The sequence below is a fragment of the Larimichthys crocea genome, chromosome X (genome assembly GCF_000972845.2).
Source record: "Larimichthys crocea isolate SSNF chromosome X, L_crocea_2.0, whole genome shotgun sequence".
Taxonomy (NCBI): domain Eukaryota; kingdom Metazoa; phylum Chordata; class Actinopteri; family Sciaenidae; genus Larimichthys; species Larimichthys crocea.
The window spans coordinates 25,497,536-25,641,714 of NC_040020.1; the positions used below are offsets into that span (position 1 = coordinate 25,497,536).

Here is a 144,179-nt window from a genome sequence, read left to right on the forward strand (position 1 = left end):
TTTTGACATCTAACTTCACATTTCCGTAATATATCGTTCTTCACGCATTTCCAGCAACTATTTTCCAACATATTTGATGTATTTTAAGAAGTATGAGTATTTTAGAAATCTTGGAATTGCCTTTACACAGACTTTAAATACTGGATGTGTAAATGTATTCACTATACAGTAGAGTTATACAGTATTATTCAGTATACTGCAAGGGTTGGATAATGGGCCACAGGTGGTGATATGATCTGGCAGGTGAGAGAGAACCGGAGGCCACGTACAAGGCAAACACGGGGGAAAACACTAGAAACTAGGAGGGAGACAACCTTATCGTGACAATAATTCCCCCAAAATATATACTGTATATATATATTCAACAGTTAAATAAAAAAATGAGCCTGGTACCAATCCTGCTATGCAGTGGTGCTGTCACTGACAACACAAAATAATGATGATAATTAAGTGCCTGAAATTTCAATGTAATGCTCATTATTGAGTCAAGTACTAAGTGTGCCCAATATATACATATGGAGTATTCACTGGGTACACAAGGGACTGATTTCGGACACAGCCCTAGTTTACTCATCTAAACACATACACAAACAAAAACAAACAATTGTACAGACATTTCTTGACATTTGTTCATATAGTTTTTTGTTTTCTACTGTTATTAATCAGTGTGTTCACCAGAGAAATGACCACACTGACATTGTTGTCTAAGATATTGAAGCTATAATGACACTAATAGTGTGAATGTTTATAACAGCCAGTTTGGGCTGTTCTCTTGGGTCTGGTGTAACAAGGATAATATTGGCTAGTGGGCATCGCAGTACAAAGTGTCACATAAGATTACACAGCAGGTGGAAACACGCTGCTTTCCATGAGAGACAAATAGTCCCACTGCAACCATGTTAATGTGGCCTTCACTGACCACACCATATGTGCCAAGAAAATGCCACAGTGACACCTTAAAAGGGTGTGTGTGTGTGTGCACATGTGTTTTTGTATGTGTGAAAAGCTGTATAATGTAGCCACCCAACTCGCTCTCCCTCGATGGTCCTTTAGGAGATGCAGCAGATGGACAAGTTTTCTATTCTGGAGAAAAATGTCCCAAAAAACACACTGCATAACATTATAAAATGACAACAACAACAGAAACTTATACATAAAGATGCACCCCTATTCATTCTGTATGTGGATCTAAAAAGAAATTTATTGGCAAATCAATCAATCAATAATTTTTCTATGAAAGATTTAAGAAACGTGCAAATAGACAAATGTGCAAACTAACATTGCCAAAGCAAACTTGATGGTTGATGGTTATCCATTAATGGTTACCTCGTTCTTAATGACTTTCCACACAGCCAACACTGACCTACACTCATACACATTGACCTGCACCTTGCAGCCATTAACAGCAGCATTAACAGATGTGATAGAACTTCTGAAAAGATGAAATACAACAAAGCGCTATACAGGAGTACTGTCACCATCCCACTCCATCATTGTAGATCAAACATGTATCCGTTTTTGCAGCACCTTCTACAAAGCTGCCTATACAGCGATCTACAGGGCTACCAACCTCTATGTCCCATCAGGAGACCCTGAGATAACACCACAATTTGGGACTGTAAGTGTAGCTTAATGTCACTCAGCATGAAAGGCTGGAGCCTCATCCTTCGTCTTGGAGCTGCATAGAAACCCCCCTACTCAAAGCTGACCCCCTGTCACACCCAATTAATTGGAAAAGAGCCCAAGAGAAACATACAGTTAAAAAGAGCAATATTACTGAGCTAAAGACACACTGCAAACAAGTCCAGGAGAAAGGCACCCTTAAGATGACTTAACTGGAGAAAGTACTGAAGGGATTGAAATGTGAAAAGGCAGCAGGATATGACAATGACATCTCTCCAGAATTCATGAAACATCTGGTCCAAGCTCTGACCTGGCTGACCCAATTCTACTCCAGGATTAGATGAACAAACTCCTGCTGGCAAACAACAAAACATTGCCATACCAAAATCTGGTAAAGACCACAAACTACAAGCAAGCCACTCTCCAGGACTGTTCCCTGTAAAGTATTGGAACACCTTACACTACAACATATATCTTCAGGAGAAGAGAAGATCCTCTTTGCATCTCAGGCCTATTTCTGCAAGGACCACAGAGCTGGACAACAAGTACGGGTCCAAAGTACCTCCATTTAGAATGGCTTCAAGGGCAAGATAGCAACATGAACATTGTTTTTTGACCTTACACTATGATATTGTCTGGCACAAATGCCACTATCTTAAACTCACAAAATCCAAAAATTGCTTGGACAACAGAAACAATTGAAACTCTGCTAACCAACTAAAGATTCCGAGTGCACCTGCATCTGAAAAGTTCATCGAGTTGCACTTACTCAAAGGACACTCCAAAAGGTTAAAGATCTGCCAAATCCCCCGCCAACTGCCTGTCTCCCATAGTCCCATAGTCCCATAGTTAGATGATCAATCAAAACTTTACCAATCTGCCCAAACAAACATCTGTTGTCAGACCCCACTGAACAGGTCCCTGACATCAATCTCCCAAAGAGACAGTGGTCAATCCTCAACAGATTCAGAACTTGGCCATGGACCCTGCTTGGCCAGTCTTCACAAGTGGGGCAGGAGTCCAAACCCACTGTGTGTTTGTGGAAATGAGTAAAACATGGAACATATCTTTGAAGCTTGCCTTCCCCAAAGACTAAAAAGAGGATTAGTCACCCTCCATACAACAGATCAGGAGGAAACTGCTTACTTACAGACTTTGCATTGACTAAGTAAAATAAATAAATATATTTATCATTTATAAATATTATAAACACATGACTTGATGAATGGCCATTCATGGGTTCCATGTTGTTGTCATGATCAGCAAGATTTTATTAAGGGGAGCTCCTACCATATCTGGTAGGTGACTGACAAATGACTTTGTTGAATTACAATATTCACAGGAATATACAATATAACCATATCTTGAATGACTGTCACATCATGCTGCAGATCATTTCTTCAACCCAGGCTGAATAACCATAATACAGACATGTTATCTTCCCACTATGTGCGGATTATCTGTATTCATATATGCATTTAGATGTGCATGCACCAATGCACCCTTAGTTATCTACACATGTGCATGCAAACATCAAGTTATTGTTTAGCTGAATAATCAATTGATTGTTGAGCAGCACATATACCTCACACTGTACACTTTTGCTGTGCACGTGACAAAGGATGATTTTTTAATGATGAAATTGTGACAATATTTTACAGTTAGCTTTGCAATACATTTCTCTATCCTTGCCTCATGTCCAGTGAGGTAGACTACTTAATTTTAAATTATTTATTCTTTATTGTTTCAATAATTGCTGCAAGAGGCTAGTGCCTCTGTTTCCCCTTATCTAAACAAATAAGCCAACAATGTTTTCTTACCCACAAAGGAGCCAGTAAGTGATCTTTTTTTTTCCTCAACCCCAAGTGCTGATGCCAGCATACAACCACAGCATTTCCCACCACCACCAGGATAAAGACTCGATCAGCAGTTGGCTGATGACCAAGTTGGGAGTTTATACTAATGTCTGGTTATTGGATTCATCCTTGGAATTTACGGACATTATCCCAAGATAAAATCTATATGTATGTTTAATCAGCAGAAACACAGAAGTTTCAAACTAGTCTGCTGATTGAAATCATTACATGTACTTCTTTTTCAGTTTTGAAGTTGTTCCAGTTAATGGAAAACAATTCAAACAAGTGTGCTTATGGCTTTTAGGAGCTCAAAGTGGATCTAAAAATACACAATTGAAGAGGCATAGTTCACGGGTAAATATTTGCAGGTTTATGTGTTCATTTCCACTTCCATCTAGCGGGTCACTGGTGTTGATCCTGTGTGCTAACTGACGAATGGCCTCACCAGCACAAAGCTTTTGTATTTAGAGGTCAGGTTATATGTGTTTTTTATCAAGAGATCCCAGTTAATCTGGAAATTAACAATGCTTCAATCTCACAGTCAGGCTTTTGTTATCGCCAGTAAAACATTTAATGCACCCTCTGGCTATGTTGATAATGGACAAACCATGAAAAAGTTACAACCTCAAGATGAGCTATTTTAAACCGTTCTGTGGATTGGGCCAATTAGTATGATTCGGCTACACGCTAGAACATTTAAACGCTCTATTGCACCAGCTCCTTAGCCACAGTGCTGTAAGTACCAAAAGTCCACTCTGAGCACCCCAATAATTTAACACTCTGACTATACAAATGGGATTTCCTGTAGCACTGTGAATTTCCGAGTTATCAAATTGTGTTCAGAGTGTGCCCTAGGGCTTTAAGTGTAAATTAACCAACACAGTCTAAGTGTGCACTTCCCCAGATCAACTGAATGACATATTTTCTGCATATTTTTGTATGTGTTCCAGGTTGCCACTCGAGATGGACCACATTGTGGAGTCAGTGTACTTTCTGCTTCTTGGCTACAATCCCGATGCCATGCGGCAGCAGCAATTGAAAGTCTGTGACCTCATATATCACTGTTGGGATTGTCAGCTTGTCTACGCTTGGATGCTCAAGTTGGAGTCTAGACTTAATGAAATTTTCAGGTTAGTTCCATAGACTGTAAAAATAAAAATTAATGTTGTCTCTGTGACATCACCTCTCATAAAAGCATGTGTGAAGCTGTGGTTGTCACCATCATGACAGTCCAGACTTTGCCAGCTCATGGCTAATCCAAAAACTGGCAAAGACATGCCACGTGGGTGGAGGTGAGGTGGGCCAAATGAAGCCTGCTTACTGAAACCAGTGACCTGTGATGGCAACCACCTGTCAATCAAAGTGGCCACACTTTTTATTTAGCTCACTTTTAAGTCCTAATATAATTTAAATGAGTGAGTTATAGAAAAATTAACAGTTATCCTGAACTGGGTAATTAGAAGTGAATGTATACATGATTATTTCTTTATCTCCATTTTAATATGCAGCCTTATGGAGATTGATACATTTTTGTAGCCAGCCTCAAGTAGCCATTTGATGAAGTGCATGTTTTGGTCAGTGGTTTGACTGGAAACTTCACTTATTTTGCTTTGGTACCATGAGTTAGTTTTATTGAATTAGTGTTTGTAAATATAAAGCAAACAGCTTATTAGCGTAACTTTGCATGTAGACTGAAAATGGGGAAACCACTTACCTGGTTCTATCTACATGTAACAAAAACCTGCCTACCAGCACCTTTAAAGTTCACTTTTTACCACATTACATGTTGTTTCAGTAATCCTTGAGAAAAACTTCAATTTGTGGTTTTATGTGGGTTTATGTGCCAGACTATTTGTTGTCCGGGTGCAGTAACTTTCTGAGTTTCCACTGGTTGCCTGGCAACATCAAGGAGACACCAAGACGAGAAGAAATAGCCCGGCACATACACCATAAAACAACATTTTACAATATTTGTATGGCGTTCGGAGTGCAGGTAGGCTGCTTTTCTTTCCCCAATGAACAGAGCAAGGTTAGCTGTTTCCTCCTGTGACTGCTCGCAGTAACTTCAAAAAGCGTAGTTCCAATATTTATTTTTATTTCCCATCAGCTGCAACTATCTTTTTATGCATACTTTTCTAATTTATTTTATGATAATCCACTGAACCATTTGGATGGACATTTTTCATGGAGGTTGTTTAAATTTGGAAAAAGTTGACTAAGTTCAGTTGTTGGAATATATATTATTTTATTAGGCCCTACATTTATTAAAAATATGAATTATTCAAATCCCTACCTTGGCCTGTGCTGATTAACTTAAAGTAAACTTACTTTATCAAAGTAATGAAGAGATTTTTGTATTTATGCATATTTAATTCACCTATTTCACCAAAATGGTTCTCTTTGTTTTTAAAATGAGAACAGACAATTGTCATGAAGAGAGTTCTCACTACAGCTTCAAAACTTTCCAAATCCCTACTTTCAATTAATTATTAAATTATTGACTGACCTTTTCAAGCTAAACATAATTGCCAGTGTGGCCAAGTGAAAACGACACAGCAGTGCATCACTCCTAACTAATTGATTCGGCTGCTGCACTCATGAACTTTTCACTGTGATCAACAATGTGACAGAAAGTAATCACATATCAATCTTTGAGATGAGTGGTTTTCAAAGACGCCCATAAATTTGAACAGGGTGATGATACTGTCATGGTAGTCCCATGAGAGTCAGCCTAAAGCTCGCATGAGATCCAAGCACTACACACTGCCCCTGTCTGGCTGTAGGAAGCAGTACTGTCTGTAGGAGAGCTCATTTCAGGTCACCCACTCTCTGTGGGGGCGAGAGAGCGAGAGAGGGTGGAGAGTGCAAGAGAGGGAGGGAGACAAAGTAGAAAGACAGACTAGGAAGAGAGAATATCTATAACTCGATAAATGCCAGCTATCACACCGTTCTGTTCCAGATAGAGAGCCTTGAATACATTTCTGTTTATTTTGTTGCCATTTATTGATGGAGTGAATCATTTCCTGAGCCTATATAAAGCCATGTACTGTAGCTACAATGCAATGTCTTCACTGTGGCAGTGCCTCAGTCTGAGGGAAAAATGAAGAAGAGTCAAGATCACTGTATAAAAAACTGAAATTTGTTTCGTAGGCTCATCATACAGTCATTAGGCTGAATGCAGCCCACCTACTTTCTTTATCAACCAGTTTAGTTCCAGTTGCATAGAAACATTACAGTGAATCATACTTTTGTGGATTCCTATTGTGTTTGCCTGTCAATCAAAGCCTTGTTGATTTGAGTCAGATAAGCCCCAGTGTGCTGGTATGATGATGCCAGTGCACTTGTACGTGTTGCTACAGGAACTACTGTAGCAGACCATGTGAGTGTGACCAGGTAATCAGGATTAAAGACTCAGTGTAACTGCCTCAAAATGTAAAAAAGCATAAAATCCACCGTGCTATTCATAACAATGCATACAAACTGATAGTAGAAATGCAACCCAAAGTGTGCCATCAGGTCTTGTTGTCATGGAAACAATGCATTTTTGCTAAAAAAGATTTTTAAGCAAAGTTGACAATTACAGGCTTTTATGGGCTGAGTTTCAGTTAGCTATCTCTCTAATTAGCAGTGTCTGCTTTAAAAGATTTCCATATTAGTTGCATCAGCAGTGAGTCGGCTACGGGAGGGCTGCGTGTGCTTGGTAGGTGTGATCAGTGCAGCCAGTGTGCATCGGTTTGTGAATGAGAGGCTGGCATCCTGTAGCAGTTAGCATGGCCAGTTGTTTATGAATGGGGGAGACCTCAGGCAGTCCGTTTGCAACACATAAACCATATGTATCTGGGTTGTGCCTCTTCCAAAACAAAAGTGGTGACACACTGAAAAACTCAGTTACCATGGATACAAAAATTGCCCACATCATTTTTGTCAGAGGCCTTGTGTAATCGTTTTCTCTTCCCTGTAATTTATTTATCTATTTATTTACTTATTTATTTTATTTATCAGTTTGTTTGTGAGCTCGCCTGCTGGTTTTCATAGTTTGAGCTACTCTAATTGGACTTCTTTAAATTGCACTTCCTCTGATTCATTCCAGGAATACTGGAGTACTGGGCTTTGACTATTAGCCAAACAACATTAGTGGAATGAGCTTTTGTCTTCAATAATTATACAGAGTAATAACAAAATAGTTAGTACACTGTTGATGCACTACACAGTGATAATGGGTCTCTCTTGTTTTTCACATATTTTATAATCACACACTGGTATGCGCTGTTAGCATAAGCCGTGTGAAATTTAATCAGACAGCAGAAATTAAGAGATAAACGCAGCTGGCTCATTGAAGTGTTTGGATGCAGAAAGCCTGATTTGAATTTGAGCGTGATGCATGTGTGTGAGTGTGTGTCCAGAGCTGTCTCTGCATCACAGCAGCTGCAGGTAACTTCTGTTCAATCTGCTGTTGGCCCATGAAAGTTGCATGAAGACTGAGCCCAGTGGTTATAAATCAGTTGTACTAATATGGACACGTGTTTAGAGAATTCCAACACTGTGGGACCATGAATCCCCCCCTTCTGCCTAGTAAATCCCTACAACTGTGTACAGACAGGGCAGAGCTGAGTCACTATATCGTCCGAGTGTTGTGCTGGTGCGCACCGGATGAATGCATATTAAATGAGAAAGAAAGAGAGAGAGATCCTCAAGTCCATACGCGCCTGCAAAAGGTCATGTCCCAGAAATTACTATAGGGAGGTCTGCAGGCATGCTTACCCTTGAATGAGATTATACCTTAAGAAAAGGCAGCTTTTAAAAGCTTATTTATGGTGGCCTGGAAGAATGTATGATATCATTTCCTTGGCAACAGCTTAGTGTTTAAATTTAGAATAAGACATGCTTAGCCATACTCCATTAGGGCAGATTTTTGGTTAAGAAAGTAAGAATGAAAGCCACCATTAATGGCATCATCGCTTATAGTACCCAAAGGGGGTGTCCCGAGTCTGGCCTGTCCCAACAGAATGCCTCTAATGGGTAAATAGCAGGAGGAGACGATGTTGAGTGGGATTGTATGAAAGGAAAGCAGAGCTATTATATTCGGAAACCCCAGGAATTTTTCCTCAAAAGAAAAAGGAGACCATCATCCTCTCTTCCTGCGGTCTGTCTCCCTCTCTTTTATGTCCATGTTATGCAATCGTCTGTTTCTTTTATTCCAAGCCTCCAAGGCTCGGGCTCTGACGGAGGAGGATAGAGGACCTCAACAGGTGGAGATTTTTATTCTAGGGATAGAGGAGGAGGAGGAGGAGGGGGTGGAGGAGGAGGAGGAGGAGGAGGAAGAAAGAGGAAGTTAGTAAATTTTACTTAATAATAAGACCTCTGGTGGTGTGTGTGTGTGTGTGTGTGTGTGTGTGTGTGTGTGTGTGTGTGTGTGTGTGTGTGTGTCAGCAAGCCAGCTTTATGACAGCCAGCCCTATAGTAGATCCCTGGCCTGTTAACACGACCCCATGCAGTATCTACACCATCTGTCTGCAATGGGACTCCAAGGCAACACTCAGAGGGAGATACAGAGAGAGAGAGAGAGAGATGGAGGGAAAGGAGGGGGGAGTTTTGTCAGCGCTCCCCGAGGACCCCCTGTGCTGCAGTTTTGATCTGCTAATTATGTTTAATTGAGACTGTGTAATTCACTATCGTTGCCTCTGTTTCCCCCCTTATCTCACCGGTAGCTTTTAACAAACTCTGACTCTGACGAAGGAATATCATCATCATCATCAGCAGCAGCAGCAATAAACCTTTCGGTGCATATTTTTAATTTTGAGGGGAAAGAGGACTGTATGCATAAGGGACCAATAGATTGGGTTACAACAGTTGAGCGGATATTGAAATGTTTTATCTGTGCGCAGTGGATGCTCTGAGGAGCGGAGGCGCGACGCGGCGACTTGTTTGACGCCGAGACAGTCGTCACAGCACACACACACACACACACACGCGCGCACACACACACACACACACACGCGCGCACACTGTGAAAGAGATGGAGAGATGCTTTTGCACAAACGCACGCGCGCGGTTTCGTTTGGCGAGGTGGCACCAGGTGATGCTATAAACGACGACTGATGGTGTGCGCCATACCTCTCTTGCGTCTTCATCTCTCTCTCTCTCTCTCTTTTTTTTTCTTGGAGAAGAAGCGGCGCGCACTGAGACAGAAAAACCCGAGAGAGAGAGAGACAGACAAGGAAGAGACATATCAGTTTTAACGAGCTGCGAAGTTGGAGTCGCTTTTTTGGAGAGGGTATAGACATGGCGCAAATCTCTCTCTCTCTCTCTTTCTCTCTCTCTCTCTCTCTGGCGCGCACCCTCTCAACTCGCCACCTATCATTTTGATATTTTATAATGGGAAGATGAAGTCACCCAAGTCATTCCCTCTCCACCACTACACACACCTCTCCCCTTCCACCACACCATCTTTCTCTCATTCAGGCCCCTTGCCCATATGTTTAATTAACTAGGCTGATGTGTGAGTACCTTCAGCCAGCGAAGCGTAGGCGGACGGGCTGCGGGGTAAAAGAGACTGCCGAAGAACATTTCCTTATTTCTCTCCGCCCGGGCGCACGGTCGGCTGCCCGAGCATCACCTCTGTCGTGCTGCGTTAGAAAAGCCACAAAAATAACTCGACCTGTTTCAACTTGTTTTGAATTGTTTTGGGGTGTTGTTGGGGTTTTTATTTTTTTTTTCCGGGAGTGCGGTGCTGGTTTGGAGAGCGCGTGAGGGTGAGTGAGATAAAAACAGAGAGGGAGAGAGTGCGTGCGTGAATTTCTCATGTGTGCGTGTGTTTGATGCTATTTGTGACGGAATCCCCCCTTCAGTCTCCAAGTATCCGCGAGGAAGAGGAGGAGGAGGAGGAGGAGGAGGAGGAGAACAGGAGAAGAAGAAGAAAAAGAAGAAGAAGAGAAGGAGGAGGAGGAGGAGGTAGTGGTGGTGGTGGTGGTGGTGGTGGTGGAGGAGGAGGAGGAGGAGGCGCGCGGACCTGTCCACGAGCCCTCACTGCGGAACGCGCGGGGCTGCAGCTGGAGATTCCAAACCAAACGCTTATTTTGGATTCTAGAGTCTAACTGATCCCCGCGCATCAACGGCTGTTTGTCCTCCTCTCTCCAAGTCCATCTGTGCTGCTGAATGGACGGTGCTTGACATCTTCACCGCAAGGAATACTACCTATATACCGGGGGGAGAGGTGGTGGTGGTGGTGGTGGTGGTGGAAAGGGGGGCAAGTCTTCAGAGGCAGACAGGTGGATTTATCCGTGTGGTTGTGGTGGTGGTGGTGGTGGTGGTGTGTGTGTTTTTTTGGGGAGGGGGGGACTGGATGGAGGAAAAATTGATGGATTAATTTGACGGAGGAGAGTCGTATGTGATTCCCACTCCTGCCGAGGGCACCCGAATGGAGTAACAGGCTGCAATGTCATCTTCACCTGACCGCCTGGAGAGATGTGTCACGGGAATGGGGTGAGTGAGCTTAATTAGTTTGGGTTCTTTTTGTTGTTGTTGTTGTTTTTTTAAAATAACTAGCTCAACTATTTTTCTCTTCTTTTTCTTTTTTGGGGGGCTGCAATAGTCGGGCTTCAGCGGTTTAAATATCTGTCGCACACTCTCGCTCTCTCTCTCCCTCTCAAAGTGGAGCAGAGGCGGGGTGGTGGGGTGGCTGGTTTGTGTTCCTCTCTCCGCTCTTTCGTTCGTCCGAGCCGTCACACACAACCTGCTGCATGCCCTACATAGACGAGCCCGGCACCGGAGAGAGGAGCGTGAGGGGAATATTCGCTATAGAGCCACAGGCTGTTTTTAACACACACACACACACACACACACACACAGAGAGAGAGAGAGAGAGAGAGAGGAGAGTACTATTTTGTCTTTCTCACCGTGCACCACCTCACCTTTGAATTTAACTTGTGTTTTCGTCACGCAAGCTTTCCATCCAATAAACCCGTGTCCCAAAAAAGAGCCACACACGCGCGCGCACTTGTGCTCTGACACACATAAACATATAACCAATATAACACGCACGCGCACGCGTTCTCACGCGCGTAAATACGCACAAACGCGCACAGGAATTTGCTTTTTTTTTAATGAATTCAACCTGTTAAAATGCTTCTGAGTCATGAGGCGTATAATGACATTGTGTAATAATGTTTATAGCTCACATATAGGCTATGTGCAGCAGCCTGTGGGCGCGTGTCCTAAATTTATAGAACAAATTCAACAAGTCTGCGCTTTCTGAGGTGTGCGGTTCAATAAGCAGTTTTTATTTTCTTGCCTTTTTCAGATCAAGTTTGAACATTTTTCGTCTAGTTTCACTGACGCTGTGAGAAGGAACCAAAATGCCAGTAAACGGACAGGTCATGGTGGCTGCCTGCACGGGCCCTCATGCCACGGCAGTAAAACTCAACATTCATCGCACGGACTCCGAAGAAGAAGGCGCAAAACCTCCGCGACCGCAAACCTGCAGCAGCCACGCTTTGTGACACCGAAGGTAAGAAAGAAGACTCCTGTCAGAAGCGGCTCAGACAAGGGGAGGGTTGGAGAGCTGGGAGACGCTAAGCGGCGCTGTTGCATCACATTATCCCCCCAGCTACTGATGAGAGAGCGAGGCCGTGTAATGAATTCATATCTCAAATTACAGTTTTCAGGCTTTGAATGCAGTCACGTTGTAGAAACACATTTTCTTCCGTTTTCCTCCCGCTTCCCGTGCCAAGTCTGACACACGAAGTGTCTTCTCCTCCTCTCGGGGACATGGAAGCATCACACACACACTCACATGCACGCACACACACAGATGTTATGGGGGGGTTAACTATAAGAGCCTGACATATCTGTGCAGGCCTATAGGAGTGTGTGACATGACACAATATAAGGCCCCTAATTCCCTTAATTCTCCATCAGACTAATCAGTCCTGGTGGCAAAGCAGTGTCCCTAATTTTATGTGCTCTGTATGTGTGTAAATTTATCATGATCATTTAGGGCAAATTACCATTCATGCCACACTAGACTCATAGTGGTGTTGTAGAGGGCTGGGGAGAGAGAGAGACTGAGGATGTGCTCAGCAGTAGCCTATTTTCTTGAATAGAGAGATGACACAAAAGGAGATCAACTCTGTAGGGCATAAACGCAATAGAGTGAGGAGCAGTGCATGTCGAGAGCTGTTGCTAGCTTCATTAATATAAATATCTTGTGCAAAGCTGCAATGAATTCTGGGTGTGATGTCATAACACTTTTTAAAACAGTATTTTATAGCAGGCCTACTTTTTTTATATTCACCTTCTTTTGTTGTTGTTGTCACTCCAGAGAGTGTTTTTCCTTCTCAGCTGGCCGTTTTCATCTCAACAAACTACTGAAACAAAGCCAAAAAAAACCCAAAAAAAACAGAAAATAGCATAGAAATGAAAAATTCTCGGTGATGTGATGCATACCATATCCTAAGTCCCATGCTGGTTTCCAGCATGACATACTGTAGTGTTGAAATGATGTGTCGAGATGCATCTCACTGAGCTGTTCACTGAACCATCTCTATTGTTGGCAAAGCAGGTAGTTCAGAATTCATTGTCTCGAAGCAGCTTGTATAGTCAGAAGTGAGATTGTGTTGTTTTCTTGTTTCTCTGCACTTAAAGCTGTTTAATCCCTCACATTAAATGCGCTGTTCACAACATGTTATTGTGCCGCCTTTAACAAGATGGCCCTCTTGAGATTATCTTGATGGAACCTAAGTGGAGCTGGTAATATTCACACAAACAAAGATCTAAAAGTTGTTCTCTTCCCCTCTCATATGTTTCTGCTAAATTAAAATCTCCCTGTAAAAAATATGTTTTAAAAGAGGATAGAGGCTGCAAATGACCAAAAAAAAAAAAAAAAAAAAAAAAAAAAGGCAAGGAATTGAGACTCCACTGTGTCATCCTGGTCTCAGTGTTTTGGTTCTTAGTAGTGTGCAAGACATTTTTAGAGCTGGAGTACAAAATTAGCCCAAAATCTACATATGCCTGCAAGTGGGGAAAGGTTCAGAGAGCATTCATGCAGAAGTCTCTTTTCATGAAAGATACATAGAATTTTTACCTCTGTTGAACCATTAGTTTGGCTGAAAATAGTGCAATTATCTTTGTGCATTTGCTGTGACACAGTCTCAAAGAATGGCTCCTCAACAAAATATCTTACCTTTAAATTGACGGCTCAGTAATAATAACCCATAATTACTGAGCCGTCAGAATATTGCTCAGGTCTCTTGGTACCTTTCAGGTTATTTGATGGTACCAGATATGCTATTTTGTGGAGCTCAGTTCAGGTATTTGAGTCACAAATACTAGAATAAAACCAACTAAGAATTCTCACATCCTCTCCTTTTTTTTTTCTTCTGCTCCTTTTGCCGTGAATATAGAGGATTTTAGGTAGGAGTACACAAACAAGATTGCATCCTAGAGCTTATGAAGAATAATTATAAAGACGCTTAAAAAGAAAAAAAAAAAAAGCCAAAGAAGCTGTGGGTGGAATATGCACCTTCCTGCCCTGCATTGTAGCTGTTTTTGTCCTGAAGGAGGTATTGACATATCCTGAGATAAGAGCTATAGCAAATAATCCCCTTATCTGCACAGTATTTTTGGTTGGAGCTCACTATGCACTGAAGTTGGCAAACAGTAGGTTTATGTGCTTCATGCCTAGAACATAAACAGCCAAACCACGTGGAGCCACCAAGCATGGCATGACCTTTAGCTTTAGCTGTCATCTGCTGAGTGAGTTGTTTCTTTAAAGTCAATTAAACCTGTTACTGTGTTACATCAGACAGTCTTGTCCTGACAGCTTTCACCACCAAAATCTGGTTACATTTTACTCGTTATCTAACAAATTTAAAAGGTTTTCTTGTCCACTGTTAGAGGAGTTTAAAAAACGGATGACCTGCCTTCACAGTTGCTGTCTTTGTACATACAATCACAGGTCAAATGCCTCGCACTCGACAGGATGAAAATGAACGTTTTCATTTTTCCGTTCCTAGCAATTACCAGTGAAAAGGACTGAGTGACATATGATAATGAGTCATTTGACCCCCGCTGATCTTCTGTATATTGATGTATGATAGTGCAGGCTCAGACACAAGTTAATAACCCTATAAGCTTCTTAAGAACGTGCACTGTTTAATCATTTAATCAAAACACAGTTGGTGGCCTCATTTAATGAGTAAGTGAGGCATAATGATGTTTGACTAATACAGGTTTTTGAACTGATATTTTTAGACTGAAGATGGCAGGAGTCGTTTTTTTTCTGATGATGCTCTACATATGTAAATTTGACCAATCCATGTCTTAAGACACAAGTAATCAGTGTTTTACATAATTTGATTGGAAGAGCTTCTCTTTCTACACCACACACTCATATATGGATTGGACTTCCCATTTAGATGCATATTTTTCTTCTAGTCCTAGTAAATGTTTATAGCTAATGCACACCTGTATCAGTGTGTCTTTAATAGTTTTTATTTTAAGTGTTTCCATCTGCTCAAGATTCTAGATAAGTCTTATCCAGTTCCAGCCCAGTTTCTCAGGACTTACTATTGGATTTAAGTAATCGGATTGGAATAAATGTGAAAATGAGGTTTTTCAAACCTGAAAAATTATCATGGCTCAGGCTAGGATTTAGTTTTGGAAATCAAATCTTAAAACTTTGTTTGCTTTCATGACTCAAAGGCAGATTGTTTTGATGCTGAAAATCAGGATAATCTTGATCCAGGTTGAGAGGTGGTTTCAGGGTGGATTTAGAGGCATGACATACGTATTAGAGCTGTAACCAAGACATTGCCACCTATACATATTGAGTATGACTTAAAAGCAGCATTTCATGTTTCTATTTTAATCTGTAGAAACACATCTCTAACGCCTCTGTTGCTGACGGATGGACCAGCTGGATAGTGGATGAAAATGTCTTTTTGAACTGTCAGTCTTTAAAGGCGTATTTGGATGAATGTTGTTCTAAGTTTATACAGTTATATTAGTTTATTTTTTTCACTGTATCATGTTGCATAATAGGAGTTTTATTTTGGGTTATGTTAGTCATTTGGTGATATTTTCTTTAAGGCTTTATTCAGTGTATACTCAAATAGAACCAATTCTTTGCACTGTTTGTTCAAATAAATCATTTTTGGCTTAGCAGCATGTTATTATTGAAAACATTATCTCTGGACAGGTGGTAAGATAAAGGTTAAAAGGGTGTTAAGTAATTTATTGACCCATATTGGCAGTTAGGCAGATATCTATTTGACCAAAATGTAAGAGTCATATTTCACTGTAAAAAATGAATGCTGTCTTAATTGGTAAAGATTGAACAGAAATATCTGTGCGAGGTAAAAAAAATAATACGGATCATTTCCTGTATTGAATTGAGAACCAAATGTATTATGAGGCCTGCTATAAGTCTTTGTCCACCATCTCTAAGCAATGTAATACAAAGACATAATCCACCTGAAGCTGATTAAGTTACTAAAACAGCTTGATCGTGGCAAATAAAGTATTTTTAAAGCGGCATTAATTGAATTTTCTGGCCACTTGACAGGAATCTAACAAGCTGTAAACACAACTTTGACACATTATCACCTTGCAAAGCTGTTGTGATGAACATGTTAACAAACAATCGCTTATTTATACATCCGGCAGACATGGAGCAACATTAGCATTTCATTTGAGATGTGCCTCAAGCACAGACCCAATATTTCTCACTTAGAACAGCTACCCATTGTGGCTGGAAACAAGGTTGATGAGAGTCGAAACTCCATGGGACTGAGGGAAACTGCAGAGGTGGGGTGATATTTCTCTGTGATGGATGCAAACAAGCAGCACCTTTAACAACAACAACAGCATTAAAACTTCTATGTTCCCTTTCAGAAGAAAATAATGCCGCCTCATTATTGATAGTCAATGGTCATTGTTTAAAGAAAAGATGCAGACGGATGTGCTCTCCTTTGATGTCTGTATTCATGTTTCATTTGGAAGCTTAAGGCTTTTCAAGATGGTGGATGTTGCATTTTGGATTGTAAACCCCCCCGCTGTGTCTATTTGAATAGTGTGCTTTTGAATTAGCTTGATTAGTATTAAGTATCATGTGGCTTTGAGAGTGAGGACATTTCCATCTTCCTAGGAGGCCGTGTTGTTACCTTAAATGATTCCTTTTACACTTTGTCAGTCGGAGGATTTTCCCCACCACAAAAAGAGGCTTAGGAGGTGCCTAAGTGTGGCCCTGTCGTTTTGGCCAACTTAACACCCAAAACCCATATTCCAATTTTATGCTTTAACAGACACCAGATTTTGTTCAGACTGATATAACGCTGTTCTAGTTAAGAGGTTCTTTAGCATTTTAAATCCAATTTGATTCAGTTTTCAATGGCTACGAGGAACTGATCATTCATATAAATGTATCAGTCTATTTCAGAGTGGCTGAGCTCTCGTTGATTTGATGAAAAATGCTACACAATATTATGCATTACGAATGTATTACACAAAGGCACAATTTGCTCAAGGTGTAGCTGAGACAATTAATACATTGTCACAATGAATCAGGCATGATCATACCAGAGGAGATAATGTACAGCTGGGTGCTATAGAGCTGTCTGATTATATTCTTCTGTAGCACCATCATTTTGTTTCCAAAAGCGGATTAAAAATAATAGTTAATGTAATTCTCCTGATAAGCTAGAAATGAAAAAAGAAAGTCAGTACTAACTGTGCCAATGATGTCAGAGGTTCAGTGTGTAGGATTCAGTGGGCTCTGGAATATAATGTGTATGCATTAGTGTATAATCACTTGAAAATAGAAATAGTTCTGCTTTTTTGTTATCTTAGAATGAGCCTCCTATATATACAGATGCTGTGGTCCTCTTCCACAAAGATCACCATGTTAAACCATCATGTTTCTGCAGTAGCCCAGAATAGATAAACTAAGCACCGTAGATAGGGCCTTTCCTGTTTTTCACATCTTTTGTGGCCACTGTAGTTTCTCCTTTTCAACAGGGTTGCAATCAGCAAATAAATGCCATTAAATCCTACACACTGACATAAACAGTGAGTCAACACTTGAAAGAGTTCCCTTTTAAGTGAGGTCTCAAGGCCGAGAGATAAAGATAGACAAGATAAAGTACTGCAGGGGCATGAAATGTCTGGCATGGTCCATTTTTTCCCCTGTGAAACCAGAAAAATTGACTGCAACAATGTGCCAATATAGTGGCCCATTCACTCCCATGAAAGTTGCATACTGGCTGCACACACCGAAATGACGAAAATGCTTCATCTTGCACATGTGCTTCAGGGCCCATAGAGCTTTCCAGATGTCCAAACGCTTATTCCCTAATGATTATATGTTGGAAAATTGCTTTTCATGTCTTGTTGAGATGTAAAGTGTTATGTTATCACAATTCTGTGATCATGCAGGTTAGGTAGCAGAAGCAGGCAGACTTACTGGTGACCTTTCAAATTGTTATGGATGGTTTCTTTCTGAGGAACGTGGTTTAACTGTACAGATTGCAATTACATTTGATCATAATGCGAGCCAGACCACCTTCATTGTGGCCTAGCCAATTCAATCGCATCCCAGCTATGCATTTTATGTTTATTTGCACTTTGCAAGACATATACAGTATAGATGTACCAGGTGTGAATATGACCTTTCTGATTCCTTTGTTAACCATTTAAACTGCTAAACAGCTGAATGGGTAGCTAGTTACATGCCTGATCTACCTAACAATGTTAATGCACATTGTACTCTTTTTTTTTTTTGCTTACTAGTCCAGACAATATAATGTATACATTAATGCTTGGAAACACTGTGACTAGCAAGCAAGGGTCTGCTGCTCTAGATTTGTGGCTCTTTTGTATCAGTATCATAGCCTGCTGTCAGTCTGTCACTCACCATCACTGTCATGCCACTGATAAGAGAGCAATGTCACTCCTTAATGAAAAGTATAATTTAAAAATAAAAGTGGTTTGATGAGGTAAATGCAAATAAGTTATCCATTTCCCTTGATGGATACCAAAGGGCATATCTAGAGGTAGATGCGCAGGTGTGAAAAAATGATGAAATATAAATTTCTCACTCTGGGAGGAAGTTGTTTAAAAGTTGTTTGAGATTGTTTTTTTCCAAGGAAGGAATGTTAAAAAAATGAAGCTGTTTTATCCATTATTGATTTGATAAAAGTCATCCATGCTTTTATCTCTTCTCAACTGAGAGTGCTATAACTTGATGTTTTCTTCTCAGTCAAAGGTCTCTCTTGTCTCCATTTTGTACAAACACAGCACCTAGGAGACTTCCTTTATTGATTCTGCTGTTGATTTTTTGTGTGTGCTATTTATCCGTTTGTGAAGCACAGTGTGAAAAGGGTTATATAAAAATGATTACTCTTTTATTATATCATTATAGATCAACTAGTACATCTGTAAGATTGTAAATGCATTTTTCATAAAGCCCAGGCCTTGAATTAAGAGGTGCACAGTGGTACTTAAAGGTGGAGTTCTGGAGAGAGATTGTTGATTCTTGAATTCAGCAGCCAAACAAATACACCCCTCTCTTCAGTGCTCCTTCAGATCAGATCTGCCACCCAAATTCATGGACGCACATTGCCAAGGAAACAACACAAAACGATAACCAGCCTTATATTACATCGACCGAAGCAAAACTCTCCACCAGGTTTCTCCACCGTTTGAGAGCCTCTCCACTGTTAACACTGCTCTTCACCCTTGCCTGATCATCGCTCTTCTTTTTATAATTTTTTGTTCTCCTGACCTTCTCCTCTTTGGCTGCTGCTATCTGTCCTTCTCAACGATGCGATTACGCTGTGGAGTTCAGCATGTTGGCGTATGCCATATTTACCAAACCACTGTCCTCTCTCCCAACATCTGCCCTCCACCTGCCCTTCCTCTTCCTCTGCGCACAAGTACAACCTCCACCTGTTGTCGCTTGGTTTGGAAAGTGTTGCGTGGCTCGGTTTGAGACACTGTTTCCCAGGGCTGTGTTCAAACACTGAAATGTTTTTCAGCACACACACACAGAAAGAACTGCAAGCAGCAGTGTATGTGTGAGGAGATATTCGCTGAATTTGACAAAAAAGTGTATTGGATTAGAACCCACCTTTAACTAGATTTTCATACTTACACCCAAGTGTACCAATATTTTGAGGATATGCTGCTTACCTTGGAGACAGACGCTGATTTAATAAATATGTAAACAGAAACCTGCAATATGTGTAGTTGTTTGGTATAATTGTCTGTAAAGTATGACAAATGCTCAAACAACAAATTACACTGTGCAATTGATTCTGTGCCGCTGATTATGTGGGATATTAAAAACAAATTGACAGTAAACCAACTGAGATGAACCTAAATGTGATTCAAGTTTTTAAGGCGTCATCTAATAAAATTATACTTGATTTCCACGTAAACAGGACCTTGAGCACACCCCGATTTAGCGTGTCATTGTGTAGTCAGTTTGCATTCATTTTTTCCCTAGATGATCTTGTTGAGAACTCTGCCAGGCAGCGAGATGCGGTGGCCAAAAATATTCCCAAAACATCCACAAAACATCTTAAATATATTACTCCAGGTATAATACTCTCTTCAAATGTGGCGACAGGTGCTGTCTCAGCTAGACGGGGCATCTGGTGATGTGGGCACATTTGAAGCTTCTGCCTCCTGCCAAGTGCAGTTTTTAACAGCAACAAGCAACACATCAACAAACATGTTGATCCGAGACTGGTGTCCGGAGATGTATCATCAGTGATGGATCCCATGTTTGAGGGTGAACCTAAATTATTTTATATTTCATACACTGAATCTGTAAAATTGCTGGTTGTTAAAGTAATGGCTTTTTTAAGCATTAAAACATATACAGTAGTACACTTGGCCTTCTTCTTTACATAACAGCTTTATTTAAACAAGATAGGTTCTTCATGGAAAGAGCCTCAATTCGGTGTCACAGCTGGAGAACAGTGATGAGGTGGAAACAATGATTGAGTGTTTCTCAGATCTCTCACAGGCTTCATGAGCGATGGATTTTAAAACTTGCCATTGAAGTCTTAATTAATGATCATTGTGAGCATGAGGGACACTTGCCCTGCTTCTCAGTAGTAAATCCTCTAATATGTTTTCACATCAGTCTCATTTATTAGATACTGAATTCTGCTGCCTATTAAAACTTGAATTCACGGAGGGAGATAGCTGATGATTATTCTAATTGTACTGTATTTTCCCCCACCTCTTTTACCTTTCCCTGTGAGGGAGGAGTGGGTGATGTGAATACATAAACCTCTAGATAATATCAGTTTGATTACTGTCCACTGAGATGTTGCCATAATGTTTATTCTGTGATATCCTTCCCTTTAATATCTCTAGTTGTAGTGGGCAATAATTAAAATCAATGAACTGCTTCATGGCAGCATTGGATTTTTACATCAATGTGTTTAAGTATTTGTCGGCTATTAAATTCACTAGATTAACCTTTTATTTTATCCCTAAGATCAATTAATTTTACATAAATGTTACACTGCTATATTTTTTTAATCAATATAATCATATAAAATTACATGCTACACAGTAATTTATAAATGCAGCGCTGTATCTGCACAGGCCATCTTCCATATATGACGTTGAATAAGAATGGGACCAGCTCAAATGACCCTAATTTAATTCACCTACAGTAATTAGCTGTTTATCATTCTGCATGCATCTGGCTTGAAAAATCTCACATCAGTACTCTTATTTCCTTAACTTATTACAGCATTGGAAGAAATGTTGTGGATTAATAGATGTCTTCATATTCATTAATAATAGATTGTTGAAAAGAGTAGCACACTTGTCATGCATTAAAATGAGTACAAATTCAGTTTTTGGTTAAAAATTTAAATCTTTACATCAAAATGTCTAACAAGGCTTACCAATGATTGTCTACAACCGTCCTTTGTCATTTTAATGTTTCAGATCCTTTCAATAATTGAAAGCAAGGGGGAAAAAAATCACATAATATATTCATAAGGATGGTCCAGTCTCAGCTTATCATACTGTTCTATGTTCTTGTAAACTTGCTGTTCATGCAGTTTAAGGGCGTGACAGTTTGTCAACAAATCTTCAAAACTTGTGCAAAGACTTCTCTGATTTGATATCTGGTTATTATATCCATTCACCTTGTCATGGCACCCAACATTACAAGGTCTTTACCTAAAACAAATTCATTCACAGGTTCTCACACGTTATGTCATTATTATGTATGCAAACATGCACAACTTAAGCCCCCTAATTAATCCCCCTTCACACCCTAAATCCCATAAAGGTAAAATATAAAGGAACTATGAAGCTATTTTATAATATGGCCTCTCTCCAAGGTCAGAGCAATCCTGCCTGAAAGATTATACAATTCCCCACCTTGGCACAGCTTTAGAGCAACTTTATTTTCATGCCTTTCCTTGCCCCACCCACACCTTTTGCCTTCTACTCTCCTCCAGAGAGGTTGTGTCTTTCTCCTGCTTCACATCCTACCACACAAAAACTAAAATACTCTCAAAGTCAAACATATACACACAAGCACAGTTAGAAAAACTCACAGCGTAGTCCCCAAATAAAGTGTGTCCTTCGAGTGAAATATGAATGACAGAACTCTTGCAGACATTTTGTCTTCCTCTGATTCCCCACGTACCGCAAGAACTCAAAGAAAAAGACAGAACTGGCCAAAAGCGTGTCCCCATAACATATGTATGTACACGCATTTCTCTGCATTGCTGAAATTTTGATGTGTAAAAAGGTTGTAGTGCTGTTAAAAGACTGTGTCTTGCAGGCAGGCGGTTTTATCGAGGACAAGCAGGAAGGCACTCGGAACTTACATCAATGTTAAACAAAAAAAAAAAGTGATATTTCAAACAAGACCTTTTCACCATATTCTGCTGCCGAATCAAGACAACAAACATTTGTGTTTTGCAATTCACCGTCTGGGTGGGTGGATAATGATACACACTGTGCTTTAGTAAATGCAGAACAAATAAAGGAAATATAAACCCTAGTACTCCCAGGTCAGAAAAAGCATATTAAAGAATATGAAAGGAAAGTGCACCTGTATTAATATTATTCAGAGGGGACGAACTGAAATTACATTTCACTGAAACCATTTTTTAAGTTTTATGCTAGTAGATGTAGTAGAGGTAAAAGTGCATTAGTGTTAAGCTCATGAATAATTATGGGCTATGATGTATTTGTTTCTGAGCTACTAAGAAATTGTGTTCATATTTCTTTCTTTCTTATTCTCTATCTTTCTCTATCGCTCTCTATTTATCTATCTATCCACCCTCCTCTCTCTTTCTATCTGCCCCTCTCTATCTTTAACTGAACCGGTTGCGGTGGATGACATGTCTACCAATGAGCTTGGGTCCGCCAGAGGTTTCTGTCTGTTAAAAAGAAGTTTTTCCTTCACATACATTTATAAAATACATATGAGACATGAGGTAGAAAGATGAAGTCCTCAACTGTGCTTACAAATTTCTCTAACATTGATTTTGAGGTAACCTTGAGGCATTCAATGTTTGACCTTAAGAAATATTGTAAAATCGGAATGAAAAATCTGAATCATATGAACAAAAAATCAATATATTGATAAAAAAACAAAAAAATAAGATATCCAAATCTATCTAGACATGTGTACCTCCTTAAAATAATTGGTAGCTGGGAACACTTCCATGTAAAATCCTACATTTAATTGATTATGACATGCTCCTTCCTGCACTGGAAGCCTGAGGTTGTAAGACCTGAGACCTGGCAGTGTGACTCCAAGCTTGAAGCCAGAGGGTGACTTTAACTAATTTGTTTTGTACTACTATGTGTTGTGTTTTAGGATTTTGTAAGAGCCCAGTGCATGGATTAACAGCATAGCTGAAATAACACTGGATCAATAAATCCCTCCAAATCGTAGGGCTGCCTGCTTGTTAAACCACAAGGTCTTGTTTTCTATTACTTCTTGTGTTAAAGGTCGGGTAAGAGATCCTGGAGAAATCCAATTCCAAGACAAATGTCATGATATAATGTGAACAACAACACAGCAAGTAACGTAACTAATGTTTGCTATGTGGTGGGTTTGCAAACTGTCGCTAGTTGCTGATGCAGGCTAACATGCAGACCCAGAGCACCAGCTTCATACAACGATGCTCACAACTCTCCTAGTACTACTACATCGCAACAACAGCATATCTTGGTATGCTGGCCAGTCAGCTTAATATCCATCATTGGTCAATTATGTCTCTAGCTAATAGAAATCCTTGAGCACAAACCAGAGCTTTTTGAATCAGTGAACAACCTAGAAGGTGCTACCAGTATTGTTGAGAATGCAGTAAACAAACTACTGATTCACCTCTTATATTGATGTCCAAGTCAAAGTTTGTTCTGAGCCTAATCTTCAGTCTAATTATTTGGTCTTATTGTTCAACATCCAGATCCTTAGGGTTGATTCAGAAATCAGGTGCTGCAGCAAAAACACCAGTCTTTCCATTCATTTGAATGAGGTTAGTTGGTTTAGACTACCCAGCTTTGATGCCTGTCTCTGGCTGTTGCAAAAACACGATACCAAGTTGCTTTCTTTTGTTTATGTTTGTTTGTTTGGTAGAGATAGAGAGACGGTGGTGGTCAAGAGACCTAGACAACGAATAGTGAGTGGGAGCAAGTGAATCAGAGAAATAAAATGTTATTTTCTGATTGTTTCACAGTGGTTACATTTGGTACAAATAACCTCTCACCCCCACCCATACACATACATGGCACTGCACATCCCTGCAGGGTGATTTCTTGTAAGTAAAACTATATGAAGCAAAAAGAGTAGGGAGCTCAGGACACTGCCTTGTGGCACTCCATGGGTGTTGGGCAGAGATGGATACTGGTGGCCTTTCTAAGACAGATAAGAAATACAGAATTGTGAATACACTGAGTTTAAAGTTAACTGCTCTGACTTCAGTGAATTTGTATATTTCCTTAGGTAATAAATTAATTACAACTTATATTGTCACAACAAAATTATAACTGATGCTGATATTTCCAGTATCAGACTAATAACCACTCCGTTCTGTAAAATATGAATATGTCAGCTGCCAGTGGAATATTTCCAGTGACTTTTTTAAATATAATTTTTATCAGTTAAAAGTGATTACATGCTAAACGACAGTTGGCTGTCAGAATCAGAGACATTATTTAAACCGATTAAGCGTCTATGTACTGTGGAGTGTGAGTTTATGTGTGTGTGTTTGCCTTTCACAAATATTTACTTGTCTGCTACAGCCTTCTCTCCAAAACCTCTCTCTTTAGACCAGACATTTCACAAACATTGTTCCAAGGTTTAAATACATCAAAACCATAAACACACAAACAAGCATATTTAGTGTAAACATTGTAGTCTTGCAGAATTATATTCACTAGTCTTTGAGATTTACAGCATCATGTATCATAAACATGTAAATACGATTAACACAATCCCAGTTCAATTTCAAAAGTTGCCTTCTTGTAGTCTGTAGTGTGACTTTCTGTCTAATGAAACTATTTAAAAATCCCATTGGAAATGTATCAAAAGGTTCTAAATGTCCCCTCCTCTCCGTCTGAGGTTGAATGTACTTACAGACTCCAGACCATACCTGACATGCTTACCGCAGGCAGCCACCAATATTGTACCAATACAATGCCAGTCAATATTTTATGCCCAAGACATGACTCCATGCAGCTCTGCTCCTCTCAGTCACACATTAGTATTTCTGGTCTCACCACAGTCGGTGTACACATCACAGGTTTCACTATAATGTGTCAAAACTCCATATTAAAAACGATTTATTAATGGTGATTACTATATTGGCTGCTCAGACTAATGGGCTGATTTACCTCAGATTCACCCCCTTTGACAATCAGAGGAGAAATCTAGTCTGGAACATTGGTTGTTGATGTTCAGCTAGATGATATTGTGAGGTTTACACGGTTTACAGATCAAGTTATTAACCTCCTGACTTGCTTGCAGACTCATCTGGGCTACCCCAGTGATAAACATTCTCGCCCTTTAGGCTAACATTAGCTATCATACTACTGTTGACAGATATCAAAATAGTTAAAATCTCACCTCCAGTTCTAACTAAAAAATAGTCAAACCCGTGTTAAATCCGTCTCCCCAACTGTTTTCTCAGTTTTTATTTTTTCTTACTGAAAGGCCTTACCACAGCATGTTATTGCACCACATAATTCTCTGTTATGCTTACATCTGCTCCCCCATGAGATCACGTGAGATCATGCAAGGTTTGCTCCCTCTGGCACAATCCTGCAGTTTGAGAGAGATCTGCTTGGTCTCTCTCTTTGCTGAGATTTAAGTGAGAATATTGAAACCACTGTCATGTTTGTGGGGCAAATATGCCATCATGAAGTTTCGCCTCATGTGCGTGATGCAGCCCGATTTGAGAATCAGTTAGGATTTTAAAACCTTTGTGGGCTGAATGTAGACCATTTAAAATATTTTCCAATATGTTGTTGAAGAGATCACAACACCATCTGCAATGTGTTTAAACTCTTTTGCCCAACTGACACTTAACATAGCACAAACTGCTTGGCAATGTGACAGCTACTAATGCAGCCAAATAAAACTAAGAAACAGTAATGGTTTTGATGTGATAAAGAGTGAACTTGAGATTCATTCAACGTGAGCGCTGAATATTATGGACTGAAGGCGAATGGGGTGGAGGCGGATTGCTACGATTTTGCACTGAAATGACATATGACAGCAGCAGAGAGGAGAAAAGATTTAAAGTATGACAACAATGACAGTGCAGTTGGTTTAACTGAAAGAGTGAATGCCCATAATCAGCTGATTAATAAGAAGCTGGGTGAGACAGAACTGTGAATGAATTAGGCATAAAGATAGTCTTCCTGATTGAACTCATGCTGAGCTTCATTTGTATATTTCCATCTGATACATATCCAGTTATTTCATGCAGATCATGCATTTGTATGAGCATCAAACACACCTTATGCACTGGCTACTATTTAATTAGAACAGCATGTATAAGTAACATTGGTTATCAAATACAAAACAGACAGTAGCCTACTACATGTAGTAAAATTAACTTGATGTACATGCCAATTATCAAATAGGTGCACCGACCTGGAAGCGCAGTTTGCCTGTCATCTGAAACATGGCTTGCGTGCGATCAGTGAAGTGTGCCTTTCTTCCTCATGCAAATGCATTAGCATTTAAAAGAGGATTGCACATATAAAGATAGAGATTTGATGAATATGGTTGACTACACATTCTGGTACATTAACTAAGGCTCACCCAATATTTAAAGGTCAGTTTTTCAAAGACAACACAGGTGTAGATTTGAAATGGTATATTAAAGGTTGTGATGAACGACAAAACAAAATGAAAAAATCACCATGACAGTGTCAAACGTGTACCAGAAAATCTGTAAATAGTGTAGCATTATTAAAATAATACCCATTATTCTATTTTTTTAATATATATAAGAGAGATTGAGAGTTGAAGCTTTGTGGTCATTTAACCTGAACTTAAACTTGACATCCTCTGAGCTAATGTTGACTTGCGATGGCATCTATTTTTAAAAAAACATTGTATAATTTATATGACTCCTACCACATTTCAGATTATTTTATAGTAATAAATGTCCAAATTATTTTCTCAGTTAGAGTTTAATCGTGGCTTTTGTGAGTGGTTTAAAAAGTTAAAGTTTCATTTAATGGCAATTATAATTTCAACATGACTGCATTTGATTTCCTTTTCTGGGCTTGATTTCTTTAATGATTTATTACCCCATCACATCCTCATTTCACCACTGAACTGCATCTTTGGAGATCTTGTTTTTATGCAGATTGCACCTAAAAGACAGTCCCAGTTCCCGATAATTAGCTACTGCTTTCGTAAATCAGACGCTAATTTCATGCAGATTGCGAGCACAAATATGTACATAAATTTGGCCCTGACACTTTGGAAGTTTGGAACTGGATATTATAGAGCATTAACAAACTGAGAGTAGAAAATGTGGAGGGCAAGACATTGTTTTAGGGTGGCAGCTGCTATCATATGCTACCTTAGCACACAAAAGCAGTGATATGACACACTTCATTATTCAAGCCTGAGACCATGGAGAGCTTAAAGCCAACTGTTATCTCATATAATGTAACAGGCGTAAATTTGTAGGTTTAATGTTAATGCGAAGCGTGACACTTTCTCTCAGTCGAGGAACCTGCCCTTAAGCAAATGTAAATAATAAAATAACTAGATTTAGGAGGGATGACTCATCACTGAGGATGTTCTCCAAAACATTTTCAGATTCAACAACTGGTACTACTTCTCAGGTACTACCATAACATCACTGCTGAGACAAGGGTACTGGGAGGTGATGATGAAGAGGAAGAGGAATTTACTTGTTATTGAATAGTTTGTATAGAAATCACCTCACTCTTGCCTCATAGCAAGAAGGTCCCTGGTTCAAATCTCAGTCTTTCTAGATTTTGCTGTTCTTCTTGAGTCTGCCTGGGTTCTCTAATTAGTGACTCTAAATTGCCAGCCCCGTGTGAATGTGACTGTGAATGTTGTCGCTATGTGCCCAAGGTGTACCCCACCTCTTGCCCTAAGTCAGCTGGGATAGGCTCCAGCCCCACCATGACTCCGATGAGGATAAGCGGTTAAAGAAAATGGATGAATGGTTGGACATTTTCACTTTAGCTGATCCCTGGTGTTGACCATCATTTAGTTTTTTTATGGTTTCACCAGCATAAAAAAAATGCACATTGCACTGAACATTTGTCAATTTTATACAGATATAATTAGGGGTAACATTGCAGATAATTTGTTGGGAAAATAAGTATAAAAGAGGAAAACAAGTTTATAACTAACATGAAACATGCAGCAGTGGCAGCAGTGGATGATGCAGTTGTGGCCTTAAAGTGATACTCCACCCAAATAGGTTTGTAAATTTTGCCAAAAAAAAAAAAAAAGAGAATAGGAATTATTCCACAGTGGGAAAAGTAGGTTGTGCTGCAGAGGTTTCAGTGGACATTTTCATACTCTCTTGTCCACAGCGAGAACTAACCACCATTGAAATCAATTGAAACTGACAGAATTCATTTTGTTCACAGCGAGTGCTGTCCCTCATTGAGGAAACTACAAACCTTTACAGACAGATTTCAAGTCTACAAAGGTTGCGTGTTATGACAGATTTTGGATGGAGTATCACTTTAAGATATTTTGGGGAAACAGGGCCCACATAACAACGAGCCAAATTTGTGTTGTCATCTTGAGACACTATGTAGAGCTGCTTCATTGGCGATGAATCAAAGAATGAAATTGTGGACTGATTTAAAGAAATTACACCCACATGAGCTTTAGTTAATAGGAGTTAGGGCTAACATTGGTGAAGCAAAAATTGTGCTTACATCCGAGGAAAATCACTCTGGGTTGTGTTGCTCTGTGCACAAAGACGTCCTCTGATTCATTGTCACCGAAGCAGCTTGAGGGGCCTCTGAATGCCAGCTCCCATTTGAGCACCCGGTGTGTTGTTTCTTGCTTTGACAGAGACATCATTTTCACAAATCTAGATATAACTTCAGCTAAAGAAGAAAAAAACAAAACATTTTTGGACAAGACTAATTTGATGCTTACAGGCAAATTTGTACAATTTAGGAAACACGCTTAAATGAGCACAAACAAAAGCTCCCTTCAGTCTATTTTATTGCAGCAAATCAGCTATTGAACGCTGTCTTAATCTTGAAATGTTTTTTAAAAAAGTGAACACCAATTTCAGGCACTTGGCAGGATACTAGAGAATTATGCCCGCTGAATATTATTAGATTATTAAGATCTTGCATTTTTTTAGTTTCTTGGAAAATATTTGCATAAACGCTAATACAGCAGGAAACACTTGCCCCCTCATGACATGTCTTTTGGAAACTAATCACAGGAGTCAGCAGATATGATTTTAAGCACAGATCCAGTAAGACAGCAGGGATACACAGTGACCCAAAGTTTTCCAGCTATGCTGGCCATTTCTGAAGCTGTGGCATAGCACACTCTGGCTCCTAGTTATGTTAGCTCTGATGCTAACTCCAGGGAAAGAAAGTGTAATCTTGTCCCATTGGTTGGAGCTGACACTAATTCCCTGGGACAGGAGTGTAGCGGTGTGTGATTTAGCGGCGTATGCTAAGTGCTGCTGGAGCTGCAGGCTAGTCTGTGGGCACCAGGGCAGAGAGAGCAAGCTGGGAACGTACTGACTTGACTAACTGGCCTGATTAGACCGGGTGTGAGATGACATGGATCAGATACACACACTAACCCAGCCGGAAAGACAGATTGGCAGAATTAGAGAAAGAGGGTTAAAAAAAAAAAATCAAACGCATTAAGAGAAAATAATTAGATAAAGATGATTATCTGACATGAGAAAAACATGAGGAGAAGGGGAGAATGAAGCCATAAAGGCACAGTAGGTTAATTTTGTGGACGTGATGTTTCCTCCTGGGGTGTTTTTCAGCTCTGCTGGACTGTGGTGGTGTAAAAAATTGGCTGAGATGCAACGTAGCATTCACATCATGGTTTCATTAGCTCTCATTCAGCCCAGGGCATTTCACACTGCATTTCCTCTACTCATCTGCTTCTCTTAGATCTGCTCACATTACAGGAAAAGGTAACACAGTCTAAGCTGAGCAGAGAACAGAAGCTTAAACTCCTCTGTATTGGACTTGAACTTGGTTAGGGTATGGAGTTGATAGAAATGTTATTTTTTATCTCAGTGAATGTTATTGATTGATGCAGACACTCGTGTGCCTTAAGCGACTTGGAATGCTTCCCCTCATACCCCCATGACTGGGGTACAATCAGATTACATTTATTTCAGGGTTATTTTTCCATTAATAGCTGGCACTTCACTTTGAACATTGCCCACAGGCATAGATTATGTTCAAATAAAGGCAGACAGTGCAAAAGAGATTTAGGGCATCTCATGAAGTCCGATTAGTGGTTTAGCAAAAAATAAAGTTAAGTTTAACCCTGGTCTCCTGATCTCTCCTCAACTTTGAAACTGAATTAAATGATTTTTCAACATCGAAGGACAGAAAGAGGACAGTTAACGCCCAGCCACAGTCTGTGCCTCTCACAATCATAATCTTTGGTTTTGCACTTGATACTCGCTCTAATAATTACATTCGAGTCACATCTGTTTTTTTATCAAAGATAAGTAAAACCCAGTGGGTGATTTTAGAGCATTTACAACGTTTTTGAAGACAAGTTCAGAATACGGAAAACTCTTGTATGTAGTCCCAAGACAGGACAGTAACTTTATAAAGGCCTTGAAGGCTGTTTATCCAAAACTGATTTTTTTTTAAAATGAGATTTAAGCAGCTTAAAAAAATAAGGAAATATCTGCATTTTTTAACTTGAAAGTTTGAGAACATTTAACAACCTTACAACAAATGATTGCTTTATATATGGCTCCTTCATCTATAGCACTTTATTATTTGCCTCTCATCCATCCATTCACACACTGATGGCAGAAAATTACTTGCTGGTATGAACATGAGGAGGTGTCTTGCCCATGAGCTGGACACTTGACATGTAGAGGAATTGCCAATCCTGTTATTGTTATTGGTGGATTACTTGTGAGCCACAGCAAACCAAAAACTCTCAAGGTAAATAAACTCAGTTACAGCCTCAGTATGTTGTGATTGAAATGGTCTGGTTTTGAGTGTCACAGTTTATTTCTTTGGGTTCATTTTTAGTCTTTGTGCGTGTGTTTTCAGGGTATGATGGGTGTAGTGGGCTGGATGTTGCTCCTACTGTCCCAGATGATGGTGCCTGTGGCGTCCCAGAAGCCTCCAGGACTCAGTGTGGGTGTGATCATGGGCCAGACGCGCCACATTTCTGATCAGGATCTCCGTCCACCTCGGCGCCCCGATGATGCCCTTGACGTCTCCGTGGTAATACTGAGAGTCAACCAGACAGACCCGAAGTCTGTGATTACACAGGTGAGAAATGCTGTGCACATTCACCAACATCATACACATGCTGTTTATCACACACACACACACACACAGTCATGCTTGACACCTGAGTTTGTTTCTCTGTATCCCAAGGTGTGTGAACTTCTGTCACGCACTCGTCTCCATGGCATTGTGTTTGCCGACGGCACTGATCAGGAGGCCATTGCCCAGATCCTTGACTTCCTCTCCGTTCAGACGCAACTTCCAGTCCTGGGAGTCCACGGGGGCTCCTCTATGATTATGGCTGACAAGGTGAGTGACCGTGACACACACAAGCACAAGTTCAAGCACACAGACATACAAATATATGCTTTCTTTGATCCGCAGTGTTTGTGTTTTGGAGATTAGGGAGCTCTAATCCCTCCTCTCAGCTTCCTTTAAATACTGGATAATGGATAACGCTTTTCAACCTACACCTTTTTAAGATGTACTGGCACGTTAGCAATTAGGTCAGAATTTCATTGACAGACGTGGTATTTACAAAGTCACTCCTGAAATGGAGCCCACAATTCAACATAATCCACTAGACTACAGCATGAAAAAATACTCCATAAACCACACAAAATATATAAATAAAGTTCTCATTTTAGAGATACTGTGTTATCAGCAGGTGGGAATATGAAATAATGTAAAACCACAGCTTTTGATAAATATTACATTTTTCTATATATGAGTTAGTCTGAGGTCTTTGAAGTAGATGGCTAATCGATATTTTCAGGTAAAGAAAAATGAGAATGGTTCTCTTAAATTATATATAAACTGTCCAAGGATGCTTTAGTCAGCGTGTTGTAGATTAGAAATTACACACTAGGAGGTTTTTGAAGCTTGTTTGTACTCTCAGGGCTTCTCCGTCAGATCATTTTTGTTGTATACGTTTAGAAAAGAAACACTGAAAAATCACTGAAATGATGGCTGACATCACTCACAAGCATTTTTATGTTAGCCTTTTAAAAAGTGACATAGTGCACCTTTAAAAGGATTCATAAGGTCAGCAGAAGCATCTGCATAGAGAATGCAGCATCCTCTAGTATATCATCTTTATTTTAACCTATTATCAAACGTTGTTTAAATATGTAATATGTATTGAAAGCCTAAAGAGAGAGAGAACTGAGAGAAGAAATGCTCGGCTGTATGTAGCTGCATCACGTTTACTGCTTCATGGGATGCCAGGAAAATCGATTCCTTGTTTTTGAAAGAAAAAAAAGAAAAGATATCCTTTAAGATGGGATTTTTGTTTTATTTTGGTGTGATTCTCGGTGCAACGTTAGGGATGTACATTTCGTTCTTAGCTGAATTCTCTGTGGTACTGACTCTGTAGACCTCACTGACTGACAGACAGGCTGAAGAAGCTTTGATAAAAACACAACGGGTTCTTTAGCTTTTAAATCTCTCAGGGCACAGAAGCCAAAACACAGGAACCAATAACTGCAGTAGTTCAGCCTTTTGAAGTACTAGTTGGTAGGGGATGCAGTATGTGTGTGTGTGTTTGTGTGTGTGTGTGTGTGTGTGCAAAAGCGAGAGAGAGAGAGAGAGAAAACATAAGAAAAGAGACAGCGGTAAGAGAGAGAGTGAGAGTTGGTTTTAAGGTTAGGAGAGAGAGGTTGCAACATGAAGGTCACTGGCTTGAATTCCCTACTGAGTATATAATGACAGGGTGAATAAATAAATGGTATTTTTCCCACCTTCAAATGCTACTGTTGATGTGTCATTAAACGAGCCATTAACCCCCAACTGCTCTAATTGAACTGCTCAGTGGCCAAAAGTACAAGAGTACGGTCATTCCTGGCAGCTCCCAGGTGTGAACCTGAGTGTGTGTAGCCTGTAACTAACCAGCCCACCCACAATTGTACCCGCAGGCCTGTCCTGCAAATAAGTCCTGTGCCTGGTTTAAATTAAAGGCAAAAGCAGCCCACTGGCAGGCAGGTATGGAAGCTCAGTGAGTCAGCAAATTGTTGAAAAAACATTGTTGGTAGATGGCATATTTTCTGAAGTTCTGCTCTGTGTGGTTCTTTTATCTGCATCTGCCAGAAGGACAGAAGGTGTGAGAAGATATTGATGAGTTTCCTCTCCTGTCCCCTGGGTTTATATCTGAATAATCCCTTGATTTGTTCTGCAGACATGATTAGAGCGCAAAGAAGGATTGTTTTCATTACCTGTTCATTATTTTTAGATTAATCAATAAATAGTTAGTCTATTGTGAAAGCGCTCATAAAAGATAACATACAGGAATGAACTGCAGGAAATAAATGTATGTTCTTAGCAGTAACACTGAGACACTGTTTAAAATACCACATAGGCTGCATTACACACTGTTTCTGAGAAGCAAGGTGGGCTTCCTCAGTCTGTTAAATGAAATATAGAAATTGGTACCACACATCCACCCATGTTCTGGAAACGCCTGAGGATACAGACATTTGGGACGGAAGTGAAGTGGTCACCTTTATTGGCTATAATGGATTTATCACAGTGTATTAGCAGCTAAAGTAGACAGCAAAAAAAACACACTGTGTGACAGTATAAAGGGATTTATCAAGCTATGAAATAGACTCAGTGGACCCCTCTGTGGTAGACTTCGTTTGATATAAAAGTTATAAAAAGATCCAATTTTTACATCTTCAAAATTCTCGGTTGGAATTTGAGAAGCTGAAGTTTGGCACTGTGGCTTTATAAATGACTGAAAGTTTTTAATTGATTATCAGAATAGCTATTATTTCTCTGTTGATTGACAAACTGATCAATCAATAAACCCTTTCAGCCCCAGTCGGGTGATGGTGTGCTGTAGCATGTTCCTATCTTGCCTGGTGACAGAACCAAACAAGACTATTACGGAGATGACGAGGACTCTCAGTGAGGTTGACACATGTTTTGCACTTGACACTCACACTGTGAGGGTGATCTCATCACATTGACCCTGCTCTTGCACTGCCCTCAGCTATACTATCTCCTCTGTGTGATTTCAGAGCATGATCCACATATAAACAGCAATGCTGTGAGTAGAGTTAGAATAAAAAAGACCAACCCCAGCAAACATATTTTGCTATGAAAAAAAATTGGCTCCATGTAATACTTCTTGGCTGCTGCTTTCATACCTGCTGTCAGTGGTGTAGTGGTAATCTGGAGGATTGAAAGAAATCCCAGTGGGCTAGTAACAATTCAGCCTGATTACTGTGGGCTAACAAACAATATTGTGCTTTCTGCAGCTTGAGCGGGCAGAGTCTTGCGCTCTATGTGTTCACATACACACACATGTATTCTTTTCACGCCTCAATCAAGTCTATAGTATAGGAGTGAAAAATGAGCGGCTCATCCTCCGTTACCTTGGTTATTCAGGCTCAGTCCAGTAGTAGTCTACACATCATGTTTCAAATGGAGACCAAAAAAACAGAAGGGAGAATGTGGTGCCAAGAAAATACAGAAAAAAAAAACTTAAGCAGGCAGGCAAGTGCTCTAAAATAATGAATATACGTGGAGGTGGGCAGTGCAAGTGTGAAATACTTGGTATTTAAGCAATGTTAAGCTGCCAAAATGCAAACTTAACTGTCAAGATAATGTCACATTTTAAGGAAAGGCTTTCTCCGGTTGTCATTTTCATTAGTAGCCGGCCACATAGCCATCAACACTCGGCATCGCAGGCATCCCTGAAAACCGTGATAAACAACATTGCAATGGTTTTTAAAAAGGACAGTTTTTATGTCAAGATTTCATCGAGTTTGCATACAGCGTGAGCTGTGAGCTCAGTTTATGAGTTCATTTTTCCCAGAAACGAAAAAATATTTTTAGCTGCTTTTCAGTTGGGGATTAATGTGTTCATTTAAAGTCAAACACAGTTTTGTTGTTTGTTTGTAGCTGTGTGTGGTTCGGTTGCAATTACCTGGGCAGGACATGGCCTTATTGTCACCCATGTCGAGATTTCTTCACCTTATTGACACCACCGATATTGTTTTTGTAACACTGAATAAAATAAAGTATAATATCTGAATATATTTGGGATTAATATACCACATATAAGAAAAAGTTTCATGCCTAGTGGATATTTTAGCACTTGACTCCCTCCCAAAACTCTCACAATCACCACTTTACATGATTTTGTCCACAACATCATTTATCTGCTGGGCTGAAATTAAGTCCCACTCAACCGTTGCCTGCTGTGGACCTGCAATTCATATGTAGTAGACCCGAGGCCCCCTTAAAAACAGCTTTCACAGATGTCTAGCATAAACATTCTTAGGGGAACCCAAGACTCAACCTTTGTTTGAGCTTGGTGTGCAAATATACAAATACTCAAACACACACATATCATAATTGTTTTAAGAAAACTTCAATAAACCAGTGTATGAATAAAAGAAAGAATAAGTGTATAAAAGACCTACAGGCATCAGTGGGCTTTGTTTATTTCATGATTTAAAATGAAACATTGATCTACTGGCCAGGGACAAATCTTGACTTGCTGATATTGTTTTCTCATCCCAGAGTTTTGTTTTTGCTGTACTCCCCTCCCGTACGTCTGCCAGAATCGGCAGTTTTCGAAATAAGTTCCACCCCAATTGGATCAGTCCTAACAAATGAACGAATCATCTATTTTTGTCTGCCAAACACATTTTTTCCTCCCCTAAATGAAAACAAATGGATCACTGTCAGAACAGGTCCAATCACTCAGTCAGCGTGGAACAGTCAGGCATAATCTACAGGAAGTTGGATGATGTGCTGTGAGAAGGAAGACACGTTTAGGGAACATGGAACTGATGAGGAGAAAGGACATGTCTATGCCCAGGAGAGTAACAGGATTAGTTTGGAATGTTGTACTTCCATTACAGAGGGACCGCTCTGGGAAATAAGAAATGTTGTTGGCTTTACCTCACCCCCCATATGTGCTCACTCATTCCCTGCCAACCTTGTTCATCTCCTCTTTTGACTTTCTACTTCTCGGTGTGTCAGGGATAGAGGGTGGGGGTTGGGGGTCACAGTGCATTGAACACGAACATGCTGAAATGGAAGGTTGTGAATTAAACATGTATGTTCTTTCTGCTTTGCTGTACCACTGTAGTGGGATGCTGCCCTTCTGTGGTGTCTCTGTATTTGCATGTGTGCATATGTGCATGAGTGTGTCCCAGCCTTGGATGTCCCATATCAGTAGGGGCCATTTGCCCAGGTTTCTCTGCTGAGTCGCTTTAATATTTAACACCTGCTCCCCACACCTGCTGTCACTTGCAGAAGATACACTGCTGTGTCATTCACTCACCAAGTCCTCCCCCACTTTCACCTCTTATGTTTTTTCTCCTGCGTTTTAGCTTTTACTTTCTTCGTGTCTCCCTGTCTCCACCAGCCCTGTGACTCTGTCTGGTCTTTACTCCTTCCCCCTCACCATCTCTATTTCCACTGCCACCCCATGCTTCTTCTCTCTCTCTCTCTCATTTCGCCATGTCTCTTAGTCTTCTCGTGTCTTTCTGCTTTTGCTTCCACGATTGTTATTCTCTGGTGGCTCGGGTTGTGAGAGGAGCAGCCAGCTATTTTGGAGGGCTTTGGGAAATCTTCCTATCCTTCCTGTGAAGTAAGATTGGATGATGGGTTTGTGTGTCTGTGCGAGAGAGAGAGAAAGACAAAAGAGGGAGGGTAACTGGGTTGATATGGTTACTATGGTGACTAAACCAGACTACAGCATTTAGTTCTGTTCTGCCGGCTGTCAAGGTTCTCTGGCTGTGTTTACGCCACAGGTAGAGGCCCAATTTCTTCCAGCTTGGCTGGGCACCACACTGAACTCAACTGGCCGTCTATTGAAAAACCAGTGAGGGATCAAGTCATTGTGACTGTGCTAGTAACTCCAACTACCTCAACACTAAATCAACACTAGGCTGTTTTGTAAATGTTGTTATCCACACTTGATGTAATGTAAAACCTAAATAGGAAAACACTCAAATTTCTTCTTCTATGTCGTATTTCTGCTGACAAATGACAAAAGTGTGCCTGTGTTTAATGCAGCACATTGAATTTAGTTCTTTAGTTTCTGCTGACCGACAACTGAACAAGCGGAAAATAGTATTTTGATCGTGGGTCAGTAGTTCAGAGACTAGTGCACAGCTGTGCTGCAGTGCGAATCAAATTCAGATGTTAAATATTAGATATCATGGAATTTCTTTCTATGATTGTGGAGTCATCTCCCATAATCTTTTGAGGAAAAAAAGCTTCTTTGCATTCTCGTGGATGTATTAGATGAGAAGATTGCTATCTCGCTTGTATCTGTCTATAAATAAAGGCTGCAGAGAATAGAATTGAATTTGTACACACAAATTGAAGTGTAAAAACAAAGTTGTTTTTTATAGGGGCTATTTCTTTAAGAAAGTTAACAGGAAAACTGTGTTTTGTTTTTTAAATCTCAGTTTAGTGATATAAAAAATGCAGGCTTAGTGTAGACAGAAGTGTAGAGAAAAATATCTGATTACCTATAAAGAAGGGGATACAAAATGCTTGAAATACAACTAAAAACTGACCCATACTGTGGGTCATATTGCGGTTACCCTTGAGACAGTCTGCATAATACTGTGTACATGATAATTACAGGCACTGATTTAACCTAAATGCACAATGAAATCTCCATCTGCAATGGAAGCAAACATCTGCCAAGTAGCTCTCAGCTAACTGGTACAGTACATCAAAGAGCATCATTTATGTAACATCGTCCCTTACAAAAAAATACAGTAAGATGTAATAAAAATAGAAAATAAATACGTTGACATTAGTATCAGTTTATTTTATTTTACTGCAAGCATCAACATCATTTTATTTAAAAAAAATGTTTTTCTTTTCCGGTATTTCCGATTAAATGATTTCTGATGAAATGACCTTGAGCTAAAAATATCATGTGTGAATAAAAAATTGTCCCAAGAGATCCTAAAATATGTTCAGAATATATATTCAGTATGTTTCACGTGTGAGTAAAACAACTGGGTCAACTCAAAACTAAAAAAAAAAAAAATCACACACGCAAGATTTAATTTGCACTTCCAGTCAAAGTCAAAACAACAAAAACAATACAATTACACACATTACAACATTGACAAACACGTATAACTGAAGCTAATCTATATCTCACTTGTTTGTGTTAAAGGTATTTGTATATGATTATGATACACACTGTGGAGGTCTCTGTTTGGAAAACAATGTGTAGCATCACTCCTCATAAAGTTTAACTGTCACATACAGATAGAGTTATAGTGAAATGTCTTTTCTTTGGGTTGTTTTCATCTTTGGAGAGCAATTGAAATATTCACTGTAGTTTTGGCTTTGAGACAGTCATTCCTCATCATGCCTTTTTAACTTTGAGTGCTTTTCATCTGTAGACGGCAATGTTCACTGTGCTTTCAACCTGGAGTCACTTTTCTCCTGCCTTCTTTTTGCTTGAATTTTCTGTTGATGAAGTTTGCATTTCTATAGGTTGTCATCTTGTCACTAACACTGCTCATTGCAACCTATGCAGCTGTTTCATATTCCTGGCACTGAATTATAGTTGTGTATGTGACAGGAGAAAGATTTACCTTGCTTTGGTTAAAGATTTATTAAAGTTCAATCATGAAATTCTAACACATTGAAGTAAAATACATGTTTGTCTTTGAGAAGATTACTGCTCTGGAAAGATGTATCCAGTATTTTACGTATACCATTGGCTGATTCAATCATATTTCTATGGACTTCCAGCGAGCTACTAAATGTCAAGAAAAATGCAAATCCCAGCAGAAGGCAAGTGAAGACAGCAGAAAGATAACAAAAACCCACTGAAAAATAATACAGTCATTACATTTTTGATCTCTCGGTATGCGTTTGCGGTTTTATGGCTCTGAATGCAGGGCACCGGTAAAGTGCACTTTACTTAGAACTTTTAATTTGCTGCTGTCGTCCTTGCTGCTATCACTAAAGTGGTTTTCATTGTTATTGTGGTATAGCTGTTCCTAAAATGTTGATGAAAAATCTTTAAAAAAATAAAAAAAAATAGACAGGCACAGCCCAGGCCAGCATAGAGAGATCCAGTTTTTCTGAAGAAATTGTAGATATGGACAGAATACAAATATTGCTTTGCATTATATCTGAATGCTGAATGGATCACTGTCTTGGAGGGTGAGACTAAAGCAATACTTCAACTTTAGAAAAAAGGCTGCTCCAAGCAGAATCACACCACTTTACACCCACTCTGCACACACCCTGTAGCACAGTAAAGCTTTAAGGGGGGGGGAAATGCATTTCTAATACTGTAGTCTGTAGGTCAACACAATCCATGAGAGATGTTACCACTGTGATGCCTTTTGTAATAACAGAGAAGTCACATTTTACCAACACAAAGAGCCTGTCCATGTTGATTATCAAGACCAGGCCAGTTTGGAGAATGACAGTGTTGTAGTACTCTTGAGATTTCCTTGAGAGACCCCAATTGTGGGGATGTCATGAGTGTTACCCAGTAATCACCTAATGTCTAATTTGTCCCAACACAGCTTCATATTAAACCAAAAATTTGATCATTAATTAAAGTCATTTGTGAGTAAACACTAAAATAAGGAGAATTTAGTAGAATCAAAATGGAATCACTAAATGTGGCAGTACATCATCTGTTAACATCATTACTGTGACTGGAAGTAAAACTTGCTTCATTACTAAATTTAAATTTCAACTGTCATTGGCCTCCTTCACACACACTCCTAAAAGTGATTGTGTCTGTCAGCCAAACCTGCAATAAAGTTTGATTTCCTAAACCACAAAGAGCTCATCTGCGAAACAGCATCCAAACAATGCACTTACTGAGGCGGCGTGGGCCTCACACAAAGAGATTTGGCAAGTATTAGCTACATGTTTGACTACTACTCTGGAAAATGAGTGTATTTACCTGGCTGTCAGTATAAGCAGGTAATCATGTCCACCTACTGTATGTAGGGGCCTGGCAAATACGCTGACACAATTGGCAATACATGCATGCATTAACAAAACAATTGTATGTTGGCCAAGGGTCACTTGACACAACTGACATCCTCATTATGTGTTAGTTATTTCTAGCAGTTGCATCAAATTACCAGTTACATTCATGGTCTTACACAAGCGATGTTAGGCCATTAAAGCATGCACAGCATTAAGAAGACAACCCTGGTGGAAGCTGTTGTGGCTTATCATCTGTTGCACCATCCTTTTTTTTTAACCTTCTCTGTCGGAGCACAAACCGCTTCACTGAAGGGGAATGTTTTTTGTTTGTTTTTAAGTCACTGGTGTTAGATTCACACAATCCACAAACAAAAACAGCCTATGGTGAAACTCTCAGCATCATGAGTCAGTTTCTGTTGACATTGACCAGGCAACTGGAGCAAAAATACTGTCAGTCGCAGATGATATCCAACAGCTCAGTCTTTATGGTCCTGGCTAGCGGTGCGTCTGCACAGTCACATCAGACTAAGCCTTTGCTTTATTCCTATAGTGACGCTGGTTCACACGAGTCAGCTTTGACACTGACAACCAGTGGCGTTCGTGGGGGCAGGAATGGGTTGTCCTTTTTCCTCTTGGGTGCAAATTGCCCTTTTCAACTAGCAATCTAAACTTTTTTAGGCCTTGCCCTGGCCCTTTCATAGGGCATGACCTTCTCTGGCTCAGCTGAGTTAGAGTCAGGGCTTTTATTTATTTTCTTGCTCATGCCCCTAAAACCGCCTGTGCAAAACACTGCTGACAACATGTTATTAAATGTGAAAATAATCCATGGAGTCATCTGTTTGCCTTTAGTGGGAAATCATTTTGGCTGTCCAAAATGCCAATGTCAACTCGAGCGCCCTTAGTTCATCAGAGTTGTGGGTAAGGAAACGAATGTTATCTTAAAAAAATAAAAAATAAACTCCTCTCCGGCGCTTCACCATCCTCTGAAGTTAGAATATGTCACTGGATTTGAACTACTATGCTACATCTGGCCTCAGCGATAACAGGAAAAAGATGTGCCACCTCTTTAAATTATATAGCTGAAAATCAGCAAAATGTTACTGCAAGTGCAGGTGGCCTGTTTCTGTTACATTTATTGTCACTATACTGTAAACCTTAGCACATATAAGTGTTTCATTACAGGTATGCTCAGTGTTTATTTGAACCGTGTTCTTACTTTTTCTGGTGTTAAAATAAATCAGACACAGACCAAACGCAAAGAACAGTGCAGTGAGTCTTTAATAATGAAGAATACAGAGTGCATGGGAGGAAACAGAGGGTTATTTGTTGACTTTGTTGAAATGTACCCATCCTGACAGTTAGACGACTGGGAAGCAAGTGTCTGGTAGTGTAAGAAATGTCCAGACTCAATATGAGACAGAGGAGATAATCAGATTCATGATGAGGCACCCTGATTAACTTGCAGATTGATCTGACCTGCCTTGATGTATCAAACGTCAAATGAATTAAAACTTCACAGAAGTAAACTTTCAGTTCACACATAAACACATTAATACACACTTAATATCACATGAAACCATGTCCAGTTTTATTTAACGACGTATTATTTTAGTGTGTTTTGTCCAAATGCACTAAAATACGCTCGCTTGAATTTCTCTTGAAAACACTTCTTGACAGTGTAACAGCACTTGTGTATCTGTCTGTTTATGTGTCTTGCGTTCTGCTTATCTGTCTGCGTTGGCAGCGACTCGCACTTATTGTTGTTTGCTTGTTGGAAACGGCTGCTGGAGATGTCAATCTCTCTTGAGCAGAGCTGCTGCAGCTGTTTAGCATACATCACGGCCTTGTGTTGGTGTGTGCCGCGTTCTCTGCGCTGTGCGGTGGAACAGCAGGATGTCGCTATCAGACAACAGGTCCCTCTGTCTCACACACAATAAGAGAATTACCTTAGCTGGACCTGCTGTCTTTGCACCTGTGTTTGTCTATGAAAAGGTGTGTGCGCATGAGTGTTCACGAATCACTCAGATCTGTCAGCAGTCATCTCTACTCAACCTCAAACACACACACACAGCGTGGTGGCACACGAACTAGGTCTCTATATTATTATGTCTTCATTATCTTCTCCTACTTTGACTACACTCTACAGTTACTCTCCATCACTCATATGCTTTTATTTTTCAGTCATCATCCATGTCCTTTACTTTCCCCCTTTTCTTCTCATCACCTCTTGCCAACCTCATCGGCTTTGCTTTTCTCTTGTCATTCCCCATGCTCTCCTCCTTCTCTCACGCCCCAGTTGGGGAGTACAATGAGATGGCGATGGCAGGGCTGTAGTGTGTGTGTGTGTGTGTGTGTGTGTGCATGCGTGCATGCGTGCATGTGTGTGTGTATGTGTGTGTGTTTGTCTGTGTGATGTCACACTACAGCAGCTCTATAGTAGCTCTCTCTTTTTTAATCCCTGCGCTCACAGACCACACTGCTATTTTAAGATTCTATAAACCTTTTCAAAGAAGCTTCAAGGGGAATGCTCGTCCATGTACAGTGTGTGTGTGTGTGTGTGTGTGTGTGTGTGCGTGTGTGTGTGTGTGTGTGTGTGTGAGAGAGAGAGAGAGAGAGAGAGAGAGGAAAAAGTGAAGGAGAGTGTGTATGTGTGCACACGTGTGTTTATTTTTCTGTCAGATCAGCTGATAACTCTTAGCAGTTATATCGTCTTTTTTTAGCGGTGATTCCCAACTGCGCATTTTCCTCTTTGCTGGGTCACGTGAATGTTGGGAACTCAAGGAAAAAGTCAAGTTAAATATTTAAAAGCACAGCTGATGTCATGTTAATAACACAGGGAGGATCTCTAGACAATAAACAGACAATAAACCAGTCTCGAGTATATTGCATGCTCATAATTGCCACTGCGATATAATATCTTCAGTTGAGAACTGTCTGATCTCTTGTCTTTCATCATATGTAAATCTGCTTCTAGCACAGAGGGGTTTTTCTGTCTGTCTGTTTGGTCGCATTTGGTGTATCATTTCTGAGTCAATTGCCCCTTTTAAACCTGAAAACCATGAACAGAAGAAGAAGTGCCTCCACCTGGAATCCTAGGAGGAAAAGGTGTGAAAAAGGAAACATTTTTCACTTATTAAATGGACTGCTGGAAAACGTCAGGAGACAGCCAAGGTCATGACAGAAATATACTTTTCCTCACCACTAAGACCACAAAAAACCCAAGGGCTCCAATAAGTCTTCAGGCCTCACAATATATTGTTGGATGATCCACTGCCTCTCTGTTAACTGCTTAGCTATGTTGGAGATGAAAGTAGCTTTGAGTCCACTTATTGGCAGCAGAATAAGCTGTAAACACAACGCTGGCATATTGTCACCTAATAAAGTTGTTATAGCAAATATGTAAGCAAACAGTTGCCTATTTACACATCCATCAGGCAGACATGGCATCATTAGCATTCATTTGGATTTATGTTTGTGTGGCAGCCCAACAAATCCAAAGTCCAGTATTTATTCTCCTCTTAGCTCTGTTTTGATGTATCCTACTAACTCACGAGGGAAACATCTGGCTCATCAACTATGCTCAACACCCAGATGCTTTGTATCTCTGTGGTTTGGTGTTGGGCAGATAGAAATGAGGTTGATGAGTGTGGTGAGAGTTGTGGGGGGTAGAAACAAAACAATGAGCTAAAAGATGCCAAAATATTCCCTAGGGTTGAAGGTAACTGCAAACCCCTGTCACGTTATACAAAGTAATTTGATTCATTTTTCTTATAAAATATTGATTAGTGCAGAATTATGTTAGATTTAGGCCAAGAAAGAAACCCAACTGCAGACGTACAAGTAGAGTGAACAAAAGGAGACTTTAACAACTTACTGTAGGTGAATATTAAATAACAAAAATACAACTGAGGAGTCCAGGCAAAAACAAGATAAATCCAATAACCCAAGATAATCTAATAAACAGTAAAAAGTCCAAACAAAGTAAAATCCAAAACTGAGCAGGAGCAGAAAAATGGGGAGCACAAAGACAAAACAAAATACCAGAATGGAGAAGATAGAAAGACCTGACAAGTGAAACCAAAGAACACAGGGACTAAATAAACAAGCGAAGACATGAGTGAAAACTAATCAAGGACATATGAAATTGATCAGGCTGGAACAGTCAATCAAAATTGGCCAGAAACACAACAAAGGAAGGAAGTATGTAAAGCTACAGACACAATGCTAAACAAAAGCTAAAACCAGGACACGTTAAGGTATGGTGAAAGCCAAGTAACTAAATCACTTCAAGAGGATTATAGCAATGATTAAAGAACGCCAGTGCGGACCATATGACTGAGTATTCAGATTATTTGAGTAAAAGAAACAATACTACAAGAGAACTGAATTTCAAGTAAAATCATTTTTCTATTGAATGTGAATATTAGGACTTGGTTCACCTGATAAGCAGGAGGTGGTGCCAGTTCTCCAGTTGGAAAACAGGAGGAAGAGGGGGCAACATGATGAATCAGAAGAGTGCCAAGCGTCAGACCTCAAAATTAATGCAGAAAAACAGGATGGAAATATGACATTTCTGTTTGTTTCATGTATAAATGTGAGGAAGGTTACATCAGATCTGTGTGGAGCAATCACCACAGTTTGACAGAAAAAGTTTTTTTATCTACCAATAAGGGCATTAAGTATGCAACTATGTTGCTATTTCCATCAAAACTTTCCTATTTGATACTTCTAATACATTTATGGAAACATAAGCTAATGTTAAAATAATAAAAGTCAGAATATTAGTAAAAATACAGATTTCTACTAATATCAGGTAGATTTATTTCAAGTATCACAAGTAGAAGTACACAGTCTGGCTCCTGTCAGTGTTATACAGTATATATTATGATATTGTTGATGATTATTGATGATAATTATTGTTATATACTGTTACTGTTGTAGCTAATCTCATTTTTTGTACACACTGTACTGCGGTTCTTTAATCTACAATACTATCAGCACATTTTGTAAGCTGATGACAAAGTATGTTTTTACATTCATTTACCAGACACAACAATGTAAAAATCTACAAACACACACGGTGAGAGGGCTCAAGTTTGGGTTCAGCATCTTGCTCAAAGACACTTAAAATGTGATTGGTGGCCACCGCAGAAACATTTAGTAAAAGTACCTCCAAATTGTAAAATACTTGCTCTTCCTTCATTACGGCTTTTGCACTGAACATAAACGTCGTCTGTTTTAAGTTGTTTAAATAAATGACCGGTGCTGTTGTTTTCTGGAGTGGACAGTCTCGTGGGTCCTGTTCCAAACCAATAAATGTGCCATGCTCTTCTTCCTCACAGCATAACAGCAAAAAGTTACCCCTATATTGTAATTTCACTGAAAATTCTGCTGTCCTGAGCTGCTTTCTTCTTAATAGAGACTGTCTCCTAGATGAAATCTACAATCTGCCTCTTGACATTACCCCACAAGCCTCCTTAAGGGGTTTCTTGATATTGTCGGTCCAAGTGTCGTCTCAACTGTAAATAGCTCTATGGCCACAGGGGCTGTTGCATCCTGTTTCATTCACGCGATGAGCCTGCCTCTTGTAAAAATGATACAGTTTTCAGCTCATTTAAAACCTATTTCCATATTTCTGTTTTAAGTACTGTGTCTCTCAGCTGTCCTGTTTCAATGGTAACAACATACTTCCTATGGAAATCTTTCTGGTTTCAAGAGTTGGCTCGTTTGAGACTGACTTTCTGATTTCCTGACTGTTGGTTCTGACTGTGCTATTCTTTTCCTTGAAGGCTGCCTTCAGTATTTTAAATCATGCTATTATAATTGACTGTCTTGGACATGGGGCCGGTGTAAACAGCACTGCTCTGGCTTAGAATATGTCAGCTAAGGACCACAATCATTTAGGCAATTTTTCATCTGCCTTGTCTAGTCTCTCTCTCATAGGGTCCCTCGGGCTTCAATTTCAAATAAATGTCTGTTCTGCATTAGATTGCTGCACCAGTGAGTCATATTATTGAGATGTACATTTCCTTTCACTGTTATGTAGACACCACCAAGTGGTATGTCCTGCCAGAGCGCATTGATCTGTACAATTAAAAAAAACTGTCTTCTGACAATATGTAAATGTTTATCCAGGAGATTATGAGATAACCTCAAGGTCTTTGAACCCTCTATTTCTACCTTAGTGCCTCATCTATAAATAACTTGACCATGTAACCAGCTGTGCTAAACCTAAGTATTAATTCAGGCCTTAAAGCTGAAATCTGTAACCACATGTGTCAGGAGAGAATTGAAATGATGTTTGACCTAGAACAAAGACGGTTGAATAGTTATGTGCAATTCTGTGGAAGTCTTTTATTTAATCAGCCGTTGTGAAATCTAGAAAATACCCCAGCTCTTCATACTCAATTTACCAGGAGAGTTAGTTAATGCAAGTTAATTAAAGTTAAATGTTAGTAATCCCAGTGGGGTGGTTTGTCCCCTGCATTTGACCCATCCTGACTATTCAGGAGGAGGGGGCAGCCACTGTGCAGCACCTAACTCCAGACAAAAAGAAGTTCTTTCTTCTCAGCTTCCTCCATCAATATCCTCTTCTGTCTTTTCGCCTATGTCATCATGTCCACAGAGACTGCTGAGCCCGGTTAGATTGCCCCATTGCCCAGTTCCAGTTCGTGCATGACACCAGCTCCGCTTACTGTCAGCATTGGCTGCTGCCCTGGGCCTAAAAACCTCCTCTTTCCAGTGATTCAAAATGCCTGTGGTACAAACATTAACAGTCCCATGGTGCTCTGAGCTCACAGTCCAGGCAGCCAGGCTCACAAACTGAGCTAACATTAGCTAAAAGCAGCTACAGTACAGAGCAGTTTGTTTTCTGACAATTACAAAACTCTGCTTTGATGCACAGCAGCCGGAGGACATTGAAGAGAAAGCAGAAAACATTTTCTCCATAAAATACGATCCAGTTTCACCAAAATCAGTGAAACGGTTACATAGTGCAAGAACAGATGTACGGGGCACCGAGTGGGAATGACAATAACAATCAATCAATCAATCAACAACAATAACGTTTAATTTGTTAATAAAATCACACAATGTTGTTTTAACATCTTAAAAAATCCTCACAGAGATGTGTTATGACATACATATAAAAAAAAGTAAAAAGATGTTAGTAGATGTCTGCTCCTCTCATCAAAAATCTTTGAATATGCAAATATATTCATTTCAAAGGTTTAACTGACACAAGCTGTCTCCTACTTCACTGACAAGTTTCCACATCACTCTTAAACTCAGATTTGAGATGAGTACAGAGAATCTTTCCCCCTTCAGCAGATGAATGTGAAAACAGCCTTCTAGTGTCAAACTCTGCTCATACATCATTCTGCCCAGCGAAGGTCTAACATCCAAGTGAACAGCCAATAAGTTATACAAATTTTAGAGCAGATAGGGACTTGAATTTACAATTGATTGATTCACCTAACAAAATGCATCTGTAGCTTTGACCCATCAAACCTTTTTGGGAGCATCTACAGCACAACATCTACAACACAACATCTACAGCACAACATCTACAACACAACATCTACAGCACAACATCTACAGCACAACATCTACAGCACAACATCTACAATACAACATCTACAACACAACATCTACAGCACAACATCTACAGCACAACATCTACAGCACAACATCTACAGCACAACATCTACAGCACAACATCTACAGTTCTTAGGCCACTGCCTTTAATCTCGTTTCTCTACCAGATTACTGTAACACCTTGCACATATGGATCTGGTTTGTCCTCCATGTCCCCCCATGCTACACTAGTACACTGCTGCCAGGCTTACAGATGCATCCAGAAAGGTCCACCACATTTAGTTATTGGCTTGTCTTCATCTTTCTCCTGCATTACCATAGCACAGATGTGGTGTGTAAGGCTCTGCATCACAAGACTAACGCTGTGTTGTTTGCCAACGACTTTCTGGAAGGATTTTCTTTCCTTTAGACTTTGGTTCCATTTTTACAAACCCAAGAAGGAAGCAGCTTTACATTTACATTTACATTTACATTTACATTTACATTTAGCTGACACTTTTATCCAAAGAAATGTACAAAAAAGGGAAACAATCATAGTGCAGTGCAAGAAGAACGTTAGTGCAGCAATAACTACTGCTCGCATAAAATCGTGACAGTAGGAGAGGGGGATAGATTGAAGAGCTGGATCTTCAGGTGATCTGGTAGGAATTGGTAGCATGTTCCACCAACTGGGAACAACTGCTATATAGGGGCATTCAAGTAGATGGGTGCAGAACCTGACACTAGTTTGTAGGCAAGCATTAGCAATTACAATTAAATGTGGGCGGCTACAGGTAGGCAGTGGAGCTTGCTGAGCAGCGGGGTAACATGTGCCCTTTTGGGTTGATTGAAGACCAGGCGCGCCGCTGCGTTCTGGAACATGTTATATTGGACTCAATGCTTTCATCTGCTCATATCAAACTTGACTCAAAGCATCTAACTCTGTTCACGTTGCAGATGTGTAATCTTTTTTGTGTGCATGTGTTTGGGAATTTAGTGAGTACTTCTTCTCAGTGCCAGCAAAAACCAACATGGTTGATTACATACTATCGACAGTGCCTATCAGAACAACGAACTTAATAGCCTTTTATGTCACAATAGTCCAAGTCTTTGACATATGGATTATATCTTAAGTGCTGATTGTGATGATAATGATAGTGATGACAAAGATGATAATGTGTCTGATGACAGTGGTGATGATAACGATGACAATGATGCGTATGATGATGAGTAGCAGAGTTCCTGTGAAGAGCAGAGAGCCCTTTTTTATCTCTGATGTCGGGAACAGGGATGTGATCATCACAGCAGCATGGAGGTTGTTCTCTGTAATTAGATTTTAATTTTCTTTTTCTTTTTTATCTCTCTATAAAATATTCATGTAAACATACCAGTGAACAGTAAACATAGGTGCAGAAAAATAACATCTAATATCATTAATAATGTAAACATCTGCTGTATTATTAAAGGGGCTCTTCCCTAAGTTCACTGCAGTGCGTGTCTGTATTGTCTGATTTGCATCCAAAATGTCACTAATCATGTAGAGTTTCATTAAATGTCAGTGTTATTTTTTTTAATATATTCTCTGTGATTTGTTTTTGTGTTCACATGTGCTCTGTGTTGCAGATTCAAAACAACATTAATCAAAGCATGTGTTAGGAAAATACAGTTCCCAAGTAAGTTGTTAGACAGTGAAGTGGCATTCTGATGGGATTTCAAATCAAGGCAAATCATTACTGTCAAATATTCATACCAATTCTTATATCTTTTGTCATTAATTTCTTTCTTGTAACATTTTAATCGTAGACTGAACTCAGACCCTGACAGTCATACAGTTACAATTTAGGCTGCAATCCTCATAATTTTCATATATTTTGTATATGTGACAAAGCTTCCATGTAATCCACATGAACATAATAACATAATAAAACATACAAACAAAATGGAGGAGGTCCATAAATTGATCCAAGGTTGTTATAACTCTAAGACAAGAATACTGTCCACTAAGCCACCATGAAACCAACAAAAGGTCTTCAACCACTCCGTCTCCAACAGAAACCTTTGTCTGATTTTTTACTTTAACAATTGTGTGCTGGTATGCCAGTTGACATAGTAATGCTTTTGAGCAGTGTTTTTGTGGGTCCCTGTTTTGTTCATATCGTGTGCACATACACAAGCATGCAGGCGTTGTGACACACATTACTGCCATTGGTTACACGCTACCCTGCAAACAGAAACAGCAATTAGTGGCAGTAATGTGTAGCAATGCCTCAGCGAAGGCAATCAAGAAAAGGAAGACTACGAGCCAGTAAACATGAATGTAAACAATGAACAATTTGAATTTGTTTTAGAAATTGGCTTTGAGAATATTTTATCAGGAAGGAAATGCATGTTTGTCAGACCTCGAGGGTAGGCGCAGTGTGTTTTGGTCAGGAACACTGCATGTAAACATAGCTTTTGTTGGTTTTCAAGTAAACTCCATGGGGGACCTTTAAAGCAGCAAGACTGTAAACGGTTGATCCCTGTTGAGTGTCGGTTTTAAAGTTTGTAATGAGTTTGAACTGAAACATATCTTTGACTGGCAGGCCTGGGCTTGGGCCTGAATAAGTAATTTGACTCAGTATTGTAATTTCACAAATCTTGCAGTATTATTACCCCAACATTATTCATACCAATGAAAACTAAGATAAGATAAGATACACTTTAACAATCCCACACCAGGTAAATTCACTTGTCACAGCAGCTCGTATACATTCGTATAAACTTTGTTCACTTGTCACAGCAGCTCGTATACATTCGTATAAACTTTGCAAACAGGCTAACCATCCTGTAGGCAAAGAAGTCAAATTAATCTAATCTTATAGTCAAGATAAACTCTAGTATTTCTTAAAAATGTGGGGATAGGTGGATAAGGAAGTAATAAACCTGTGCTTGTACAGCCCATCAGTAGACTCCCACAGGGAAATCTAGGTATTGACTTCCTGACTGTTGTTTAACTACCTGGAACAAAGAATACAGTAGGTGAAAGGCTAAACGTTCTGTGATTCTTAATAATTCTGTACAGCTACAAGTGATACACTCACTCTCTGTAATTGGTACTTGAACAAAGGGATGCATTCTCCAGAGTAAATATTCCCTATAGATCCACTACTACCTCCTAACTTTTCAATTGTCTAATAAGCCAATTACTGCAACAGGCATACAACGCAATCAATCAGAGTTAGGGAAGTGTTTGACAAAGTGGCAAGACTTGAGGGACCAGTAGCTTTAGCTGCTTCACTGTCTCACATCAATCATCACTCAAGTGCAAACAAGTGCAAAATGCTAAGGAAAGAGTGGGATTTATTTTTCTTTTGATCTGCTTTTTTTAAAGGTAGTTGCAAATGGATTTCATCAATTGTCCTGACAGTCCATTTGCCTGTACCTGCAATGACTGTTACCACACGTTCCTTCTCATTCTGATTATCAGTGCAAGTGTTAACTGGACATATAAATGTGAATGGTTAACTAACAATAACTGATGAGCAGTTGGCACCCTGCATGGCAGCCAGTGCCATCAGTGTGTGAATAAGTGTGTGAATGGAATGAGATATGTAGTTTAAAAGACCCTTGAGAGGTCAAAAGACTAGAACCAAATAAGAACAATCCATTTACCATTCAAGCTATTATTCTATCCCATAAAACTAAAGTTGCTATTGCTATTACTAAACAAGAACCTGAAACACTCACCTTCACATCATTCTCAAGGATGTTAATCAGTACATCAACTACCAAGCTGTTATTGTAGCATATTTATGAGTTCGCTGCTAAGTAGATGACGTGAAGTTACACAAGCGTACATAATATTGACATAAGTAGTTGCACAGATAAGCTGTTATGCCTCTCTACATAATAGACAGATACAATAGGTGATTACCCTTGCATACATGCATAGTAGTGTTTCTCACCCCCATCTACTGTGCAGACAGGCAGCCATATGCGCTGAGAGAGCATAGGCACATGTCTCGAGGCTTCCACCACCCATGTGCCTCACATGTTCTACTGGGAGAGAGGTAGAGAAATGAAGAGAGGAGAAGAAGGTGGGAGAGGGTAAAACATAAAGAAAAGGAGATTTGAGTGAAGCTTGTGTCAGAGGCATACTGTGTTGGTGTCAGTTCCACTCCTCTTCCTCCATGTTAAGAAGTTTCTCTCTCCCTCAGAGGGAAAACACACCAGCTGGCTCCTTAGAGAGGAAGAGAGAGAGAAAGTGAAGAAGAGATAAGAGTAATAGAAATAATGGAGACTCAAGGACAGGTACAAGATGAGATAGAAAACCAGAAGCAGGGTGATAGATTTGTTAACATACTGAAACATTTCAGGCAGCAGTGATGTCCAATTATACGCCACGGAGAGCCGAGTTCTGTACACGCAGAATTTTCATTTAACCAAACAACGGAGCTCTTTCTCAATATTTGTTCTCGTGTCCTTTTTGACATTTTATTTAGTCTGTAGCTTACGGTGTACAGTGAGTTGAAATGGCAAGCCATTGATCATGTACAATATCAAGCCCCTCACAAGCCCCTCACAAAATGCAGGGAGGTATCGCTGTACTCGTTCAAGACCACACAGCTGCTGATATCACTGAATAGCTTCCTTCAAGATGAGAGGGTGTAGCTAATTAGTGAAGTCACTTCATTAGGTGGACGAAAAACCTGTATCTGCTTGGTCTGTTTTGGATCGTCTCCCCCCGTTTCCAATCAGCAAATCTGCTTTTCATTGCAACTAATTGGACATCACTAATAATTAGATGACACACACAGATGCGTGAGTGGGACAGCCACAACACATGAAACACTGCCTCTTTAGTTTTATCCATTATATTAGTCTCTGTTTATCAGTTTCCATATTGCATAGGTGGATTTTTATATACAGTAATTGGGACAGTTAGTTTTCATTAATGGGGGGACTGGCGCCCACTCTTGGGGACAGGTTGTGGGATGGAGTTTGTAGCCAAGCTGTACTCCTGGCACTTGTTGTTCCGTATAGCCCCCATAGCCTGCCTGAGCACAGCTTGATGAAGCAACAGGAAGCCGCTGTCTTGTGGCCTCACCACCTGGGATATTGGACAGAGGCGTAATGAGCACAGGCACAATGGGAAACCGGGTATCTTCTGTGTGGTAATACGGGAGTATCGGGGACTATAGCCTATAATCCAAGTCTTTTGGTCCTTGTATGCCGCAGTGAAAGCTGTGTTTTGTTAGAAAGCATTGAGTCTAACCTGTTCAAGACAGATCAAGGATTAACTTGTCGCCTCTACCCTCTTGACTTTTATGGGAAGGGAACGGTAGGATGTGAATTGCAGCTGCAGTATGAAAAAACACCAGCTCGGGGACACTGTCGTGTCTTCCCTGCAAAGCGCAGATGGTGCTGTCCTTGTGGCTTCATCAGCCTGTGACCTCTGATGTTCACTTGGGCTTTTTGCTGCTGAGTGTGAAGCGGCTGGGAAAAAGGTTAGAGCACCTTCAAATAGGAGGTCATGGATCTTTCACAAAACAAGGTGGCTCGCTCTGTTAAGATGAGAGGGGAGCAGCTGTATCAGGTGGGAGAATCAGAATACCATGGGGTTATACTCGTGTGTGAGGGTAAAAGGGGCCAGCAGATTGACATGTGCTGTTAGCTGCTCTACTGTAATGGCAGAGCTATACATGGTATGGTGTGTGTATAGTGGTAAAAAAGGAGCTAATACTTAATTGAGGGCTTTAATTTACTGATGTACACTTCAGTCTGTATCTATGTTTATGAGCCGGAGTGTCCAAAACAATGAAATTCTGGATACATGCTTTAGAAAGGCAGTTTCTTCAGGGGTTTGCTGGACTTGCTTTTCGTGATATCAGCCAACCTGGTAGTAGCTAGTTAGGATGCATCCTTGGTGCCTCTCATTGGACATGTCACCTTGGAAGAGACAGTAGATCCCTGAGGAGTAACTGGAGGATGTTAGTTGGGAAAAGTCTATCTTGTCCGTCATATTTGCTCAATTTTAACAGCAACCCTGTATCAGTTCGTGCACAGCCAGAAGCTGCGGTAGTTACATATGAGCAATAAGCAAGACATTTTACTTACTACCCAAACTAGAGCTGAAACAGTAAGTCAATCATTTTAACATTCAGTCGACTGAAAAGCAACAATCGATTTTATAACAATGAATTCTGAATTATCAAGCACAAAAGCAAAAAATTATCTCGTTTCTGTCGGTCAAATGGAGGATTTGCTGCTTTTCTTTGTCATATCACTGGAAATTAAACATCTGATTTTAGACTTTTGGTTGGAGTATGCACTACAACTAAGGTGTCGCCTTGGGCTATAATAAATGGCATTATTTTCTAGTATATGATCCTTTGTAGACAATATGATTACTTGGGGAAATAACTAAGGAAAATAATTGTGAGTTACGACCCTAATCACAAATGTTGCTATGTGCAATAAATATAAAGCTGATAAATGGTGTCTGTCTCAAATGAGAGTTATTAAAGGTGATTAAAATCGCTCATTATCCCCTTTAGAGACTCATCAGCATCTATCTTGGTATTACCTGTAGCATGTGCGTAGTATTTTCAAAAAAGAGAAGATGCAAATGAAGCAAAGAGCAGAAAATATTCAGAGTTCAACTTACACTATAGATGAGAGTAAGAATGAGGATGGCATGTTAGTGTGGGAATGTATTGGGATTTATTTTTCTATTTTCATCCAGGTAAAGTTGAATGAGTATGCATGTTATTTTTCATTAGAGCTTTCCCAGCCAGTCATTAATTCACACCAGCAACCTTTGAGTCATAGGTCCCACTTCTCTGACCTCCATACAGAGCTCTGACTCACTTCACATAAAATCAGAAAAATATGCTCCAGAAAATGACTCTACGTTTGATGTAAAATATATAATACAACGTGACATACCTTTAATGTTAATCCCTTATGATAATAAAATTAATTAGTTAGAAATAACATTTTATGATGATACAAATATATATAAATGTCCTTCATTATACTTAAAGTATACGACGTTCAACATTCCATGTTCGGCTTCACTTTGTTTCCAGTTTTCATCTCCTCTGCTGTGGATGTGCAACTAATCCTCCATTCTCCATTCGAGCTGCTACCCTTGAACTATTAAATATTTCGTGCACAGTGCGGTCTGAACAGCAAAGTAGTGATGAGATGAAAAGACAGAAACATAGTGGTGTAAGGATAGATAGAGTAAAGCAGAGAAGAGTTTTGTTGTGTTTCTGAGGTGATGCCCACTTTGGCAAGTCAAACTCCCTTCACTGCTCTGTTCTGCTCTGCTCTACACTGCGTGGGTTGTTGCTGTATAAATAACACTCTCAGAGCAGATCAGAGAGAGAAAGAGAAAGAGAAAGAGAGAGGATGAGGGAGGCAATAACAGCAGAAAAAGAGATGGTGAGGGAGACAGGCGGGGAGGAGTGGGGGACGCAAGGGGGAAGCAAAGCAGGAGATGGAGAGAGAAAGAGAAGGATGAAGAGGAAGTTGATCAGAGTGATATTAGATTTTTAAACGAAGAGAAAAGATCTGTGGGGAGAGAGAGAGGGAGAAGAGATTGAGAGTGCTTGTGGAATAATTGAACCATATATGGTAACAGTTAAGTATGAGACGATTTGAGAGGATGAGAGAGAGAGAGAGAGAGAGAGAGAGAGAAAGAACAAGTGTGAGAGAGAAATGGATGTGAAGATGTACAGTATGAACCCTTCAGAGAGAAAGAGGGAGAGGTCTGTGTGTGTGTTGGTCTTTCTTAGGCGGTACTTGTATGACACCATCAGTGTTAGTCATGAGGAAGATGATTAATAGTGTAAAGATACAGCAGCGGCTCATCACTGCCAAACAGCAGATCTCTGATGATCTTGTTTACCTGAAAAAGAGCTCATTCTAAAAGACCTTTTAATTTGAATTCAACTTCAACATATTGAACATGTACGTTTAAAGGCGCCCCCACAAACAGCAGTTTTCAGGTCAAATCATCTGAAATTCCCAAACTCCCAATGTAAGCTGACTCACAGAGAAAACAACTCTGAGGTTTTCTTAGATCAAAATGAGAGTTGTTATGGATTATGATAGAAAAGAGCTGGTTCATATGACTGTGCAGTTGTCCGACCTTATTGGAAATCAAACGTGTTCATTCAAATGGTCAAACTCAAAGGCAGAGTGAAAAGCCAGCTTGAGACAGGCTCTCCTGAAAGACATTCGTAGTGTTGCACTCAGCTGAAAAAGTGACAGAAATAGTCGCGTCAAAAAGGAAAAAAACACAGCTTGAGAGGTAAATTCAAAGCCAGCGTTAAGTGGCTGTGTATGTCGGATTGTCAGTTTCAGGGAAGTTACAGAAATGGTCGGACAAGCCCCACAATTCTGTTGTCAGGAAGGTGTGGAGAGAGGCAGTTACCAAAGATATTTCTCCATGTAACAAGAAGCTCTGACAGAGTGTAACTGCACCTTAAGTTAACTCTTTCAAAGAAATGCTAACTGAAAATTGTCGGAAAATGTTGGTTGGACAGATTGATCGACCCATATTTCACGGCTGATTGCTAATAACAAGTTAACTTTGTGTCTCACCTAATGTCAGCTACCTTCTCTCCTGTGCCTGGCTGTATATAATCCATCCTCCTTGCCAAGGATGCTGGTAAAAAAACATCCAGGATTTCTGTTATTCTCTCTCTTGCTGATTTAATGATGGCTAATCCACTCATGATGTCAGCTTAAAAGACCACTCGCTGTCACGGTGACGTATGGCAAACTCGACTCATTTAGAATCGGCTTTGTCGCATCTAGCATAATAAAGCAAACTTTCGACTGCTTGCCCTTTTGAACTATAGCAATGGATGCTCGCTCACTGCCTCAGCCGGATCTTCTGGGATTCACTCAGCACATACCAGGCCGAGGAGACACGGTACTAGAATGACTATATATTGACTATATAATACATGGATTCAAACTGGTCTTGGTCAACCCCAAGTTCCCATTAAGATGTTTAACACAAAGATCTGTAATGTCAGACAATGATTAATTTAGTATGGCCTGTGATGACTTGTTATTATCTGTTTGCAGTGGTGTCGTTAGGCCTGTTTTTTAAAATATTCTTAAGCCCCCCTAAATAGTTTGGTGTTGTTTTATTAAAAACAATTTGTCAGTTTCCTTTCACTTCGTAGTGCACAGTAGAGAGAGCCCCTTTGGTGCGTTGTTATCCAATCCATTCCACTTGTTCAGAACGCCCACATTACTGAAATCCAGTAATCAAAAGTTACATTCCAGCGGTAAAATAATTCTGCTACTTAGCTCGCTGGTCGCTTAGTCTTCATGCACTGTGAAGGTCCTGGTTGTTTAGAGAGTGAAGTGTGCGCTCTCTTTACCATATCTTTGGCGTGACTTCCTTCTGGAGCATCAGCTGTGTTTCTCACTTTACGCATGGATGCACACCGTGAAACTGGAGCTGAGCTCATTCACGTATGATTATCATCAGTGGATGATAATAAGTTTTACTTATTTATTAAATTGAGCTTTTATTTGAGAGTAATGATTAGAAAGTGGAGAAAGCCAAGTTATACACACACACACACACACACACATATATATAAATAATACTAATAACTAATAAATAATTTCTCTGTCTTTGCTAGCTGTTTGTGAAATTTTGTGCACATCCTGTGCATCGCCTTGGGGCTAAGCCCCCCGTCCTTAAAACCTAGTGACACCTCTGGCGGTTTGTTTTGTAATAAACTTTTTAGGTTTATTTGTGTATGGTTAATATATATAATATGTTCTCGAAAATAACTATGAGAACATGTGGAGTCATTAACAGAAACCATTAATTGCACCCCAGCAGTGTGTGTGTGTGTGTGTGTGTGTGTGTGTGTGTGTGTGTGTGTGTGTGTGTGTGTGTGTGTGTGTGTGTGTGTGCAGAGGAAATGAGCAATATGGAACAAAATGGCCTACCTCACTGCGGCAGTTTAATGATGGCTAGAGGTGTTGCTAGGCTAGCTGATGATGGTGACGCATCCTAGAACATTGTTCTGCAGACCAGTACTAATCAGCTGTTATTGGTACGAGGCTAACTAGCAGAAGAATTGGATTGGAGTAATCAGAGAGAGAGGCCTACTTCACCACAGCCAGTTAATGATGGCCAGCGGGGCTACAAGCTTGACACATACTAAAAAGACTGCAGATGCTTACAACACATGTCTAGCTATCTTCACATTTGATTAGTTTTACTGCAATAGATTATGTTATTGCTCTTGTAATTATTAAAATGTTCTATTGCTATTTGAAAAATCTGTCCTCTCAACAACAAACAACAACAAAATAATCTATGCCAAAATCCCTATTTACTGACTTTGTTAAAGCATTAAACCACATGTCATGGTCTTGCTGTCTTCGAAAATGAAAAAGAAATAGGACAACCAAATGTCATCTGTCAATAGCAGTGTAGTTCAAAGTGACACCCCTATAATCTCTATAATGGTTTTCCCGTGTGGCAGCCAGCAGATTGTCATTACACATGTACTGTAGGCGGTAAGATCTTTGACCTCAGCGTCAAGCATCGCCTCTGTTTGGTGTGAGTGTCTCTTCTCTCATGCAGCGTTTAATTTACTGGGTTTTAAAGTTTTGACAGACAAGAAGCGATCAGGATATCGAGGCTATGAGCAGAGATTCTTTATCCTGTATGAATGAGCCGTGAAGCGCACACAGTAAAACTAATCCAGTTTAAATCGTGTTATTGTTTGAGCAGCGTAGCTCGATTCTTCTGCAGGGGCCAATTCAGTGCTAGTAAGTAAATACTTGTACTAGCCAGTATTGCCTAGCGCCAGTTCTGGCAGAGTTGTGCTAGGCAAGGCCAAGCAGGTGCCAAGTGGAGTGTTAAGTGTTAGCCATGTGATGCGGGCCTATGGCTCCTGTTGCTGTAATGAGAGCGGCTCGTTCTCAGTCTCGCCCGACTGCTGCTAATTGCCTTAATTGAGAGAGTGACCTACATCTGAGAGAGGCTTTGGTGGATCAGCAGAACAGCTGGCAAACCTGCAGAAGGAAGGGGAGGGAGGGATGACGGAAAAAAAAGAGCATGAGATGGAACGAATGAGGGAGAAATTAGGATAGACGGAAGTGGATGCAGTTGAAAGAAAAATGTGGCTTGTCTGACTCTGAACAGATTGTGGGGGATAAACTTTTCCAAGCATGGCAAACTCCTAATACAGTTTAAACTTTTATTTTCATTTTTGTGCACACATGCTTAGCTGGATACACACATTATGATTTCTGGATCCAATTAAACATCAAATGCGCCATCAAAGCCATATTAAACCAGTGGAAGCATGGTGAAGTGGGGGAAAGGATGGATAACGCAAGTCAAACAGATAAAAAGAGCAAGAAAAGGGACAGGAGGAGAAGGCTGGCAGTGACATCATGCTTTTAGAGCAGAGGCCGGCCCTCAGGCCAACGCTGAATACACTCCTAACAGTCTTGTGTACTTCCCTTAGACTGAATAATTCAACACACTCCTGATGGAGAGACTGCCTGTGACTTTATGTGTGTGTGTGTGTGTGTGTGTGTGTGTGTGTGTGTGTCTCAGTATGTCTGGGTGCTGCGGCATGTACGTGCATGCATGAATGCGTTTGTCTCGAGAGTGTAGAGAGAAGAATATAAGTTATGTGGGCACGTGTGTGAATGCAACTTTTCTTCATTTGTGTGCTAGAAGGAGTGTAGGAGAGAGAAAGAGGCTGCTCGGAGTCACTGAATGGGCTTGCGGTGTGTGTGTGGGTGGCTGCTCAGTTTATGTGCATGTGGCGAAGTGTGCACACACGTCTGTCAAGTCTGTTGAAGTAAATGTGTGTTTTCTGTGTTTCGGATTAGATGGTCCAGCTAGTTTTTGTTCTTCTTTCAGAAAAGGAAAAATAATGCTCAATCACTCCTCTTTCTCCACTCCAATCTCACCAGACTCGCTTGTCGATGTCACTCCTCCAACCACACACTGAGTAGCACACTGTCTCCCTCACTCTGTGTTTTGGATTTTAAGCTGCAGTGCTATTCTGTGTGCCCCCATTTCTTTTCTTTTTGTGTGCGTGGGTGTGTGGTCTGTGTACTCTTTCTCTAAGTGTGTGTGTGTGTGTTTCGCCAGCCTGTGTGTGTGTGTGTGTGTGGACAGTGAGTGTTGGGGTTTGATCCTGTGCTAATGATCTCCCAGTGGCTCAAACTTTTGTAAAGTGTGTTGAGCAGGAAAGGAGAAAGATAGAGGCAGAAACAGGATGGAGGGAGGCAGAGGAGAATGTGAAAGTGAACAGAGAACAGTGCCTGATCACGATCGTTGTCCTCCTCATCATCCTAAACCCCCCCGAATACAAACCCGCTGTGGTGCTTTTGTCGCTGGCACTAGACCCTCCACCTATTGTGATCTGCATAGCTCTCCTCTTGAGCAGGAGCAAAGTCTGCATCGAGAGCTGCAGCATCAAACCGGCTGGTGACAGAAGGATGGAAGGAGGGCTGGATGGATAGACAGATGGATATAGAGCGCCAGCATGTGATGTGTGTCATACTCCCTCACTCCTCAGCACGTCAGCCGCAGACAGTCAGATATTGGAACTGAGGTTTTTCTCTTGTTTCTTTTCATTGAATGTCACATGGAGGGGTTTTCTTGCATATCTCTCTCTGTCTGTCGCTCCCTCAGTCACTCTCCTCTCTCCTGCCTCCCCCTTTCGCTCTCCTGTGTCAACTCTCAGCTCATCTTCTTGCTTACATGGACTGTAATGCACTTTTGTTTTTCTGAGTGTGTTAGCAGTTCCTCTACCCCCCACCCAAGTCTTTCCTTACCTCTCCTCTCCTCCTTCCCCATCTGTGAAAGATCTGTCTCGCTAATAGGAGGCCTGGTAAATTAGTCCTTCTATCCTTCCTCTCCTATAGCTCATGTCTCCTCCTTCCTTCTCTCATCTATCTCTGTGAGCGTGCACTGCCCAATAAAGCGCACTCATGCACACCCACGGATACACACATAAAAATACATGCGCGCAAGTACAGATTTGCCCCATTTGTGTGTCTGTCTGTTTGTCTCCAGGTTGGGTACTGGCTAATAGGGCGTAGTAGGTAATGGCAGCCATAGCCTATTATCTCTGCTCTGCTGTCTAATAGCCACTGGCTTTAAGCATCTGCCATGTAGCAGCTCTAACTCCCCCAATGGACACTTAAGCAACTTAAGCGCATACACTGATAGACACACACAAATATACACATGTACAACCCACCCCCACAGATGCACAGCAGAGATAATATACACACCGCCAAAAGTAATTTGTGCATATGTGAGTTTGTCTGTGCACGTGTGGGTGCATGCAGAAGTTGCATGTATGCATGTGTGTGTGTGTGTGGTTATCACATCTAACACACAGTACCCTGACATTTGGTATGCTCTCTTTTCCTCAGGGAGCGCTGCCTTCCTTTAATTAGTAAAGGAAATAGATTTACTTATCTGATCTTTGACACCTTGACCACACACGCACACACACACACACACACACACACACACACACGTGGCTGCAACCACGCAGCACATCGACACCCATCCATTACCAGTGTGGTGAAATGCCGGGTGGGAACCAAACACATTGTATGTTCGGGTTTGTGTGTCTGTGTATGTGTGCTTGGGAGAAATGAATCTGCTCCCATCTGTAGACTGACCATTGATTTGCCATGGTAACAGTGGATGGTGACTGTCGTGTGAACAAAAGCGATGAGGACAAGTAGCTGGATTAGAGCGGGCAGGAGAGGGAAGAGCGGGGGAAGATGGGGAACAGAGGAGACCGGTCGTGGTATTAAAACAGAGGAAATGGACTCACATGGGGACAAACTCAGCAGAGGCTGGAAGAGAGAACATTAAAGCGCGTTGGCCTGTTGCTGGTTTAACTAAATGTAGCAACAAGATTTTCATGTGTGTATTTCAAAAAACAGGAGTGTGTGCACAATAGTGTTGTGGGAGTGTTTTTGGTATAAAAAGGCTTACACAGACCTGAGTAAGGCTTATATATAATGAATGAATCCCCCTTCAGCTAACGTTTTTCTTTCCTCTGCAGAATTAGTGATTTGTCTAACCCCCTCCTTTCCGTGCAAACAATCTCTCAAAAAAATGTAATCCACCCTGCAACCAGCTGACATGCCCTGTGGAATCCGGTGTCATTATATGAACTTATTCTGCGGTATTTAGTAAACATAATGCCTCGCCTGTCAACAGCTCACTTGAGAAACACTAGGCTAATGTAATTGTACCAAAAACGGGTAAAAACTAATGTTTTAGTACTCATCAGGGCCTGCAGCTCATCTCTAAAAGCAGAAAGAATAACACACTGTGAATTGTCTAATTAATCTTCTGGCTCATGGCATTCCTACATGAGCCAGATCCTTTTGTTTTGCAGTGGCACTGGACAAGTGCCCTGACCCTAACCCCGACTGGCTCGTTGTGCTCTCATACCTACGGCACTTGGCCTGCTTAGCACGGTCCAGCAATCAACGCTGAGGTTGTCATCCGGGATGGGCTGACTCACCGCTTGCTGCCATTTTTACACCAGGCCTAAGGTTTCTAAAGTCCAATAGAGTCACCATCAGTGGGTTGAGAGACACAGAGAGAGAGCGTAAGAGAGAAAGAGGGAGAGTGGGATTTTTTTTTCACCCAAAGGCACTTCAGCTATAAATATCAAACTGGCAATTCTTTGATTTGCCAATGAAGGCTGCCAGAGGAGGGAGGAGGATGCAGGGTCTTGCTCAGTTCTTGAGCTGTTTTAAATTCATTCACCGATAGGGGAAGTGAGGGAGGAATAGGGTTAGCTGTGTCATTAATTTTCCATGTGGGGGGATGAAATAATATTAACATCTCTTTCTCTCTGAAGCTCTATAAGTCAAACAGTTATTAATACTCAAACAACAGCAGCACACACACACACACACACACACCATATATAGACTTGCATCCTGTTCTTTTTCTGCCACACAGATGCTTGTGTACATGTGTTTCTGAGAGTATATGTGGATGTCACGGCCTGGACAGACACTTCAGTTTTAATAAAGCAGAGGCCTTTCAGCACTCTGGCGGATCCTGCTGTAATCTCTCCTAAACAGGTGTTGTGATTAGCCTCTGCCGTGAGCAGCATTCTGACACTTGGATAGGCAGGGCCAACCATGCACACAACCATCGGCCACCACTCAGGAGACAGATTTAACCACCGGTGCTTGGCAAGCGTACTTGTGCCTTCCAATACAATGTGGTTTGTCAAAGTTTTGCTAGAAATCAACTTTACTTTCCTCGGGCCAAGTAATTATGTCATCTCTTTACAATATTCTAGTTGATACTTTGCACGCTGATGCAGCACCATGCAGTATGTGATAGAGTCAGCACTGCAGAGGACAGTCAATGGATCATTTCTAGGAAAGTGCACAATCATTTTTAACATGTGTAATGGCGTATTTAGCAACACATATTATACATATTTTAGCAGTTATTTGATCAAGAGGGTTACATTTAGATTAATCTGAATTATAAAGAAACAGCTTATATTGGTTTGACTCAATAGGGAATAAAGCTCCTCATAAGAGGCTCTGCATTATAAAGTTTGCTAATCAAATCAAAATATTGTAAGTCTGTTTGTGCTTCATAGTGTCAACCTAAAAATTAGGCTGTTTCATATTTGTACTCACTTTTTACTACTGCTTAAGTATTTGTCAGTCTCCAATAACAGCTCTCTTTTCACTCTACAGTTAATAATGTATATTTACCATATATATTCTGAATGATCAAAGGAAGTAGATATGTTTTATAAGAGACCATATGATGAAATAGCAAGAAAGGAATTGCCTAAACATCAGGATTACTGCTACTTAACTATTCAGTTATACTCACTTTACAATTAGATAATATGACATGTCCACAGATTTGTCTCAAATGGTAAATATAAAATTTATGAAAGACTTATTAACACCAAGGCACCGTAAATAAAAGCAGAGGTTGTCTGTGAAAAAGATCTTACTTGGTTTCATCATTGTAGCGACATCTCTGGCACATTACAAAAAGTGTGGCAGTGGATTAATACATCACTAATCTCCTGCTAATCTCATCATGTATTAGTAACTGATAATTTGTTTTTGCTGCACTGAAAATTCAACAAAGCTGTAAAAAAAAAATCTCGACTGACAGGCTGACAGGAAAGAAATGTATTACATGGGTGTGATGGATGACAGTACGTTCTTCAAGGCATATGTCTGCAAGCTGTTTTTAATGGATTTTTGAAAACAAATGTGAGTTTATGACTTCCCAGAGATAATTAAGGTAAACCTGCGGTGGAACAGAGTATATTAGTTTCTGACTGTGTGGTGGGTTCAGAGTTTCTGAGGCCAATAATGACAAAGGGAAAAAGTAAGATTATGCTGATATTGGACTTAAATGTTTTACACAAAAACTGCTCAAGGCAGCACATCCCAGACACAAATTAAGTGTCTCAGTGAGAGGTGACGTACGTGTCTAGGGAAGTCTGAATCCTATAAACAACTGAACAAATTTAATTTAATGATTGTCGAATACTTAAAGCAACATTGTGTAACTTTTCTACTATAAAATAACCAGTTTGAAATCATTTGGATGCTACACTGACGTGTAATCAGGTGAATGGTGTTTCTGAGTTTCCAGATGGACAGTGAAGTAAGCTGCTGTGAACTATAGCTGCTGTTAGTTAATGCTAGCTAGGTTTGTTAGCCGGACCACCGGTTCGTACCACTGGCGTTTTGGACCACTGGGAAGAAAAGGTCTTCAGCAGTGGCAGAGGCGAAAAGACCGAAGAGGACATTGACGGAGGAAGCTAAGAAGAAAAACTGAGTGACCGAGCAAGAGGCTGCCAGACAAGAGTAGATCTGGGACTGACTTTTGGTTGTTCACAGACAAAGAGATGGGCTTCTTGCTGTTAGACTAGTAAGTAATATTAGTGGGCTAAATTTAGTTACAGGATAAATTATTTCAGTTCTACAAATATATGCTTCCATAGAGAAGTTGTTTGCTCTCAACTAGACACATTACTTTGTACTTTATTGAACATTTTTTGTGTAAAACATTTTAGTGTAAGAGCAGTAGACTCACTTTTTTCTCATTAGTTTTAATGACCCTGAGACTCACCACTGAATTTGCCAGTTAGATGGTAATACAGTCTGTTCTACTGCAGATATAACCAAAATTCAAATTAATACAGTCTTCCTTTGGCATTACACTTATGTAAAAACACAGGCCTCTATAGAAGGTCCACTTTAGATTGAAAGTGCTGGATGTGGTGAAATGAACATATAACTGGACAGGAAAATGTGTTTTTAATGTGTCAGGAGACTATTTGAGTCCCATATTACATTCTGAGGTTACGTCGCAATGGCATAATGCTACTTTGTCGGTCCATGGCCGCACTAGGCTATGCTAGCTTGAGGGTTGTGCGTTGCGTTAAATGCTATTCTGTGTTTGCCTTGGGAGTGCGAGGCTGTTAAATACTACAGTAGATTTAAGCACTGGGACTTACCTCTTGTTAAATACTAAAGTAGTCTTTGTTACCATTGGGAGCCAGTGGCTGCCAGCTACATGCTATGGTTCTCTGTCAATGCTGGGAGTGTAGAACTAACGTCTATGTTCGTTTAGTGGATGTGGGCTTTGGGACCTGTCTCTGTGTTCTGAAACAGACGAGCTTTCAGTGCTTAAGGGACCCCTGCTTGTTAGCTGTTGAGGGACTTGCCTTTACATTCTGTTAGTGTCAAGAGAATTCTTAATGCTACGTCTCTGCTACAGAGGTTGTTTACTGCGCTGCCACCGTTCACAGCTTTCAGCAATGTTCAACCACTGATGTTTGATGTTACATGTTTGATTAATATGCTCATAGAAGTGTTACTTGTAGGTTTTCTAAAGCCGTAACACCTAGGAATCAATGTGATTTCTTCTTTCTTGGAAACCTTAAAAGCTTCTGTATGAACAGCTCCCTCTGAATGGATATTCTCTGGATACTCTGTTACTTCTGACGCTGGTCAGTTGACAACAGCTTCCTCTCCTGGGCTACCCCCGATGTTTGTTTGTAAGTAGCTTTCCTGAGCTAAGTCTTTGTTAGTGGATGGATTTAGAGTGGTGTTTGTTAGCACTTGGGTTTGCAGAACATCTGCTGAGCTTTTACACAGAATTATACAGAAAAACAGTGCAGCAGTGTAGCTGTTTAGTGCTGGCACCTTCATCCTTTTAACATGCTGACCCACAGTAATCAATCCTAATTACACTGATAAGGTTCAACATTGGCAGGCATAATGTAGCTTATAAAATATTTACGATAATACTTAAAGTGACCTTCATTTGCCTGGACTGTATGAATGTTTTGACTACTAAGAACATAAGCAGCCTAGCACACTATATGCACTGATCTTTTAGAGCCTGTATTAAAGATATAATGCTTTAATACCCTTTTTTGTACACCATACAGTCCTTTTTCACAACATTTTGACTTGTCATAGTAGAAAAAGCACAGGTGTAATTAATATTAATGAGTTTCCACATACAGTCGCCTGTCATATTTGGGACTATGTCATCTACCTCTGGCTGTTTTTTTTAGTTACATTCTTTCATTGTGACCATGATAACTCATTGCAAACTGCTTTGAAAACTGCAAGTCCTGAATTCTCTGCCTAATTATTTGGACAGGTAATTATTTGGCTTCCTCAAATATCGTCCCAAAATACCCTGTGAAAGTATTCACTTGGATTCCTGCATGGTGAATGAGACAGCCATGATCTAAAGTTCAAGTAGAGTTTCATTATTTTATGTTCGTTGTGGTGGAAGCACATTCACATCACTTTTGTTTGGATGGGACGCATCTATTAATTACTGTGCTGGTAACCTTATTCTCAAAGGTGCTCATCCGTTGGAAAACTAATATAATTTGTATACCAAATTAGTTTTTGGTGTTCTGTCAGGAACTTAAAAAAGACTTTTCCCCCACAGAGTAGCCAGTGATTCTCATTGTTTAATTCGCCAGGATAACGTATGGATGTATTTAAATCTCTCTACAACTCTGAAGCAAAATTTCAAAACTGCATCTACAGCTCCTGAGGCTTTTTTTTTTGGTGACTGACTTACTTTGTAACCTTAGAAGCAAGCAGCAAGCAGCAAGCTTCACTTTGTTGACACAGGACTTATTTTGCTATGCTAGTTTGTTTGCACTTTTGTGCAGACTTAAGTGGGATGGTACTTAGCAGCATCTGGGGCCGTACTTTGTCAGGCCAACTTAATGTAGCTGCGCCATCCTACAGTAAAAGACCTACTGCATTAAATATTAATATAGCGCAATGCTGGCCTCATCACCATCTTCCTTCTTGCTCCCCATCCACTTCTCATTATTCTGCATGCTAGCTTCATCCTCTTCTTTTGTGCTGCCCCATGTCATGTACAACTCTCCTACCAGCCTTTCAATTATTGTCTCCCAGCTTTTGATTGCTCATCTTTCGTTTCATCCACTTTCTCTACTTGTTGGGCTCAGCTCCTCCTCTTGTAGTCCACATGATGCCTTCTCCCGATGATTTCTAGAAATGTGTCAGTTCATCCCTCATTAGCCTGGATCTAAAAAGCTCTCTCCACACTTTCATCTTATTGGTGTAAACAAAAATGAAATTTGACGTGAAATAGCTTGTGTCTGTATGTGCGAAGAGGAGGAGAGAGGAAAAGTGAATGCCGTCTTGGTTTTGATGGTGTATTATTTATCGGTATGCTAGCTCATGAGTAAAGATATATTTTGAGGGGCTTTTGTGCTTGTACACATGTGTATGTGCTGTGTGCATGCACGTGGGCGGAGAGCAACTGTACATGAAGTTCACTGTATTTGTATAATTGATGCACGATGGCATCAGTAAATCTCTAGGTATGTGGGTTATAATGTAGAATTACATTCATGTGGTGTGTGTGTGTGTGTGTGTGTGTGTGCGTGCATTATTCATATATAAGCTTCTTGGTGGACTTGTGTGATTTGATGAGAAGATGCAGGTCTGTGTCAACGTCTCTTTTTATCTTTTATAATTCAGCACCCACCAGCAGCTATCATCTTCCCCTTTTCACCTCTCAGTCTTCTAAATAGACTTTCACCTCATTCATTCTAAATCCTCCACTTACCCTCCATCCTCCTTGCTAAAGGTATTTAAAAGGAAGTGTGTTGGTTAGACCACAGTGACAGATGTGAATATTAAACATGTTAAAAGCATGTTATGAACATGTATGGCATGTAGCACCACCTCCGCAGTGTCTTCACCATGTGTGCTCATATGATTAATTAAGTAGGAATGATAAAATTAATAATTAGGCAGTTCAGTTGTTGATAAGAGGGGTTTGTTTAATTGATGAAATATATGTATTGTTTTCTATCAGCAATAGTTTGTATTTTTGTTGAGCTTTATCTTTTTATGCTGTTGTGTTGATGTATTTTGAACAACGCCTCTCCAGTTCTCTCTGCATCCTCCTCAGTGGGCACGAGAAAGTAACACAAAGTGTGTTTTTCTAACTAATAATTATTTCCATTATTGATTGATGAATCCATTTTTGTATTAATTTGATGCATAAATGAGCTCTAAGCAACATTTTCAAAAAAAAAAAAAAACTTGTTAGGTCCAACTAATAAACTCAAGGCTATGCCAGCAGAAAGAGCAACAAATCATCTTATTTTAGAACCAGAAAATGTTTGGCATTTTTAATGAATGACCCAAAGGATAACTCTGACTTATTATATTATATTATAGCAGCATAATAATACAGGTTTTAAACAATCCTTCAAACTTACACTTCTACAACAAAGTAGAATGGCACAATTGTTATCCAAACTGTCCTTTTATTGAGGACTGACAAGTGAATGAAGTAATGAACTGTTTATTATAACATATTATATGTGACGTTGACATCTTGAAAGAAAGTCTTCAGTGCTTTGACTCTACAGGTAGATTTTTGTGATTAAGGTTGGTTAGTTCTGAGCAGCAGCAAAATAAATCCCCCATAGAGTTCAGTCCAAGCGACAACCTCAATGGCTGTGAAATAAAGCCAATCAAAAACTGCAGTTCTGCAGCTGTCCACTTGAAGCTGGCTACAGAACAATGATCCACATATTTTTAGATTAGTCGATTAGGCAGGAGTGCTAACATAGCATCGGCCAGCGCCACAGAATTTGAATTTTGAAACAACTCTTTGGATACCTATGCGTGACATCACACATACGCTGTCCGTTCTTTTTATCGTTGGTGGTCCAGACACTGATGGTGGTGGATGTTGACTCTGCTGAGGCTGATAAAAATTAAGCTGATGAATCTGCAAAGACTAGGTGGTGATGAGTAGGTGGAGGGTGGCATGAACATGCTAAAGGCAGAAAGGGAGAGAGACTTACTGTATATTTGAAAAGACAGCAGAAAGATGATAGGCTAGCAATGCAGTTTTGTCATCAACACATCTGTGCGTCCCAGATAATGACAACAAGAAAATTAGTGTGAGCATGCACGAGAAGATTGAATGGCAGGATGGAAAGGGAAATTAACCCCAGGTCTGACTGAAGTTTGGTGAGTTCCTGGTACAACTAGAGATATGCAAACACAATTTTCCTGTGCGATTAGGAAAATGGCCAGCATGGTTAGCTATTAATACACAAGAGTTGGATAAGCATTTCTATGAAGCCCAGTATTTATTTAAAATGATGTTGTGACTCACATGCCATCATAGATTTCGTGGGCTCTCCAACAATGCCATTCTTTAGTATATTTACATTCCCTTTAAATCCTATTGTCACCCAAGTAAAAAGCAGATCATCTGTGACCTTAAGGCTAAATTCCAGCAGGCATGGATGTGATGTATTCCATGTGTGACGTGGCTGCCGGAGCTAATCGCGTCTGTTATAGTCAATGTTTCAAATCCCACCAGAAGTGCTGTGGTTGGTTTCAGAAGTGTCCCCGCTGTGCTTCGCAGAGAATGCTATTTTTGACGGCGGCAATCTGCTCAGAGCAGCTAGAGCTGGCCGAAGGTCACAGATAAAACATAGAGAATCCGGTTGATTTTCAAAATAACCACCCAATTGTAAAAACAGCCAAAAGAGAAACAATTTAACTACACAGATACGTACGTATATTGACATATTTAGAAGCACATAAACCAAGGAACCAAGTCTGTCAGGCAGAACCCTCCTGTTGGAGTTTGAAGTTGCGTAGACTACAGACCAAAACAGCATTGCGGCCACGATGTGACAGAGACTTGTCCAGGGGGGTTTTGCCATTATATTGTATCTGTGAGGCTAACCGTCACTGGCTGGCCCTGCTTGCGTGATAAGCAGTTTGATCTAAATGTTATGGCCCACCCAGTTGTCCAACCAGCATCCCTGCTCATCCTCTGTAGCTCCAGTAGTAATACAAATACTTAGTAGTTATAGCAGAAACCAATACCGCACCATTCAGTGATCCAACGCACCTTTGAACTTGAATCTTTGAATCCCTCACCCAAGCAAAAAGCAGATAATCTGTGGCTCGACTTCATATCTACATTGTATCCAGCTTCATCTGAATACCACGATTCATTTTTATTGAATATGATATTCTGTGTTAATTGCAGTCTGAATGCTCAGATGATCTCGTTGGACTTTATTGTAATGTGTCAGTGCGCCTGTGTTCCCAGACGACAGTGTAATTATAACCAGTAATGGGCAAAACTACAAAAAACATGACCCATATCACTGTAATAAAACTGAATTATGCTGTAATCAATGAACAGATTGTTTGGTTGGTTAATCAAGCGATAGTTTGTAGCAGAGATTTGTATGTGAGTGTCAGTTGTACACTTGCACTGTATGTGCGAGGGTGTGAGTGGGTGTTTGTGCGTGTTGGGATCTGTGCTTGTGTGTTGGTGTTATCTGGGCAAAACTGAGGATGTGCCTGTTGCCACACAGAGTGAGATTTTTCTTTTTTTTTTTTGCTCTTTTCTAAACCTGAGTCAAGTATAAAGGCAAACACACCTACAGTCAGATACACACACATGCACACACACACACACACACACAGATGGAAACGGTGAGATAGATCTTTTTGAAGTACAATTTCATCCTCTCTCCTTCCCACTTTTTACTCTCTTTTTTTTGTAGCGGTGGAGGGAGGGGAGTTAAATCTCTGCAGTGCTCGCTTTATATGTGTGATGGCCAGAGTCGGGTGCTTTTTTGTTAAACTAAAGGGACAATACTAATGCCAGAATATAGGCTTACACCCATGCAAATGCACACACACACACACACATCTTTACACACATGAAGGTGGCGGGTGCAAAGAGACAGGAGCTGACAGATGATTCTCCATGTGTGTTTATGATGGCTTTGATGTTTAATGTGTCACGTTCTTTGATGCCCTCTGTGGGAAGGGTGTCAGAGTGTGTGTGTGTGTGTGTGTGTGGGCCCTGTGAGGAGGTTTGATATTTTTGCCTCTCTTAGCTCCCCCCCCCAAGACTCGCTCTTTTTCCACCTCTCTCTGCAGCAGGTATCTCAATCTCACTCACGAGACTGGAGCATTTGTCTCTGTCGTATTCTCCCCCTTCAGCCTTTTCTTTTGTCTCTCCTCCTCTCTCCCGTCTCTCCTCTGTGGCGCATGGGTTGTGTCGCTGTCTATTTGTTGTGTCCCCCCAGGGTGGAAACTCAGCGTTACACTTTATGCAAACATACATTCTGCAATCATTAGCAACTTATTTCACACTCACTTTGGGTTTCATTCTGTTTAATAGCTTTGGTTTTGGAAATGCTTACTGCTCTTCTTGTTCTCACGCTGACCCCCCCTGTTTCCGTCCAGAACTGAGACTAAATGATTTAACTGTACGTGGCGTTTTAAATTAATGCTGTAACATTTGGAGACACAGTTTACAGAGGATGTTCTCTGACTTCAAATGAGACTGCTGTAAAATGACACCATATCTTTCGCAGTTAGTGTACCACAGAGGAATTATGTTCGACTTTAATGAGTCTGATTTTTTTTTTCTGTGTTACATTTCAAACATTCAGCCATTCAGTAATACAGCGCCGTACAAAATGAGCGACTCAGTTTGGTTTTCAGACAACATATAACTGTTGTTATATCAGCTACTGAGAGTCGAAGTGATTCAAACCTGTGAGTTATGAGGCAGTTATCTCCAACCATTAGGCCCACCCTGTTGCCAGCAGTCACTCTCTAGCAGTGGAGTCTCACTTGTCGACTGAATCTCACCCTCTCCCTCTTCCTCCCTTTCCCATTTTCTCTCTCCCCTCATTCGTTTTTCTAACACTTACACTCTCTCTTATCGCCGTCACTCTCCGAGCCTGACTCACTGATTGCAAAAATTGAAAATGGTTTTAATCCCATCAGGTTTTTGAGTCTGATTTTGAACTCATTCACTCCAGCTCGCTTTTTTTTTTCTTTGTTCTTTCTTTTCTGCAATTAATTCAGTTCCTCAGACAAATCTGCTGACTGTCTCTGCTGCTGTCGTTGCAGGATGAGAAGTCCACGTTCTTCCAGTTCGGCGCGGCTCTACAGCAGGAGGCTCTGCTCATGCTTGCCATCATGGAGGAGTATGACTGGCATGTTTTTTCTATCGTCACTTCCAAGTTCCCCGGGTACCAGGACTTCATCAGCACACTGAAGATAACTGTGGATCACAGGTAATGAATATACTCCTCCACATGTACGCACACACTCTGTTTTCATCCTTAACTTTTATTTACGGCAGCTGACAAGATTAAGTACCTCGTATTATTTAATGGTGTATTGTTACAGCTTTGTACGCTGGGACCTGCAGAGTGTGGTGACTCTAGATGCTGTAGATGGCGACCCAAACTCTAAATCACACATTGCCCTCAAGAGGATCCAGAGTCCTGTTATACTTCTATACTGCTCCAAGGATGAGGCTATGTGAGTGTTTCTTTATCTCTTTCGTACACTGCCAAATTTTCGTAGTAAATCTTCATTAACTCTCTCTGACTCTACTTCTTGGCAGATATATACTAGAGGAGGCTCGGTCCTTGGGCCTCATAGGAGCCGGTTACATCTGGATTGTGTCCAGTCTCACCACTGGAAACCCAGACTTTACCCCAGAGGTACTGAGGCCCCATATGTAGTAACAGGTGGCCACCTTTGAGTGGTATACACAAGCAGTGTTTTTTTTACCCAGGTTGTACCAGGTTATCTGCTACCTTTTCTGTATTTTTCCTCTCCTTTATTCTCTATACCTAATATGAAATACAGTATGAAAGAAATACTTGAATATTTTGGGAAACTTATTTACTTGTGAGAGTAAGAACATTAAATATACTGTAAGGCCAGTGCTTTGCTACAGTTATACAGCTTAACATAAAGAAAAAGAAGGAAACTGTTAGCTTGGTCTAAAGGAAACACAATCTGCTCACCTGCATGTATAAAACTCAATAATCTATAATAAGAAGTAGTCCAATACATAACCACCCAACCTTTTTTTCTGTTCGGATTAAAGTGATGAGATATACCATGCTGATGAGTGAAATCCGGTAGGCAAATATTGTTCTTTCTGACTCTCTGCTCCTTCCCCATGTTTCCAGTCTTTGTATTAAGCTAAGCTGGCCTGGCCTCATATCTAACAGACAAATATATGAATAGCATCAATCTTCCCCTTGAACTGTGACATCATGATGTCATATCATATTTTCGGTAAATATATTTAGGTTACTAGTTTGTTTATATTCTTCTCTCTCGATCCTCAAACATTTGCTCAGCTCCTAAATAGGAAGTTTGATAGAATTACATTTAGTCTAAAAATGTAGGACAGCAAGATATAACATATAAAAATGTAACATATAAATGTGTTGGTTTCAATGTGTTGGTTTCAGTGCCTTAATGATGGACTGTGATGTTTGATCAGTCTGGTTTAAAGACATAAACTTTGTGAGATATTTATTTTTATTATTATTTCGCCAGATTCACGGTGTAGGTGATACCTGAATGAGTTTAGTTTGTGGACATATAGTCAGAATTATTTCAGGAATGGACACGGACACCATAAATCATCTTCCTGACACCTTTGATAGATACATATGGATGTTTAAAAAATGTCAAATTAAATCTTACACACCAGATGGGCCACTTCTCAGATCTACTCTCCTTTCCTTCTCAGATGTTTCCCCTGGGTATGATCTCCGTGTCCTATGACGACTGGGAGTATCCACTGGACACACGGGTGCGGGATGGGGTGGGCATCATTTCCTCTGCAGCTACCGCGATGCTGCGAGAGAAGGGAGAGCTGCCAGAAGCCCAGAGCAGCTGCTACAGCACACCATCAGACAGGAGCCCAGGGAAGCTCCCACCTAGTGCCCTGCGCAGGTGTGTGTGTGTGCGTGTATGAGAGTGTGAGGAGATCAGGTCTAGGGACTTGCATAACTCTGTTTGTCTTTGTATCCGAGTGTTACATAACTCTTTTTAACGTACTAATAGAAGGAGTAGAAGCTAGAAAGGAGGCAGAGATGACAGCAGTGTTAAACACTGTGATGCCTAATGCCATTTAACACTATTAGCTCCTGTGTACATGGTTGCTTGGTGCATGAGCTCATTCTCAGTCCAGAGACAATGAATTGAACTTCAGGCAGACCTCCATGTTGTCGCTGGCCTCTGGTAACTACTGTAGAGCCAAGTGTGTGTGTGTGTGTGTGTGTGTGTGTGTGTGTGTGTGTGTGTGTGTGTGTAATTCTGTGTGTGCACCTTGCTTCACATGACTGAACTCACTGTCATTAAGTCAGGATTAAAGCAGCTTTTACTAGCTTTGTTCTTTCTTTTTCTTGTTATGGCTCTGTGGGTGGCATAACTGTATGTCTTAGTAGATGTATGTGTGTATGCATTGTGCAGTCTCGGTGATGAGGACACAGTCAAATTCTTCAAACAGAAAGCGGGTGGACAAATGGGCACACACAAGCACATTTATACTGAACATTTTCAGTCATAAATGCAGAAGCTGTTTGCCATATTGGTCCCTGTCAGGTGTTTTGGTGTGATATTGTGACTGCATCTTCAATATGAGACATGCAGTGGCTAAAAAAACATTTATTCATTCAGAAATCTATCCAGAGATGATGAAGAACGAGTTAGGTTGCGAGTTTCTGCACATCTATGGTGACTTATAAGTTGCCTCATAAGAATGAGAGCCACAGTGTGATTTCCACCATTATGGCTTTATTATCCCATTTTTCTCTCCTATTAGCCCATTACAGTATATATCAAACCATATACAATACTGCCATCGCTGACATCTTGATCCAATATAGACCTGAGTTGGAGCTCAAATCTTTTGTGGTACGATATTTTTTCTTTCTGTCAGAGGCACCTAATTTGTTTCACTAACTTATTAGATAGAATTAGCATATTTGTCAAAACAACTGCAGCCAATTTTTGTGATAATAAACTGACAGGTTGGATTTCCCTACCCTGATCTGGAAGTGGTGAGGCTGTGATCAGAATTCTGCATACATTAGTCTAGATACAATCTTGCCGCAGTGTGCATATAAACAACGTGAGGTGGAGAGGAATAGGACAACGTAATCTGGCATCTAAAAAAAACACTATCAACCTCACTGGATCTCCCTCAGCGTATTTGGTCTCCACAACTGTTTTTTATTGAAGTATGTCCTTGTAGTAAATTTCAAAAGGTTATTCTATTTGATGGAATTACCGTACCATGCAAACCCCTAAGCTGTCTTTTTTTTTGTTGTTGTTGAAAAGATTCTCCCTGACATGATACAGAAACTGAAGACAGCCTTTCTTCTTTATTCATACTTTTAGAAAGTTGCTCACACAATAGCAGAGTATGTAAATAATAGGAGAAAAACAACATTATTTTAAAAATGGCATCTGCAATAGCTGCATCAGCTGCATTTCTAGTTAATGCAAATAATTTTGCATATAGTAATTTAGAAGTTATTGAACTCCCTTTTGATGTAGCTTTTGTTCAACATCACAGGGGATCACGCAATGACATGAATATACATGTGTATATGAATACATGTATATGAATACTAACGTGGATATATGCCTGTTTTACACTTGACTTAAAAGACACACAAGCCTCGTTCATTTAGATTAAAATCTTATCCCCAAAAAAGGTGACAAACCTGAAACAGGAGATAACAGTTCCCTAGAATAGACTTCAACAGTGTTTTCGCTGTTCTGCTGTGGCAATGCAATGTGACAAGAGCATCACCTGCTGCACCATGAAGATTATAAACACAAAAATATAAATTTGTTTATCGCCAAAAGCATTGTAATCTCTAATGGCAATTACAGGTTTGAGTATTTAGCACAGAAGTCTCTCTGTGTGTAACTTTGAAGGTTTATGTGAACAGAAACTATTTGTGTTTGCTGCTGAGAGAGTGTATACCCTCAGCAGAGCTGTTTGGTATTTTTGCAGTGCCTGCATGTGAGGGATACAGGGACCTTTTATTTACTCTTTACTCTGTGTGACTGGAGCCCACTTTGAAAGAGCACAGGACTGTGTCCAAGTCCTTGTAAAAACAGATGATTATTGTACCTCGCACTAATACACTGTCCAACAACAATATTAATGTGTGTCGACTCTAATACCTCTCCAGCAGATGAGACAACATAAAATCCCACCTGTTTGAGTTGTAGTGTAATTATCGTAGTTTTCACCTGCGGGGTGCATGCTAAGTAGCACTCAAACCATTGCTCTAATGCATCCTGACTTTCTGTCGCAATATTTGAGTTTATGCATGAATCTTTTATAGCCCTATGCCCTGTCCTGCTCACATAAAAAAACATTGTGTGAATGTATTGTAAATTACTTAACTACTCCTTGTTTTAGAATAATGAAGCTGTAAAACCTGAGAATACATTTTTCCACTAGCAAGGATCACAACTCCAACAAGATATGTTTAAATGATTCATTAACAAAACAAACGGTTGTGTGTGAAGCGTGAACTCTTGAACTTCTGTTGCTACGAGGGAAGCTTCGGTGGACAATCTGCTGTAGCACTCAGGCACAACAGACCTCCCTCAGAACGGTATAGAGAGGAGGAAAGAGAGGAGAATCAGGACAAAGAAATGGGGTGATCAGGGGAGTGCAGAATACGAGAGGATAAGATAGTCAGGAAGGTATTCACAGGAATGTCGAAAGTGGCACGGTTGAGGTGTGGTCCTGCTCCTGAAACTCAATTGAACGCCTATAAATGAAGGCATTAAATGTGTGTTTACATAATGATAACTGTAGATTTCATAAATTAGAATTAGAATTAATTCTCTTATGTATGTAAAAGTGGACTCTACATTGCATGTGTCAGCCCTGTAATGAACTGGCAACTAGTCCAAGGTGTACCCTACGCCACATCTCGCTCAGTGCCAGCTAGGATTGGCTCCAGGTCCCTGCGACCCTGATAAGGATAAACAGTTACAGAAAATGGATGGATGGATGTAAAAATGGACTTTTGTGCCAAACTCAGACATGTTTGTAAAGCAGTTGGAACTTTTTACCTTAGTCAGATGATATTTCAGTACTATGGCATCGCCCGACCAACTCTGTTTGATACTATGTCAAAATGAATCACAGTTTTCTACTAAAACTTAACATGAGGCAGCTACTGTCTCTCTTGTGATTTGGTCTTTTTTAGCACTTCCTCAGACAGCCCTCCTTTATTCCAGTGGGAATTCATGTTATTATCACCGTCTTAACTCTCAGAACATCCTCTTTTTCTAAAAAACTGTTTCCTAGAGTGAGTGTTTTTTTTCTTCTTAATCCTGTATCACTATGTGCGATACTTTTTCATTTACCCCTCTCCACTGCTTCACTTTGGCAAGTGCGTAAATGTTTCAGCAAAAGGATCTGTTTGCGTATGCAAGATAACTGTAGTGAGTAAGAGAGTGAGGGCAGCCTTTTTTGCACCAGTGGTTTGTCTTTCAGGCGTATATCTGTGGAGAAATCAATGCAGAATGTTGATGGGAGAGATATGTGGCCTCTGACTCGTACCCCTCCTACACACAAATAGATACGCACACACACGTACAAACTCGGGCATGCGTGCACACACAGTGGGTGAAGACTGCATTGATTTGAAGAGGATACTCTTGCAGTGATTACAGAGTGCTTAACTTGTTATTTCAAATGTATCTGCTCTTGTGCACGCACACAGTCACAAACACGCAAACAGATGCAAAACAAACGTAAATAACAGCTTCCTACTCTCTTTCTTTCCCCATGTGATTCAGACACATGATGCATGTATGGAACGATGGGCGAGATTTATCCTTTACTCCAGATGGTTACCAGGCCAACCCCAAATTGGTTGTCATCGTCCTGAATAGTGAAAGGAAGTGGGAGAAGGTAACAAATGAACACAGTGGTTATACAAAGAAGCACATAAATTAATAAGCCAGAACATTTTAATTAAGACGGCTAAACATGATTGTTTTGTGTGTTTATTTGTGTCTACACACACACAGATGGGGCGTTGGGAGAACGGGACGTTGTCACTGATGTTCCCAGTGTGGCCAAGATATAACTCCTACGGGGATGAGGACGCAGATGAAAATCATCTCTCTATCGTCACCCTGGAGGAGAAACCTTTCGTCATTGTTGACAATGTGGACATCCTCACCGGCACCTGCATGAGAAACTCTGTCCCCTGCCGCAAGCATGTCAAAGAGTAAGTGGACACACACTCAGTGTGAACAAATACACAACACCTACCCACTGTTCAAGAGGCATTTTTGCTATACTTGCCATACTTGCTCAGAGTTGCTAAGAAAAGGCTGACAATCCTTGAACTGGAGGTGTTACAGGAGGTGAGACAGGCACTTGTTTGTTCTTAGGAAGTTAAATCTCAGTTGGATTTGGTGTTAGCAAAGTTGATTCTTGATCTCAGGAAGGCGTTTGACACTGTCTGTTAGATCTATTTGTACTTTTTTCAGTAAAGAAGATATGAATAGACTCACACCTCCCAAACTCCATTTGTCTAAGAACATAATTGTCAATCAGTTGCCCTCTGCTTGGCCACTTTTGTTCTACAAGGATCTACACTGGGCCCACTCATTTTTACTTTATATAATAATGACTCACCATCTGTTTGTCAGACTGAATGTACGCATGTGGCTGTAATCTATGCACATGGCACAAGTGAAACACGAGTTATTACTAAGCTCACAAACTCAGTGGTCCATGTTACAATGTGGCTGTTTCTTTGCTAAGACAAACAGCTCTTGTGTAGCCTCAGACGTTTATTATCAGGAGTAAAGACACAGGTATTTATCTTCAAATCAAATTCAATGTAGCTAATTTCAGATTCATATATAACTACCATTGACAGTAAAGAGGATGGACATGAGTGACGTCACCCGTGGGCTTCTGAAGAGCCGTTGTGAAGTGAAGCTCAAAATCTGCCGCTTTGTCCGCTGTCATGCAATCGGGAAAGACGTGAATCATTGGTGGAGATGGGTTGAATAATGCCTGGGTGCCCAAACAAGCCATCTGTAATGGCACCTACCTGTCAATCAAAGCAGCCATGCTGTTAATTATGCATATCTTTAAGCCTAAATATAATTTAAACTTGATGAGGATGACTTAAAAAAAAATGGAAAGGGAAATTTCTAGAGTGATCAAAACAGATTTTTGTATCAGGCTGCAAACATGTTTATTTCTGCTGTGAAGTTGGACATTTTAACATGGAGGCTTATGGAGATTGACTTGTTCTGTAGCCAGCCTCAAGTGGCCATTTGAGGATCTGCAGTTTTTGGGCACTTCCGCATTGGCTTCACTTTACAGCCACAGAGGTTGCCGGTTGATAACTACTCCACATGTCAACTGAAGCAGCCAAGATGTACAGGGATCATCTGTGTCATTGTACAGAAGTAAAACTCTATCCCAACTTTTGTCGGAGAGTTTAACACATACCAGCAAAGTAGATCTCATTTGGTTCATGGATAATCAGTTCTGTCAGTATTAATAATTAATTGCTCTCTGTTGCCGTCAGCTCACTAATGCCAATCTGTCGCTGTACTTGATTTGCTGTACTCGATTTTGGTTTTTGCTACCACTTTAATTGCTTATGTTTCCCATCGTGGTCTTTGCTTCATTGTTCCATTAATTCAGCGTGATCCATGTGTTGTTTTAGCTGAACGTGTTGTTTGTTTTAAATATTACAATTACTAATTAGTAATGCTGCTTGTTGTTTTCCACTGCTGTACATATTGTCTTTTAACATGCATCTTAATGTTCTGCATGCTTGTATGATTTTTTTATATGCTACATTTTAATCTAATTTTAGAGTACTTACATTATTCAAATGTGGCCATGTATGAAAGTCAGAAAAAAGGCAGCAAATTCTTTGAAGCAACTGAACACCTAATTGTGAAATTTAACCATTTAAATGCCACTGAACTGTAATTATTATTAGTGAAAACCATTCATCTGAAATTCTTTGGACTGAATTTCACTTCTTTATTATATTCAGAAACTTAAAATTTAATTTCTACTCTGAATACAGTCATTATTATTATTACAAACTGACGGAGCATAGCTTAGTTTTCATCTTAAATTTTGTTACTCATCTCAGCTAAATTTGACACTGACGTATTAAAAAAAAAAAGTTTCTGAAATGTGTGCCAGAGTTGAAACAATTAGTTGATTTATTGAATCAGTGACCACCAAACAATCCCCTTCTTTCAGCTTCTCAGATGTGAGGATTTGGTAGTTAAAGCTGAATATCTTTGGGTCAGGGCGGAAAACCAAGAAGGCATCTTTTTTGTTTTTTTGGAAATATTTCTGAATTAACTGAAATTTTAGTTAACTGAGAAAATACTCCTCTGATTATGAAAATGATGATGATGAATTATTATTTAATTAATTTAAGTTTTTACTGTAAATTGCACGACTCAAATTTGACATTTCAAAGAGGGGATTTAAAACCACATAAATTTAGATAAATGGTCCTCAAAGTAAAATATTTCAGTAGTGATTAAAGCTCACAGTTAGGTGTTCAGTTACTTATAACATTCAAATCTTTTTTTGGCTTTCATGTCAGGAATAAACTAAAAAAAGCCTTTTGACTGTGAAGTGTCCCTGTTAAAAAGAAAATGTAAATAAATAAATAAATCTCAGTCACAGCTGTACCTGGAGACAGAAAAATGAAAATATGTTTCATGTGGGACGCTGCCCAACCTTTTGTCATCTCCCATCTGGACTGCTGCAACTCCCACCAAGCCAGGCTTGTAAAATATTCTGTTCAACAGCTACAAACCATCCAGAACGCTGCAGCCTGCCCTGTCTTCAACCTCCCCAAGTCTCCCATTGTCACCTCCCCCCACGTTTACCCCCACCCTCATTTAGCCCCAATGGCTGCCGGGGGCTGTTCACATCTAGTTCTAAATTCTGGTCCTGGCATTCAGGGCTCCTCAGGGAGTCGCGTGTGCATATCTGCAGGCTATAGTCTATCCATACCTGCCAGCCTGTGTGCTCTGCTCTGCTACAACCGGCCACTTAGCTTTCAAGTCCCTGCGGCAGCTACGTCATCGCTTCACCTGGCTTTGACTCTTCTTCCCACTGCTCCTTAATAGTGAAACGTCCTTCCTACGCCAAGTGGGACAGTAGATTTACTCCATATCTTGTTGTTGTAAAAAAAAGAAAAAAAAAAAAAACTTCTTTCCCCCATATTCTCTGTCTGCACCTGCGATTTGCCTTGTGTTTGTTTACTTTGAGCTTTCTGTTCATATTTTTAGAATGTCTTTATCTGAAATGATCACCTCAGGAACATTTTGTTATCTGCTATCATTGCCGATAACAGATTCAGCTAATGGAATAGAAATGTTTCACAAACCGACTTCTTTGTGCTATTTCTTCAAATGTGATTTTTGTGTGTGTGTGTGTGTGTGTGTGTGTGTGTGTGTGTGTGTATACACTTTTCTTTCCACCTCCCCACTCACCACTTCACTGCATATACTGTATATCGCTTTCTCCACTGCAACAATAGCAGTGGGCTGAATGGCTCAAAGTACTGTAAAGTAATGTTGGTTCAAACTGATTTAAATTCATATCACAAACAAACTGCAAACAAATTTAATATGTTGAAAACATTATTTCTCTACAAATTAATAGATTCTTTTAGGTATTTAATTTATCAATTTTTTGTCCCATCATAAAAACTGTAAGATTGTAGATCAGTTCAGTCTGTTTTACATGTATGACTTTTAAAAATAAGTTCTTCTTCTAACACGTCAGACAATACAATGGACTTTTCCCTTTGAAGAATCTTAAAAGGCTTTTTTATAGTGGCTGAAATATGTTGTGGGCCTTCTCGAGTGTGTAAACAATGCAGAGATATTTCACAAGTAGTAAAACTTCCTTATATAAACTTCCTTTGGATTCTCTGACATCTTGGGTTTTGCTCCAATTAGCCGCTATACATATTGACACTTCAATTAGAGTCTCTCCATGACAAGACGAGGCAGCTTTGTTTCTTTCTTCTAATGTGTACAATTAAGCTCATCTTCATACAGCCAGTTCAGAGTACATCAACATTAATCATAACCGCTGCAGGTTTATTTGTCACTGGCTCGTTGCTGTATCTGTATTGTGCTTCTGGTTGATCACTCGGCCACAACACAGTCCAAATGCACAACTAAAAACATCTTTATTCATTATATTCTTGTCACCACTGACAGCATTGTTGTCATAATTTCAATGAATGTCAAAATTTCAATCAGACAATGGAAAATTGTTACATTTTTCAGGATAGCAATTAGGATAGGATAGAATAGGATAAGCTAGGATACAATTGCTGTCGCTAGCCACAGGGGAAGTGCAAAAAGCAGCTCAACTGTAATTACTGTCTTTGAAGATTTATTCACTTTTTTAACAAACAAAATCCACCATATTAAATGCTTTGGCTTCAGATGGACTCGAGAAGACAGACAGGAGATGCGACACAACAGCCATTGAGTTTCTGAGTAGTTATGACAACGCAGCACTGTATGCACGGACAATTAGACTGAACTGAATCACAGCGCATGGAAAGTTTAACTTGTGACCTGATTTCACAGCCTTTGTCCAAAGTGATCTCTGTGGAAACTCTTGAGTGGTCACAGGCCAAGAAGACTTGTCTCTTCTAGGGCTTCATTTACGTTACATTTGCTGTTTCTGTGTCCAGCCATCCATGTGTCCATATATGCGTACACAGATGCGTACATACATCCAATCGTCCATGAGTGCTCCGTTTTACTCAGCCACTACTCCCATTTCATGTGTGTGTTTGTTGTTACAAAAGAATGACATGAATCAAACAGATGTACTGTATGTGAGTATCTCTGGTGTTGTCACTGTGTGTGTGTGTGTGTGTGTGTGTGTGTGTGTGTGTGTGTTTACATAGTGACATAAGGACACAGAGAGGGCTCAGCTGGGAAAAGCTAATGTATACAGTATGGGTGCATTAGAACACCTGGGGCACATACTGTAAAAAAACGACTCACACACTCGTTTGTATATATACTATGCTCTCTCTCTCTCTCTCTTTCACACACAGACACACACAGCTGCACAGATACAGTTAACTGCTGTTAAGCGATCATTCAGCGCTTTGATGGTTTACTTCTTTGACAGTCGTTCTCTGTGTATGAATCCCTCTGTTCTTTATGAACTTTCTTGGAGTCAGCTGAAATGACAAGTGAAAAGGTCACAGAGTTACTGTAGTTACTTTGACAATCCATATACGCTACATCGGAGATGGCTGACAAGGGAACGGAATAAAGTTTCATGGAAATACTTTTTAAAATTGCTTGTAGGGTTTAATAGATTATGAGAATCATTTGATCCAACAATTCAGTTCAAGTTCTCTGCTCCGACATCCTCGGGGAGGGCTGTCAGAAAAGTTTACTGAAACATTTGCTTCCTTCCTGTGCATCTAGCAGTTCTGTATGTGTGTAGGTACACTGTGAGTTTATGGACAGAATAAAAGAAACACGGTGAAAGGCGGGAGAAGGTGACAATGTAAAGGAATGAGGAGAAAGACGAGGGGAAGGACAGCTGATATTTTAATCATGTGGGTTGGTTGTTCTGCACAGCCCAGCTCTATTTAAAGCCCGGCAGCATCTGCTCAGTACCCCTGTGTTTTCAGGCACTGAGGGAAACACGCACACACACACACACACACACACACACACACACACACACACTCGCATACAAGCTCTCTCTGCCCTTCAGCTGTATTTATGGTTTTTCTGCACTGTCATAATTCTAGTTTTACAGTTTGATGGAACCACCAGATGTGGAGCGAGCAGAGAGCACAATTACATTCACACTCACACGCACTCGCCTGTGTAACACCGAAAGTGTCCTCTGATATAAAAATGATGGCCTAACTGTGTTCATGTATATGTGTGTGTATTTGTATTTGTATTTGCAGTAACAGTAGCACAACGGGAGGTTCCTACATTAAGCAGTGCTGCAAGGGTTTCTGCATTGACATTCTGAAGAAGATAGCAAGGAACGTCAAGTTCACTTATGACCTCTACCTGGTCACGAACGGAAAACACGGCAAGAAGATTAACAATGTGTGGAACGGCATGGTTGGAGAGGTACTTCTTACCTGTGTATCCCTCACTACAGTACCATCAGTCTGTGTCTTTTTTGTGTAATTATCTGGAAATACACTTATTTGCTTTCTTGTCAAGCTAGATCAGAAGATCGATGGCAAGCTCATGTGCGGTAAATATGAATCTGCCGCCAGCAGCCAATTAGCTTAGTTTGGCATGAGGGCTGGAAGCAGGAAAACAGCTTCCCTGGCTCTGTCAAAATGTAGAAAAATCCACCCACCAGCACTTCTAAAGCTTTCTAATAACGCATTCTTCCAGCTGTAGCGCCCAGTACTTATGCTAAGCTAAGTTAACTACATGCAGCTTGTAGCTTCATATTTAATATACGGATGGTATCGATCCTCTTGTCTAAGTGCAAGGAAGAAAATAAGTGCACAGTATTTATCAAGATGACAAACTGTTCCTTTACATTATTGATAATTACTACCAACATTGAGTTATTATTATTAAACATAATGTTTAAAGGATACGACTTGTGTTCTATTTTTTTTTTGTCAACAAATACCATAAAAATTCACGACCCTGGTTCTAGCACTCAGCCCTAAAGCCCATTTGTTGTCTCACTGATGTTTTTTTAATAGTTCTTAGACAACAATGGAGGTCTGTGCACAGAGGAATAAGCTATATCAGGGAATGGATACAGAGACAATACTTCTTAGAAGAATCAATTCATTGTTAGTTTTTTGGTCTTTTTGGGGGGGATTTGTTGACTTTAAGAAAAAAATAAACTATCGCCAGACTTATCCTTAAAGCTGCAATCTGTTACCCAATTATAAACAAAGCTGTCAGCCACCACCAAACCTTAAAACACAGGACTGAAAGCTGCTGTCACTTGAGTCACACATCTTTTAAGGGACCAGTGTGTAGGATTTAGTGGCATCGAACGCCCTCCTGTTCCAAGCAAGAGGGAGAAATTACAGGGGCCACGAAACACTTGAAAACGAAAAGGCCATAGCTCGAGCCACTGTTTGGTTCATCTGTTCTGGGCTACTGTAGAAACATGGCAGTGCAACAACATGGACTCGACCTGATAGATTTAAAAGGCTCATTATATTTATTTCCAGGTAATTATAAACTAATGAAAACATAGTTATGCATATTTAATTTCTATCATATTCTGTAAATAGAGCCCCCTAAATCTGACACACTGGACCTTTAATACACAATGTGACTGTAGACAGCAATATACAAGATGTTTTGTGATGCTGTTTATATTATTAAGGCTTGTTTCAATGCATATAAAAGGTTTATGTTTTTAAATACGATCACTTGCCAGACACCACAAAAAGCTAAATTGTCATCATCAATTTACACTCTTTATATGGTCAATGATATTTCTCAATGATAGGATGTCTTGTGGCTTGCTTGATCGCTATCGTTTATCTCTTGATTTGTTCAGTCAGATTGAATTAAAGCTAAGTGCTGCCACAGTAAAATCTTTAAAGGTTGAAATAAAAATGTAATAATGGAACATGACAATATGATCCACAGACAGTGGTAATGTTTACGGGAGCTGACTGCCAGGAGCCTTCAGACAGTTCAAATTGAAAAAAAACATAACATTTTACTACATACTAAAAACGACATCTTTATAAGCTGAATCTCCAACTGTCAGAAAACATTCAGACACCCAGATATGGTAGCGCGATGAAAAAGACTGCGAGGCTGTATTTTTACTTTTCATCTGATATGGCTGGAAATGCCCTCCAACTCTTGATAACATTCTGCACTTAAACCCGCAGTCACTGTGATATTTCTCATCCAAAATAAAAGAGGAGGAACCTATCAAAGAGGAATCATCTGATGTTTACAGAGCTCACTATATTTATTCCTGTCATTGTAGGTAGTGAGTCATGCGCTCACTGTAACTATTGTTTTCCCTGTCTGCTAGGTGGTGTACAAGAAGGCAGTGATGGCAGTAGGTTCATTGACCATCAATGAGGAGAGGTCAGAGGTCATTGACTTCTCTGTGCCCTTTGTGGAGACTGGCATCAGCGTCATGGTGTCTCGTAGCAATGGGACTGTCTCCCCTTCAGCCTTCCTCGGTAAATCTATCTTTCTTTTTGTCGCCATTAGTTGCTCTTTTTTCTCCCTCTTCTTCTTCTTCTTCTTTTCTACATCTGTCCCCCAGTGAGCCGACTACTATGAGCAGAAAGAAGGGAGGTGCTTACATGTTGGCAAAATCCCTCACATAAAATGGAATATTTTATTCAGACAGTATATGCTGGCCAAATTCCACTTGTACCCTGACTTTATCTGGGCCTCAACACCCTAAGCACATTAATATTTCTAGCAGAGCGGAAGAAGTGGAGTGTGCCAGCTGTTTTTTTTTTTGTTTTTTTTTCTCGTTTTCTTTTCGAAAAGTCATCTCAGACAAAGCATTCTTGATACGCTCCTCTCTTCTCCTCCTCCTCCTCCTCCTCCTCCTCCTCCTCCTCCTCCTCCTCCTCCTCCTCCTCTTCTTCCTCCAGTTGTTCAGATGACTAGAAACTGAAGCGCTCCTCTGTGCTCGCCTAATGTCTTGTACTGTCATTGGAGCGAGACGGGGAGCGAGGGGATGTATTGGACCATGCGTGTGTTGGTCCTTGTGTATCAAGCCATGTGTCAGTATGTGTGTGTATGAGAGAGGGGGGAAAAAAAGTGTGTGTGACACCATGGGAATATATTAGGACGTTTGTGTATTGAATCAAGGATGTGTGGAGGATTAATATGCTTTGGCTGTATGTATGTTAAAGGAGTTTATGCATATGTGTGTGTGTGTGTGTGTGTGTGTGTGTGTGTGCGTGTATTTATATCAAAGTGCATTGTATGTATGTATGTGTGTGTGTGAGTGAGTGTGTGTGTTGAGGCTGGGCCAGGGTATCAGTGACGGTTCAGTATCTCTCGCACTCATATTAGAGGCACCTCAGTGCACAATCTCTCAGGGATGGCTAACCCTGGGAGTCACATACTAACACATATAGTCACACACACTCAAACACACACACACACACACTCGCACACACACACACATACATACAATTTGTCTGGCTTCAGCGTCTCTAGCGCTCATCCCGCTCTCTGAACTCCTGCCCTGCTACACACCAAACATGCCGACTCACACTGTCACACACACACATGCACAGATCACACACAAGTCGATCGCATACACATGACTTGGAGTTTTGATTCTCCTCTGTCTCCCTCTCTCCTTCTCTCTCCCCCCTTTCCTCTACCATCTCCCCCGCCCCGGGCCTCTCCCTCTCTCAGCTCTCATCCAAGGGAATAATGAGAAATATGGAAATGTGCTCCGTCAAATTCTCTGTGACTAACTCTCCCTCTCCTCCCCTCTCTCCATCCTCTCTCACTCTGTCTGTCTCCCTTTCTCCCCTTCTCTGTGTCTCCCCTACCATCTCTTCCTCGCTTTATCTCCCCCTCGTCCCTGCTCCTTTTTATTGAGTCTGTCTTTCTCTACGTCCCTCACTCTTTACGCGTCTCCACAGTGTCTCTCTGCCTCGTGTAACTTGTTTCTCTTTAACTCTCTCACTCTCTCACTCTCTCTCCTACCTCTCAGAGCCCTTCAGTGCATCAGTTTGGGTGATGATGTTTGTGATGCTGCTCATTGTCACAGCCATTGCCGTCTTCCTTTTCGAGTTTGTCAGTCCGCTGGGCTTCAACCGCAATTTGGCCCAAGGCAAAGGTAGGCTTATACACACGCGATCAGGATTATCACACCAATCGTTCCTCCCCAGGGCAAGACGTACAAATCCAAGCTTCCCCTGTGGCAAAGTGACCTAATATTACTCTGACTTTAGACAGTTCAGTAAATGTTACAGAGCATTAACATCTCTCTTCCAAAGCAGAAGTGTCATGTGCGTGTACTTTGGATGAATTTAACATTTAAATGAGCTCAGCAATTATGTTTTTTCTTTGATTTTCTTTTTCGAGAAACATCGTGTTAAGTTTGCTCATTTTTATCTTATGAACTGGTAGACGAGAAGATTGAGATGGAGTTTGCTTCAACTTGCATTACTGCTCTGGGCATTAAAACCAGTTTATTGATGGTTTAGTTGTATATTGTATTATGTACTTATTACATTAATTAATGGCTTTGACTTGCTGAAATAAAGATTGATCCAGTTGGCAAAAGAAGTTTTTAGTCTTTGCCTATTGTTTAGGCTTGTAAACCCAAGCAAAGGCCTCCTGTCTGTCAGCGACTTTAGCAAAATGTGTGAGCTACGGGCATGAATAAATAATACTGTCACATTACAGTTACAATGTCACCTCTCTGAAGGAAGCACAATGCCCATAAACCTCTGTAACTCATCAGCATTTTCCAGCTGGTAAGAATTTGAGGGAAAATAGACAGATCATTTTTATTATTTAGTAGGTTATTACATTTACACATGACTGTTTTTAACAAAAGAAGCAGCCTCATGCTATCAGCTGAAAATGTGAGTTTAAGGTGTACCTGTTCTTGTTCCTCCAGCACAATCTTTTTCCCACTTTTATTTCTCCCTCTGCTCCTCTGCCTCTTGTTTTCAGACCCACATGGTCCATCTTTCACCATCGGTAAGGCCATATGGCTGCTGTGGGGTCTGGTGTTCAACAACTCTGTGCCCGTGCAGAACCCAAAGGGCACCACCAGTAAGTTCATCGTATCAGTGTGGGCCTTCTTTGCCGTCATCTTTCTGGCCTCCTACACTGCCAACCTGGCTGCTTTCATGATCCAGGAAGAGTTTGTGGACCAAGTCACTGGACTGTCTGACAAGAAGGTGGGATTACACATATATGGACACACAGATACACACACACACACACACACAAACACACACACATACGGAAGAAAACTAAACGCATTGATAGTCAGGGTTGCTCTTGTAATGGATGCCAGTCCTGCGGCCAGACAGCACTCTCCAGGGAGTGCCCTTGGGTTTCAACAGCCCAAACCCTCTGGCCGTAGCTGTCACCACACTAACACTGCCAGCACAGCAGACCCAGGGGCACACACAGACATACATTCACACACAGGCTGCATAGATCAAAGACGTATGTGTGTGTGTGTGTGAGTGTGTGTTTGTGTTTGGATGTGTGTGTGTGAGTGTAGTTTGCAGAGGCTGGCAGTGTCAGCAGAACCCCAGCAAGTCTTACGCTAGACTGGACACACAATGATGATGACTGATGAGTCCACTCCACTGTCTCTCCCTCCTCCTCTCTCCTCTGTCTCTTCTCGTCACTCTCTACTTTTTATCGTCTCTCCTTCTTTCTGTCGGTCTCTCCTTCAATTCAACCTTTCTTTTTCTCCCTCTTCTCTTACTTTGTCTTCTTGTCGTCTCTCTCTCTCTCTCTCTCTATCATGCTGTTTGTGCTTTAGACTCTTGGTTTTCATTCCTTTTTTTCTTGTGTGTGCTCCTGTCAATTTCCTCTTTAAACGATTGGCATCTCTTTCTTTGGCTCTCCTTCTTTCTGTCCCTGCAGTTCCAGAGTCCATATTCCTATTCCCCTCCATTTCGCTTCGGGACGGTTCCTAACGGCAGCACTGAGCGCAACATCAGGAAGAACTATCCAGACATGCATCAGTACATGACCAAATACCATCAGACTGGTGTCCAGGATGCGCTGGTCAGCCTCAAGACTGGGTACTGTAAACTCGTTAAGCCAACTCACATCAAGTTGAGAATTATTATACTGGAGGAAGTAATTCTGTTTGCAGACAGGGTATATACTTAAGAACTTGTGAAAACAAGCAAAAATAAATAAATATATAGCATCACACAGAAATCTGGCCCCGTTGGGCCCCAGCACTAGCTCACACTAAAATACTGCAGTAACTCTGCTCAGTGTTTCTGTCACTGACGGTGAAATGCAGACGCTGTCTGCAAGTGCTCATTATTGAGTCTTGTTGCTGCTGGAAAGAGAGAGCTGCCAAAACAGGGAGAGTGTAATTTGTTCTGGAGTTTGCTACCTTTATTCTCTCTCCTAAACACAAACTAATGGATGGATGACGACTGCAGAGCTTTTATTCGTTCATTAGTTTTGTGTGCTTTGATCTTTAGGGTATTTTTCACCCAAATATACTATAATTTAACTTTTTGCTTTTCCTTCTCTGTAATTACTTCATTGATACTGCATATCAAATAGGCTTGTTTCTCGTATCTCATATGTTTAGCATTGTTTATGCAACATCACAACTGTATAATTAATGTGTTCAGCCGGATCATCTGTGTTTAATTCAGTTCTTCAACGAAATTGGTTGTTTATGCAGAAAAAAGTGGTAGTTGTAGTCAAAATTTCAGTCAAGATATGAAATACAGACACTAAATACACATTTAAAATGAATCTACAGTATATTGTTTTTAAATGGAGGTGCTCAGTGACTATATTTAACATATGCCCTTTGGTGAACAGTTTAATTCAAAGTGTTTTATATTAATGCATACGTACCTAACATGGAGGACCCCAGGAGGGTTAATTAGCACCAGCGTGTATTCATTGAGTCATACACAGCCATTTCTTTTTGCCCATAATGTAGTTATGAACTGGGTTCTGCTGATATATAGCCTTCTTGTTACATTGTGTTTGGTTAACAGCCATACATCAAGTTTCTGTTTTTGCTGAGCTCAGATGTATCGGGGGCCCACATAGGGGGATTGTCATGTCAGATACAAATTGTGGCCCCTTTGGTTGAATTCAGCGCGTCATGTCGGAATAATGACAAAACATACGAGTACAAAATTATAGCTCAGTGCGAACATAGACATGTATGTGAATATTTACTGTATCAGCATGAATGAGAGTACCCCGTCACAGTCCAAGCTGAGAAAGCAGAGCATTGGATGTGAACCAACCAGTTTGTTCATTGATCTGAGATCAGTGTTACTGTCACAACACTGTGCATAGGTTAGACTCAGCAGACACCAAGAGACATAAGGCTTTGGCTTTTGAGCGATGTTTACTTATGACCCCTTGTCACAGGTAATAATAATAGTTTTTCATGGTTTAGAGTGATTTTTTTTTCTCCTCACATTATTTCATTTAGAAATTAAAGTATCATGTATTTCACAAGTTTTTAAACATTTGTTTAAGAAAATTGTTTGTTTTTTTCTTCTTCCTTAAACATCATTATGATCATTTGAATGGTCTTGGGACTCATTAGTGTGTTGCAGCCCACAGTTTGGGAACCATTGCTTTTGAGACAGTATATTTTGAGAAGAACACTTACTCACTTTTCAGTGATTTAAAAATGAAAATTGGTGCCATAAATGTCTATATGAGAACATATTATATGTCATTTGATCAAAAAGCAAAGTGTAAAATGACACATTGTGGTTTGTATGCTAAGCTGTAGCTTCATATTAAGCAAATATTGTATTATCATCATTATATCTATTTCTTTAGATAAAACAATCACAAAGGCGCTGTGATGACAGAAAGTTGACTGTAGCATCATTAATTTAACTAAGAGATGTGAGAGTACTCTTGATTACTCTCAGGAAAGTAAATAAACATACTTTGTCTGTCAAACTATTCCTTTAAAACATAAATATGTCTGCATGCGACAGCTTATCACAGGTCAGATATGTTTACAAGTTGCAAGCAGTTCATCAAAAGTGATGTCCTCTTCCCAGATTGTTTTAACTGAATCATTTTCCAAGTTTATCAGAAAATTCTGAAGAAATTAACATAAATAGCAACATTTCTGTGGCAGAAAATTCTGAAGAAATTAACATAAATAGCAACATTTCTGTGGCAGAAATGTGTTTCTTCTCCTATGCGGTCTGTCCTTCCTCATTAATCATGTCACAACCCGTCAGATTTATCGTACAGCCCCCCAGACTGGAAACCCGCCGTCTCGATTATGAATTCTGAACATGCGTTTCTCTTACAGGAAACTGGATGCTTTCATTTACGACGCTGCGGTGCTGAACTACATGGCCGGCAGAGATGACGGCTGTAAACTGGTCACCATAGGCAGCGGTTACATCTTTGCCACCACAGGTTATGGTATCGCCCTGCAGAAAGGATCCTACTGGAAGCGCCTGGTCGATCTGGCCATACTGGGCATCATAGGGGATGGTGAGACGCTCGCAGGCGCCCACATTTTGCATCATCTCAGTTACATTTCCTTGAAGTTTAAGTTGTTACAGACCTTTAGCGTTATTAAAGTTGCGCCGTTGCTCAGCTTTCCCTCCTTCGTCCCCTTCCCCCAACACTCTCCCTCTCGCCTCCCTCCCTCTGTCAGAAAGCTATCAGGGGGCTAGTCTTAACACACCATTTCATCATCATTACTCTGTGTGGGTGTGTGTGGGTTTGTGTGTGTGTGTGTGTGTGTGTGTGTGTGTGTGTGTGTGTGTGTGTGTGTATCCACCGTGTCCTGGTATGTTTACTCCTCCAGATTGTTCTGTATAATAAGCTGTGAGATGGTGCGAATGGAAGAAAGAGAATGAGCCAGACAGAAATCAAACTGCTGAAACCACTAAAGTGCTTCGCTTCACACTCGGCCTTTTTATTCAGAGCAAACACCCGCATCCGCATGCAATGGACGCACACTCCAATAATAATTCCTCCCATCTTTTCTTATCACTCCATCACTATCAATTCCTCCCCCTCCTCCTACAACCCTTTTTCTCACTCCACCTCCTGTCTCTTTTCCATTACAATATATTTACCACTTCACCTCTCTCCTCCTCCCCTCTCTGCTCCATCTTCCCTCGTAATGATATGGCCTTTTACCCACGACACCTCTCTGATTCCCTCAACCGCCCATCACCTCAACTCCTTCTCTTTTCCTCTCTCCCTTCTCCTTTTCCTTTATTCCTCACCTCAACCTGCTGCCATCTTAAACCTTCCACTTTGCCTTTCTGCAACAGGTGAGATGGAGGAGCTTGAGGCCCAGTGGCTGACTGGGATCTGCCACAACGAAAAGAACGAGGTGATGTCCAGCCAGTTGGACGTGGACAACATGGCAGGTGTCTTCTACATGCTGGCCACAGCCATGGGGCTCTCAATCCTCACCTTCATCTCTGAACATCTTTTCTACTGGAGGCTGAGATACTGCTTCACTGGTGTCTGCTCTGGGAGGCCGGGTCTGCTTTTCACTATCAGCAGGGTGAGGATAACCTTTCTCCACTGCAGGAACCTTTCCCAGGAACTTTACCTGCATTTTGACAGCAGGAACATCGTCCAGTTTTGTTTCCTGGGTAGCAGTTTTTGCTTCTGAGCAATGTTGGGTATAGTTACTTTGGAAAGTAGTTCATTACGTTACAACGTTACCATCAATTAAAAGTAATCTGTTACGTTACAGCGTTACCTATGATCAAAAGTAACGCGTTAGAGTACTGATGCGTTTTATTAATTAATTATTTTTTGATCAGTCAGAACATAGGTAACTCCTGAATTTTTTAACCTGAATGCAGTTATGAAAGTGCATTTAAGTGCGCTTAAGTAAACACAGTCTGAGGTAAACAGGTAGCAGATTCAGATCCATTTAGAAATTAATGACCAGTCGACGATCTAACAGAAATGTTCACAGCTGCCTCTATATCAAACAAAAATGATAACAGGCCGTATAACACAAACAATAAAATCGCACACAGGCAAATGACAAATAGCCGAACTATGAAAATACTATTCAAGTGTCACAGAACTAAATTCACTTTACCATCGTCCACTTACATTTACTCTTCAAAGTAGTGATTAAAACAAATGCAGAAGAAGATTTTTCAAAACGTCTGTCCGACAGTCATTTACGTTACACGTTACACGAAAAAAGTAATTAGAGTACTCTAACGTATTACTTTGTAACACGCCCACAACACTACTTCTGAGGTAGTACTTTCAGGAGTTGCTGTAGGAACTGAGAATGTTGAATGAGGTTTCTGATCAAACACCATCCTCAGGAGTACAACAACTGATGTACAGCATTGATTCAGAATGTAAGAGCACCGGTTGTTGCAATATCAGGACTCGGGGTGGGAATTTCATGTAATAATAAAGCAATATCACATGAGAGGAATGATGTTGCACTGAAATGTACTATGATTCAATTGTAAATAAAGGCACAAGGCCGCAGGCCGAGTGCTGAAGTTAATCACAGTACAGCATCACTACCTCAAGTGTGGTATTGCCTTTATACAGCAGTTCAACAAGTGCCATTTATTGGTTAACAGTAATAAGTGACAGCAGATTATGATTTGTTGGTGTATTAAATAATTTATTTGGCTCTGCCAACACAAATAGTCACGCAACTGCACTGAGACTGCACCGTTGCCAAGCAACACATAAACATGTCCTGAGCAACTTTGTGTTGTGTAGCAGGTCAGCTGCTTGTATCATTGAATGCAAGCAGTGAAATAAGAATCTGGTGGAAATATCAGTCTTTTTCTCAACTTCATGTTCTGAGAAAATGTTTAATATTATCAGAAGGTCGCTGCACTGATTCAGCACCAGACAGGAGGCAGGAAACCGGATAGTTATTTTGGTAACAAATTTGTTGAAATATCATATTTCTCAAAGGGAGTTTGGTGTGATATTTTCTCTGGACAGCACGGAGAGGTTTAGTTTAATTCAAATGTTTTGTCAATGCTACAGAAACACTGGGTAACATATGAAGTACATGCAGGATAACGTATGACAAGGTTGATGTTGACTGTTGTTAGTTATTGGTTTGATTAATGGTTGTGTGTTGATGACTGTCGGCGGCTGATCAGGTTTATTATCATCTATTTATATTCAGTTTCAGTATGCAGTAAATGGTTGTCCTTTGCGTGTTTTTCAACAACGTATTTGTCTTTAAGATACAAGCTTTGTTACAATCTAAGATGATTATAGATGATAACTGTTAATGTAACCTTATTGTGACGTTCATTCTGTAAAGCAGAGTTATACAAAAGTCTGTTGTGCTCTATATCAGCACTCATGGAAGGACTCGTGTCCAATCAGATTATTTGGTTGGCAGTAACTGTTGTATATTATTGTTAAACAGTAAAGCTGACTTCTCTAAAAGAGAATAAGATAATGTGAGAGTGGGCTAAACGCAGAGAATCATAACAGCGTAATTGTATCTGCAAACCATTTCAATGTGGTTTTACACTGAAGCAGTGTGTAAACCATACCATGGCTTCACTTCAGGGCATGCCTAAAATTGAGGACTGTAACTCATGTTACAAAGAGGCATTCAATAGCTTTATTTTTCTGTCAGCACATCGGATTTATAATGACCACATCAAACCTCCATACAGGTATCAATATGCTTAAATAAACTATGGCACAGTAAATAGACGAATGTATGAGCGTAAAATCAAAAGCAGAGCCAGCCTTTCTGCCAATAACTAGTAAATGGACTGCACTTATATCGCGCCTTTCCCACAGTCCAACCACTCAAGGTGCTTTTACATTACATATCATTCACCCATTCACACATACACTGATGGCTGCCATGCATCTGTTTTTTCTTGGGAGCTAACCATTCATACACATTCACACATACCGATGATGCAACCCCGGGAGAAATTTGGGGTTGAGTATCTTGCTCGAGGACACTTTGACATGCAAATATATAGAACCACTGACTGTCTGATTAGTGGACAACCTGCTCTACCTCCTGAGCCACAATTGCCCCATAATATGAGGGATCAAGTCCACAACAGTTGAAGTTGTCCATCACAGTGGAGGAGTTAACGTACTTAAGCCTTTGAATTAGTGAAGTTTCTGATATTGTGCCACCACGTTTCGATGCTGATGGCAAGAATGGCATGCATACTGGTATCTTTATTAAACACAATGATGATTGAGATCCAGCAAATTAGAAATGCATGACAAAAATAGCATATTGTCAATATTTTAGAGTGTCCCAAAATTTCACAAATCATGTTTTTAAGGGAACTCATTTCTTATTCAAAGGAGCCGAGCTCCCCTGTAGTTAACACTGTGCACTGAAGCAGAATAAGCAAAATAAAAGACATTATCGCAATTTTTGGAGATAGCCGTCGAGCCTCTTTGTGGTGTTTAGCAACATCAATTCAAACATCAAGCAGTAAATTACAAAAAAACGCTTCTTCACTGTTCCTCCTTGTGTGCGGAAAAAAGCATCTCAAACAAAGAAGTGAATATTTAATCCTTTATCTGCCTAATTTGCCTAATCTTCTTCTGGTTCTTCGGCTGTGGTGAAAATGCAAACAAGAATGTGCAAAAAGGGACTTTAAGTTGCGTGAATACCCAAGATGTGTCTCACATGATTATTACATTAACGAGAAAATACAAATGTATATGTGATACATATGTCTGAGACACACACAATAGTTACAGAAAGAATCTGGGATTGTGTGTGTGTGTGTGATAAAAGAGGAAAGAGGGGGATATTGTGATTATAGAGCCCAGCTGAGATGGAGATGAATTTACTGCTGCACATATGGACGGTAGGATAGAGGAATCAAACAGCTAAGCGGATGATGTGCACACACACACACACACACACACACACACACACACGCACACACTTGTATAGATACACCCAAAGCTCTCTCTCCATCTCCCTCTCTCACCCACACACACATACACACACAGACACACACATCCTCGAGTCTGCTCTAGTAAAGTTAAAAATGGTAACACGTATGCAGGTGTAGTGACGTGACGGACAGACATGGCCACACACACACCAGGTCAGACAGACAGGTGCACACACAAACCTAAATTTACACACACAAAACAGAAATGGGTACACCCAGACAGACCGTTCTTTCATTATTTATATGTCATGTCTCTGTGTTAGGCAGGGCTTTTATTCCAGACGAGCAGCATTTCACACAATAAGTGTTTTACAAAAAGAGTGCGATGTGTGTGTGTGTTTGTCTCTCGGTGTGTGCATGCCGTTAGAGCAGTGATACTGGAGGATAAGTGGCTCCAGGAAGAACATCTCCTTGCACTCAAAGGTCCCTCTTCAGTGACATCATCACCTAAATTAAATTTTCCAGGCACCCCTGAAAGCAGTTCATCTAAAAAAGTGGAGATTATCTCTTTTAGTCGTATTACAAAACAAAATGAGGTGAAGGTCTGCAGCAAACCAATGCCAGAAACTGATGCAGAGGTCTCTCCTAATTTACCGTGCGAGGAAATTAGTGTTGTGCATGTGTGAACTTTCCTTTTGTGAAGTCACTGAGTTGGGAATGAATTTCTATTATCTCTCTCTTCTCCTCTTCTTTCCTCTCCTTTCCTTGTCTCAGGGTATATGGAGCTGTATTCACGGCGTTCATATAGATATGAAGAAAAAGAATCCTGAGCTCGACTTCAGTCCTCAAGCCAACATGCTGCATCTGCTCAAGTCTGCAAAGTCCATGGCTTTGTCTTCTCCCAAACGCAATACTGTTCTCTTGCAGCCCAGCATCCTCGACGTGATGACGGGGAAAGGTACTATAGCTCTGCTACACACAGAACACCATACAGTGTATTTTTGAAATAACATTTATAACAAAGACTCCAATCTAACAGAGCAGGTTAACATAGGATAGCATTAGATAGATGGGCTAACACTGCTCACACGTACAGAGGTTACCCCGCCTTTTCTATACAGCCTACATGCCAATCTAAAGGTGACTCACTTCACCTTGTTGTGGACTTCAGACTGTAATTGGATTGACTGTCATGTATAAGCTCTCTTTATGATTAGAAACACATTAGATAGCACACACTGCGTACCAGGGCAGTAGATAATGCATCAGCTAACTGGCTGAGCATCCATCTAAACATCCATCTATTGTATCTGCTGTCTGAGGTGCATCTCTCCTTGTCTCCTAGGTAACTCACTCCATAGTCTGCCCCCGAAGGGTCCTGGTCTCTATAGCAACGCCGCCGGTCCACAGGGTTTCCTGTCATTGTCCGGGCGACACAAAAACCTCCTCAACAACGCTGCGCCATTTCCCGTGCAACAAAAAGCACCCACTATTCAGACCAGCCCCAACAAGCCCCAGCTGTCAATCACCAACGACAACGGCAAGTCGCGCCTCACCGGGCCGGCCTGCGCTGCATCAAAACCTCGAGCCCTGTGGAAGAAAAGTGTGGAGACATTGAAAACCCAGCCCACTGTTGTATCTCCAGGACCCGGCCAAAGCCCAACCTCAGCATCTGGACCTGGACCTCCACCCATGAAGAGTCAGCGCTACCTGCCTGAAGAGCCGCCACACTCTGACATCTCAGAGTGCTCCAGCCGTCCACCATCACACAAAGATTCTGATTCAATGGGGGCGAGGGGTGGATTCAAGCCTATCAATCAACTGAGGAAAAGAGGTGGGGGAGGAGGAGGAAGCGGTGGCGGAGGATCCAAGATTTACTCAATTGACTCTGACCAGGCAAGCCTCCAGTCTGCTCCCCCCTACCAGCGAGACAGCCACGGGGGAGGTGATGACCACAGTTACCCCCCTGACCTGTTTCCACCTGAAAGCACATACTCTCACCAGGCGGACGCACCCATTTTGCAGCTTAGCGCCAGCCTGCTGCACCACAGTCACAGTGCCGAGGCTGACCTACACTCCCTGAAGGACAAGAAATACAGCACCTACACGACACACAGCAGGTATCATGTTGTGCAGAAAATGAACACCATCACCATGTTTCAAGTGCTTATATCATTGTTTTGTGTATAATCAGTGTCATTCTCTGTCCCTCCAGTGGGAAGGAGAAAGCTGGAGGTTCATTCGAAGCTCCTGGTGCAACACCGGGGTCGCAAGGCATCAGGCCAGGCCACTGTCGCTCCTGCCTGACCAAACTGAGCGGTTACTCCAGCCTTTACACTGTCCGCTCACCGCAGGCCCGCTGTGACGCGTGCGCCCACCTGGGGAACCTGTACGACATCAGCGAAGACCACCTCCACTCACACTACGCGCACACTCACCCACACAGCGGGGACATGTTTACACACTATCTTCCCCAGAGCGAGCTGGGCTTGGTGGGCGAAGGGGACGGGCTAGTCAGCCACTTCGAACCCTCTCCTTCCTCACCGTCTCCTATCCCCACATCCTCGTCGGCCCAGCACCTTCAGCTGAGTCGCCAGCACTCCTATGAGAACGTGCTTCCAGACGGCATTCCCGAGCGACAGTCGCAGCAGCACACCCACATGCGGGGGCTGAGCCTGCCTGACAGAGATAGAGAGAGGGAGATGACCCTGGACGAGGGGGCCTATGCTAATGTTCTCACAATGCGCTCTGATCGTCCGTTCAGCAGCCGCAGCCCTCCCTCTCCATCACCCTCCCACCACCACAGCCTGGACACCCCTATGCCACTTCCCCGACGCTCAAAGAGTCTCTTCCCCGATCGCCCCTCTCACAACCCTTTCCTCCAGTCAGCTCCTGGCACGACACAACGAGATCCCTCCCCCCAGGCTGTCACTCGCATTCCACAGAGAAGTTCCGCCCACGAGCTCTATAAGCAGCGAATGCCGCTGTCGCTTACCCTCGGTAACCATGGCAGCCATCACAACAACCAGCATGGCGGCCATGTCGACCAACAGGTGTTCTACCCCCAACAGGAGCCCCCTGTGGTGGCCTACATGGTCCCACCTGCTGCCTCTCAGCCAATGAGCTATGTGACAGCACCACGAGCCTCGAGCGCAGGCGGCAACAGGCCCCGGCTCTACCGCCGCATGCCCAGCATCGAGTCTGACGTCTGAGGGTCAAATGCGACACTCTTACTCTCACCGAAAAACACACTAACACACACGCATGCAAGATAAAGGTGTGTGTGACCGGACCAGGCAGCTCTGATTCTAAGCACATATACAGAAAAAAAACACACACACACACACGCACACACACAGGCGAAAGATAGGAAGTTCAGCTCTGGACTAAAAGGTTAATGGTGATGCCGAGTAAATAAATCATTGTTTCTTTATCACACCCTCTATAGAGCAGGGTTGGGGCCACAGGGACACCTGGAGGCATAATACAAGATGAAGAGTGTGTGTGAGTGTCAGTGTGTGTACTAGCCTCAAGCTGTGGGCAACGAGGCACAAACTGACACTACGTCTGACAAGACAGATCAAATTCCTGGTGGAATAAGAGGGACACTGTACACGGAGTCTAACACCAACAGTGGGATCAGATGGACGATACGACAGTGTGTTTGGAAGACGAGCCGACTTGTCCCGCCCTCTCACCAGCCTCTTGGAGATGAAGGGGACACAGAAAAAAACAACCCCTTTCTCTCTGAGATTACACACACACACACATACACATATATATTCCACCTAAACACACACCGGCCCCAGTCCAGGACTCTCCTGTTGCACTATGATTTCTACAGTCAACCTGTATGTTGTCTGAGCCTCCAAACTGCACTGCCAGCATGGCTTAAAGAGTAGTAAACTACACTAGAGTAATCCTTGACTTGAATGGAAATCACTATATTTGTAATAGACTGGGACAGCGGGCAGCTGGTCATGATCAAGGTCTGAGAAGTGTATCAGCTCCTGCCCGCAGATGTACAAACACTCGAACACACACACACACACACACACACTGTGTCTGTTTCTAGGGGAGGAAGTATAAAAAAAAAAAACGACTGTTTGTTATTGTTGATGTCAGTTAATTGAACATTCCAAAAAGTGGACCAAACGTGGCCGCCAGTAAAAGCCTATCAGGACGACGGTGTGTGTTCTAGTGTTTCTAGATCTAGAGACATACAGTATAGCATCCTTGCTTCCTCTCTTAGCTAGCCTTCAGGTCATACTGCATGCTTCCTACTGCCCTGTGTTACAGTTAAACTCCTATACAGGGTCATATATGCACACACACACACACACATATATGCAGATACACACACATACACACACACATGCACATACGCAGTAGTCTAGGATAGTAGTTTTAGGGTGGGTGTGTGTGTCGAAGCTATGAGATAGCTTCTCTTTGTGCACTTTGTAGATTTTATACCCTGCCACCTAACACAGACGTTTGACCAAAAACACTTTTATACTGAAAAATATGAATATTCTCAATCATTCGCTGGATAGATGTTTTCTTTTTCTTCTTATTTCTCTTTGACATTGGGTTTTAGGGCACAGTTCTGTCAGTTTCCATTGTGAGGTCAGAAGTTTTACAGTGTTAGATAATGGGTACAGCATCATACAGTATACAAACACCAACTCTTAAATCTTTCTCTTCTTTTTTTTATAACTTTTACTGAGCTCATCCCTCCCTTCCAGCCTTTCCTTCTTCCGTCATCAACTTTTGTTTAATCTCTTAATGAAATCCTTGGTCCTCTATTTTTCCCTGCTTCCTTCTGCTGAGTAGATTGAGCATCAGCAGAATAAAGTTCAATCGTGGTGTTTAAAAACTCAACATATTCTTGGAAATCACTTAATATCAGTAGTTGTAAGAAGTCATCAAATTCAACACTGACTCTCTCTCTTAGGATACAGTACTTTTTTCTAATAACTTTCTATGTTGAACAAAAGAACCTGAGGCCCGTTTTAATGTTTCCGTAGTGAATTTTAGAGGCTGAGTGCGTCAGATTTTACTCATCAAATAAATACTCCTGGTACTTGTGTGACTCTCTCTCTCTCTCTCTCTCTGTTGGCGAGAACGCAGTGCTCGCTGTGTTTCAGCAGAGAGTCACGTGGCAAAGCAGAGAGTTTGCAAAGTGACTTGTTACAGATGCAACACTCACATACACACACACACACACACACAAACATTCACACAGCTCGACGAGCTGGCAATGTGTGTATGAGTGTTCTAGAAATCCATAATCTACTGAGTAAAGGGCATTGATTTTTCAGCACAAGGATTTTGATGGAAAAAGGACTTGATATCCCATTAGCTGAACGTCTGTCTCTATTCTCTTTCTTTCTATTCTTTATTAACTCTCTCTCTCTCTCCCTCTCTCTCTCTCTCTTATTCACACACACACACACACACACACACACACACACACACACACACACATACACACACATATACACATAGTATATCTATATACAGTATATTGGCTGCAAAGAATGCAAGACAGTCTGAACAAAAAAATGCACCTTTGAACGGTGAACACTGCCCCTCTTTTGGTTTGGTGTGTGAGTTATATGCACAATATCAGGTTGCAATATTATAATTCTGTACAGAGAAATCTTTGTTTTAAATGTTAGAAAAACAGATTTCATTTGTTTGATTTGAATGGTATTAAGTGTTGAATTCATTTCAATAACAAACGTGGCTTCTTATTCTGCTTCTTTAAAAGGAAAAAAAAAGACTGGCATGTTTTAGATTCTTGTGTGATTCTTTTTTTTATTTTTTTTTTATTTTTTATTTTTATTTATTCCTCTGGTGTGTGCTGTTGGTTGGGACGTCACTGTACAGTCCTCACTGCTGGGTTAACTAGACTAGTTAACTAACAACCAGTTAACTAACAACACGTAGCTGGGTCTCTCATCTGAATCACACTCAATGAATAATGATAGTCCAGCCTGTGTGGTTAATACAAACCCCTTCCCACCCACATAGTTCTCTTCCACTACGAGTCTGTGCTGTTTCACCTCTGAGTGTGAGCGAGCTTGTGTGTGTGTGTGTGTGTGTGTGTGAGTGTATGTTTTACACCGTGCAGGCATTTATATAAGACAGCGGATCATATGTGTATGGAGAGGTTGTTTGTGGTGTGTGTGTATGTGTGTGTATGTGTGTGTGTGTGTGTGTGTGTGTGTATACTTTTCTGTACTCTCTTCCCTTCGTCCCACACATAACATTTGACCTGGCTCTTACTCATATAACACAAATACAGCTACACACACACACACACGCACACAAACATGTTGCGTCTGTACCGTTGTGGTTAAAGAGAGCATGTTGAATGAGTTTTGTATGTTCACCATCACAGAGATTTTTACACCAACCTTTTTTGTTTGATTTTATTATTTTTTTAAATAATTGCATGACGTGCTTGTGTTTCTGGTGGTTACCTATTTTGCTGCAACACCTTGAGTTCCCCCTTGAGTTGACCTACTGGGCTACATGCACCAACATTTCCCTCCACCATGGTTAGTGTGCATCGTCTGACTCCCCGGATGCTTAAAACAAGGTGTCCCGACACTCCCAGCCTGTGATGTCACAACATGATGGCACACAGCTGGTTCCTCCTGCACAACGCCAGCCAGATGCCGTCGAGGAACACATGGAAAATGTTCCCAGGCTCAGCACAGTTGTTAGTTTGGCCCAGGTGTGCACATGTTATATACAGTACTGGGTGGAAGGAGTGCGTTGGTGTGTAGTCCTCTGGGTCTCCCTGCTGTGTATCTCACTTGTGTATAAGTTCAGGGGTTTCTAAGCTACTAGTTGTGTTGTAAATAATACCTTGTCACTCAGTACCTCTGTACAATCTGTAAATAAGTAAAGGTTACATTTTTCTACTTGTCCGAGTCTTGTTGATTAATCAATCAATCTATCAATCTATCTATCTATCTATCTATCTATCTATCTATCTATCTATCTATCTATCTATCTATCTATCTATCAATCTATCTACAGGTACTGTTATTTCGATTTTGTTGTCTTTGGGCAGAGCCAGGCTCACTGTTTACATTTACATTTAGTCACTTAGTGAAGTACATGCTAGTGCAGCAATAAGTACCACTACATTTGTTTAGGGAGATTTAGTATGTCCTGTTGTTGGTAGTGTTGGAGAGGAAATACTCTCTGAAGAGCTGCAGGGCTTCAGGAGGTTTTTTAAGGGTAGAGAAGGTTGCCCCTGATCTGGTAGGAACTGGTAGGACATTCACGGGAACAACATACTGATTGCCGGGTGGCAGAGCCAGGCATTGTTCCTTGAAGGAGGTAACACATGCCAGTATGAGGGCATTTAAGTAAGTGGGTGAAGAACCGGAGACTACTATGTAGTCAGCATTAGGGATTTGAATTTAATGTGGGCTGCTACAGGTAGCCGGTGGACCTCGATGAGCAGTGGGGTACATGTGCCCTTTTGGATTGATTGAAGCACACTGCCTCACTCTGGATCATCTGAAAGAGTTTCACCGTGCAGGCTGGGAGGCCCGTCAGGAGGATGTTACAGTAATCGAGTCATGAGATGACCACAGCCTGTATCAGGAGTTGGGTAGCATGTTGAGTCAGGTAAGGCTTGATTTTCTTTATGTTGTGAAGTGTGAAGCGGCATGACCGCTTCCCCCTGTTTATACTAAGATACATTAACTGGCTGCAGCTTCATTTACTGTACAGACATGAGGGTATCAATCATCTCGTCTAACTCTCTGCATTCACCAACTTCACTTTTTAAAGGCTCACAATATATCTGAGCTTTTCTCACTGTCTGGCAAACCCAAGTCATCAATAAACGTGCATTCTTAATTTATAAAATATTTATAAAGCAGTAATAGAGACATTAATTACAATCTTTAAAAACCTTTCAAGTTTTTCTTGGTAGGAGTCAGACCTAAAAAGCATACAGTACTAAACACAATCTTTTATATTAATGTTTAACAAATTATTTATTGCTTTATAGATCATGAATAAGCCATTAATAAAAATTAGATAGTCTTGACTCACAAGCTTTTTCCCAGAGCTTTCTACCTCATTAGTCCATCCACCAATGGTGACCAGGAAACAGCTATGATAAAAGCTGGTCTGTAGACCTTGATTCTGGATTCTAGATGTTTTGGTCAGACCAAGGTCCAAGGTCAAGAATAAACTTTCATGCATAACTTTTGGATTGTCTTAATTAGTGACTCAGTAACATAACTGCAAAATTCTGCTATACAACAATACACCACCATGTCTGAAGTTGTATGAGTTAATAAGAAGATTTGGTGTCAATGCTCTGCAGTGTTATTTTAGCCATGTTAGCAGCAGACTCTAAGCATGTCTGCTCGTCAGTCAGTGCATCACTTTGATTCATAACCTCATAAAACCTCAGAAACTTTTTTTTATAGATTGACAAAAAGTTTTAAACAGTCATTCATTGTCCTTAGAGGATGAATCGTAATGACTTTGATGATCCCCTCACCTAACATCTAGCATCACCATGAGGTTGATATTTGTGGTTTTTTGATTTAAATATCTCAACAACTGTTAGATCGTTTGCCATGAAACTTTTGATCTAACCTATCAACAGGGTCAGAGTTTTAATTAAATACTGTGCTTGATGTTTAGGGATAATAATCAAACATTAGCACGCTAAACTAAGGTGGTGTTCATTGTAAGCATTACACATCAGGGATAACATACAATATCCCAGTTATTACATGGGTACTTGATGGAGAAATCCATATTTTGTGCAACATTATTGATTTAAAATGGATTTTATTGTGTCCACTTTGGGCCTCCAGAGTCTGTGATCAGAATACATAAATAACAGACTGTAAAATGTAGTAATGGATTAATTAATTAGAACTAAGTACGCAACAAATCTGTGTAATAAATACTGATGAATATCAGCATGTTAGCATATTGAATGTGAGCATGTTAGTATGCTGATGCATTTATCTCAAAGTACCACTGTGCTACTAGTACAGCCTCACACAGCTGCTTGCATGGCCGTAGACTCTTAATCTTGTTCAGAAGTTAAGTGTCGATTAGAGGTGATCTTATTAAAGAGCTGGAAAAGACATAAAGTTAGATTATACTGGAGGAGGACAAATAACTTTCAAAGGGGGATTTTCACAACAAGGTAACCCAAAAAATGGCCATGTAATACAATTTAGAAACTTATTATAAAGTATTCCTTATTTGCAAATGTCTGTCTGTCTGTCTGTCTGTCTGTCTGTCTGTCTGTCCAGCCGTCTGTCTTGTTCTGCGGTTTGCTGACTACTCAGAGAAAAAGGCTTTTTGGGATTCTGCTGTAAAAGGGCTCTCTCTCTCTCTCTCTCTAACCCACTCTCTCATAATGCACCATTACCATCAGTGTGTGTGTGTGTGTGTGAGAGAGAGAGAGAGAGAGAGAGAGAGAGATGTGTATATATGTGATGTGTGTGTGTGTGTGTGTGTGTGTGTGTGTGTGTTTAGATCAGTATTCTGGTAAAAAAAAAAAAAAGAAAAGAAAAGAAAAAAAGCTTTATTTTTATATTTTTATCTCCCTAAGGAGACGGACACTCTAATCTGGGCTGAAGTGGGACAGGAGAGAGGATCACATAGGCAAACACACACTCTCAGACACACAAACACACTTACGCATGCTGGGAGATCTGTCACAAGCCATAGGCCAGCTGCAGCCAGAGGAGACGGAGGAATGAGGAGAACAAAGAGGTGAGGAGTCCCGCTGCAGCTTTTCAGACTTTCTTTGAAATGGCCTGCATGGAAACATCATAAAACACACAGAGTGTCTATAAGATCAAGACACAAGCCCCTGCCTCTTATTTAATTAATAGAAACGAGCCACACTACATGTCAGGCTGTAATGTAATTACTGTAACATAGGAGCAAAATATTCCTTGTACCCCTGCAGTAACATCCAACCCATAACACACTCATACATACATGTGGATACTCCTGAAGGCTAGATATGAAGATGTAATCTAAAGGCTACACACACAAATACATCAGATTGAATGTTCTACCACAAACAGCCACACTGTAGGGGTGTGAGATTAAGCCGATAAATTAAGATAATTAATTTCCTCGATAAATAACATCTCCATCTGAGCAACCCCCTCACAGCTGGAGAGGAGTCCGGAGGAAAACAAGAAGCATAAAAGTCGGAGAGGAGAGGATGATGGAGGACGATGAGGGTGATAGCGCTGATTTTGACAGGCCCGCTGAAGGCTGTTGGCTCTTCCCAAGACTTCAAACATCCACATTAACCAGCAGTCAGCCTACACACTTAACACGTGTGTGTGTGTTTGCATGTACACTTGTGTTCTTAAACTGTGGTGATTGTATGTGTGAGAGAGCTAGATGGATGGAAGACGAGGGAGAGAGAGAGAGAGAGAGAGAGAGACACAGAGGGAGAGAGAGCAGCGTGTCAGCCTACACACTAAACAAACCCATGAAAATTCATAAGGACCTGGCGACGCCTACTCACAAATACTAAAAATACTGGAGTGAGTTGAGCCTAGTCAGAGGGGAGGAAAGGGGAGGAAGAAGAGTGAGAAAGAGAGGAGATGAAATAGAGAGAAACGAGAGAGCAGCAGCAGAGGAGGAGGAGGGAGAGAAGACGAGATAGGTGTAACATGAACCGGGAAAGAGTAGAGCAGAAAGAGAGGAGAAATAATAGTTACATCAACTGCATCCAACTTGGAACATCTATTCTCAGCCTCCAGCGGTCAGCACTCACTTTGTGTAAGAGAGTGTGTGCGTGATTGTGTGTGTGTGATTGTGTATGTTTGTTTCAGCGTGAAAATTTCCCTGGATATCATGAGCTTGAGGAAAAAAGAAAAACTGCTTCAAGTTTTTTCAACATGTTGACATTCAAGCCTCTCTCTCTCTCTCTGTCTCTCTGTCTCTCTCTCTCTCTCTCTCTCTCTCTCTCCGCTATATACTGTATATATATATATATATATGTACGTATATATATATATTGTGATATTGTGTGTGTGCGTCCATGTCCATACTGATTTTCATACTGATTTTATTGGGATTGACAGCATTTTTCTGTCAAAGTCATCCATCAAGCAGGGGAAGAAGGGTAGGAAGGACGGGCAGATTTAATTTTCATTTTGCTTTCAGGACTGATATATAGTCAAAGAAAACGTTTTGTTCTGGGCGTCTGAATCAAGGCGAAAGTGGCTCCTTTCACAGCTCTGATGGTGGACTTTCTGCAGGTTTTAGTAAGCGCTGACAGATGATGTTTGACTGACAGCACAGCCTTATACCCAGAGTATTAAGTATTATTTTTTAAGATATAATGGAAAAAACTTTAGATCTATAAAGTAAAATAATAAAATGGAATAAAACACCAACCTTAAACTTGAAATCAACAGTACTAATATCCTTTTACTTACCTTTATTCAAAGAAGCTATACTGTAATGATATAAAGATGCTGATGCCTCATCCTGCATTCGGGGATGTATACTAATATTTTCCTTATGTACTTCTTGCAGCCACCTTTTTCAGGGAGGAGGAAGAGCAAAATTGATGCTGCAGAGCCAGAGATGTTTTTATTCATTGTCAAATCTGGTGCCTGCAAAACCCACAATGCAACCCAACCACCAACAGTCCCTACTACGAAGTAGTGAGATACACAGGTCTGGTAAGCTCATTTCTTTCTTACTCCACACCTAGGGACTTTGTGCCAACTGACATTTCATTCAACACAGTGCAGCTCATCTCCTCTTTCAGTTTGGAGTAGGGCTGGTTCGCTGAGCCTGAAGCTGCATCTGTTGGCCCGTCTCCAGGCACAGCAGGGACAGCTGATTTACTGTGAATAATTCTGATAAACGTTCTTCTGCATTGATTAAATGTTATCAACCCCCCCCCAAAAAAAACACCTTTCTGTGGAGATATTCGGTAACTAATGTTTGGTTCGCCTATCTCGCTATGGACTAAGATCAGGTTAATTTCCATGACTAGAGCTGCATTTCTGAATTTGGTAACACACAAGTCGTCTTTCTTTTCTCCTTTTTCTCCTCGATTTGGGAAGCTAGATTTTTCTTTAGGAAGCTGAGACATGATGCTACGCCTGAGGACTCCTCAGCCATAATTTACTGCCATTAGCAAATGTCATCAAGCCTGGACCGAACCATTTCATGTAAAAAATAAAAATAAAAATGGGCGGGTGAGTGGACAATACAGGATACAGAAGTCACATTTCTCATCTTGTTTTTTTTTTTTTTTTGTAGAGGCTATTTTGTGTGTGCAACAGCCTGTTTTAATGGTTTGGCTCCTCCTACCTCATTGATTGATCACTTGCTGGCAGCCTTTATAAGCTGTACGATCTCAAGATGGCTTCTCCTCGTTGCCTTTGCTCTTGCCATTGCTCTTACTCTTGGTCCCTCTGGAAGGCAGCCACTTTGGTTTTTATTTCTTTGTTGATTGTGTTTAGTTTATCTTATCTATGTTAGCACACAGTTTTCTAGCACCCAACACCCACACTCAGTACTGATTGCTGACATAACACAGTATGGTTTGCTCAGACTAAGTTGAATTTAATAAATCATTTTTGGTTCACAAAGACTGCGGCCTTCCTGTGTGGAGTTTGCATGTTCTCCATGTGTCTGCGTGGGTTCTCTCTGGGTACTCCAGCTTCCTCCCACAGTCCAAAGACATTTCCTCCCACAGTCCAAAGACATGCACTTAATAGGTTAATTGGTGACATTGTCTGTGGGTGTGAATGTGAACGTGAATGGTTGTTGACTTGTCCAGGTTGTACCCCACCTATCGCTGGGATAGGCTCCAGCTCCACCGTGCCCCTTATGAGGATAAGCGGCTACAGATAATGAATGGATGGATTATTGGTTTGCTTAAATTGCTTCTGTGTGGTCCTCCACACAGAGTAGAGTTTAGAATTTTACTGTTGTATTATGGAAATGGGTTTGGACCATCACTCTTCTTCTCGCACTAAGTACTAAAAGAATATCTCGATCTCTGCTGTTTTCAATTTGAACCACCCTGTCTTTAATCTGTGCCATGCGAGTCCTCAAATACTAAATCACTGGAGCAGCCCTTTATCCAGGCTAAACGGCTCCTTTCACAGCTCTGATGGTGGACTTTCTGCTGGCTTTAGTAAACGCTGACAGATGATGTTTGATTGACACCACGGTCTCTGTCAGTCAGTTTGAGCAACAAAGGCAACATGGCTTCCCTGGTAGAAAGCCATAAATCTCAAATATGCACACAGTGGAGAGATGTCATGCATGACTGATGACAACTAGTCCCTGCCTCACCTCCTCTCTTCCTCTCTTTCTCTCACTCACACACACACACACACATAAATAGTTCTGCTAGGCTATGCTTATGCTAATAGCTATATGTTAATCAGGGTACTTTCAGGTGCAAAAATAGACGCAGAGCATTTAGAGTAAATTTAGCTTTAATAACCTGGCTAATCACACCATTAATGTTACATCCAGCTCGACGCACACATACACAGTGTGTAGCATTGTTGTTCTCCTTAATAGAGAGTTTCCACCTGACTGCTGCCTGCAGAGGGATTCTGGGAGGCAGAAACAGGAATTGGACAAACTCGGCTCCGTGTGCATCTCCAGCTACTCTCTCCATGTATGAAACGTGAGAGCCGCCGTTCTCAGACTTCACGCCGTTTTGTTGTGTTTGTTTTATTTTGTCTCTTCTATAAATGATGAAGCTCGAGGCGGGATGAGAGAGAGGGAGAGGCACTCAGCCCTTCCTGGGGGAAAAGTGCTCGCCGCTGGGCATCGTCCCCTCTGCATCACCCACCTCCCCCAACCACAAGGCCTGATGATAGACAAATAAGGACAGCCTGTGCATGTGTGTGACTAAACTGAATGAAAGCATGTTCCAAAAAAAAAAGAGGTTTCATTGCATTCTTTGTTTTTGAATTCAATTGAAAGTATTAAATGTGGCATCCATAAAAAGGTGATTTATTCGTCATTACTCGGGGTAAAAGATGGCATTAATTTTAAATCTTGTTGCTTTACTCATTACATCCTGGAAACAGTCATTTGTCAGAGCTCCGTCTCTAAATTACCAGCGTTTTCATCTCTTCGACTCTTTCTATTTGCAGAATTAACAACCTTGTGAGTGATCGTCGTGACCATCAACAGTAATGTTTTGTGTTCTTGTCATCTGCCTGCAGAGTAAAATCACAGATGTGAGAATAATTTGCAGCCCAGAGAAGGTAAATCTCTCTGTCACTTTATATTTCAGTTTGCTAGTCTGAGAGAGGGATGAGGCCAAAAGCTTTAGTTCTGTTTATTTGACATTAAAACAACATTATGAAGGATTTGGGCTCCTCGCCCTTTGTTATGCTCAGCAGAGGACGATAACGCGCGCTGTAACGTTGCCCACTCACCCAGCTCGATTGCCCATTCTGGCGTTGCTCCCTGTCTGTATCCGCCCTGCCGCCACAGGCCTGAAAACACTGACCGACCAAATCTCCTGTGCTAGAGGTGTACAAACAAACACTTCCATGGTGTAGCTTGGGATAAATAAAGTATATCTATCTATCTATCTAGCTCATGGCTAACTGAGCCAGTTAGCTTTCAGCACTTTATTTACTGTCCATCAAGAAACTCAACAGCAAGTTGAGACAGGGCAGCCGGAGGACAGAAAACATTTTTCTCTATAAAAAATGGATCAGTTTTACCAAACTGTGTGACTTAGTGCCATAAAACATTATGTGCTTCACCCAACCTGGATCCCAAAGTTACATAACTAAGAAGCAGGAGTCCAGATGACTCAGTGATGTTATACTACCAACACAACAAACACAATAAAAAATACGACTAAATAGAAATAATGAAATTTACTTTATTACTTTAACTTCTGTGGCTACTTCTCATGTTATCTCACATAACTCAAATCACGTTACAACTGCTGGACAAAGGATATATGTTTATTTCAAAAGTCACTGTAGCATCTGATGTGTCATTTATCATAAGGTTGTCTTTATCAAACCATCCATCCACTAAATCTAAAGTGACACATGTATGTGTGTGCTTGTTAAGAGGCCTGAGGTTGGCAGTCCTGAGTCTTTGTGCTGTTGTTTTTCAGTCTTTATGTAAGTCCAGTGGTCCACGCAGACTCTCAAGTACAGCCAGTACAAACGCTGACGAAACAATCTCAAAACAAGCTGTTCTGGACCTTTTGATCGTCTGACTCTGTTTTCCTCAACGGATGGAGACAACTCTTAAGTCGACGTGAACAAGAAATCTTTAAAGTGTTGAGGAGAAATTAAAATCTGCAATTTCATGACAACAAAGCAAACATCTGCTGCAGCACGTGATTTGAACGAAAGCTCCAAAAACAGCTACTAACAGATAACTGGTTTAGTAAAGCTCACACTGCACCTCACTGTGTGTGTTTTCTTAAAAGTAGCAAATAAAATGTAGCAATTTGTTGAAGTACTCGTCAGTGTCAAACATGTTTTTCAGTTGAGTAAACTGACCTTTCAGCAATGTTGACTGAGGCTATAAATTATCTACATGATGTTTTAAAAAAATGAGTCATCTATGCAGTTGAGGTGAACCCTTCTGGTTTAACTTAAGTCCAAAACTTGAAAAGAATCTTTGCACAAACTTGTTTTTAATTATGTTTACATCGGGAGTAAAAGCCAAGGTTGTGACTCAACAGGAGACACAGAGCACAAAGTATTTCTTCTTTCTCAAAAGCCAACTGCAGCAACTAAAACAATATACATGCTTTGACTTTTGCACCTTCTTTTTCCGGAGACTTTATTTCTGTAAACACATGAAGCGTTGTTGAAGAGGTCAGACATAAAGTCAACAGTTTTGTTTTTTTTGTTTTTTACTTTGTTTCACTATGTAGAGAACACCACAGTTTATATTGCTGTCTCTGTGTCCGAGGTGCTGATTGAGTCAGCAGTACGGGAGCTGTCCAAGGTGTTTGAAGAGTTTCGTGCTGACTGTAATGTCTGCTGCCTGTGGGAAGTACTCAGCCTGTGTCAGATCTTTCTTACTTAATCACTAAGACAATTATTTGCGCCTGTCTGCTGGGATATACAAACTGTGGGAGCTTTATTCCCTTGCTGAGACTGAGATGTGAGATGAAACATGATTCCCTGACAGACGACAATGTTTCTTGTTTGTGTATCGACCTGATCGAGGTGTGTGTTGATCTTTTCCGTGCTGCTCCTCTGTCAGCTTTCTGTTTCCATAGTATGCTTTTAGTCTAATTTCCTGTCAGTCTGTAGTTTTGTGCTACTGTTTTCATTCTATAGTTTATTATTTTCCTGGCAACAAATGGAACGGTTTGTAACATTTTCTGACCCTTTTCAATCCACTCTCTGTCCTTCGGCCCTTGCCAGGGAGGCTGTATATCAGAGGCTTGAGCAGGTTGGCCGTAAAGCATAGGGTCGGTGATTAAATCCTGATCCTCCAGTCCACGTCACAGAATCTTTGACTTGAGGCTACACCCAGGGGAGTAGCTCTATGGGGCTTTTTAGCTTTGAGGTAAATGTGCTCATATTTTTTGTTATATTTGTTGAAATTCTGTTTACACCCTGACAGGGATCAATAAATCAAATGCTCTGAAAAAGAAATGAAAAAAATCCTGTATCTGTGGCTGTCAGGCTGTAATAAGCACAGCCAACTGGCTGACCTACCTGCGCAGTGCTGCACTCATTGCATATGAAAATGTGTTTTGGGGGAGTGACTTTGGCAGAAGGCCTGATTACTTTGGCCTTGGATGTTTCCTAGTTCCTTATTGCTCGTTTCTCCAACATTAACTACCCTAGCATTAATATTTATGAGAGTTTTAGTGTTGGCATGTTAACAGCTTCATGCTAAGGCTGATGGGAATGTGATTAGCAAATAATTATGACCTGGACGATTCATCCTCTGGGTACCATGAATGTGTGTAACAACCCATCCAGATGTTTCACTAAAAAAGCAATGTAAACTTCTTGGTGGCACTACACGAAACCAGTTTCTTACCCCTGGATCTCACTGGGCACAGATCTGTGACATCACAGCTGCAGCGCTGGTTCTCCAGGTGACTTCATACCCCACCAGAAGCACCAGACTTTGGTCATTTTTACTTGGTTTATGTGCTTCTAACATGAATACATTTTAGTTTTTACGACCAGATTTTCAATCCTGTTTCTATGTCTCAATCTCAATCTGCTCTGTGCTGCTTGACGCCGCTGATCGTGGCATTCGACGAAAATAGAACAGTCGCCTATTCTCTGTAGAGTGGAGAGCTGCTTCTAGGATGCCTCTGAAACATGCTGCGGTGCTTCTGGTGGAATGACAAACATTATCTAGAATGGCTGCGATCAGCTTAGTTGTGCCCGGTGGGATTGAGCCTGTACTGCGTTTCCTCTCCTTTCCAGCCACTCAAAAGTCAGCTGGCTCAAGAGCCAGAGGCCACTCTCTGAGCCCCCATGGGATACGAATAGAGTGCAGATTTCTGGTACATGTACAACGTGACCTAGCATTCAGGAGCAACCCATCCAAATCATTTCCAAGACATGCAGTGTTTTGTTTGCTATCTCTGTGTGGTCAGCTCTGAGCCTCAGCCGTTGAGTTGTAGAAAACATTTTTCCCAGGGGTTGACTAAAAGCATAAAGAAGCTTGGTGTGTGAATTATAAGACCACCTAGAGGACATGATTATGTTTGCCATTTGGGTTGACACCTGGCTCAGTGGGACACCTGTAGTTGTGAGGAAAATAAGGAACCCCCGGCCAGCAGAGAGGCTATTGTAAATCAAGGACCCCTCAGCAATCAGGAGAGGATTTGAAATGGCTCTTTCACTTCATCACATGTGATTGTGCTATTGACATACATTTGACCTGTCATTTTCAGAGGAATTCGAAATGTATCTCCATTGGATGCAACCATAAAAAAACTACTAAAACTGTCCTTTCCATGTTTTAGACCTTCCCTAAATCGGTTTAATTATCACTGGGAAAATAAACAGATTAGCCAAAGCGCATTTCAAGTTTTGTCCCTATCCTTTCACTAGTGTATGATCACCTGAAAATAAGAATTGTTGTGATTTTGTGTCTTATAACGGTAAGAGCGGGTCCTCTTCCATGTTGAAATTATTTCTATTTTTACGGACTTATTCTACTATTTCTACAGACCTTAGCACAGGTCTAATTTCTTACCACGTGTTTAATTTTCACTGCACAGGTTTAATTTAAATTAATTTCATCTAAATCCATTTATCTTGTATTTTAATTGTAATTTATGTATGTTTAACGCATTTCATGCTGGTACTGGATGCTTAAATTTCCCAGGGGATCAATAAATATCTATCCATCTATCATTTATCTATCTAAGTGATCCCTCTGTGGCCCCACCTCACTATGTCAAAACTCATTTTATACTTATTTTCACCATATTTCGTTCCTCTACAGCCGAAGTTCAGTCATCATGCCAATAACTACCTGCACTCAAGAAACTACACTGTCTTTCTCGTCCAAAAGAGCAGAGCAGATGTTCAAGAACTCAGACTCCAGTTCATGGACGGATCTCTCACTGCTCTTAGTTGTGGAGTTGGACAGAGATGAATGGGATTATTCTTTCTCAGAGCTTTGCCACTAACAACAAACTACTACATCCTGGTCCTTTTTTTTCTTTGAGTGCCTCCCATCACGAGAGAGTTATTCTGATATCTGTAACCAGCAGCTGTTGGCAGTGATAGAGGAGAGTCATCTTACTGGTTGAAGGGAGTCATATATCTACTTGTGTTATGGACAAATCACCAAAGAATGCTTTTCTTTTTTTAAGATGCTAAATAACTGAAGTCCTATCAAGAGTGGTGGACACAACATCATCTCACACAGGGTCCAGAAATGTGAAATGTGTCAGACTGACACTCTGTACAGTCTGCTTATCCTGCTTCAAAACTATGTCATACCTGTTTTTATGCATCGATCGTCAAACAAGTGCATATCCAGCTTTTGGAGTAGAGAGTCCTCTTGGCCGACGTCCAGGCAGTTCTGAAAATCCTTCCAACAGCAGCTTTGATACTCAGCAGCCATACTCAGTAATAAAACAGCTTCATCGGCCTTCTTCATCATCCACAGTATCCACAGTGAAGTCACACGTAGGTTTTCAAAGAGTCATTTTGAGTATCAAAATCTACCATCTATCAATCTACGGCGTCTCGAATAATCTAAAGGATCATCAGCAGAACTGTGGTAGGCCAAATGACGTCTGTAACGGCATCCAACTGTCAGTCAAAATGGCCACGCTGTTAATGCATAAATGTTGTTATGTTATGCATAAATTTAAGCCTTTATATAGTTTGAACAAGTGAGTTAAAAAAATCTGATTTACTACATTTGTCCTAATAAAGGAAATAAGTTAGAAATATGAAAACTGTTTTTGTACCAGGCTGCAAAGCTGTTCATTTTTGCTGCAAAGTTGGACATTTTAACATAGCGACTTATGGAGATTGACTCGTTCTGCAGCCAGCCTCAAGTGGTCATTTGAGAAACTGCAGTTTCGTTTTCTAATAAGTAAGTTTATCAAGAAAATTTGTTCACATAGCTTAATTAAGACAGCTGGCTGTGCTAAGGTAGCTAACTGCTAACTGTTTAACCACAACTGTTTTTGTGTCCTTCAACCAGTTTCTCACTGACTTGAAATATGTCTATGTTCAGTACAAAGCCGAGTCAATGTATCCCTCAGCAATGACTGTCTGTTCTTTTTTAGCTGTCTTGAAGGAGTTGTTGACATGTTGTTGACACCTTCAACAACATGTCAACAACATTCCTGCTCTTGCCCTGGCCAGTCCGTCAGTGTGAGCACTCAAACAAGCAACTGTCACTCAGTTCAGGACATGTATTTGTTGTGTAATGCGAGATGTACTCTGATGAAACAGCAGACACCTGAAAGCCAAACAGAAATTCATCATTTCTGTGGTGGGAAATGGTTTAAAACCAAATGTGTTTTTCTGGTTTTTATTCAGTACATTTCTTCTCACTCTTCACATATGTGCTGCCAGTCACTCCCATGCAATTTTTTTTGCCTCTTTTCTTCTCACTCTATCTTCCACACTTTTTTACAGCCTTGGTATCTAACAATACCAATAATACAGTGCCCCACAGAAGCTCACTGCCCACGGCAATGGGCAGAGCCAGCTGAACTCTGGAGGCCTCATCTGTGCGTGTTTGTGTGTGTGTGTCAGCGAGAGTGAGAGGATGTGCTGCTATCTCCTGACGCTGTATTGCTCTTATCAGGATTTGTTCAACTGCACACACTCTCTCTCTCACACACACACACACACACAGAGCGACGTACAGCACACGCAGAGAGTCAAGCATGAAACATAGTTTGCATTAAATACTTGATGAGGTGTGTGCAGCTGTCAGGCGTCGTTCTGCAGCTCAGTGAGAGTAGATGTCGCATTCAATTGCAAGAACCACTCAATTTTGTCTTTTGTAACGTCTCCTGAGCCTCAGTGTGAATATTCAGCCCTGAGAAACAAATTCACAACTATCTGCTTACTATACTGTGCACACATTACAGCACAGCATAGTGTACAACACGAAGAGTACAACACAATTTTCCAGCTTGTTTCTTCTTAACCTCTTCTGTTCCATAAATATATTTCTGCCTTTATAAGGGTGTCGGGGGATATTTAGGGTGTAATATGAGGTCAACAGTATATGTGGTATTCATCTTCTCAAAGCTGGGAACCTGAAGATTAATTTGACATGCAGCTCAGCACTGTGTGTCGAGTTTTTCAAGTCATAAATATGTAAAAAAAAACGTTGTGTTCTGTTTAGGTGTATATTTAAATATTTATTTTAAAGTTTAAAGCGTATAGGAGCTGAGCATGTAGTATATGATGGCCATTTTCATGCTCAATTATCTCATTTGTTACACAACATTTGGTGCAAAATGTAACCATTTTGACCACTCGAACATTGATGATAATGGTCATAAAGTCCAAAGTACTAAATTAAGACACAGAGACACTATTAAAAAAAATACATGCTGTGATTTGGTATTCTTTCTGTAAAAATGGCTTTTTTAAAATTTGCATTTTAAACCCTAACCCTAAACTGATTGGATGACAAGCACTCTACTCTGGAAATTGCTCAGCCATGCACAATTTATGTAATTCCAATATTGTTTTGTGACCCCAGTATGCAGACATATTCAAATACATTAGGAGACAATGCAAACAACTGCATGGTTTCTCCAAATCGTTGCATGGGATTTGCATAAAGCGAACATGTCTACAAGGGGAGACTTGCAGGTACCAATACAACATGTTCTCATTCAAATATCTTGATGTGAGAGGTCAAATGAACTCCAACGTGGGGAAGGTGTGGAGGATGAAGGGGCTTTCCAAAGCTATTTAGTCATCTAAGAATGGTTGGTTTATGGTTTATCTTTACTCCCTGCCTTTGTTGTGTTTGTATAATGACCCTACTTAACTTACTACTCCGGCTTTCAGAAACAGCTTGGCACTGTAAATGCAGGAGTAAATGGTACATTTGCTGCAGACTACTTTCTCCTTCAGATTTGGTGCTCCAGTAATATTTACTACAGCAGCACGATATCCATGGATTTTAAAATAAACTACAGTGCTTGTTTATGCGTTAACACAAATAATACATTCATCAATACTATTAATCAATAAATGTTTTGGCTAATTTTCATTTTACCTTTTATCTTATAAATTCAAAGTTTTTGGACAACAACTGGGGTGTAGAGGAATAAAACAGGCTTTGGTACCTGTTGGTGGAAAACCCTTTTTGTTAACAGAAGAATAAAAAATGTCAGTTTTACCCTTTAAATATGAAGCTGCTGTTCCAATAATGTGAGTAACAGTTTCTGTTTTAATGATGATCTAATCTAATAATAATTAAGATCATATTAAACATACAGATACACACATTTGAGATCTACAGAAATAGACACACTACACAAGTTACACACACACACACACACACACACACACACACACACACACGGTACAGGTCTCTGGAGCTGCACCTTCAGGCCAGATTAGTTTGAGTGACTCAGAGGCAACTCTCTTGCTGTGTAATTGAACACTACTACTGTACCCTCGCTATTCACACACTTAAAGACAAACTAACACACACACACATGGACCATTGTGCATACCGGTTACTGAGTTAAATCCTACATTGTGACGACTTTTGGAAGACAAAGATAGGAAAGTGTGTGAAAGAGAAGTGAAAAAGGAACATTAAAGTGAGAAGAAAATAGGGGAGAAGAGCAAACGAGAGCACAGAGAGAGAGATGTAAGACAGAGGGGGTAAGAAAGAGAGAATAAAGCAGGGGAGCCTTCTCTTTCCTTAAATACTCCTGCTGAGATGCTGCTCCGCTGATCAAACGGCGAGAGAAAAGAGGTGAGGGGGCGCCCGCGTAGGAGGAGGAGAGAGAAAGAAAGAGATACAGAGTGCAGAAGAAAGCAATGGAGAAGCTGCTGAACAGAGAGAGGGAGAAAAAAAATGGTGGCAGCCATCAAATTAGAATTGTAAGAGGTGTGACGGCACGGACAAAGATTTGACTTTTACAAGATATTAGTGCCCTTTCGGCTCTTCAGCTGTCCGCTGCCTTTTTTTTTAATCTGTCAGGTTTCATTTCATCGCCGAGAAGTCTGTCACATACCTGTAAGAGCAGCAGAAACACTTTGCTGACGTCAGTGACAGTGATGACCACCATCTTAGGGATGTACAGCAGGGAGACAGGGAGAGAGAGAGAGAGAGAGACACTGTTAAAGAGTCTGTACCTGCAGATAGTGTACTCACACTGTGTGTGTGTGTGTGTGTGTGTGTGTGTGTGTGTGTGTTGTTTGCGTGCATTTGACAGCTCTTAAAAAACCCTAACAGAGTTTCTAACCCAGTGGACTCAACGTCAGCATCCGAGTGCCTCCATACACACACGTTCATGCACAAACAGGCCTGAAGTTCAGGCTTTAACTTAAGCTGACAGTTGAACCGTACACTTGTCACACTTCTCAACGTAACATTAGGTGATATCACTGTGAAAACACGCACACATTTTTTTTGCATCTTGTCATGAAAGTAGACTTTTGTCAAGAAGGAGCACAACCAAAGAGAAAGTGAAGCACTACATAGCACAGGTGTACGCCTTTGTGTGCGCATAACTTATCATCAGTAATTAATACATTAATAAATTCACAACTCGGCAGCTTTACAGCTTTTTTGTTAATACTGAGTTCACTCTTCACACACCACACCATAACAGCCTAATATGTGGTCTAAACTGTGACTCATTTTTGCTTTGACACAGAAAGTGTTTGGTGACCAGATATTTTAAAATTCATGAACTCTTTTCTCACAAACAAAACTCACCAAATGTGGCTGCATTTTTTTAATGCATTCCTTTCAAACCTTCTGAATTGAAGTAACATTTTATTGTTTTTCATCGGGTCGACCCTGTACATAAAGAACAAAAATAATAAGGGAATTATTATCTCTCCTCTTCCAGACATACAATATATCTCTCAACAATGATGAGAGGCCCAATTCATACTCTTTCATCTCTTGTTATATTGTATATAACATATACTATATTCTCAATAAATCCGATGATGCGTAACTCTGTATCTCTATACCTTATGACTTCCCTTCCCTCTCTGTGTCCCGAGCATGTTTGTTTCTACAGAAAAGGTAACGGTTTAGAAACAGCTCAGAAAGAAGCCCAGCTAGTTTCCCTACACCAGATGAGTGTTGTAGTTTTAATGGTTACTCAAAAAAGACTAAACTGTGCATATTTCAGGAGCTATTTTCATCTGCAGATTAAGACCCATTTGGTGCCCTGGTATCAATCTCAGAACTCATCAGCTATCACGTGATGTCAAACTGCCTGGACTGTGAGCTCGGAGCACCAGTGAGTGGAGTGTTAGTGTTTGTACCACAGGGAAGAAGAGGACTTCAGGGCTGGGGTGCAGGGGGAATGTTGACATTGAGTGGAGCTGGTGTCGTGCCAGAACCTGAGCTGGGCAAGCTGACAATGTAACCAGGTAAAAAGACTGAATGACATAGATGGAGGAAGCTAAGAGAGAAAATAAGAAAGTGAATGAGCAAGAGGCCGTTAGACAAGAGAAAAGACTGAAAGACAGAGGCCGAGCTGGGCTTCTAGTAAGTAATATTAGCTGGCTGCTATTGTAGTAGGTTGAAAAACGCTCTGTATTTAGTTTTTTATGTAAACAGCCCCTATTTTTTGATAATGTTGAACTACTCTAACATGCATTCTGACATTTTACACACTGACATTTAAGTTCTTTCATTCAGTGTTACATAAAGGCATTACGCTTTTATGCCAGTAGGTGGTGCTCTAGCATTGTGGATTCACAAGGGAGACCCTAGCTACCGAGCTTGGTTCATGCGCAGCTAAAAATAAACAAGTTCAGGCATGAGCAAGACGCTAATTTCGGTCCTCTCTCTTATTGATCCACAGGTACGGTAAAACTCATCTTTCTGTATTGAATATGGTTCAGTATCTAATGTGAATACGTTAGAAAGTGTTTTGTAATGTTGTGAGATGATTTTTGAGACATGAAGTATGTGAAGTAAGCTTGTTTTGTAGGTAATTGTAATTGTCCCGATGTGAGTCGGCGAGCTGAGTTTTATGAACTCCCGTTTTCACTGTGATGTTATTAGTATGAGTTGAGTTATTAGCCTTGGTGACATTGGGAAATGCACTGAGCTAGTGTTAAGAGATATGTTATGTTCAGCGTACACGCATGTCAGCGCGGTATCGCCATTTTGTAAACGCTGTTCGTAAAAGAGTACGCGTGTGTATGTGAGTGAGAGAAAGTGAGTGAAAGATCATAACCCGTAGGAATGTTGTTGTCTTTTATTGTGTTAAATATTTTGGTCATGCGTTATGTCCACTAAGAGTTAAGATGAAGTATATGGTGAATTGTTGAGAACTGTAAAAAAAAATAAACAAGTTCAGGCATGAGCAAGACGCTAATTTCGGTCCTCTCTCTTATTGATCCACAGCGTCTGTATGTATGTGTATTGGCTACGCAGTGCTCCCTAGCCTGTGTAACCATTGCTGCCGGCCCAGATTTCCCCTAGGTTTGGCGCCGGTAACACTATGTCTTGTGTTGTTGATGTCTAGCTGTTAGAAAAGTTGTTGACTTGCTAGTTGTATTTTTTTTTATTATAAATAAAAACTGGGGTCAAAATCACAAAAATAGCAATTCTACATAATGTTGCTTTAAGCTATAATATAATTTGAACAGGTGAATTACATGAATTACATACATTACAAAGAAATCGCCCCTAGTCGAGTCATAAAAGAGAAAATTAGCTCCAGAGACCAAAATATTCTTTTGTATCAGGCTGTAAACATCTTTATTTCTGTTGTGACGTTGGGCATTTCAGGGTTTCTGTCATAATGGTGGTGGTAAAAATCTGAACCTTCTTAGGCACATAAGACTAGAATTATGGTTTTTATATAATATATATAATAATATAATATAATATATTATATAATATATATATTAATTACTTTTTTTTTTTTTTAAGACCACTTATACACAGTGGGCATCTTTGAAATAATTTTTACATCACTGCGGACCCACTGACTGATGAGGAGTATGTGTGAGATGAGCTGTGGTCTCGGAGGAGTTTCAGGCTGCTGTAATTACAGTACGTATCCGTATCAAGTATTGAGTCAGACTTAAATAAGAGTCGGGTCACAAATATACTTAAAACTTAACAAAACAAGTGACTTATGTCCTTAATTGGACTTGAGCCAACATGCTGAGGGCTCATTTGACCCAACAGGCTAATTAATGTATGAGATACATATGTTGGTTAATGATCTTAAGTTTTATGTGCAAAATGTGAAGTCAACACATTACACTCATTAATTAGCATGGACCCTCATGGGTTCATATGTCATGCATTTATTCATGCATTAATTCATGCTGAGTCTTGCACTTATTATTGCATGAATTACAGATAAGTCACGTACACTTATAATAAAGTGTTACATTACTTTGTGGATCACTTTCATCAGAGCGTGAAAGTCAAGCAGCTGCTGTCCTTTTTCACTGAAGTGTGTCTTTGAAAGGTTGACAGGCTTTGAGGTCAGAAACATTAGGTATAAATAAGGAGATCATCCTTATAATGCTGCATTGTGAACACTCACTTATGTATTCTGAATTCATAATTCAAGCTGCAGCGCAGCACAAAAGCCTTTGTTTAACCATTAGAAACAAACCCGCTGAGTAATTAAAGGTGGACTTCTACCAACAACACACGGAGCATGGGTCCAGACATTGTTTTGGAGCTAATCTGAAAGCTTTTCAGTCAAAAAATTATTGTATACATGCAAGTATTTGATATGCGCACAAAGCCACTTAATAAACAGTTGGAATTTGGAATTTCTGCGAATCAGAGAAGTCTGACTTAGCTGGGTAGATAGCTGAGAGCTAGATAATTGAGAAAACCTCATTATGTGGTTGTAAAATTCATTTTCCATGCATCCACTCATAGACTTTCAAGACATTTATCTAGGCCAGAGCAGACTAGATGACTTCCTAGAAGCAACTTCTCATGGAAACTTCCTCCAACTTCTTTCAGATTTTCCTGTGGGATTCCTGAGGCTATACTTGATGCCAGGAGAGTGAACACTGCTTTCTCTCTCCGAGGGTAAAAGGACTGAAGGCTCATAGCAGTGACCCTGGTACCTCTGACAGGACACCTCGGGGAAAACAGGGATAAGCCGATTCTAAATCCACAAAACACATTTACACAGGATTATCAAATTCCCTGAACTCCTCTGTTATCTGTGTGAGGAAAAACTGTTGGTCCACTGCTCTTTGGTCAGAACAAATTCAGCGTTCAGTTCCTCCTGAAGAACAAAGGTTGAGTGTAGTGTTTCCAGCTTTCCCAGTGAGGCTAAAGACCAAAACGCATTGCAAAGGAGCGTTTGGGCAGCCTGAAAGACTTTCTGAAACTAACACCACAATAGGACAATCACGGCTGCTCTCTGCAGTGATTCTCCAGATGTGCAAAGATGAGTTCAAACTGCTCATACATTATTTCCCTCCACAGACTTTACAATCAGTCCCAGTTGACACTATTGGATCATGCAGGAGCTGAACTGCCTCTTCAATCGATGGATGAATGAATGAATGGTTCTCATGTTGAGAGAGAGATTTGCCAAGAAAGCCGTGTACAGCTTCACTTTTCCCCATGTGGTGGAGGAGTTGTTGTACACCCTTGTTCTTTTTGACAGTGTACTGTATCGGCCTTCAGCAGTGTGAAACCTCAATAATTGGACTCCAACCCCCTTTTTGAACATCACCATCCATGTCTGCCGGCGCCAAAGGAAATGTTCCTTAAATCCACTCAACACTGACAAAACTGTAATCATTCCTCCTGTCCACACTTGCTGAAAAAGTGATCGCAACCTAGTGCAGCTCTGATATAAGGAATCCGCAGACTTTATTCTTCATAAAAGTGCATTGTAAACTTTAGTCATCTTGGATACAACACTGACTCTTTTCGTTACCACCCCTCAGTTACAGCTCAGCAAGGAAACAGTGTCTGGGGAAATGCAGAGAGGGAATATTGTACAAAACAACTGTAACTTGATTAAGCTGACTCCAACTGCTGAAGCCTCTTATTAGCTTCGGCTAAACTTCACAATATATCTTTACATAGAATAGAGACTGTGGACATAGGAGGCACAGTTTCTTTACGAGGAGGAGGAATGATTGCAATAACCAATACCTGTACATATATACATATGAGAATTGCATTATGATCGGCTTGAAAAATGCAGAACTTATCCTTTAAGTGCAACAGCGTGTCAGAATAAATCTCATCTTCTCCGCGCCTTCCACTCGCCACAAGTGTAATTTCATAAGGAGCCAAGGAGAGTTGTCATGCCTAATATTTCATATAAATCATTTATCCCCCTCAATTAACTCCATAGAGTGTCCATGACAATCTCACCTCTCCTCAAGCGCGTGAGAAAAAGTAAAACAGACAGGAGAAACTGCAGCCAGTGGTTCAGACAATGTGATGGTTCACACAGCCGCACAGCAGAGTAAGTTTATTATCGAGAGTGACATAAAACACTGGATACCAACAGTTGATATATAGATGGATAACAATGAATACCTATAAAAGTTTGTAAATAATGCTGGATCTCATTTACCACATCCATTTAAGTTGATATAGTGAATGTGTAAGCAAACACATCCAGCAGTTACAGCGCAACATTATCATAACCAGTTAATAGTGTTGTCTGTTTGGTGTTTGGTGCTGGGCAGGTAGTGTTTTTTTAGAGCTTTTTAGCTGAGAACAGTCTGCCTGCTGCTGCAAAAAAACAACATTGTTAGAGGGAATCAGAACAGTAAAGTTGACAGCTAAACACTGAGCTGAATATCTTTATTCTATAGCCGAAGGCAGCAGCAGATAAGGGTGATAATATTATGTAGGTTTATCAGTACAAGTTTTTGATACATTGTGATTCAAAAGATACTGATTACAGCAGGTTTTCTTTGTTACACGACTGACAGTTCATTCATCAGTGACAAAACGGCATGTTTTGAAAGGAATACTTAGACAAATTTGAAGTATGTTAGTTTTTCTTTGAAGGGCGGGATGAAAAGATTGACTTAAGCATGGAGCTGGAGTGAAGACGAGGGTAGCCCAGCTAAGCATAAACGCTGGAAGCACAAGGAAATATTTAGCTTGGCTCTGTCCAAAGTTTAAAAAGTATACGCCACTGAACGCTTGCTTGTTAAACACATACAAAACAACAATTATAAATATTATAATACAATAATATTCCCTGAATCATCAAGAATAAATGTTTTGTATTATCTCCTAATTAATTAGGATTTATTTATTCATTCAAAATTATGTTCTTCCCCAGACGTCCACTAAGCTGTGTTAGTCAGAATTACAGTTAACATTCCCTTCCCTTCCTCAGTTCACTGCTCAGGTCACTATGTCATGTTAAGTGCCAGACATAGCGTATATGCAGTATATTACGCACATGAATGGTATCCCATTAAGAGCGCAGCCCTCTTGTCAGTGAAGGATATAATTGTAGTGGCCTGAACAGTACCCAGTAGACCTCTTCTCCAAAGCTGAAATGAAAATTATGCCCTTTCCACTAACAAGCTTTCTTACTGACCTCCACTGAGGAAATGGACTTAGACCACTTTGAATCTTCAAGTTCTACCAAATTATACGTCTAGTAGGTTTAAGAGTTTCTGAGAATTATCCTTCTACCTTCAGACAGTAATCTCACTCAAGATCAGTGTGTCCTTGTACCTGCCGAGAACACCCAGGTCGCTGATCTGCTGCCTCATCCTGAGGATTTTTTGTCCATGTGCTCTGAGCTCCTCATCCACTGGACTCTTTCAGCTCAGACCTTTCTGTTGGATTTTCGTAATCTCAAATGGATTTAAGAGTCTTCCTTTCTCCACTGGACAGCCTCGCTCAACATTCACATCCACCAGCAGGTGAATATGTGCTTCGTATATCTTTGGCCACTTACTTTGACAGGAAAGCAAGCCAAAACGGAACACTGACATATGAACACGGTATACAGTATATATGTTGTAGCAAACAAGTGAACATAATCCTGTAGAAACAGAGCAACATTCAGGTGCCAATATGCTTCAGCTGAAGATTTAGCCGGATTGTTGCCCACCTCCTGCATGCCTTTTCAACATCTGGATCAGGCGTGCTATTGTTTGTTGAAACCAACAATCTGACAAGTGCTCCCACTCCCACCATTGTGCGAGTATTTGTCTGAATACCTTTTCTTTTTTTTTAAAGATTTTTTTTTGTGGCTTTTTTCAAGCTTTATTTTTGATAGAGACAGCTGAAGAGTGAGAAATGTTGGGAGAAAGAGATGTGGAATGACATGCAGCAAAGCGCCGCAGGTCAGATTCGAATCCTGGGCCGCTGCGGCAAGGCTTCATCAATCAACACCCCAAGTCTGAATACCTTTGAGGAAAGATAGTCTGAAAAGCTACCAGCTTATCCCCATGTTTCAACAGTTGTCTTGTCCTTCTCATTGACAGCTGGATTTCCACCTTTGACTGTGTGGCTGTTGATGCTATAAATACTTTTGCTTTCAGATGTAGTAAAGTAAAAGTAAATTGTAGTACTTGCAACTTTTGTTTCTGGCCATCTGATGAATGTTCAGTCAAACATTTGGTCCAATATTTCTGTCTAGCTATCAAGTTTTGGTCACCTCCTGAAGGAAAGAATCGGCTCTACAGTGTTCATCAGTTGGGGTCTTCTCTGTTTCTGCTTGGAACGAGGTTGATGAGAGCAGTGAGAGAGAATAGATAGCAAAGCTTTGAGCTGTAAAACCAATATAGTTTTTAATTAACTGATTAATTTGTTTTATTATTTTTTTATTTATTTAACCAGATAAGTCAATTGAGGACCAGTTCTCTTTTACAACGACAACCCGGCCATTTTATCTATAAAATAACACAGAAAGATGCCCACCAAAGCCCAGAGCCCAAGGGGATGTCTTCAAATGGCATGTCTTGTTTGGCCAACAGTCAGAAACCCCAAAGATATTAAATTTCCATTGATACAAAACGACACGTCCTGGTGATCTAGGGTCTGGGGAATCGACCATTAGGCATAACGCCTACAGTTCCCCATTTCTCTCCTTTCCTGTCATCTCTCTGCTGTTGGCTATCCAGTACTGGCAAAAAAAGCCTCCTGCTGAGAATGATTAAAAGAAGACAATGATATAAAACTACTGAGAAGCAGCAAATCCTCACATTTGACAAAAGATATTTCACAACATCACAAATTCAACAGAACAAAAGCAAAGCTTAGTGTGTAGCTATGAGTCCATAAATAAGTACTTCAAAGATTAATCCATTATAAAAAAAATTAAAAAATGTTGTCTGTTTTCTGTTTTCTTTGATTAACTCACAGTTTTAGCACTAAAGACAAGCAACCCCCAACAAGTGGCTTCATCTGTGCATCTCCATGTCCTTGACCTCAAAGAGAAAGGCACAACAAGGTAATAGTTAAAATCACTGAAGTTTTACAGGTTCACTTTTTCAAGTTAATGTTGAAGAGAGTCGAGTGAAGGTCTGTATTTGAGTGATCGACCCACAGAGGTACAGTACAGGTCGGGCCACTGTCGAAGGCTAATGGCTCACAAGGTCACACCAGGTAAAGCCTAGTGAAAAATTTAAAATGTACCAAAACGAAATATCACTTCAAGTACAGAATATTGGAAAAAAAATGGAGCAGCGCTGAAGAGAGGGCAAGTGGGACTGTGAGTGTGTGTGTGAGGGCAAGTGTGTAGGTGTGTATGAGTGAGTGAACACGTAGAGGAGCTGATCCTATCAGACCCTTGTCAGGTCCTATTGGGGTTTTCTATATAAACCTGTGAGCAAGGAGACTTGTGCTACACTTACACTTTTTTACCTCCCCTTCCATATGTCTCTCTCACACGCACCCTCTTTAGGTCTCGTCCTGTTTTCTTCTGTCTTTCTACATTTCTCCCTTTCTCACATCATTAGTCTCTCCATGTCTCTTCTTGCTCTCTCCCAGGAGCTCACTGAGGATTTAGGCCTCCTCTCCTCCTAGACTCACCTACATCCTTTCATCCTGTTCCCTCCTCTCAACCTCCTCCTCCTCCTCACTCCCCTCTCCCTCCTTTTATTCCCTCTTCTTTCTTCCTCTCTTTCTCTCTCTCTCTCCCCCCTCCTCGCTTAACCTGCTTCCTGAGCCCAAAAAATAAACACACACACACACACACACACACACTGGCACGTTACACACTGTGCAGACACATACAGAGCCCAAGCCCAAACCCATCTGCAGCCAGCAGCACAACATCTAATCCTCATGCTTGGGAAGGAGGGGGACCTTGCAATCATTCTCGCTTTCTGCCCCACCATTCATTTTCTCTTCTTTTCTTCAGTCATTTTTTCCATCCTTTAATGCGTGCCCAGCATCCCACTGGCGGGTGTTGCTTGTGAGGATGCACTGGGACTGTTTCATCTTTTTGGACCTTTCTCGTCTGGTCCAGTGGTTGTCATTTATGTGCCAGGAAGATGCACGCAGACTGACATTCAAACCACAAAAGGCAATTTCACTCATCGGCACACCTTCTAATAAAAAAAGTGAAATAAGCCGGTGTAGTGTTTAGCTGGGATGAAAACCTGATGCCTGTAAGCTCTGCGTGGCACATGACTGAAAGCTGCTGGTCTTGAAGTGATGATGCCTGGTGATGCTGCTGCTGCTGTCCTCCTGCACTGGACGCTGCTGCCGCCCTGTGGCCACCCACCTGAACCGCAACCTCTCTCCTATAATGACCGTTTGATTTTTAGAGGAGTTGCATCACGACCCCCCTTTACACACACACACACACACACACATGCACACACACACACACACACACACACAGGCACACACACCAGCACCACCACCATCACCACCACCTCTACCTCCCCTCTCCATCCATCCTCCACCACCACAACCCCTCCTCTCTGGGTTGGATAAATATTGCTGGAAGATATATAACGTGTTGCTATGGTGATCAGCTCGTGGGTTTTTTTCATGGCATTTGTGGAAGACAGGGACATGCTGGTGCGCAGGGAGCTCTGAAGATCTGGTGTGTGTTTATGTGTGTGTGTGTGTGTGTGTGTGTGTGCAAGCATGTTTATGTTTGAGGAAAAGGGAGGAAGGGGGAGGAGGAGGAGGATGAGGAGGAGGGGGGGGTGGCTCCTTTTGAAGAGGAGGAACATTCACAAAAACACAGCAGACCCAAAAATAGGAGACAATCTCTCAGACCTTGTGTTTTCATGCACGCCACGCACTGCTCACCTACCGTAGCCTATGTGCACAAAACTAAGAGCCCCGACTAGCAGCCGTCTCTTGGGAGTGTTTAACCTCTCTTCCTCCTCTTCTCCTCCTTCCCTGTCTCCTCCACCACCTCTCCATCTCCCTGCTCTCCGGCTGCTCTATCTCTCTGGGGACAGATTCTCAGTCTGCCTGATTGGCTTCTGTTTATGTGCATGTGCTAATGTGTTAATGTGTTTGTGTGTTTGTGTGTATGTGAGGGTATAAGCATGCTGTCCTCTATCAATTAGCGCAACCTGGTGCAGCAATTACCATTATCAATTGTCTTTATGTTGTGTACGTCGACGCACATCCGCACGCGCACATGGAGGGGGGATAACCAGTGCATCATTGATCGCCAGCTGTCTGCCATTGAAGACCTCCTAATGGTCAAGCCCACACAGACACACAATTGCTATGACAGTATGACAGAACGGACGTTTGTATGTGTGCGAGTCTGAAATGGTTCACAAAACACACCACCAACTCTCTCTTTCAGACCAGACGGCATCCTAGGAGACACCTTTGTGTGTGTGTGTGTGTGTGTGTGTGTGTGTGTGTGTGTGTGTGTGTGAGCTGATACCAGCGCAGCCCAGATGGCCATGTTCGAGGGGTTTTCTGGAACATTCAGACACTTGTTGCATCTTGTCATGTCCCTCTCTCTCTCTCTCTCTCTCTCTCTCTCTCTCTCTCTCTCTTTCTCCCTCTCTCTCTCACACACACAGACACACACACATGCATGCACAGTGCTTCTTTTGAAGTGTGAAACAGCTTGCGGTCAGCTCTGCTCCTCTTCCATGGTTCCATCAAATAGCAGTCTTTAGAGCCTTCAGATACATGATGAAACAAAAACAACCGTGCAGTGTTAGCACAAGAAATAACAGATATTCTCATGTGGATGTGGTGGACAGGCAGTGCAGTTCTTTATCTTCCTCTGTGGTGATGAACTTGGGAGAGTGCAAGAGATCAAACAATTGAGTTCACTTGGGGGAGCCCAAAGATTTCACCTACAAGAACAGTTTTACCTGGTATCTTTCCAAGAGCACATCAAAGGCTGTGGCACCTCTTTTATGACTTGTCTTTATGTGTGGTGGTTCTTTGGCGGTGATTTAGTGAAGACAGACAGCAGTACTCGGCTTCCAAGATATGTTGTGTGTGTGCTGGCACTGAGGTCAAACTGGCTGTCAGATCAGAGAGAGACATGGAACCAAATACCTGCAAGACTTCTGCTATACAACGGGGAAACCTCAGTTTTTGGCTTATTTTACAGACTGTATAGAAGTTAATTGAGGGCGAGGAGGGGTCAGAAAGGGGAACAGGGATTGTAATATTTCTTTTAGCTGAAGGGATGGTAGGATTTTCATCCCGATTTTCAAGTTCACTTCTGCTGTGCACATCGGTGGCTGTATATTGTTCCATTAGGATATTGAGGTTTAAAGTTTAGTGTCATATTTTAAATTCTTTTAGCAAATAATGGTTAAACAAGTTCATAGTCACATTAGTCTGAGATTGAGTAGAGCCTTGTTCAGCACCTCTCCCAACCCCATAATTTTTATACAGTCTCTTATAAATCAGAAAATTGCTTTCCATCAAAGACCATAAAACTAAGCAGTTAAATGGCTTATACGTTTTCCAAGATTGCACAATGCTCTCAGTCTGTTTGTTTTTTAAGGTTAACAAAGACAGATCAGAATAAAAATACACATAATGACAGACAAGCTGTTTGATTTTTGTACAACTGCTGTCCAACCAAAAGATGAATTTTGCAAAATTGGCTGCTAGATTATGACCAGTGAAAAATGATCATGTTGCTATTGTGCACTATGAAATGGCATCAATTTTTTGCAGGAATGCTGTGAGTTGAGATGTGAATGTATCATCTAAATTTGGACAAATAGGACTGTCAAAGAAAAATGCTGCAACACAGTTCCAGGAAAATGTTATATCAAAAGAAATTTACAGAGTGATCATGAAGGCTTTATGTACCAGATTTGGTAAAGATTAGATGATTGGAGTGGTTAAAAAAAAAAAGTGTGAGAATATCTGTGTAGGCGGAAATGTTTGTGGTCTATTTGGACAGATAGGTGTGGAAATAGATAAATAAATTTGCTTCAAGGCCAAGGTGGTTAGATGTGATCATGATTGAAGCCTGTTTGTACTTTTTGACATATCCTTCTGACTCAAACACACCTAAACAGGACTGGAAAAACAATGCTCTTGACAGAGGTCACAAGCTTTAAAACTATCTGTCCACCCGACTTTTTTTGTGTTAAAATATGTCACTGCCTAGGTGAAGTACATAACTACCTCTTATTACTCACCAGTGTAACTACAATGGCTATAAAAAAGATGGATGACAGCTCCCCATAAGTGAAGCCGAAACAATTGCCTGGTGGCTGTCTGCAGTATTGGTCATAAAGCTTCCCTCTCCATGTTAACAGATGGGACACGAGCCAAACTAAATTAGTATTATTATTAGTATTATTTTTTTCAAAGATTGTTTCTGTTATTTTAGGTAGTTTTTATCACGTTGATCTATGTACAAGTGTTCATTTTTCTGTTAAGTTTGGATTTTAATGAGTTATTCCATGGTATAAAAAGGTGGTTTCACTTGATAATTGACAGCTGCTCTGACAGAATTAGTAGCTGCTGCACCTGCTGATCTCTTTTTGGGAACTGTACGTAGCTGTTACAGTCGGAAAATCAAGAGGAAATGTACTGGTAAAGCAGCTTAGCCTGTTAATTAAGCTACTGAGATGTTTAACCAGAGCGACATAAAACACACATTGTCTTGTCTTTCACCCTGCATCACACTGTTCTGACTGGACAGTTAACCACAGAACAGCTTTCTAAGGCTACTCCACACAAACACCATGTCCTATAACCTGACACTTTTCAGCCTCCTCCAATCAGAAAAGTGGGCATTGAGCGGGTCCGTAGGAGTAGACACATCACTCACACTGATGGCATTTGCTGTTGCCTGCTTAAATCTGAAAGTGTCTGCACACACCACTGTAGAGAGCTCATTCCACTAGAAGTTTATCTTGGTCCAGATCCAATGCCTTTGTGTTCTTGGTCCTTTGATCCTTTGTGATGGTTAGCAAAATGACACAACTGTTGCTGATCCAAGGTCAAGCCCCTCTTCCAACAGAGAGCAATAAGATCTCTTCTTGTTTGGATAGCTTCTCCTTCCGTGACTGAGATCTTTAAACAGTCATCCCCATAAAAATTCTCGCTGGATTAAAGCACTTCAGCCGGAAACTCAGAGCTGTTGTCATCAGCAGTTTTCTTAAGTGCATAGTTTGTGCAACTAGGTGATGACACTGCACTAAACAGGTGAACCTGATAATCTCCGAAACGAAGAATATTTCTATTTTCTTCAGCACACTCACCTGGTGGAAGATGCCCTGAATGTCACCCGTGAATACCACAGGCTCTTGCCTGAAGCAGTCTAGAGCTTCAAGCTGTGAGCTGATGAGGTTAGGATCCAGTTTGCTGTTGAACGATTCACCTCAAATGTGGCTCCACATTCAAAAACCACATCAGGATCTTGAATGGTGAGGAATATATCGCACCTTCCCTTTCCCACAATGCAGCTCTGCATAGGTCTTACTAAACTAACATTCATTGTTAAGGAAGCTTTTCTTCAAGCCCAGGAACCATTGCTTTGCTACTGCAATGTTAATGGGAAGAGATACCTCCTTTTTCTTGAAGGGAAGTTTCAAACAATACTTCCCATCCTGAAGTATTGCTGAGTGCTCCACTGTCTCCAGAAACCTGTAATGTTCTCTGGATATTTCCCTCTCCTCCATAGTCCTTTCATTGAAAAGGACTACTCATTGGTCAGCATTACTTCCACTTTGCACACAAAGATTATGTTCACAAGGGCTGAAGGAAGATCTTCCTCCACCACTGTTTCCATCAACAACCCATACCTGCACAGTCCTAATGAAATAAAGGACATTCCCACGACAGTTGATGATCTCACAAGGTTATTATCTAATTAATAATAATTATCTCACAATGTTCCAGTATTTTGGGTATGTTGGTCCTGATCAACGGGTCGACAACTTTTATCCTTGGGACGTGAACCTTAGATAAATATGGCGATTTAGCAAAATATTCTGGTGTCACAGTGTCATCAGTAGTGACTGGCATCTCCTTCTGTGTGATCAACTGTGTTCAAACCATTCAAAGAGTCAGCTGGACTAACAGTTGTCCTCGAGTGAACTGCCACTACCGCTTCCAAACAGTACAAACAATCCTATCTCCCTGCCTTTTCCTTCCCTCCTTGCTCGTAAGCCTTAATAAATGCTTTACATTGGAGAGGATCCCCTTTAAATTTGAGGATATCTCGTGGAAGTGGCAACAAAGGTTGCTGTTGTATTAGAGTAGCTGTTATTTCATTTTGCCTGTGCATGATGGTAAGTATGCCTCGAGGCAGATTTTGACAGATTTTCTGTTCTACAATGGTTTCCATCATTTAACTGAGTGTTTGTTGACTGGTGATGAAAATCCTGCAATGTTCCCAATATATTGTTTCCTTGCTGTTGTTCATTGAGGATGCATTGATGTACAGAAACAGTTTTAAACCACTGCTCGGTTTCCTTTGGTCGTGCACCCATTGATAGTGGTTTATCCGGTGGCAATGCCCATTTTGTCAAGTGGTTTTGTTGTGTCTATTTTCATGATCCAGGCTTCTATTCATTTGCCATAGGGTTTAAGATAGACTCCCCTTTCCTTTTCCCTTTTCAAAATAGGAATTCATGCCATTTGAGGGTGCTTGTAAGGAACCTTTTAGATCAGAGGCCTGTAATACTGCCAACTTCGCAGTGCATGCAGCTAGTTCAGCTTCCAAATCAAGCTGCTCTCTTTTCCTCCTCTACTGTTGTTCCTGCTTTTCTAGACCATGCTGTACTTTTAAAACTGCAATGCAAGCAACAAGTGCAGCTCTACCTCAGCTTTTATCAGTGCAGATAATGTGATACTTGATTTATCACAGATAATACTCTAATGACCTGCCAATTTACTAACAGCATTGAAAACACTGCTTCGAAATGATTAAAGTCACCTTAAACATAACCATGCATGTAATCCACTTTTTTGCACCAACACACTCATCATTAAACAGCATTTAAACCATGTTTCATGTTTTTCCCCTTCATCACCTGATAATAGACCCAACAGAGACTTATGGATGCATTTTACTTCATCACACACTTCAATTAATTCCCAAGGAGCATTTTGTAACTGTGTTTTATCACCCTTTAACATGAGACCTTGCATTGATTTTCTTACGCTGCCTGCTTTGTTTGCATCTTTGCTTTTCTACCATTTCGTAACCTGTCCAATTTATCAGCAAGTGCTTTAGCAGCGAGCTTAATTACCTGTTTTTGAGCCTGTGTTTCAACACCACTAGTCACGTTGCTGGATTTACGAGTGGTCTGCACAGTCCGGGCAATTACATCTGACGCCACATCACGCACGTCCATGACGGATAGCGAGTCGATACACAGTTTGCGTTTCAAACAGTCAATGCAAACTCTATTTTCCATTCACTTTGACAACCAGTTTGTTGGGTTCATGTCCAGTTATATGTGCACACACACAAATAAATATATATGTAAATATATATATATATATATATATAAAAGTGTACATGAAACACATTATATAAAGTATAAAGATCCTGACCTATTCTTTCAATTCAAATCCAGCATCACCCAACTGGATCTGGTCTTTTATACTTGTTTATACTTACATGTTTCTACTTCTACTCTCTCAGATGAAAAATCACCACAAGCTAAAATATTTCCATGATGCACATGGGAAAAGCAGAAGTATGTTGCGTTGCTAACTACCAGTTGCTAACATACTGAATGCATGCTAATCTATGTAAAGCCTGACACGCCTTCAGTGATTTTGACACCAGTGGCAAAGAGGAAAGCTCAGGCTTGTGTTATTGATGGAGTCAGCCAGATGTTGGCAGGACAAACCACCATCACTAATGCATACTAACGCAGACTCTGGCTCCAAATGACGTCACCAGTGCAACATGGCAGCACCCATATCCAGGATATGTTGGCTTCATTTTTGTACAGGAAGAAAGGAAGTGGAGACTCATATGTCTACATACTAATGAACTGAATCATCTCAAATTCATTTAAGTCATTACAGTTTGTGTGTCTGAGTATCCCTTACTTATTGTAACTGCTTCCATTTCACCCTCTGGTATTATGTTTCATAATTTTGATTTATCCTTAATCAAGCCTCCCAATGTGTAAATAATACTTTAATTATCTCTATGGAAGCATAACTTTAGATAAAGAAAATGTTTACAGCTAATTGTTCTAGTGATAAAACAGATCAAAAGGTTGTGTCTTCTGTATTTAATTTTTTCATCTATTAACATGGCATATCAGGTCTCTGTCAATGTGTTCTGCAGGACAAGCTTTTTAGAGCTATAAGCAGTCTGTGTCGCCCCCATGTGTTGGCCACGTTGAACTGTGCAATGGTACAAAAGTGTTGTCAAAGTTTCTTGACAATCTGCACTTACAATAAAAAAAGTGAGATGTACAACTTATCTTTCAGTAGATCCTTTATTCTTTGGCTCATGGAGACCAGTGACAGAATATCGAGCGTATCAAGCTCTTTAGAAGGAAAGAGGAGAATGATTAAGTATGCAAAATGGATCGAGGCAATTGTTAACTGAGCAGGCGCTGCAGTAAACTGAAGCTAATGTGTTTTCCACTTTAATGCGCTTTTTACCCTTCATTTCTTGTGACTGGCCTGAGGTAATTCATATAAATATCACTTTTTGGAGTAAAGATTATCCTGCACTGAAATGAGATCATGTCAAGACGGCGACACAAAGTCAATAAAACATCAAATCCAAACTGGGAGAAAACTCAAAAGACAACTTAGATAAACGCTTGTATTTTCTTTAATGTCAGAATTGTACATGGACATCCCGATGGATTTGCACTTCTTTTTACAATATGTACCACATATAACAGCACCTACATGTTATTTACACACATTACACAAGATTGTATCACAAAGCAGTGTGTGAAATCAGCAAAACAAGTGTCCTAAGCCTTGACAAACCATCACACCCAATAGTCCATGAGTTGGCTAAACAAAATAAAATATCACAGCCCCCTACTAGTTCACAGACAATTTTCCCTTGTAGTTTTCTAGGTTTAATTCTGAAATCCTAAATGTGAATGAAACTGATGACGACGCACCACTTCAAGTTCTTACCAATGGGCCAAATGTAAACATAAAGCAGGTAAAATGCAAAACTGTTACTGCTCTTAATGTTAAATGCAAGAGCCAGTACTCAGTATGTAAAATGTATTCTGAAGCTGATAGGGAAACTGTGTATATTTGGATTATTTGTAAACATGTTAATACCTATGGATCACAAGTGTGAAAATTGTAAATAATGTAGGACAATGGTACTTGGGCAAAGAAATCTTTGCTGAAAATACATCTTGTTTTTCTATCTCTTGTCACTGCGACTCAAAGTGTCAGCTAACTCAGACAGTAATGATAGCTACTATTATCTGTATACAGTGACCGGCCTGCTTTGTGATAAAACCCTGGTTTGGTTCTGCAAAGAGCAACTAAAGAAAAACAAAAACAAAATGATGAATTTAAGTAAAATAGGAAATAATTCGGTCAAATGGGGTGCTGGATTTGCCAGAACCCCACATCCACACATACACAAACACACACTCTCTCACACACACACACTCACTGTTGCACAACCAGAGATACTGTAGCAGCTTTCTCAAAAGGCAAAGACAAGTACAACACAGTAAGTGGCAGTTCTGCTGTCAGATACGCAAACACACAAGAGCAGCAGCAGAATGAGATACACACGCCGACAAGCGTTTAGAGTCGAGCCACACAGGAGGGAGGTGGTTCAGCCTCCCGAGGAGACCAGGTTTCAGTCCAGTCTGGTTTGGCCAGCACTCCACAAAGGAGGGAGGAGGAAGTATGCTCGAGAAGGAGGGGAAGAGAACTGCTAACAGTAGGCAACAACCCGGTTCATCTGATTATCGGATGTGAAGCACTATGGACCTGGTCAAATAAACCATGTCTAATGGCAATATTCTGCAAGGATCTCAAGTGTGACGTGCTCTCTTAGGTATCAGATATACTGAGGGCGACCCAACATAAACTGGGAAGAAATAAAAACAGAACACTACTATGAAGACGATGGAAGAGTCATAGAGGGGGGCATGAAAGAAAAAATAAAATGGAAGAAATGTTAGGTTGGTAATAGTTGAGTTCCTTTATTTGTAGCATTGCAACTAAGATGAAAAGGAAGAAGATTTCAATGGTTGGCCAAGGCATCAGTCCTCATCAGCTGTCCAGTTGGCCACCAAGGAGAGGACAGAGGAGGGATTAGTGGCGTAGGAAAAGTTCAGAGCATCCTGTTACGTTTATGAGTAGGTGAGTCTGTGATGACATCACTACAGGGGGCAGGGCCTCGTTTACGATTGGCTGTGGAATCCAAATGGAGCGCCATCTCCTCAGCGATGAAGGTGTTGAGGTCCACGTCATGAAGACCATTCCTACGGCGACTGAGGGCCTGGGCAGGGTGAGTTGGGGAACCAGGAGGACCGGAACGCACAGAAATGCTTGCCATGGCACCACTAAGACCTGAAAGGAAAGAAAGAAAGAGTGTAAAGCCTCGACAAACTGTATGAACTATAGCTCTCATTCTTAATGTCATAGCTTCCTGTTGAGCTTAGCGTTTTGACATACCATGCAGTGCTATGGCCTCTCTGAAAGGCTGCAGGTCTGTCTCCACAGAGCTGCCCGTCTCTGGAGGTGATGGTCGGCTTGCAGACACCATGGCAACTCTAGGTGGGGCACGAGTTGTCCGCGGAGGTGGGACTTTGCCACAAAGGAAGCTGATGAGATCCTCGCGCCTGATAGTTCTTCTGCGTTTCTTAACCCATGCAATCACATCCTTATTCCTGCGCTGGTAGCCTAAGTGGATGCCCAGGTCATAGCTCCGTTGGCGGGCCTCCATACTCTCTGAAGGCACAAAAGGACAAATGTTTTTAGTAAATCTGGACACCACGAGCAAGCTCATCTACACCAGTCTTGTTTACGCACAACCAAAGCAGTCAGTCAACCAAAAGTACACAATAGTCAAAGTTACTTATTACTTGCCTTTATACAAGTTGGTGACAGCTGTGGCTGCATTCTGAAAGGGCACCCAGAGAGAGAGGCCTTGCTGCTGACATACTCGATCTGTGAATCAAATTTTAAAAGTTAGTCAGATGGTGATACTTTCACAATGACATAGTTGCTGCAAAAAACCCACCCCACCCCTTCAAGTTCAAATATGTTCTTAAAAAAGGACCAGTGTCGGACTTAGTGGCATCTAGCAGTGTGGTTGCCCATGAAACACCCTATCTAGACCGTTTAGCGTTGGCAGTGTCTGTAGACATAATAGGCTCATTATAAAGGGAACAAAAACATAGTAATTCATACTTTCAGGTCATTATACAATCATGAAAACACAGCTATGCTACATTCTGTAAATAGAGCCCCACACTGGACCTTTATAGAGGGAAATCAGCTGCCTTGTGTATACCCAAAGAGATAAATAACCAGTGGGCAGTGTTATCAGAGGCAAGGGGGTCGGGGATAATTTGTGGTCTGCATGAACAAAGAGGCTGCCTGTAGATAGAGCTGGTAACTCTAGATTTGGGTTCTCTTGTGAGATCGCAAATCCTCAAAAATCTATTCTGCACGGGCTGTCCATATGGTTTCCTCTATGGCGTAAATTAAAGATTACAGTCTGTGTAGAAGGAGGATTATAAAACTAAGGGAGGGATAATGACTGCATTTGACAAGTCTTTGCAAAATAAGGCAGCTTTTTAAAAAAGGGGTCTGTGTGGGACTATCTTCACCCAGTACAAGACTTACTGGTCAAATCTAAACCAACCATGAGGTCACCATTTAAAGCAGAGACGTTTATTTCTGCTTTCAGTGTGTACCAATACCAGACGCTGCAGTTACTAGTTCACAGACAATTCTCCCTTATAGTTTTCTAGGTTTAAGTCTGAAATCCTGAATGTGAATGAAACTGATGATGATGCAGCGCTTCGAGTTCTTATCAATGGGCCAAATGTAAACATAAAGCAGGTAAAATGCAAAACTGTTACTGCTCTTAATGCTAAATGCAAGAGCCAGTGCTCAGTATGTAAAATGTCTTCTGAAGCTTTGTGTATATTTGGATTATTTGTAAAAACATGTCAATACCTATTGATAACAAGTGTGATTGGAAAAATGCAAATAATGTAGGACTTGGGCAAAGAGGGTGGAAGTTATTTCCAAGCAATGCCAATTTCAGGGTAATGTTCAAACACACACACACGCACACACACACACCAAGGCCAGGACGAGACGACTTAAAACAACATGTTACTTTGACTCATTTCGCCATTTTGTTTCGGATATTTACAATAAAGCAGCTCTCAGACAAAGTTCCTCGTTGGAAGAATAAGACTCAGTTTACTTGTTTTTTTTTTTGTTGTTTTGTTTTAAAAAGCCACACCACCACCACTGCGACAACTTTAACCATGACTGCTTTTTAAAGCCGTCAATAAACGAGTTGTCTCAGTCGGCAAACTCCTCCCTGTGTATCGCCATTTTGACGAGCTAACTGTTAACGGGAGGACAAAAACATTTTTAGTCTGAGCCGTGTTGTGTCCAAACAGGAGGAACAAACGTGCTAGTACACAGTACACACACACACTACTACGTTAAACTTGTTTTTTTTAAAGAGTGGTTTATCTCAGCCAGGTGTGGATCCGTCCAGCCATGGAGGACCTCTCTGACACCGTGAGCTTCAGCCCCGCTTGTCCCGCACACTGACTCGGTGACCGGCTGTTAGCCGTTTAGCTTCCGTTAGCTTAGCAGCGGAGGGTCACGATATCGAGAAGAAGAAGAGAGCGTGATTTGAAAAAATACACATTTTCAATGTCACCCGGCACCGCCATGGAAACACACACACACACACACACACACACACACACACACAGGAGCCGCTGATTGTGTTGCGGAGGAAGCAGCTGTGAGCGGCTAACAGCGTTAGCCTAGCCGCTGCCCTTTGTGTCTCCGGGGTTAGCTCTCGTTAGCCGTGTCATACGGACCTTTGTAAAGCTGTGCCACCGCGGTGGCCGAGTTCTGGAAGAGGTGCCACAGTTTCTGCTGGCTTTGCTCCGTCTCCTCCTCGTTTGGATCCCCCTGCTCGGCCTCCGCTAGGCACTGCCGTTCCCACTTGGAGAACCAGTGCTCGGGGCCGTGCTCCTGGATCTCCGCTTCTCGCTCCTCCTTCCTCTCCTCCATAGCTAACGGTTAGCCTTGTGAGCTAGACTTCGTGTGTTCGGCTTCCTGGCGGTGCTTCACTGTCCTCTCTTCCGTAGACTGTGTAAGAAAGACGACTACGCGACCTTTACAAAGGTACAGAAAGGAAAACAAGTCCCGTTAGAGTCGCATTGTGAACATTTTAAATTCCGCCCACACGCCCTGTGCCGAGCACACCAACTAAAGAACGCGATGACAACACCTAAGAATTTCTGAACTTAGCCACGCCCACCCACCCCGCTATACTGCAAGCTGATTCGCTGCAGCGATCGTAGGAGGCGGGTCTTGGTGCCAAACACGAAGCCTGATTGGACAGCGGCAAAATAGAGAAAAAGGTCAGAGAAAAACAACGTTGAACCCACCCAGGAAATTCTCTCCAGCAACACATGCAGCATACTGTACAGCAGGGGGCGTCCGCACCGTGGAAATATAGACCACTAAAGTATGTTGGCTACACTACACATGTGTACTTTTGGTCTGAGGCTTCCAATATGTAGCTCACATAAGCACCATCTATTTATCTATCTATCTATCTATCTATCTATCTATCTATCTATCTATCTATCTATCTATCTATCTATCTATCTATCTATCTATCTATCGATCTATCTACTGCTACTGGTTTTATTTAACTATAATTTAAACATGTGTATATAGTGTTAAAATAGGATATCTTATAGGTGTATAGGGTTAAAGTTTTGTTTTCTTGCTATCACTTACTATCTCACTTACCGTTTGGGAGCTGCTGTAACAAACACAATTTCCCTGCGGGGATTAATAAAGTATTTCTGATTCTGATTCATACCAGACCAATCAATGGTTTTGCAACAGCAGAACTCATGAGCAAGCAATTTTATTGCTTAATTAAACTTTTCATCTGTAAGAGCAACAATGGCCTTAACCTTATTTCTTCTTTCAAACTATACACCCATCCATTTCTCCATTTTCTGTAACTGCTTATCCTTATCAGGGTCGTGGGGGGGCTGAAACCTATCCTAGCTATCTATAATGTTGTTTTAATGAAAATCTTAACAGCACATGTGCTTTCAGTTTCGTGGTGTGAAGACTCTTACCTGTTGCTTCAACATGACAAAACCAAGCCCGTAAAGAAATATGACAGCTACACATCTAAGGGAGTCCAAAGGTCATCTACTTACTGATTATATGCTTTTTTACCTGTCCCTCTCTCTCTTTCGCTCTCTGTCAGACTGTACAGGTCTTCTGTATCAGACTGCACCTCTCTCTCGTTTGATTCCCACATTTTGGCTCTTTTTCTCTCTTTCTGCTGATAACTCTGCTGGTTTTTGAAGATGTCTAAGCAGGAGAAGACTGTTCATGATGTTGAGGAGTATTTTCAGGAACGAGGGCCAACTGTCACATTCAGTAACTTGCACTACTGTGTTCAGGAGAAGAGGTTCTGCTGCAAGAGAGGTCCTGAAAAATGCATCCTCAAAGATGTGAGGTAGGATATGATACATACCTGTTACCTGTTACCTGTCACCTGCCCCGGTATGTGTGTGTACATAGGCATGCATTTAAATCCGGTTAACAGCATTATCACTGGGTGGTGACTGTTGATAGCTGTAACATGTGCCACTCCTGGTGCTTCTTCACGACCTTCCTGGTTTTATACAAATACTGTTAAGTGTACTTAAGTTATTCGACTACATGTCAATGTGTTTGTGTCCTATTTCACAAAACCTGTATATCTAGTATTTTAATTCTATACCCTTTTACAGATCTATTTATTTGTGTATATATTTGTGTGCTGCATTTTGCTACTTCCTAGTGTACACCTATTGTCAAAATAGATGCAGTGAAGATATTTTTATGAATTACAATAACATACACTTGTGCAAACTGATGAATCTGGTGGCCTGGAGAAAACATTTTCCAGAGATTCAATGAGTAGTGAAATATCTGATTCTGGACACCCTATGGAAACCATTAAAGGTCCAGTGTGTGGGATTTTTGGGATCTATCTACAGAATATAGCAGAAATTGAATATGCGTCATAATGTTTTCACCTGTCATCACCTGACCTGTTTTTGTTACCTTAGAATGAGTCTTTTATATCTGCAGATGGATGGGGTAGAAGGAAAGGGTGAGGCAACAAGGTTTCAAGTACACTGCTAGGTGCCATTAAATCCTACACACTGGACCTTTGAGTAATTTATTCTTTAATAAAATACTGTGTGGTGTCAGAGAGCTAGAAATAATACATTTCAAATGTAACCCGCGATTGCCTGACTTGTGAATGTAAATCTTTAAAGAATAAACTTCATACAGGTTCATGTTCATTTTCTAGGTTTTTATTATTATTTTAAAGTATGTTAAAGTGCTCTCTGTAAATTAATAAAATAGATTTTCCTATTGGTTGTTGCAGTGGCATCATGAGACCTGGGATAAATGCTATCATGGGTGCCACCGGAAGTGGTAAAACATCGTAAGAAACATGCTTATGCACATGCAGACACAGCTACTGTCTTACATACATGTAAGACATGTAACCACAACCACATGAATATTAAGTCTGTCTTTCTGTCAGGCTGCTAGATGTAATCGCAGGAAGAAAAGACCCTGCTGGACTGCGGCAAGGAAAAGTCTTGGTGGATGGCAAAGTCGTCACGTCTGACCTCAGGCTCAGCTCTGCCTATGTGGTTCAGGTATATAAATACAAACATATGCACACACGTATTCTTTGACAGTATTATACTTTGGATTGCTCCAATAGTCGAGAGCTTCATGTCTAAATCATCCGTGTGCTTCCAGG

General features: G+C 40.8%; 3 protein-coding genes and 1 long non-coding RNA gene across 6 annotated transcripts in view; 3 read left to right on the forward strand and 1 right to left on the reverse strand.

The window, feature by feature from the left end:
• The first annotated feature begins 10,747 nt into the window (after positions 1-10,747).
• grin2ab (glutamate receptor, ionotropic, N-methyl D-aspartate 2A, b) lies at positions 10,748-100,383 on the forward strand. The gene is made up of 20 exons (XM_019261857.2): positions 10,748-10,961; positions 11,779-11,985; positions 31,275-31,499; positions 31,608-31,766; positions 72,510-72,676; positions 72,792-72,926; positions 73,012-73,111; positions 74,161-74,366; positions 78,252-78,366; positions 78,486-78,688; positions 84,434-84,605; positions 86,515-86,668; positions 88,177-88,302; positions 89,148-89,377; positions 90,081-90,241; positions 92,491-92,678; positions 93,473-93,711; positions 97,826-98,009; positions 98,397-99,171; positions 99,267-100,383. The coding sequence occupies exons 1-20, from the start codon at positions 10,944-10,946 to the stop codon at positions 100,261-100,263; spliced, it is 4,761 nt and encodes a 1,586-aa protein (XP_019117402.2). The 5' UTR covers positions 10,748-10,943; the 3' UTR covers positions 100,264-100,383.
• A 21,112-nt stretch (positions 100,384-121,495) lies between these two features.
• LOC113746507 (uncharacterized) lies at positions 121,496-127,854 on the forward strand. The gene is made up of 2 exons (XR_003462935.1): positions 121,496-121,598; positions 123,740-127,854. It is a non-coding gene; the product is annotated as an uncharacterized LOC113746507 (long non-coding RNA).
• Positions 127,855-136,934: 9,080 nt separating this feature from the next.
• On the reverse strand, positions 136,935-141,587 carry hapstr1b (HUWE1 associated protein modifying stress responses b). Its single transcript, XM_010733644.3, has 4 exons — positions 141,193-141,587; positions 139,202-139,282; positions 138,788-139,063; positions 136,935-138,682 (listed from the first exon to the last, which is right to left on the reverse strand). Exons 1-4 carry the CDS (start codon positions 141,386-141,388, stop codon positions 138,444-138,446), a joined length of 792 nt encoding a protein of 263 aa, XP_010731946.1. The 5' UTR covers positions 141,389-141,587; the 3' UTR covers positions 136,935-138,443.
• Positions 141,588-141,736: 149 nt separating this feature from the next.
• The window catches only part of abcg2b (ATP-binding cassette, sub-family G (WHITE), member 2b), an 8,290-nt gene continuing 5,847 nt past the window's right edge, over positions 141,737-144,179 (forward strand). Inside the window, exons 1-5 of one of the 3 annotated variants that reach the window (XM_027283251.1) lie at positions 141,737-141,848; positions 142,813-142,868; positions 143,793-143,852; positions 143,955-144,072; position 144,179. The exon at position 144,179 is cut by the window's right edge and continues 155 nt beyond it. In XM_027283251.1, coding sequence (XP_027139052.1) covers positions 143,800-143,852; positions 143,955-144,072; position 144,179 — 172 coding nt within the window. In that variant the 5' untranslated portion in view covers positions 141,737-141,848; positions 142,813-142,868; positions 143,793-143,799. The other 2 variants (XM_027283252.1, XM_010733665.3) reach the window with 2 other exon arrangements.

What these genes read in the sequence shown, in the direction of transcription:
- grin2ab (XM_019261857.2), top strand. An exon ending in TGCCGCAAGCATGTCAAAGA is followed by an intron (nt 78,689 to 84,433) that starts GTAAGTGGACAC and finishes TTGTATTTGCAG; the next exon opens with TAACAGTAGCACAACGGGAG. An exon ending in ACTGGGCATCATAGGGGATG is followed by an intron (nt 92,679 to 93,472) that starts GTGAGACGCTCG and finishes TTTCTGCAACAG; the next exon opens with GTGAGATGGAGGAGCTTGAG.
- hapstr1b (XM_010733644.3), bottom strand. Translation starts at nt 141,388, where the DNA reads ATGGAGGAGAGGAAGGAGGAGCGAGAAGCGGAGATCCAGGAGCACGGC. An exon ending in GGTGGCACAGCTTTACAAAG is followed by an intron (nt 139,283 to 141,192) that starts GTCCGTATGACA and finishes TTTGATTCACAG; the next exon opens with ATCGAGTATGTCAGCAGCAA. An exon ending in TGTCACCAACTTGTATAAAG is followed by an intron (nt 139,064 to 139,201) that starts GCAAGTAATAAG and finishes TTGTGCCTTCAG; the next exon opens with AGAGTATGGAGGCCCGCCAA.